The 124,706-nt window shown below is 40.4% G+C and overlaps 2 protein-coding genes across 3 annotated transcripts; one reads left to right on the top strand and one right to left on the bottom strand.

Moving 5' to 3' along the window:
* Positions 1 to 13,864: 13,864 nt before the first annotated feature.
* LRRC2 (leucine rich repeat containing 2) lies at positions 13,865 to 123,229 on the top strand. 2 transcript variants are annotated; one of them, XM_037901699.2, is made up of 9 exons: positions 13,865 to 14,837; positions 50,221 to 50,366; positions 64,130 to 64,340; positions 78,891 to 79,047; positions 89,821 to 89,957; positions 110,623 to 110,768; positions 118,414 to 118,569; positions 119,977 to 120,113; positions 121,974 to 123,229. In XM_037901699.2, the coding sequence occupies exons 2-9, from the start codon at positions 50,242 to 50,244 to the stop codon at positions 122,021 to 122,023; spliced, it is 1,119 nt and encodes a 372-aa protein (XP_037757627.1). In that variant the 5' UTR covers positions 13,865 to 14,837; positions 50,221 to 50,241; the 3' UTR covers positions 122,024 to 123,229. The 2 variants fall into 2 exon arrangements, with proteins under 2 accessions (XP_037757627.1, XP_037757626.1); XM_037901698.2 differs by lacking the exon at positions 13,865 to 14,837 and adding an exon at positions 43,114 to 43,265.
* Positions 21,557 to 44,351, bottom strand: LOC122465762 (cryptic protein-like). Its single transcript, XM_043546241.1, has 6 exons — positions 44,218 to 44,351; positions 26,871 to 26,926; positions 26,614 to 26,769; positions 25,303 to 25,417; positions 25,115 to 25,224; positions 21,557 to 24,314 (listed from the first exon to the last, which is right to left on the bottom strand). Exons 1-6 carry the CDS (start codon positions 44,349 to 44,351, stop codon positions 24,202 to 24,204), a joined length of 684 nt encoding a protein of 227 aa, XP_043402176.1. The 3' UTR covers positions 21,557 to 24,201.
* Positions 123,230 to 124,706: the final 1,477 nt, after the last annotated feature.

The raw sequence follows: 124,706 nt of genomic DNA, 5'->3' as shown, positions 1-124,706 counted from the left end.
CTGTTTCCTTGAAAAGTCAAATACAACTGTGCAAAGACAATGGAAGGTGGCTGTAAAACTACCACTTTAGAATTACTTATCATGGGTGCAAACGACTGCCCAAAGTGCAAGCAGGGGAGAATCGGGCTCCATACATTTTGCAGTGACCACCAGTCAGTTACGCAATTTATTCTCATTGTGTGCAGTGTGGATAAGGAAAGAAAATGTGTCCCTACTGTTCATTTAGCAAAACCTGAGGTTGACCTCAACCAGCAACACTGAAGTAAAAAAACTACCCATGTCTTTTCTTCACTAGAATTTACATTGAGATAGCTAACAATGTAAAAACACACCTTTTTTGTAGCAAAGCCTTAGGTACCACCTGCTGGCTAAACTGGACCAAAGTTCAACCTTTTCCTCAGTGCAGATGCAGGACTTTTAGCTCAGTTTTAGTTGCCTGTATTCTAATTTAGGTGTGTTACCACTTTTCGCTAAATCACTATTAACCACTTTCGTTCCAGAGCACAGACTTGCACCAAAATAACCCAGTCTGTTGTAATTAACTCTTCGTCATTTGGGTGCAAGTTTGTGTGTAGACCAGCACTGTAAATCCAGAGTAACTCAGAGCATAATTTGATCCAATTGTATGGTGTGGGTATACCAATGACATAGAATCTAGAATTGAGACTTTTATTTTTATCGTGACTGTGTCTATTTAAATAATGTCAGAAAAACAGAATCCTTACCTGAGTTAATAGTATCTTAGATTAAACTGGAATAATTTTTAAAATCTAGTTTACTCTTTCACGATTTTTGCTGTCTGCTCCTTTTGGATCCAGCTCGGAAAAGCACTTAAGCCTGGGCTCAAGTCCAACTCTTTTCAGGACAGCACTTAAGCACATACTTAGGTTTAGCCATTTGCTTAATCCTATTGACCTTAAATTAAGTACATGCTCAAGTACACGCTCAGGGATGCTTCCCTGAATCTGGGCCGTAATGTGTTTCAGGCAGCTTGGGCAATGTAATTAAACTAGGCAGTGTCAGGTTTGCATGTACTAACAGTGTTTGGTTTTTAACGCTGCTGGGGAATATTTCAATAAAATGTTTTCCCAATGTTTGTTTTTAAATCAAACTCATTAAATTCCTTTGATTCTAATTGAATCTCCAATTCCATGCCTTATTTTCCATAAGTGTAAAATGAGGATACTGTTTTGAGTTCAAGAAGTAAAGCACTAGATAAATGCTTTTAATAATTTATTATTATTATTATTAGATGAAACATTAATTAATTAATCTACATGCCAGTGTCCCTTTAGTTTGAAACCTTTAGAAAATAAAGCTAACTGCCACACTATCACTCAAGACCCAGTTTACTGCTTTTCTCCCTCACCACAGATGGAAGCCAGAAAATGTAAACATGGCAAAATAAACATGGAGACCGAATACTTACCGGTAATAGTTTTTTTAGTAAATGTAACCCCGATTCAAATGTCAGTGATGTCACACTACTTTTTTGGTATCAAGACCCCCGTTTTATATGAGAGGTAACTTTAAAAAGGGGATGCTTGTAAAGAAATATAGATGCATCTTCACACTGTGTGCCATTTGTTTAAGATCTGAAGTCAGCCCTAAGGAGTGAAAGATTTGATGGCCCAGAGAGCTGTAAATCAATTGATAAATGAGGACTTGTGGCACCTTAGAGACTAACAAATTTATTTGAGCATAAGCTTTCGTGACCTACAGTTCACTTCATCAGAAAGCTTATGCTCACGTCACAAAAGCTTATGCTCAAATAAATTTGTTAGTCTCTAAGGTGCCACGAGTCCTCCTTTTCTTTTTGTGGATACAGACTAACACGGCTGCTACTCTGAAACCAAGAATTGATAAATGTTTCTCACCATGTTACCTTATTCCTTTCTTCCTTCTCACTGCAGTCACACAGAAAGGGCACATGTATGGACTGAGGCCACAGACCTAGCTAGGATGCCACTTTTGCCTTATGGAGAGGAGTTTGGCATGAAACTGCCTCCAATGTTTGTTGTCAACAAAATCTACCAGAAAGCAATTGCTTATGCACAAGAATCTGAGAGAAACCCATCATGAGAGCAAGCCCACCACCTCCTATCAGCTGTAAACAAGATAAGAATGGAGACAGGAGGAACTGGTCCTAACAGTTTCAATCAAGCTCTATCTCTGCTAGAGAGTTTTTTGATGGTTAAACATTAGTTAGGTGTTTCTAGTACAGTTTGTTCTGGGAGGGGTTCAGTGAGCCTCCACTTACCTACCTGGTTTATGCAGATGAGTTCAGCAGCATGTCCACACAAAATTATTTTATCAGGGCACAGGACAAAGCCTTTCCTTTCAGAAATTAATATATCAGTGCATGTGGGTCTCCCAAGGTACCTATCTCACAATTCCCAGCACAGGTCCCTAATGTATGAGCAGCAGGTTATTCTGGAAGATTAAGGACCCTCCACTTTCTGCATTAACCTCTAGTATAGAGCACATCCCAAAGGAATTGAGGCATCTTGCATAGTTGTTCTGACAGCTGTCCTAGCTTCGACAAATCTATTGGTACCTGAGGAAGCCACTGTCAGGATATCAGCAGAGAATGAGGTGGGACAGAAGGCAGGAACCGGAGAATTCAGGTATCACTAACTGCCTGGACTCCATGCTGGGAATATTGACTCAGCTCAGGAGTAAGGAGATTTTAGACTAGGGATGTTGCCAATATAAGAACATAAGAATGGCCAGATTGGGTCAGACCAATGATCCATCTAGCCCGGTATCCTGTCTTCCGACAGTGGCCAGTGTCAGGTGCTTCAGAGGTTATGAACAGAACAGGCAATCATCGAGTGATCCCCTGTCGGCCACTCCCAGCTTCTGGCAAACAGAGGCTAAAGACACTCAGAGCATGGTATTCCTATCAGTTCCTGATTTAGGTCCAACTAAAGTGTCTGCTGGGTAGGGAGATTTACAGGCTTGAATTCCACTTTAGGGTTAGGACCAGATCTGCTGGTAGAACAGGGTCAAGTTGGCGAGCTAGGATAAGAAGTAATGGAAAACAATTACCTCTTGGGGGAATACTCATTTGGGATTGAGAAATCCACGATGCAACTTGCATGGCAATACATAGAGTCCTCTATGTGCATCTGATGAAAGTGCAAAATATCTAAGATCACTCTGAAACCCAGCTGGAGATGAATCAAACTGCACATGGGCTATTAATAGCATAGTTACCAAGGGTTGCATTGGAAAGGAAGACTAGTATTTTTCTAGCTAGAGGCTTTTTTAGCTACAGCTGCTTCTACAACTTCCAAGAGCAGCCCAGGGTCTAATAATTTCTATATTGTAGGAGGTGTCTGTTTGTTCACTTTACAGCTTACAAGTGTTCAATCAAATGTTCTAGTTACATCTATTCTCTGCTTCCCCAAACCAAAAGCTGGTCAAAATTGCTCTTCTGTCCCAAGGGATCTCTCATGTGGGGTACCATAGGGATCTGTCGTTTTTCACCCGTTCTGCTCAATATGAGGCAGTTAAGGAATTTAGGACTCTTCTACATACAAACTTGCAATGGTTAATTACAGTAGTTAAGTTAAACCAGTGAAACGCTTGTGTGGATGCTCTTACTTCAGTTTGAGTGGCATATTTTAGTTTAGCTTAACCCTATTTCAAACTGATTTAACCTAAACTGAACTAATCCAGTCTTAAAGCAAAATAAGAGCATCCAGGCAGGGGATTGCACCCATTTAACTAAATGTATTTAAATTCACACCATTAAGTAAACTGGTGCAATTCTCCTTACAGACAAGACCTTTTTTGGAATACATGGGTTGTGGTATATTCCCTATGCATGTGATAATCTACTCTATATTTTCATCCCATTGGACCTGACTGATGCAATGGAGTGAATAACCCAGTGTCTCTCTAGAGAGACAAGATGGGTGACATAATATCTTTTATTGGACCCACTTCTCTCTGTGTCTTTCTAAGATCAGGATATGGATGAAAGGCAGGCCAAGCTAGGCTGAGGTGATATTACTGTGCTGGGTAAACAACTATAACAACTAGTGAGGAAACCCCAGGGGGAATCCTTGCCATCCTTGGAAGTGGTGTGAGGAGAGGATGGGGAGTTCTGCTCTAAATGGTGGCTAGATCTGCCCTTGCAATGACTCTATTTCTTACTGCCTGCCTATGCACACATAGAGTGAAATCAGTTTAGTAACAAATATTCTACGTTATCTGGGGGGTCTTCTTTTATCTAAGTCTACTGTTTGGTCTCAAATTGAGCAGGCTGAAAAATGCTATATATTTTCCATGAAAAATTTTGAATGAAACAAAAGATGTCGATTTCTGTTTTAAAAAAATGTATGCTTTTTTTGAGTTTTTCCCCTTGCCTTTCCCCTGTTTTCTACTGGAAAAACTCTGTGTGTGTATGTGTGTGTGTGTGTGTGGTGGGGGAATGGTACAGAAAAAAGAAATGGGCAGGAGGAGGAACCAAAAAAAAAAAACCCTTAACAAAACCTGAAATGTTTGGTTTGTAAAAAACATGTTTTCATTTTTTTCTAGAAAAACAAGAAAATTTTGACCAAAATGAAAATATCCCATTAATTTTGTTTTGACTGAAAAACCATTTTCCATTACAAAAATGCTTTGATGAAAATCTTTTTGCGGCTCTAGTCTCAATCAGTAGGGAGCTGGGACAGCAACAGGCTATGGACTTTTGGTCACATTCCTGGTCCAACTCATTGCCACACCACTTATCTGTATCTTATCTTATCCTCCTCCATCACCATTCTACCAGGTGACTCTCTAATGTCCTGCATCATGGGAGGCTGAGTGGGTGCCTTAGGCTCAATAATGGCCTGAGAAGGGGTGGGAGTGTCATCCTGCCTTAGTGATCTGTTGTTGTCCTGTGCCTTATTGAACTCCCCTTTATGGTTTTTCATTTTATTCGGGCACTGCATTAATGCTAAATTCATTCTGACACTGTGGGTATCACAGTGGGTCTTCACTGCAGAGTTAAGTTGGGCTCTTAATTGGGAGTTTCCCGTAACTCTCCTCTGGTCCACACACACAAACCCTCTTACCCAAGATTGGTGGTGTTTTCAGTCTGAGCTAGCTAGCTTGTGTGGAGCTATTGGCTAAAACCGGAGTGACCTTTTCACTCTGACTGGGAAACAACCCACTTAGCAGTGAGGATGCAGGATAACCACTGCAGGTGTTGATAGTCTTCCAGTGCTTTCCCACAGCTCCTTCCCCTCCATATGCCCAGAAGGACAGACACATTCTCCCATAATTCACTTGGAAAGAATCATAAAGCAGCTTACCTTACTACAGCTCAAAAACATCTCGGATATGCTCCCAGAAGTCCTAGCAACACAAGAGGGTGAGTGTGGCACCAGTGAAGACACAGTAACTTGTGTATGGCTTTGTATTTGGCTGTTCACCCAAGTTAACTCTGCATGTAAGGCATACTCTGAAATATTTGGTGTACACTAAGTTGTTCTGAATGGCAAAGTTCAGTTCTGAACAGATCGTCTCATTAGCAGATCCTAGTGAGGACTGGGGGCTGGCATTCTTCTTAGGCCAGCTGTCAGCATGGTCCTAGAACATCTTTGTTAGGAAATGATGGTTTCAAATCCAAAAGCACTAGGTGGCCTGGTACAACAATGCAGCAATATCACAGAAGTGGATGTTGATGATGAGATAGGTACTAAGTAGTCGAAGTAAGTTCAAAGAACAGACAACAGAATTCTTGTAGGATCACCACATGGCACCCTGGGAAGATGCACAGATTGCTGAGGAACCCTTATCAGGAGTGGTCACTGAAGGGGTGAGCAAGAGAACAATGGGTTTGTGCTGGGAGGATCTGTTGAACTGGTGCAGTTGTAATGCATTTGGGTTCTGTTCCACATTAGTGCAGCAACTGTCTGAACTAAAGCTGTGAGGGCAGAGGTGCTTTCAAAACTTGTTCACATCATACCTGGTATACTTCTAGCAATAGCTGGAATGTCTGTGCAGTTCTTGGGAACACATTTATGTGTTGACCTGGAAGCCAAAATTTCAGAAGTTGCTCCTTTTAGCATCTGAATCTGAGCACTTAAAAATGGAGCACCCCATATCAAAAGCCAGTTTTGAAAGTTGGTGGCCTAAGTCCTTTACAGGCTGCCCAGGTGCATGAACTGGCAGTGACTATGCAAAAATCATCCAGTGCAGATGGAACTAAAAAAGCCAGAAGTAAAGCCAAAAGCATGATCTGGAAATAAAGCAGTTGTTTCAAGTAGTTAAAGCAGACCTAGGACTACAGAATGAATAGAATTGTCTCTCTGTCAGCAGTGGGTCACTTCAATGTGCTTGAATGTTGTAAATTGACAAGAAGATTAAAGGGGTGGAACAGAAAAGCAACAAAGATCTTTGGAAGAGCTATACAGATAGAATCAGGTTCTTAGGGAAAGCTGTTCAAACTCAGAATAACATGTTAAAGCTTAACTTGGGAATTATCCTTTTGAAATTACTTTTCCTTTTTTTGGCTAGAGGGGTTACAAATTTAAGTGATCAGTGTTGTTTTAATCATTTGTTTGTTGAGATTAGTGAGGAACAGCAAGCTTTTAATTGTGTTTGCGCTTAAATGGTTACATGGTATGCTTGAAACCTTCTGACATGACATCCCAACCAGCTTTGAGGAAATGTAGTCTGCTTATAGACTGAATAGACTCTAATTTCAAAAGACTATAGCAACCTCCATCTTCTTCAGGGAAAATGGAGGGGACGAGGGGGAGGGAAAAACCCTGAATCCTGGGGGGGAGTGAAATAAAAAAACTTATACTGGTACATAACTTTACTCACCTGAATAGACCCACTGAAGTCAATGCAACTGGATTCACTCAGGTAGACACCCATATACTTGACTTATGTGGGGCTCCATACAGGCCTACGGGTCTAGCCAGGCTGAGCCTTATGGTACAAAGGGCTTCATGCAGTTGCATAGGGGATCCCTCATGTGGATCAGTTTGCATTGCCTTCAGTGGGACTATTCATATGAATAAAGTTACTCACATGTTTAAGGCCCAGACCCTCAAAGGTATTTAGGTGCCTAACTCCCATTAAAATCAATAGGAGTTAGATGCCTTTTAGGATATGGGTGTAAATGATTAAAGGATCAGGCCCTTACCTTATATGCCTTCTTATGACAGTTAATTAAATAGCCTTCACCTACTGTTTGTTGAAATATGCCTGGTTAATTCCTTCTCTTACAGAATCCGAGTGGCTGTGAATTGTAAGACACTCCCTTCTTAAGTAAGGCTCTGTAATACGCTAAAGAAATATTGCATAGTGCTTGTAGGTATCAAAACAACCGCCAAGAAGGCAATTAATTTAAAACGCATGTTTAATGGTATTTGTTTTTGTGCTCTCTGCACAGATGCACTCTAAAATCCAAAACATCTACAGTAACCAGAAAAGGAAATGATTGAAATGGTGTACCTCTAGCCCTAAAAGGCACTTAATCACACTGATACAGGAACCAGCTGCCAGGGGATGAATTCCTTTAGGGAGTTAGGCTAAAGTCAAGGAGGTAAAAATACTTTGCATGGGAAAAATAGCTATGTTATGTATATTATATTCACAGAGAATTAAGCCAACATGTTCACCAATTCATACCATGTGATTTTGTGCCTCTGAACATTTCCGTATTTGACATATTGGGGCCCTGAATGAACCGTTTGATAAACTCTAAAATCTATTTTAAAATACACAAATTGTGCAGACCAGCTCCCAAAAGTCCCTCTGGTCAGTGTTTAACCACAAGATGGGAACTAGGAGGTCCTAAGTTCTACTGCCACCTGTGACACTGGCAGGACTTTATAATACTTAGTAATTATATGACATTTTACAAACATCGTTTATTAAGTTGCATTGCAATATCAAGACTGGTACATTTCTTACTCATGGGAAGAGCTTACAGAGAGGTTAAAGAAAATAGCATAAGAGAGAGAAAATAACCAAAGAGGAAACAGAGAAAAGGGGTGTGGGTGTGGGAGAAGAGATGAAAACAAGGCTAAATTCATCTGGTTAAAGAGTAGGCCAGACCTTCAGCTGCTGTAAACTGGCATGCCCCCATTGAAGTCAGTGATGCTAGCTGAAGATCTTGTACAAATCTCTGCCTTTTTAGGAAAATAATTCAGGCAAAAGTGTCAGGAAAGGCAAAATCATCTAATGGAAGGGAACAAAACTGAAAACAGGTATGACACTGAAAGACGAGGGGGAAGGAGAGAGGAGGAGAATAGAAGGCTGAGCTGCCAGTGGATAAGAGAGAGTGCTCTGGGTTCCCATGTAAGATATCCAAGTTTAATTATAGGACTCTCATTTTTTCTCTCCATGCTGGCACAAAACAAATTCCACCTGAGATGGGAGGGTGGGGACATGGACTTGTAGACTTCAAGGCCAGAAGGGATCATCATGATCATGTAGTCTGACCTCCTGCCCATTGCAGGCCACAGAACCTCCCACACCCATTCCTGTAATAGACCCATAACATACCTTGCATCACTCAGTTAATTCTCTTCTAGCTGATTAAGTATAAAATTGATAGGTATTTGAAAGAATCCCAATCCTTTTTCAGCTCTGGTGGCTCCAAGCAGAAAGATTAAAAGGGAAGAAATAGTGAGAGAGCCTCAATTTCAACATGGATGTGACAGTCTTAAAGTACCTGACAAAGTCAGAGAGATTAATGGAACTGGGTTCTTCAAGACGTTCAGTACGGCATTTAAAGATTTCTAGGTCACTTGATGTTTGAATCTGGGCTTAGTCCTTAGTGACCAAAGATCATTGTTATCCAGTTATCTCCAGCCTGTCTGAAATAAGTTGTTGGCCTCACTCCATAAAATCATTGACACCCCACCTGGCCCCTCTGTGCCCCACTGGCAGTTTCCACAAAGGGTATGTCATCACTGAAGACAGGGCAGTTACTCAGGTGTTGCTCCTAACCCCCTTTTCAACCACACACAATACCTCTCATCTGAATCAAGTGGTACTTCCAGCCTAGGCGAGGTGATATTGGTTAGTGTCTGGGACCCAGGCGCCAACTTTGGTGATGCTCGACCCTGGCCCTTCCGCAGGCCTCACCCCTGCCCCACCTCTTTCCGCCCAGTTTTGCCCCCTCCCCTGAGCATGCTGCGTCCTCACTTCTCCCTCTTCCTCACCCAGCCTCCTGCATGCTGTGAAACAGCTGATTGCGGCAGGTGGGAGGTGCAGGGAAGGAGTGGGAGTACTGATCCGCAGAGCCCATAGGTGGGCAGGAGGCACTGAGGGGAGGGGAGGTGCTGATGGGGGCCTGCCAGTGGGTGCTCAGCACTCACCAGTTTTTCCCTGTGAGTGCTCCAGACCCGGAGCAGGCCTGGAGTCGGTGCCTATGGTCTGGGCTCAGCTTTTTAACTCACCTACTTTGTAGTGAGGATGCAGGCTAAATCACTTGAGTGCTGATAGTCCTCCATTGCCTTCCCACAATTTCCCTAGGTGCCCAGAAGGACAGACAAGTTCTCCCACAATTCATAGTGGGTCAGCTTAGCCACACAAAGAGCCATGAGCTATGGCCCCAGAATTCCTATCAAGACAGAGAGACACACACACAAGGGAGTGCAGCACCACACTAACTCCACTATGGCTTTGCAGTGTAGCTGCTGATGCCTGGGATATGCTAACACTGGTGTCGATCAGAGAGGCTAATCTGCTGAGAAGACATAGCCAGAGAGGCCACAGAATGCAGGAACATGGAGACTGAACGAACTTGTCACTCCTTTAGGTGAGTTGCCTGGGCAGTCATGTACTTCATTCTCAGTACTATCTTTTCTGGGGATAAAGAGAGAGTATTAGTGTCCAGTGCTGTCAGGCTGATACCTTTCACAAGTACAGTAGCACATATTTTAAAAACAAATGTTTGACACAAACTATCAGAAACTTCAGCTCTTGGTTGGTAGACAGAAATGTTTCTTAAAGGCCTAATTTTGAAAAATTTATATCTCAAACTAAAGTTTAGTTCTCAGATTTTATCATAGGATGGGCCACATTTTAAAAGAGAGATTGTCTTGGGCTCCACCATATTTAACCAAATATTTCTGCCTGTATATACCATGGCCCCACATGTCTTGAAGCTGGGTTTACATTGATCGTAGTCAGCTGTTGCCTCCCTACTCCCAACCAGCAGCTCTACTTACCACCTGCGAGTCATGAGAGACCATGAAGATATATCTGGGAGGGCTTCCCTGGGCCTAACTGGAGGAACACTGGGAACACTGATTGGTCAGGGCTTCCTATTTAAACCCAAAGAGAGGCACAGGAAGTTGCCTGCACAATTGGGCTCTGTGTGGCTGCTACATTGGACCCAGTCTTCTTGCCTGACTCCTGGTTTATGATCCTTGCACCTGGTCTCTGAATCTGCCTTTGACCTGAGGCTCGACACCGACTCCTGCTCCAACCACTAGACCAGGCTACCTATCCTGGCCACAACAGTATGTTTATTCCAGGGAAGCTCCTCTGATTGTATCCCAGAATATCTTCCAATTAAGTGGCTGAAGCATAACAACTTGCTGCTGTAAATCTCATGATATTTCCGCAATGTCTGGTTAGCTACTTTATAAAGGTTAAAAAAAAAAGGGAGGTTTCACAGTGTAATCAAAGTTTTTTCAAAAAACAATTTAACAGAGATTTCCACAATAGCATGAGTCACGAAGGGAACTCAAAGCCATAAAGGATAACACAAATAGTGAATGTGTGTTTTGTTAACACAGTTTTGTTTGGATAAGGATTAAAGAGGGAAGGGTGTGAATTTCTAATTAGCAAAAATATTGATCTCAAGCAAATGCCAGCAGAGCAAATATCTATGCATTCAAGTCAAGTTTACAGCTTGACTTAAGTATATATTACCACATTCATGATGAGGCTTGGCTCATCTCAAACGGCTTAAAACTAGCAGTTAGAAGATACTTTGGGAGGGCTCATGAATTTCCTTCTTAAGTGAAAATCCACCATTTTCACAGCAAAATGTTCTTATTTTTTACAGAGGACACTGAATACAGGGGTACAGGACCACAGTGACCATTTCTCACCTGGAAGCCTGCCTTTGCTTTTCACGCACAAGTTAAAGAGGAAAAAAAAATCTATCCTTTTTTTCACCAAACTATAAATATTTGATCTTTCTCTTGGGACGAAATGTTCTTCCACAGTTCCACTTACAAACTCTGACCCTAGTCTTGCAGACACTTATACATGTGCATAAGTACTTCCCAGTGACTTAAATGGGACTGCTCATATAAATAAAATTATGCACATATATATGGGTTTGCAATACGTGAGTTTATAATAAGACTAACTGGCATTTATAAAGTGCCTCTGAGCACTTGACAAACTCATTTACATACTGGGAGCCAAATCTGTAGTTCCTTAATGAATCATTGCTTAGGCAAGACTGTGGCCATATCTTCACTGCCAAAAAATTGTGAAATTGTGTTTTCACATCAGCATAGTGCTCTCAAGGTAGAAACAGACCAGCTCAAATCATAGTGGAGTCAAGGCTTGGATAATTTTTACTTGGTGGTAGCTAGTCACGTTGAACCCCAGGAGGGGTAGATAGGGTTCACCCTGACTAACTACATCAAGATAAAAACTATCTGCTTTGTCTCTGCTAGGATCTTATACTGAAAGTGGTATCTCAAATTACCTATCTCAATGTAAAAACACACCTTGATTTGCAGTGCAGATATACCCATATTGACTGATTAACCCTATAAGTGGTGGTCAGAATTATTTTTATTTTTATTTTTTTGGGGGACAGTCAGTGCTGCTGGATGTAGTTGTGTCCATGCACAGGGGTCAGTCTCTCCTCGTCACAGACTATGTCACAAATGTCTTGCTTCTGTACCCATCACTATGGCTGGTGTTCACCACAGCTGCTGAAATTTCGCCCGATCTTATTCAGAGTGGGCTCAGTGATGCTGACACTTGTTCGCTCATCTGGAACGTATAGATAAAACTTTCTCTTTTGAGTGTCTCCCCTGGAGGGACGGCTTCATTACTTGCTTTCAGAGCTGCTGAGCAGGAAGGAGGTAGCATTGAACTCACGTTATTATTTATTTGTAGTGTAGTAGCAACTAGGGCCCCATTGTACTAGGCACTGAACAAACAGGGGGAGGGAGATAGCACCTGACCCAAAAAGTTTGTTACACTCCCCGACTAGGGATGGTTTTAGAGCTGGGGTTTTATTAAACTTAGCACTAAGAAAAACAAAAACAAAACTCAACCCCATATAAACACAGCTTGCACAGCCCCACTCCTGCTCTGTCACACTGGTGCACACCAAAACTTTGCTAGGACCACCTCATGCTCCCCAGCTGTGTCCCCTTTGACCTCATCAGCAGAACTCCTTAAAGGGCCAGAGCACAGATAAATATAATTTGGCATTCAATTATGAACGCTACACTTACAATCTAATATGCCTCCATTGCCAGCTGGGTCCAGCTAAGGGCTTCTACTGCTTCCACACCTGTGATCTTTTAAAAATGTAAATAAGGGTGATGTCAAATACAAGTGAAGCTGGGCCTGGGGAGGGATGTCAAACCTGCCCATCTAAATTTCAAGGCATTTTGTCCTTTAATACTGTCAGTTGCCTAATTTGGCCATTAACTCCTAGATTCAAAATGTTAAACTATCTATGCAGTAAAATAAATAACTTCTTTTTGGGTTGGTTTTCTTCTTTTTGTACCTTTTCTGTTCCTATCTTCCAAATCCTTCTATTATTCCATGTGCTTTCTCTTCAGCCTTGTATGTCTGTGTTTCCTCTCCTGCCACATGTCTGAATCTCCTAGGAGTGTTTCTTCGGCCATGTCTACATTACAAACCTTACAGCGGGACAGCTATACTGCTGCAGCTGCGCTGCTGTAAGATCTCCCATGAGGCTGCTCTATGCCAACACGAGAGAGCTCTCCTGTTGGCATAATTAAACCAATTCCAATGAGCGGCGGCAGCTATGTCAGCAGGAAAGCGTCTCCCACCATCATAGCGCTGTCCACACCGGCGCTTCTGTTGGTGAAACTTATGTTGGTTAGCGGTGTGTTTTTTACACCCCTGACCAACAAAAGTTTTACTGACAAAAGTGCTACTGTGGTCATAGCCTAATACTATTTTTCCGTCTCTAAGCCCTGACTAAAATTTGCATTGGTGTCATAAGTGTAGTGGGACAACCCCCTAATGTAGATTTATTCCTCCCGCTCCCTGCCCCTCTCCATCCCCTCTTTACCCATTGGCTTGCAGGAGGGGAGAGTAGTAGACTTCTGTGCCTGAGCTGGCAATCCGAATAGGCCATGGAGAGGTCCTGCATGACATGTAGGGACAAGTGACGGGTTTGCTTGTATTGTATTGTGATTGAGTTATTCAGTGATGTGTCAACATAGCTCTTCCTCGGTGGTTGACATCTTGCAGAATTAACAATTTTAGGGAATAATCCATAAACCCAGATCAAAGGGGCAAAACCATATCTCATTTTATCTGAGGCAAGCCTCTCAATAAGTCATTCATACTCACTTGTCACCTCTGTTCTTTTCCCTCCACTCTGTCACTTTGCCTGCTAATGGGAGAGTTTTATGTGTACATTAACATTACTGAGATATCAAACTGCTCTCTCAAAAAACATTGTATCATCAGCAATTGAGATTAGAGGGATTCCCCTAAAGATTTTTCACTGTTAGGCAGGGATAGAAATGCCTGATCCACACATTCTGCTCCATACTGCTCCATTTCCACAGTATGCATCCGATGAAGTGAGCTGTAGCTCACAAAAGCTCATGCTCAAATAAATTGGTTAGTCTCTAAGGTGCCACAAGTACTCCTTTTCTTTTTGCGAATACAGACTAACATGGCTGTTACTCTGAAACCCGCTCCATATATAGTACTTTGCTAACAGACTCAGTTGCAGGGATGCAAAAACCTGGATGGCAAGCTGCCATCCCAGAAATAGCACCTCTAATAACTTACAACAAAGCCCCTGCTGGATTGGTGTTGTGTAACAATGTGATATCACAGCTACTTTATAGGAGATACTTTTGGCAAGGAGTTATATAGTAAGCTTACAGGACCGTTGTCACTCTGTGACACTCTGAAGCCTAGAATGTCTGTTGAGTCAGTGTGAAGCAATGGAAACAGCTATAAGCATGGTTGAGAGCTCTTTTTGTTTAGCATATCACGAGGTTGAATCACCCCTGGGATTTGCGGTCTGTTGCCATCCAGTTTTTAAGTTCTTAGCTTTTTTTTTTTTTTTTGCCTTTTTACACTTTACAAATTACACCCATGCGGCATCATGGGCTTCATCGGTAATAGTTTTGCAATCTAGGTATATATAGATAATAGGAAATACAAAATACTCTTGCGGACATAGAAAATGAGATAAGTCAGGCCAACAAAAACATACAGACTACTGCACTCACATTACTCCAATTTTTGGAGACAGTTGTGCTGTATAGATCTGGCCATCTTTTAGTTGATCAATATGGTGAGTGTAAACCTGTGTGATCCTCAAACTGTGTATAGACCACCTCTATCAGACAGCTCGAAACTTGTCTTCACTACAGATTTATAGTGGTATAATTATGCCAGCAGTAACTTTCCTCATGTCGACAGGTCCCACACGTTCTTTTTTTTTTTTTTTAAAAGGGGAAGGCCCTATGGCTACAAAGAAAAACTGCTGAATCCTGACTGTGACCTGAGGCACTGCTGAATTCCTGAGATTGCAAAATGGCAGCCTGAAGCAATAGCTTTGAGAGAAGTGAGAACTACACCCATTCTTGTCACTGGGGTGTTTTGTCTGGAAGGTAATTATGACAATTTAAATATCAACAGTGTTAACTATTTCACTGTTAATCATTGTTTATCCATCACTGCTGGACTTTGCGGGCAGATGAGATTGGTGTGGAGGTTTGACTGCCATCAAACAGTCCTGAACCAAAGTTCTACCTTCCAGATTTCAAGTCCTCATCTCCCCTCCCCACAATGCAAAAAGAAAGAGGAGATAAAAAGCCTCTTCCGAATGCCAACCCCCCAGACCAGGGGTCGGCAACCTGCGGCACGCGTGCCAATTTTTACTGGCACGCTGCTGCCAGCCGGGGTCCCGGCCACCAACCCCGCTCAGCCTGCTGCCTGCCTGGGTGAACGGAACCCCAGACTGGCAGCGGGCTGAGCGGGGCTGGTGGCCAGGATCCCAGCTGGCAGAATCCAGTGGATGGAACCCCAGATCGGCAGCAGGCTGAGCGCCCGCCGCTGATCTGGGGTTCTGTCCACTGGCCCCTCTCAGCCCGCTGACAGTCTGGAGTTCCGGCCACTGGCCTCTTGCCAGCTGGGATCTCGGCCGCCAGCCCTGCTCACCCTGCTGCCGGCCTGAGTGAACGGAACCCTAGGCCGGCAGCGGCTGAGCGGGGCCACCGGCCAGGACCCCGGCTGGCAGGAGCTGGCGGACGGAACCCCAGACTGGCGCTCAATCTGCTGCCGCCCTGGGATACCAGCCACCAGCCCCGCTCACCTTGTTGCTGGTCTGGCGTTCCAGCTGCCCAGCCCCCCGCCAGCTGGGGTCCAGGCCTCCGGCCCCTTGCTGACGGTCTGGAGTTCCAGCCGCCGGCCTCTTGCCAGTTGGGATCTCGGTTGCTGGGCCCGCTCAGCCCGCTGCCGGCCTGAGTGAACAGAACCCCAGGCCGGCAGCGGCTGAGCGGGGCCAGTTGCCAGGACCCTGGCTGACAGGAGCCGGCGGACAGAACCCCAGACTGGCCCCGCTCAGCCTGCTGCCGGCCTGGGATACCAGCCGCCGGACCCGCTCATCTCGTTGCTGGTCTGGGGTTCCAGCCACCTGGCCCTGCTCAGCCCTCCTGCCGGCTTGGGATACTGGCAGCCAGCCCAGGGCTCTGCTCCTGGCCTGGGCCCAGCGCTCTGCAGCCCTTATCAAAAATTACACTACAATTAGCTTAAAAACTTGAAAACTTAAAAACTTTGTATATTACAGTAATCGTTAAAAATGTATAATGTTAATAAATACATAGGTTTGATGAAACAAAGTAGTTGTACTTATGTGCCTGTGCTTAATTTGTGTTTTCGATGATGTACCTTCTAAAAAAATCTCGCATATCTTGCACCCCCAGAAAGGGCATCTCACACCCCCAGGGGGTGCGTGCACCCCAGGTTAAGAACCACTGCACTAAACTGATAAGATCTGCATTTTAATTTAATTTTAAATGAAGCTACTTAAACATTTTTAAAAAGTTGTTTACTTTACATACAACAATAGTTTAGTTATATAATATAGACTTATAGTGAGAGACCTTCTAAAAACGTTAAAATGTATTACCAGCATGCGAAACATTAAATTAGAGTGAATAAATGAAGACTCGGCACACCGCTTCTGAAAGGCTGCTGACCCTTGCCCCAGACCACCCTCCTGCTCATTTCAGGGCACTAGAAAGCCCTGACTACTCTTTACCCAGCTGTGAAAATTGTGTGGCTTTCCTCTTGAGCTTCTACACTGAAGTTTTGCATTATCTTTGCTGCACACTGAAAAGTGAAAATTAGGGGGCAGCATAAAAGTTCAGTACAGGTTTTAAATTTAAAACATATCAAACAGCCGACAGCAGACGCTGCACTGATAGTATTATTTGGTTTCATGTTTAAGTCAAAAAAATGCTGCATTTGAATTTTATTTGCAGCTGCCTCAGAACACTGAGTTCAGGGCAAAATTCAGCATGCACTGCAGTATCTTCACAAATCAGGAGGCAGACCTATCGACTTTAGGTCCAGTGTGTTACATTACATGGGGCCCTGCACATGCCGAGTCCACTCCTGGGCTCTCCCATTGAGTCAGAGCATGCATGGCAATGATTAGTTATTCACTTGGGATCAGACAGTTATATCAGGCCTTGTCTATACTGAAAAAGGTTTGCTGGTATAGCTATATGGGTAGAGCTAGGCTTTGTCTACACTAAAAAGAGTCTGCAATTATAGCGACACTGGCAACCCCTCTAGTGGAGTGCTTTTGCGGGATAGCTTATACCAATTCCCTGAATGGAATACCGGCAAAAGGACTTTTTTGCTGGTGTAACTGTGTCTACATAGCATAACTGTGTCAAGTTGGGATGTGATTTTTTCACACTCCTAATGAACGATATATGCTGGTAAAACTTTCTAGTGTAACCAGGCCTCTGTCATTAATAGGTAACAATGTCCTATTGCTGCATACGGAGAGCTCTTAACTTGTCACAGCTGTGCAAGCCAATTACTCACATGGCTATGTTGCAAGCAGTGCTTTACAATGACAAAGAACCTTACGGAATGAGGCCACATTGCACTTATTTACCAGCGGAGCACAGTGAAAAATTATGTTTATGTTGTGAATACAGGGACAGAGAAGTTGCCTGAGTGTGTGACTCAGACTGTGCTGCTAGTTGTTACTCATTGTATAACAAAGGTAACTTTGTAACGTCTTCCCAAACCACAAGTTAGAATACAGGATTAAATAATAATGACAAACAACAGAAGCTATCTGGGGAAAGGAAAGATGATGTTTTGGTTGGAGGGGAAAAAAAAAAAGTCCACAAACTATTAAATGAAAGCTAATCTGTTTTCCTCTCTCCATAGGAGTGTAGGACTGAAGTGTAATTGCTATGGCTGTAATATGTCTTTCTTAGCATGGAGTTCTAGAACTAACCTTTGCTATTAAGTAATTTGTGTTTATATTGTGGCCAACAACCTTCTTTGCTTCTGTGGCAAAGTATGTCAGAGATTCCATTCTAGAGCTCTCTTTTTTTTATCCCCATTAAGGCTTTATCCCTATTAATTGCTCAGAGTTCGAGTAACAAGGTTCAGTTTGGGCCGCCCTCCCTTGGCCAGGGCAGGTCTGGCTGGGGCTGTGTTCGGGCTGCCCCTCCCCTGGCCACGGCACGTCCCGGCCCAGCGGGTTCCGTGAGCACCTGCGCGGGACTAGCTTACAGGGAACTTAGTTGCCAACCCCATCAACTTCCCCCACCCACTGAGAAAAGTTGGTGGCATTTTTTAGTACTCGAGGCCTAGTCTAAACTACAAATGTTTACCGGCAAAACTTGTTTCTGTGGGCACAGCCTTTTATGTGTCCATACTCTGTTTTGAATCCTGCTGATAAAACCCTGAACTTTTGCTGGTGAAGTTAAACCAGGTCCCCAAGCAACCTAAGCTTTCCACTAGTACCATCCTACGGGCACAATGCCTGTGTGGACAGAGAAGTATGTGTACTGGTACAAGCAGTCCTTCAGTAACAAGCCTACAATGCATCTGTATCCATAGCAGTGACCACTCCGGTGAAAGGTAAAATATTTGTTCAAACAAAAGGTAAGCAGTAAAAATGAGATTTCAGGGCTGATGTATCATTATTTTGAACATTAATTTTGTCACTTGGGCTTCTCCCCAAGCAAACTTGTCACCCCTTCTATGACAAGAATGAAATAAAACAGGTGATGGAGCAGAAAGGCTGCTGATATGATGTCACTCACAAGACATTGCCAAGCCTAAGAAGAACTTCTATTCTCCTGAGGAGTCCCCCCATAGCACTAAACTCTGACAGCTAGCTCTGGGCTAAGAGCTAAACAAGAGGATAAAGCTCTTTTAAAACATCTCACACTTTAATTCTTCTTAAATTCTGCAGTGCTCAGTAAATCCACACAGCCACAGGTGGATACATCTGCTTTCCCACCATCAATCTTATAATACAGGAGATCTCATGGACAAGAATGAGCCTTCTAATCTCAATCCAAGTGAGACAACTGTCTGCACTAAAGAGCAGTGGTACGCAAACCCAGTGCTGGTACGTTACAACTTGGATGACACTACTCGTTCCTAATGCCATTATCAATTCCTTCCCAAGCTTGATATGATAAACAAAGCCCTCAATTCCTCAGAAGATTCTGGTAGAGAGAGGAGCTATGTTAAGAATCTCCACAAGAAACCCAAGGCTGGTCTACACATAAGTTTTATGGGTGCAACTATTTCAGTTAGGGGTGTGATTTTTTTTTTTAAACAAAAATGATTCTATGAATAAAAGCTCCAGTGTGGATGCAGTTAAATTGGTATAAAGCTCCCTATACCAGCATAGTTTATTCCTTTTCCTATTTGGGAATAGCTATACAAGTGTAAAGCACCTTTACACTGATATAACTGTACCCACACTACGGGGTTGTACCACTTTAACTATACTGGTATAGTTACAATGGTACATCTTTCCAGTGTTGACAGAGCTTTAACATGTATTTCCTACCCATCACAGCACAGCGTAGATCAAGGTTTTATCTCCAGTTACCAAAGAACAAAACAAAAAGTACTGTGAATTGAGAAATTACAAAAACTTCGATATGTCACAAAAGGTCAAAAAAAAGCATTTCTGTGAAGACTTCTTATAGCAGCAGTTGTAGTTGGAGCTGATTGTTTAAACTTTTCAAAGCAGCAGCCACCTAATAAGTCAGATGGCATTGGCTGTGCTATGGTATTTTAAATGTGCTGTGATCCAAATGAATAACAATGTAATTGCGCATCAAAGCCCTGCACCCAACAAATGGTCACATCAGGTTGCTGTTCAGTTACAGTGAAAAACTGAAATGACAAAGCCAACTACATATATTTTTTTAAATTTAAACATATGGGAGGAGAACAGGTCTTGTCAACACAAACTGTCCTGCAAGGCTGCAGCTTGGCACCAGCTCCAGCTGTGCACAACAGGCATTTCCCCTCAAGCCGACAGCACTATGCACAAGACACTGAAGAGGATCAGCATCTTTCCTGATCCACTCCTTAAAGAGCACTTAGTGCTGCGAGAGCTTTGTCAAGGAAATATAGTCTGATCCTTAAGTCACATTGTGAGATTAAAACAGTTAAAAAAAAAAGCAGCAGGCATTTTATTCAGAGTGAAAGATAAATTACTATCTCTCACTTTTGCTAGCAAAAAGGAACAAAGGTAAGTATACAGACCAATCAACCAAAGCCCTGTGAAGTTGTATCATCTCTCTCTCTCTCTGGGTTTGTATGCTCGCAAAAGTTATACCACTTTAACTATATCAGGAGAGTTAAAGCAATTAAACCTCCCTACCATGGATGCAGTGATATAGGTAAAATGGTGCTTTATACTAGTAGAGCTATTCCCATATAGGGGAGGAAATAATTATACCACTGTAAGGCATCTTTATATTGGTATAACTATTAGTTGCTAGGAGTGTGGGTTCTCTCTACTATTCTCCTTCCGGGAAAGATTTAAGTCTGTCTTTAATTAATTAGCAGTTAAACAGCTACACTTGTTCTGAATCATCCTATACAGGTTTTGAAGCCACATTCTATCAGATGCTTTAACTAGTGAGTGAACATTCCCTACTGTTTACCATGCAAAAGGTAAGAAAGCTGAAGCATTCAGAGCATGACCATGCATCCAGACTGTCCCAGTGTGCAGAGGTGTTTCAGACCAACATTTGGCTTCATGCCCCATCTTTAAGCTTTTCTTGACTGCTGTAAGATCTGGACTGATTGCCCCAGCAGCACTTCATTAACCTATTGAGATAATATCTATATTAGTAATGATATTAACCTATTTATTAACCTACTGAGATAATATCTATATTGGTAATGATATTAGAAAAGAAACTACAGTAGAGTGGGAAGAAATTCAGACCCAATTTAAGATTTCTGTACTATATTTGATGAAATATTGCCAATGATGGCTATACTGTACTGCAGCTGGTAACCAAATGAAGTCTGGCTACTGCTTGGGAGGTAATTCTAAGAGGATATAGAGAGGCAACTGACCATTGACCAGACATAAAATATTTATAGAAAATGAAGTATTTCCTACTCCAAAAGTAAGAGCAGTTTGTGGAAGAGTAGTCCCAAGACTTTGTGGGTCTTCAAAGACTAGAAGAAGAATGGTCTTGTGATTTAGACTCAGCAAATCTAGGATCAATTCCTACATCAGCAATAGACATCCTGACCTTGGACAGGTCACTTCAACTCTGTACCTCACTTTCCTATATGTAAAATGGAGATAATAGAGCTTACTTTCTCTCCACCTTTGTCTTGTCTATTTTAGATTGTAATCCTTTCACACCTGGGACTGTCTCTTCCTATGTCTGTCCAGTGCCTCGCTCAGTGGTACTGTATTATTAATAATAATGTGATGCGCCTAGCCACAGGGCCTCCCCGTTTGATGTTTGTTCAGTCAATGGATCAGGAAAATTTAGAAGGAAGACAGCAGCTATAGTAAGCTTCCACTTTGTATTTTTGTGATTAAAGTGAATGTTGCTAGCCATGCTTCCTAGAAATAAAGACAAACCATGCTCTTAGAGGTATGTATTGCATAGCAGCAGAGAACTTGTTTAATAATTATTAATTTAAAGTGCAACCTACTGAAACGCTGACTTGTCAGGCCTAAATTCTTGGCACATGAAAGCTATTCTTCGAACAGATTTCGGTTACTGAAAAGTTTGCTAATGTACATACGTGAGGGAATCAAATAGCCACATTAAGATATATTAAGTACTTTTTCCCTTGGAAGGAAGGGGAAGGTGTTCAGAGATTAAAAGAGCACTGAAGTTTATAAGAACAAGACAATAGCTTACAATTTACAAAGTTAGTACATTTTCACAGTAAAAGATAGTAAGCATAACAGTGTAGAAGTCTGCAGGTTGGTTCAGATCATTGGTTCACTATAAAATTCTATAGCTTGCTCCAATGTTCAGGAGCCCTAAATTTTGTTCAAGTAGCAGTAATGATAAAATAGGATAAGCAATTATGCATTCAAGTTGACTGATGTTTGTTGGTGTTTTGTTTTTTTTTGAGGTCTAGGCGGATCAGTAAATTTGACTTGATGTACTGTGGTTGGCCAATATTTATTAGCCAGACAAGGCGGACCCAGTTTGCAGATATCATGGGTGAAATTCTGGCTGAATTGAAGTCAATGGCAAAACTCCCATTGAACTCAATGAAGCCAGAATTTCCCTACACTATTTAGTTTTTTTTTTTCCAAAGCAAACACATCACAACACCTTCCTCTCAAACAAACATGAAAACTGAAAGTTTTCAGTTATTTGAAATTTTAGGCCCTTAACTGCCCTTTTACATGCTAATTAAGTATACTGGGTTCCATTTCTGCTATATTTCTTTCTAGCTACCCAAGCCAGTGTTGTATTACCACACTACGGTGATATGGGAGGTTTATTGTCATTAAACACAACCTGCATTAAGCCCTGCTTTCCTCCCTCCCATGCCTTTACATTTTAATAAAGCAGCACAGAATAGCAGTACTGCACAAGTGCCACGACCCTAGACCTGAACACTTGTCTTCACTACTGCTGCCACGGGTATTGGGGTGGGTCCTTTCGATTAGCAGTTTGGTAATGGTAGTTAAGGGGACTAAGAAGAAAATCAGTATTTAGAACTGGGCTGCTTTGCTCTAGATAGCTCTTTATTTAAAAGAAGGGAAAAAAATTATCCTAGTCACCACTACAGAGCCTACCCACGGGGGAAGTAAAGATTTTAGCACTGAAGACTCAGAGTGTGGTGCAGGAATTGGGGTAAATGCCCAAAGAGCAAAGAGAGGTAGTGGTGAGAAATTATCATGAACAGAAGTCAGCTCTAACTTTGAGGACTGCTCTACATCTAAAACTTGGGTCCAACTAGCTTCATGATCAGGATTGTGAAAAATTTCATACCCTGCACAACAGAGTTAAGTTAACCTAATCTCCACTGGAGATACAGGGCCTGTCTTCATGACAGGGGTAAATCGACCTGAGTTATGCTACTCCAGCTACGTGAATAATGACGTAGCTTAGGTTGACTTACCCCGGTGTCTTTACTGCATTGCGTCAATGAGAGACTCTCTCCAGTCAACTTCCCTTACTCTTCTCAGAGAGCTGGAATACCGGGGTTGACCGGAGAGTTCTCTGCCATTGATTTAGGAGGTCATAACTAGACCCGCAAAATCGATCCCTGCTTCACTAGATCAGCAAAATCGATCTCCCTGTAGTGAAGATCCCACAGTTAAGTCGATGGAAGAATTATTCCATTGACCTAACTACATCGAGTCTCAAGTGGAGGTAGCAAGTGTCTACACTATAGCAGAGTAGCTGTGGCACTGCCACTATATAGTGTAGTGTAGGGTCTGCCAGAGGTGTACACATTCAGCAGTTTTATAAAGTGGCTCTTAAACAATTAAGTAATCACTCCACAAATGTATTTTAAAGTTAGCTAACTTGGGGTAGAATCATACTGCAGACAAGGCAGCTTGTAATTTCATGCAACTTGGCATGTCAAATTAAAGACTATGGGGCAACTTGGAGTTAATGTGATCTACTACCTAGTATGAAGGCTACATGCTGGCTTTTCTGCACTAGGATTTTACCTCAATTAGCTAACTCATCACTACAAAAAAGTGTGTTCTGAAGTCATGTGGTTGTGTTGTCTTAAGAGGGGTGGGGGGGAATTACATAGGCTCAGATCAGCCAGTCATATGACACGTTTTGGATCATGATTTGTGTTTTCTATTAAGCAATCTCTAGAGGGTTTTTTTGGTGCCAACAATTAGAATTGTTATATGGAACTATAATTTATTGTTCTTCCCAAGTTCACTTCATTGTAAAACATGGAATCCAAGGATAAGGAATATATCATGTACATTGGGTAGGAATTTACTATATTCCACTTCAGATTCAATAAAGAGAACCCACTTGCACAGTTTAAGTGGTTGTCCTACCTTTCATATTTGCAGCTAAAACTGAAATATTACATCTTTTGTACATTAGTCTTCGCACTAAACTATTTCTTTAGTATTATCTTACAATGTTTTTGAGTGAGAGCTATTTAAAAAAACCTCACTCCACTTCTGGGAAAGCCTTATGAAATCAAAGAGATGAAATCAGGAGAGTTATATAGCAGTTACTCTAAAAAACCTACATAAAATTGAGAGAACAATACATCTTTGCTATACATTTTAAAAACCAAACATCCTGTAGATCCCTACAGCGGAAGTCTCCCTTGAGTTCTATGGGACTGTTAAAAGAGCAGATAAAAACTAAACAGCACTATTAAAATTCGACTGGACTTTTCCCATGGGAAAAAAAAGACTAAAGATAAATTAAAAATAAAATCTTGATTACAAGCACAGAGACAAAAAAGAACTTTTCTATTCCACTTTCATACCATAAAATAGAATATAAACAGTGTAAAAAAACAGATATGTTCTGTTGGCTGCAGCTTAGAACTCATGGAAAGTATTCGGAGAATCTCCTCTTCATATTTGTCTTCATCTGAAAGGAAGAATGAAACAAGTAGGTCTTTCAATGGTGAACTTGCACATCTTCTGGTTTTATTAAAAAAACTTGAGTCCTTGGAATGCATTTCTGCTGGCAGTCAGTAGCACAGGGTGTTTAAAGGAGCTGTTTATGAATAGCTGCTAATACTGAACATTCACAAGATAAAAGAGTCTGAGCTTTTCCAGTCCTCACTATCATTCAGTCTGTAAACTCTAAATAGCTGGCAGAAGTCAAATTCTTTAACTGCAGGTCATCCAATTTACTAGCTTTGGCAACACAGAAATTTTGGATAAGAAGCTAACTCCTGTTTTATTTTGCAAGTCACATAATATTTGGTGTTTTTCTTAAGGCCTTAGCTGCTGGAATCAAACAATTGCATGAGAATCTCAGCTTTCATTAAAAAGAAAATAAAAATAAGCTTCTAACCCTCAGTTACAGAGGGAAAAAAATCTTAAAAACATTGAGCGTATGCTTTAAAGGCACAGAAACTAAAACCCAAATTTTGGCTTAAAAAAAACACCTCTCATGATATTTTGTGACCTGACTCATGATTTTTGAATGTCTGGAACTGGCACTAGTGCACACTATTGAAATTACAGTGATGGTGATAGTGCCTCTTTTGAGAATAGTTACTAAACAGTTTCATCTTCCAAGACTTAAGACATTAAGTGTCCTGTTTCTAATGCTTATATTAAGCTTGTTTGCAACCTAGAGCTTTAGAGCCTGTTTATGTTAAGGAGGAGGATGGAAGATTATGCATCTACTCCCCCATTCTCTTAAGCAAATGTACTTACCACAACCATCTTGAAACATTTGTGGGATACAATGCAAAGTCCCATAAACACATTTGCATAGGGAACAATCTTTCTGTAGCCAGTTTCCATGGAGAACAGCACCACAGTCTCTGTTAAGAACAACAGATTTCAGATTTTAAAGGCGATCCCATTGGAACAAAATACACCATTTTCATCAGTTCCTTTACCTTTTCCGTTCATCAAAGTCACAGTATCGCCCAGTGAAATGTTTTGGACATGCGCAAAAACTGCCTAGGATACAGGTTCCTCCATTTTTGCAGCAGTGTCTATTTAACTTCTTGCCTGGGGTTTTGAAAAAATAAATTGTTACACTTATTTGCATGCCTATCAGCATTTGACAGCTAAATGGGGATCCCTTTCACCTGCACTAAAATACATGGAACTAGACAGACAGTGAGAAATAGGTATTTTGTAAAGAATTAGAAGAAATGTCCCTTCAACAAGAGGTTACTTGAGTTTTGGACACCTATATCTTAGTACCAACACAGACTAGGAACCAAGGCAGCCCTTCAGTCCCATAATTTTCTCATGTTATTGTCTACCACACACTGAAATCAAAGAGGGGGAAAAAAACCTAGGTCAACAAAGTTGTTTTTAGTAAAATGATCCCAATCCACAGTGACCAGGAAAACTTTACTAGCATGTGACTAGTATAATTTGGCAATGATATGGGGAAGGCCTTTTAGTATCTTTTCAGGTAAAGCTACAGCTAAAGGAAGAAGTGTCAAGAGATTTATTAAATAAGAAATTAGTGCCTTGCAGAAATTTTAAAGACTACTATGGAAAAACTATATTGGACTCATTTATTTATGCTTTTTCATCATCAAGAACAATTCTATGGCCTAATGCAGAGCAAAATATTTTCAAGATGCAGCAAGTAAATTTAATTTCCCACCCTACGCCCACTATTTAAAATGTATTTGATTTAACTTAAGCCAACAGAGGATGCATTCATAGCAATCACAATAGTTGGGGTCTGAACAAAAGATTTTTAAAAAGCCTCAATTAGCCCTGGGCAAATACTGTCAAGTGGTTACGCACTGGAATTGCATTGGCCAGTGATCATGCCTTTGTTGTAGGCTTTCCAAGGGCATCCTAGTAAATGAGTTTATAGGCAGAAAGGTTTGCAGAAATATTGGATTTTACTTGGCTATTGGAGAACAATCAAAGAAAGTTCACCTTCCATGAGCATTCACATCAGAAATGTGACTTTAAAGAATAGAAACACAGGGAATAGAAACATATAGAGTGACTTAGGTGGCCCATGCCCAGATATGGGCTACAGACCAAGATTTATTTGTTTAATGTCTTTAATAAGTACTTGAGTGCACATAGACAGTTAGCAAAACAGAGCAGAGGTAATTTTCAAGTTAGTTATTCATTATGAATTATTCACCCAGCACTCTTCTCACTATTCATATGGTAGAAAGACTGGTGCAGGTGCAGTTTTCCTAATTATACATAATGCATTAACTTACTGTCTGTGAGGCCAATAAAAGGTACACGAGATTGCAGCTCTGAAAAGCCGTTTGTTTCATTAATGGTCTTCGGGGAAAAATCAAAATATCTCAGAGGTAGTTGTGTTCCAAGAACAGCCAGATTTGTCCTGTGCTTTGGGTTCCTTTCTTCATGCTCTTAATTTGCATATAGAGAAATACATTTATATAGTATAAGAATCAAAGGTAATATTTTAAAGACCCCTTTTGCCATTCAACCAATAAGATAAATCTCTTACCAGTTCCCAGTTCCAGCTTAACGGTGTCAGAGAACAGAGCCAAAATGAAAACCAATCTAAAGCAGATAGATAACTCAGCTTAGTTGTAAAGAAGAAACAAAACTACAGTTTGAGAGAAGGGGGGGAGGGGAAAAACACATAATGCAGGTAAATATTCAGTTATTAAAATTTCAGCTCTCAAGTAAGTCTTAAGTAATTACTGCCAAGTGGAAAAAAAAATAAAGAAAACCTTTTTTTCTTTAAGATAAGAAAAAGTCAGTCAAAAAGTAGACTGTTGCAAAGATGACGTTCTCAATGTTTCTGACCTAGTGGGGACCCTCTTGCTCATTATCCTTCTGCCTCAGGAGACAAATGCTGTAAAAATAACTTCAGTATTCCACCAACAACTTAACGGGCACCTTCATTTACTGGCTGGGACCATCATCCACAGAGAAACCTTGGAAGCAACTTTCTTTGTTTTGTCTGGTCGAAACAAGCAGAGAACTGTTGGTGTTACTTCAGCTTTTCCTTGTAACAGCTCAATCAATAAACAATTGAAAGTCAATTATCACCTGTCTACCTCTCCTCCACACACTGATATCCCCACTAGAGCTCACCTAAACAGACAACAGAACTGAGCTTGTTGCTATCAATGAATACTGCCCCAGTTCTCCAGGCTCCACTGGTTCTGCAATGATTCCTATAGACTGATGTAACTCCATTGGCTTGAGTGGAGTTAGTTGTTATTTACCCCTGTGTAAGCAGAGCTGGGCCCAATATGTTTTAGAAGGGCCAGCAGACAGACCCCTCAGGTGAATGCATATGACTTGTCTACTATTGTATGCAGCGTTGTAGCTGTGATGGGTTCAGGATATTAGAGAGACAAGGCGGGTGAGGTAATATCTTTTGTTAGACCAACTTCTGTTGGTGAGAGACAAGCACTGAGCTTACATACAGCTCTTCTTCAGGTCACAGAGCTCCGTGTAAGCTCAAAAGCTTGTCTCACTCACCAACAGAAGTAAGTCCAATAAAATATATTATCTCACCCAACTAGTTTCACTTGCTGTTAAGTTACATGCTCACTGTGCACTGGTAAATGACTACACAGGGGCAAGGCAATGGAGAATCAAGGCTGGAAGTCTTGCTTCCACTAGGGAAATTTTTGCAAAGTTTCATACTGTTACTAATGATGGCCCAGGTCCACCAATGTTAGCAATGGTGGGAGCGCTCACGTTGATGGAGCATAACTGGTGTTAGTACTTTAAGTATTGCGTTATCTAACCTTGTTCGGAACAAATCTACTTGAATGTTTGCAAAATTTCCCTAGTGTAGTGTGGTCTTTGAAAAAAAATCAAGCAACTCTTTTCTCATGTGCAAAATTTTGTGAGCATTTTGTAAAATAACTTTCAAGTTAACTTTTGAAAATGTAGCCCTGCATATTTAGATATAAATTGTTGTTTACTAAAATTTAGCTTCAGGCATTAACATGTATCCTGGAATGTCTCTTTGTTCCCCTGTCTTGATATGAAACAAAAAGAAATATGCAGAGTACAAACCTTGTTTCTTCTAGAACATAGTAGAGGAAACATTTTCAAGTTGTAGGGTGCTGTGTAGCACTTCTTTGCATAGTTCCTCCCCGCCTTTCTTCTTTTAGTTTCTTGGTGTTAAATTGAACTGGCAGCATTACAGGCCATTTTAAATCAATGCTCTCAGAACTGCAAGAAGTGTGAAGCTGCTAGTGAAGAGTCAATGAGGAAGCAGTGATAGTAGTTATCAGCTCCTCCACATTAATATCCTGAGCATTAGAGCTGGGTGAACCTTCCAAGTTTGATTAAAAAGGGATTAATGAATTTTTTTGTAAGAGAACCAATTTGTGTGGGTTTATAAACCATAAAGTTTGAAGAGGTTTGTATTTAAATGAACCCAGTTTTCCACTGGGCAAATATTATTGCAAACCTTTAGGCAAGACCTGGGTTTGACAAATTCATAGTTTTTCATGGGTTTGCTCCATTTAATTGGTTTGCAAGCACTAGAAGGGGCTTAAGCTCAAATGCTACACCCAAAATCTGATCAAAGGGAAACAGATGTATTATTATTTGTACAGTGCTGAAAGCATGGTAGGGACTTTACATGCAGTTATGAAGACAAGGGCGTTGATTCTCATTTCATTGATGTTAGCGTGATGGAGTTTCTACTGAGAGGAGAATGAGGCCCCTTGGGTTGGATCCTTGGCTGGTGTAAATTGGTGTGGTTCCAGTGACTTCAATGGCACTATTCTGATTTACACCAGTTGAGAATCTGATTCATAGTCTTTAATTACATATGTAGAAATTAAACCAGGTCTTCAGACAGTATAAATTGGCACTATTCTGCTGAGGTCAATGGAGCAATGCAAGTTTACACTGCATGAGGATCTAACCCAATATTTTTCTGTAGGATCCCTGCCTCATCAAGTGTGCAGGTTAGACAGAGTGCAGTGAATGAGTCAGGGACATGGGAACTACACAGCCATTCTGCAAATCTATGTCTTATTTTGGCCAGATTCTTTTTGCAATTGCCAGGGTGTAAATCTGGACATAACTCTAATGGGCCTCAGAATGCAGAGACCTCAGAAACATCTGAACTCCTGGGAAGTGGAAAGGCCTAACTGGTGGAAACGTAAGATGGGAGTGAAAAAAATCTTGAAGCAAGAAGTAGTTTGCATAGACTTCCTGACTACACACAGGGATGTGTAGAGGAAAACTGGTACAAATTAAAGTTACCTATATTGGAAATAGCACAGGAAGTCCTAGAAGTGAGGAAATCAGTGCTAAAAAGGGTAAGAAGAGAGCATTGGTGGTAGACTCCTCAAGTTAAATAATTTGTTGAGAAGAACAAGGTAACTTTTAATAAGTGGCAGGCCAGTGGCTTGAGCAGTGATAAAATGGTGAATATGGAGTGAAAAAATGAGGCCAAAAGAAGAGTTGCAACAGCTAAAAATGTGACCCGTGACAAGCTATATAACTGACTAGAACATGAGGGAGGGAAGCTATCTACAAGCTAGGTAAGGAAACAGAGAAGACAAGGGATGTGAATGAGTTTGCTCATATTAGAAATGAACATGGGATATTGCAAATGGATGGTCAATCAATCACTAAAATCTGGAGTAATTATTTTGAAAGAGTGATGACTGAAGTGAACCCCAGGGAGGAACTAAGGGCTAGTCGACACTAGAACCGCTACTGCAGGCAGCTGTAGCCATCTAGCTGCACTGCTGTAACGCTGCTAGTGCAGATGGTCTATGCTGACAGGAGAGAGGTCTCCCGTTGGCATAATTACTCCACCTCCCTGAGCGGTGGCAGCTATGTCAGCAGAATTTAAATCGCTCGGGGTGGGAGGGTGATTTTTCCACACTCCTGAGTGACTTAAGTTAGACTGAAGTAAATGCTAGTGTGTACAAGCCCTAAAACCATGTAAACGGAACTGGGGAGTGATAGACTGAATACAGGAGGAAGAGGTTCTAGAATAGGCGCACTTAAGAAAATGAAAAAGGAGAAAGCACCTGGGCTAGATAAAGTACCAGTCGATGTACTGAGGTCATTGAAAAGGGATGTCTGGGAGCTTAAATTAACAACTCTGCTAGACGCTAAAAAACATGGACTAAACAGAAACACTGGATTTATGGCTTATTACAACAATCTGTAACCCACTAACCCCCCTTTTTGTCCTATGACTGCAGAGGTGTTAATGGGCCACTTCACCTTAATGGTCCCATAGAATATGTGCTAACTACTAACGCTAAACAATCTGTTCCATCTTGCCTTTAGCTGTGATGCTCCAGTACCTTTCCCAGATCTGAAGAAGAGCTCTGTGTGGCTCAAAAGCTTGTCTCTCTCACTAGCTGATATTACTTCATCCAGTTTGTCTCTCTTGTATTTTACAAGACTGTTCAATGATATTCTTAAGAAAGAGAAAATGCCAGATGAATGGCATAAAAGCTTTGAAAAAACAACGAGGAGTTCGGTGGCACCTTAAAGCCTAACACATTTATTTGGTCATAAGCTTTCATGGGTAAAAAACCCACTTCTTCAGACGCATGAAAGCTTATGCCCAAATAAATGTGTTAGGCTTTAAGGTGCCACCGAACTCCTCGTTGTTTTTGTGGATACAAACTAACATGGCTACCCCTCTGATACATAAAAGCTTTGTGCTCATTTTTAAACATAAAGGGGATATTACACTGTGTGTGTGCTAGTTATTGCCCAATTCAGCTGATGTCACATGCTCTAAAAGTATGGGAGGACATTATTGAAATACATCTGCTTAAAACAATTGAAATTCAGAAGGGTCAGTGTAGATTTATGCTGGGATGAAGTACAACTGATGCCATATTTGTCCAACAAATCCTCATGGAGAAGTTTAGAGAAAAGGGCATGGTCTTTGTCACAGAGTGCTCCCTCAGCAGTGCATCACCTCACAGCCATAAACTTGCCCAGACTGTTTTCCTTTCACCACACGTACCTTTTATGCCTTTGCTCTTTTTCACACAGAACATAATGCGCACAGCTTGTAGCAAGAGGTTTCCACACAGTCTCTCTCCTCACCACAGTTCACCTTCTGAACTCCCCCTTGCTCCCTGTTCCTTCTACTTATATCCTTCCAAATACAGCATTAGGCCAGTAATTACCACCCATATGCCCATAATCCCTCAACAGAAAGTGCTTAATTGCTCACACCTGCGTCTGGAGTCTTTTCATGCTGCAGCATGTCAGTGATCAGGGTGCTGCTGCGGCTAGCACTCTGTCACAGCGGGCTTGGAGAAGATGTATGATTTTATACCAAGGGAATTGGTTTGGTGGAGTCTGTGATGGAGGAGTATGCTGGAAGGATATGTCCATCTTGTCCAGTTTATTTATGGTGGAGTGACTGCCATAGTCAAAACCAAATGGGGCTACAGGAGAGAATTTCCAGATAATGTAGACCTGCAGCAGGGGCCAGTGTTGAGCCTCTTCTTTGTTTGCAATTATCTTAGATGTGATAAGTGAGAATATATGAAGGTGGCTGCCTTACAATATGCTGTTTTCTGATGACTTAGTGATATGTGCAGAAGATTGTGAGACCCTGGAATCCAGCTTTGAACAGTAGCAGCACAGTTTGGAGCAGGCGGGACTTAACGTTGATGTTGGTAAGACTGAGGCTATGATAACTGTGAGAGGCGGACCAATCACAAAAGATATTACGGGCAGAAAGCTTAAAAGAGAGAAGGAATTTAAATACCTAGGATGAATGGTTGCTGACAATGGTGGTCTCCAAAGTGATGGCAATGTACCAAAGCTGCTTGGTGGGAGTTGACCCCAGTTCTCTGTGATAAAAAGATGACAATAAAGTTAAAAGGTAGAGTGTATACAACTGTAATTTGACCCATCCTAGTGCATAGAACAGAGACTTGGCCAGCCACAAGAAAATAAATCAGTATGCTTTCCACCAGGGAAATGAAGATATTGAGATGATGAAATGGTTGGAAGCTTTGTGATAGGAAATGAAGTGAGGTTGTGAGAGGCTTAATGTGGGTTGCCCCAGTTGAAGACAGGGAAGTTGAGGGAAGCTAGGCTACATTGCTATAGACATGTCCAACAGACATCTGCGAGTTATATTGGTAACATCGCCCCTGAAATGATTGTGGGTGGAAGATGACCAACGGGGAGGTCAGCGACTTGATACGTGAACTGGATATAAGTGGACCTTAGAGAGAACAATTTGCATGACAGCCACATGTACAATCATGAGTTTTTTGGAAGAAAGCTATAAAAGTCACTGATCCTGATTAGGGAAGTAGAAAGAAAGGAGAGGAGTAAATCTGGAGTAGATTTACATTGAATTTGCTCTAATGTAACTGAAAGTACATATGAACCCTCAGGGGACAGGCTGGAAAATGTGTAGTAAATGATGCTGGGTTGCATAGTGAAAAAGGCAGAATTCCAGAGGACGGCGAATATGATAGCTGCAGAGGATGTGTGTGGTAGCAATCAGGAAATGCTAGGAATGTAGGCACAACAAATGATGCTTATTGTGACAGTTTTTACAACTTTTTTCCTCTTGTGATTTTTTTTGTCGTGAATATTCTTAAAAGGAAATTAAAATTAAGCAAACAGCCAACTGTGTTTACAAAGGACTAGATTTTGGCTTGGACTACACACCCATATAGGGGAGTAAGAACCCAGACCTTTGGTCACAGTACACAGGTGTAAGTTGGCACTGTGCAGACACCAGTCCCCCCCAGAGCAGCTGGGTGAGAAACAGGAGGGAATGGGAGAACCTTGGTTGTGGCCTTCCATCCCATGCACTAGCCAATGCAAATTACTATCCACCTGAAGCAATGGATAAGCAGGGAAGGAATTGTTCCTCAGACAGATGGTATGACTACTGGCAGCTTAGACACTATCTCTTATTGTTGGTGGTATTTTTATGATCCTCATTACTGTAATATCTGAGCATTTCACAATCTTTAATTAATGTATCCTCATAATAACCCTATGAGGTAGGAAAGTGCTACTATCCCCATTTTACAGATGAGGAACTTAGGCATAGCGACATTGAGTGACCTTGGGCAAGGTCACTCAGGGCTTGTCTACACTTACCGGTGGATCAGTGAGTGGCAATCGATTCATCGGTAGTCAATTTAGCAGGTCTAGTGAAGATCCACTAAATTGATCGCAGATTGCTCTCCCGTCGACTCCTGTACTGCACCAGATCGACAAGAGTAAGGGGAGTTGACAGGAGAGTGTCTCCCATCAACATTGCGTAGTGTGGACTCTGCAGTAAGTAGATCTAAACTACGTCGATTTGAGTTACGCTATTCATGTAACTCAAATTGTGTAGCTTAGATTGAATTTCCCCTTTAGTGTAGAGAAGGCCTCAGGAAGTCTGTAGTAGAAGAGGGAACTGAATCCATGTCTCCTAAGTCCCAGATTAGTGCCCTAGCCACTGGACCATTCTTCCTTACTCAGAGCTGCACCTAAAGGCTCAATATAGCTCTTAGCTATGAAAAAATACACCTCCCCATAAGTTTTTGAATCTGCTAGTGCCTGGCCCACAAAGATATAAACCTTCTTTAATGCTGCAAATATTCTTTCTTCAGTTTACATGCTACAAGCCTGTGATTTTTTGGAGCTAAATGTCTTTAGTTCTGATTCCCCTGCTGCCTGTTTGCAGGTTAGCAGTAATTATCAGTAGAGCTAGTTTAAAAAATGGAAATATTTTCCATTGAAAATTATTTTCATTCTTTGTTCATTTTTAACTTCTTGAAATTTTCTGACTAGCTCTAACCATGAGGCCATTCTGCCATCATAAAAACTCTCAACTTTAGACATTTACCAGGATACAGTTATTTAGAAATCTGTAACAATGTCATTAAAATTGCACTGATGGTTTGACTTATTAAAACTTCCTTTCCAAATCTAAACAATGAATGCTGGTTCTAATGGGACAACTCATTTCAACAAATTATATACTTAGTAACTGGTATTTTTTTTTAAACATTACATTCCTCCACGTTAATTATTTTAAAGTTTTGTTTAATCTGTGCGTATTGGAAGCCAGAAATCATTAGTTCTTTGCACATGGCTTCTTCATTCTTCCATGTAATTCATCATCTTGTGTGATGAGCTGCATTGTCTCCACTTGTAATTACCTTTTGTAATTACCACGGCCCCACTTGTCATGTTTGCTCGACAGAGCAAAAGATAATATATGTAATGGTTAGAGCACCTTTTGTATTTACTGTTGACACTGATACAAAGCCCAGCTGCTTAAATCTGTACTTATAATGAGAAATTTTCTCTTTGGTGAGCCACTAGGAGAATGGGGAATGCGGTAGGCTTATGCCAGGGATGATACTCTGTTTGCTGCTCTATATTTGTTTTCATGGTGTCCAACGCTTGTTAATTGGCTCCATGAATCATGTACAGAAGAAAACATTGACCATTTCAGAGTGAATTACCCTCTCAACCCTAATGTCAATACATTGCATGTTATGAATGGTCATAACATTAAAATTCAATTTTAACCACCTCCACCCCTCCTTTCTCATTCTTGGTCCTACTCTCTTTTTGTCCTCCTCCTCCCACAAATTACAAACTATCACAAAACATTAAAAAAGCCCCAAAACAACAAACCCAACCCTGCAGCCTCACATGAGTACATTGGTTTTCCTTCCTTTAAATGTCCTTTGCTGTTGTGATTTGATGTTAATAGTGGTGTGGAGACCTCAGGTACTGCCTCTTGGACGTTGATGCTGCCATTTCCCATGCTGCTTTGTTGTACATTTCTTTCTTCTCTCTGCCTGTAGAATGGGACAATATGTACGGCAGAGAAAGAAGGACTACATCACTAACTGGGCTCTGGTAGCACTGGAACTATGGTGAATCTTTTCCGATGAAACCTGAACCCAAGCAAAATTCACTAATCTTTTTTTCTTTACAACTCCAAATCCAGTTTTATTACCTTGTTCATTTGGGCAAACTTCTTCCTTTTCACATGGACACTTTGTCTGCCAATCCTTTTATCTGCACACAGAGTCACCATATTTACCTGAGCACTTGCTGACACATTTATTAGGTCATGGAAGTGTCAACTAAATTTAAATCTAATAAACAAGATGACACTGAGAGGAGAACTTACACACTAAGCTTTTTTGCTGTTTTTATTTGGATATACTGTACTCCCAATGGGAGAGGATCAGGTTCATTCCCAAGAAATAGACACTGCTTGTTCTTCTGTTCACAGTTTTTATAGGTCTGGATTAAAACTTTTCTTTTCCCTTGTTGCTCTCTACTTTATAAAGTTATGATCAACAATTTGGCCAAAGTACAAATACTGCCCTGAGGGAGCTTGCTGCCCTATGGTGAGACTTACAGGCAACAATACACAGCAAAGCAAATCACAACCTAGTTTTTAAAAACTGTTGGGCCAGATTTATCACTGAGACCAATAAAGTTATGCCAGAGATAAATTTGTTTTAGTGTGTTCAGTGAATTTAACTACGTTGTGCCTTATTCTTCACATGGTTTTAAATGGAGCTGTGGGTGCATATTCACGAGGAAAAGAAGCTTGGGTGTATTCTTACTGCATGGTAGCGGCCACACTGGAAAATTCTAGGGAAGACCAGGCAGTTTGCAGCTTTCACGTGTGGGCAGACTGAGGTAAAGACTATGGGGCGCTTATGATTTACCCCAGTGACTCTCAACCTTTCCAGACTCCTGTACCCCTTTCAGGAGTCTGATTTGTCTTGTGTACCCCCTAAGTTTCACCTGCTTAAAATCTACATGCTTACAAAATCAAACATAAAAACACAAAAGTGTCACAGCACACTGTTACTGAAAAATTGGTGACTTTTTCATTTTTACCATATAATTATAAAATCAATCAAATGGAATATAAATATTGCACTTACATTTCAGTGTATAGTATATAGAGCAGTATAAAAAAGTTATTGTATGAACTTTCAGTTTGTACTGACTTTGCTCATGCTTTTTATGTAGCCTGTTGTAAAACTAGGCAAATATCTGGAAGTTGATGTACCCCCCGGAAGACCTCTGTGCACCTCCATGGGTACGTGTACCCCTAGTTGAGAACCACTGATTTACCTCAATTTGCTAATCTATCTTAAAACCACAAATGCCTTGCTTTGCTAGGATTTTATCTCATGTTAGTTATCATTAGTTCCTAGTGGAGACAAGATTTGTGAGGTATCTGGCACTAATAGGAGGTGTTTGTTTCCTGATATCAGTGTAAGCCCTTCCTCTCTGGCTTCTTGGCACCTATGATCACTTCAGTCCTTACAAAAAGCTAACATCATTTTCCTTGTCTATCTTTTTGAATTCCTCAGTGACCCAATTTCTCCATTGCATGAAGTTCACACTTATTGTCCTTGCCTTTTAGACCCCACAACACCTGACCCGTCTTTTCTTATCTTTCCTTGTCTCTTGTGTAAAATAATGCATGGCATGTCTACATATACTTACTGAAAGGTATGTTGGACTTATCAAAAGACAATGGATAGACCTGACTGGATATCAAGGATTGAATAATGGAGAGTTCTTTAGCTCAGTAGTACCCCAGCACTTTAAAGCAAAAATAGTATTGCTCATGAATTAGCAGACATAGAGAACTCCTCTTTCATTCTGGGAGTGTTCCTTCTCCACTTTAGTCCCACCCAGAATGCTGCTGACTAAGGCCTGGTCTACATCTAAAATAGGTTACCCTAGCTATGTTGCACAGGGTTGTAGAAAAATTCACACCCCTGAGTGATGTAGGTAAGCTGACCTAAACTCTGATGTAGGCAGTTGCTAATTTGACAGAAGAATTCTTCTGTCAATCTAGCTACTGCCTCTTGAGGGGGTGCATTTACTACAGTGATGGAAAAACACCTTCAGTCACTGTAGCAAGTGTCTACACTACAGAGCTAGAGTGGCGTAGCTCAGCTCTACAGCTGTAGTGCTTGTAGTGTAAATATGCCCTAAGTGGAATGCTAATACAAACACCTGTGTACCAGATATGTGCAACTACGGCATAGAAGCCATCATCCATCCATACGACATTTCCACATTCCAGTTGCACAACTCAGCGTGTACTGGAAAAGGGATCCTTTGCTGTATGTGTGTTTGTGTGTGTGTGTGTGTGTGTGTGTGTGTGTGTGTGAGAGAGAGAGAGAAATTGGATGTTTGTTTTCTTCATAGCATGGCAATATTGTTGAAGGTAGAAAGGATCATATTTGGTGCTTGTTGTTATGTATGTGAATTAAGTAGGTATTAATATAGTTTAGTCAGTAGATGGTGCTGTTTGTTCCATTGTTACTACACCCACTCCTGTTACAGCAGTCTGTCCTTGTCTGTGTGCTGCCTCTGAGCAGGTTCGGAATCATTCCTCTGAATTGCTGTTGTTTGTTAAAATGCAATGCTCCAGGGCATAAGCCGATCACTTTTGGGGATGTATGGTAGGATGTACTCTTCAGCGAGTCATTTCTCCCCATCAAACCTAATCTCTGAACAGGCTGCCAATGGTAGGATGTTGGTGTAGAGTAGATAGGCCAATGGTCTGTTTCCTCTTCATAGCACTCCTGTTCTCTTGACAGAAAATTAGTGAGAAGGATAACTGCGCTACTTCTATTTTTAGCCTTACTTGGAAAACAACACGTTCCCATCTATTGATCTCATTGCATTAGGCCTTGATGATGATGTGAACTCCTGGAAGAAGGTTCTGCTTCTTCACTGTTTTGATATGGACAGAAGGCAAGCTGCATTTCACTCACTGTATTGCTGCCTCTGTTGAGGATATCGGTTGATTTTGGCTTCTACCAAAATGCCCTCCTATTTCAAGCACCACCAGAGTTCTGTGCAGTGATTGGTGAACAAATAAGACATAACCAATCAGTATTACACCGGGGCCTGCTGCATGTTTGGTTTGTTCCGTAATGAAATCAAATAAGAGTTCAATTGACTGATAACATTCCCATTACTCAGCTCAGAGAACACCTCTTAAGTGAGGTTAGTCAGTTACCATCAAGAGAATTGCCAGTGGGAGCAGTTCTAAGAAAGGGGCCTTGAGATTGAGCGTGGGGCTTTGCTCTGGATTTACGTCTGCACACATCCGCAATCATCAGGCATTAACAATATTATTATTATTATTATTTCTATAGTGCTTTGTGTTCTTTATAGCTTTGTTAGCTACCTCCCGTACAAGACTTGTGCAGTCATAGCATTGTTCTTCCTTCAAAAAGATTTGGAAAATGTTCAAGTATCTTGCAGAAATCTCCATTAAAATGCTGTGAGTCTCCCTTTTAAACATTAGCAAAATCCTGCAGGACCTCTTAGCAGGTTTTTGGCTGGTAATTTGCAGGTTATTGCAAATTTATCTATGGACATGTCACCTCCAAAAGAATAGCCTCCACAAGCCAAAATGACTTCTGATACTCTTTAATAGTATTGGGGATCAACTTTTTCTCTCATTCTTTTGTGGGCTTCTGAGAATTGCTTACTCTAAGAACCCTTGGGAACTGGGAATACTAATCGTGTCTTAGCATGGATGCTCCAGACACATTTTAGAGCATCCGTCTCATAGCTGCAGCTAAGCCAGGAATTAAAAGTTGGCCCCGTTCCTCAGTACCCTTTCAGACTATATCAGGAAGGGCCAATTTCACAAGGTCAAAAGGGCATTGATACCTTTCTTTCAAATAGGTAATGAGCTGTCCTATTGGAATGATTTGAAGTGGGACTTGTGGATACTGTAGTGTCACTCTGCAGCTCTGTCAAGTACAGATGGCTCTTGAAGACCATATGAATGCTGTGAAAATAAAGCAACAAGCAGAAATAATTTTGATGGCCAAGTATTCTTGTCAACACTGAGTCTTGGTTAAGCACTGCACAGCTTCTTTAGTGATTGGAAAATCTACACAGCTAATTCCATCTTGTCTTCAGCCTGACACTGGGCCATTCTCATGGGGAATAGCTTCTGCTAGACATCTGTGGGAAGTGTATCTCCAAGGAGCTGTTGTTTGCTACACTGTTGCACTAAAGCATTGCCTATACTAAGAGTTTTGAGAAAGTCTTTTACTGATGCATCTTTACTGGAGGTGGCAACAATGGCAAGCTCTGGTATAGAAGAGCACTGAAATTCTCTGGTGTTTTAACTATTGTGCTGTTTAGAATAGATCTGTTCTGAGCAGGATTCAATGACACGGTGGTAAAAACACCAGTGCATTGTCTACCCTAATGTTCTCTCTATTTCTACCAATGGTAGAACTGCACTGGGAGAATCTGGATCCCATAACATTCAGGGGTTGACCCTTCATCTCAGAGGTCTTCTAGAGATTGTTAGCAAATTGAATATTTGCAGAACTTTATTACTTCATATCTGAACAAGTGAGGGAGAGAGAGCAGGAGAACTGTTATGTCTATGCAGCTAATGTTTAATATTGTTTACTCAGTAGATTGGGTTATTTGTTCCTGAGTTAATTGTAGACACTCATGCTGTTTTATACAAAATAATAGGCTAGCAGGTAGTGTTCAGATATAGTAATTGGAAGTTGTGCATGTGTTCTAAGCAGAATGAAAGTAAAAAGATGGGTTCTTTGAACCCCCTTGATCTGTGTCTTAATTCTTAATGGTTTAACTGGCTCTGTGAAACCAAAGAAGCAACTGGACACGGCTGAACAAGCTATTTTTGGAAACAGCTTTGGGAACTGAATACTCAGTACAGACTTTTTAGATATGATGTGGATCAGGTTGTATTGTTAGTTGCCAAACTTTCTGGCATTCAATCATACAGCTAGTCTGAAGATTTAAATACCCATTATACAGATGGGAAGCTGGTTATAATGACACTGACCTCCTTTGTAAAGTGCTTTGAGATGTACTCCGGAAAATTGCTGTGTAAGAGCTAGGTAATATTATTATTTATTTATCTCTACAGACATTTTCTACAACTCCCTGAACTGGTCCAAATCCTTCCTCGAACTGAACCCAGTGAATTGTAGTGGGCTACAGTCTCTCACTTACACCTTCTTCTTTGGAGGCACAATCCTCTTTCTCAATTTATTCAACATCTATATGAATCAATTGTTGCAGCTGGGGAGGCAACATAACTTGAAGTGTCAGCTGTCTATTTCTGAGTCCCAGCTCTACATCTCATTATAGCAAACATAAACAATGCCTTTCCCAATGCCTAGGCAACATTAACAGCTGAATGAATAGCAGTTGGACCTGAAACAAGTCAAGAATCAGGCGATTTATTATTATTAATTAATAATACTGTACAAACACATAATTACACTGTAATTACAATCAGATCTTCACTTTTTCAGGACTAAAGGCAAAACTCCATTTTTAGTCCTGCAGTTCATGGACTTGATTCTCCTCTCTCACTGGTATAAATTAGGAGTGGTTTCACTGAAGTCAGTGAAATTATAGTGAATTAAAACTAATAAATGAAATAAGAATCAGGTCCAGCTGCTGTAATTAATACTTACAATTGCTGAGGCTGAAGAATAATGCATATAGCTGGTCGAAAAATGTCAATTCGTTTTCATTTTTTTCATTTTTTTTTTAATTCCTCATGAAATTCTTTTGGTTTCTTTTAAATGAAAAACTGAAATCAAACCCCCAAAGAGTTTGGTTTTCAAAAACTGTAATCAATCTTTTAGGTTTCAAAAACCAAATCAAGAATTTTTTTTTTACCAAAAACTAAACATTTTTTTCAGAATAGTTTTTTTGATTTCCCATATTTTGATGTTAAATCATTAAAAATCCTACCAAATTCTGCAACATTTTCCTTTTAGTTGAAAAACCATTTTTGATTAAAAACGTATTTCCTCCTCCTGACAATTTCAGCCAAAATATATTTTTTTTAAACAGAAAAATAAATGGGGCACCAGCACAAAGATATAAAAATGTGGATAGAGAAAAGGCTGGCATCATCAAACATAGAAAGTCCCATAGCAGAATTCCCTATAAATGAAATAGACCAGTGCACTCACAGAGTGAAAATGTGTGTGTGTGTGTGCGAGAGAGAGAGAGACACACACACACACACTTTCAAAGGAGAAGAAGAAAAAAAAGGTATTTTTCTAGGAATTTTCCCCCAAATTGGACAGAAGTCACCATAGTTATTGTACAGATGTAAGTAAGAAAAAATCATCAGTGTAGACGAACAGAAATAGAAATGCTTCTGGTTACATTTCTACTGGCAAACATACAGCACTAGATTCTCAGATATGTCTTGGCACATCCAAGCTTGAGGGGGAATAGGAGGTTTCCTCCAGACTGCTGTGACTTGTGACAGCTAGAACACTGGAGTCCACTGTGACAGGTTCTCTCCGGGGTGCCACCTGGAACTGGGGTACTACTGAGTTCCTTGACCCACCAGCCCAGGCTCCCTCTCACACTGTACTGCTGTGACAAGCTGCACAGCCATCCAGCCTGCACTTTCACCAGCATACATACAGGTAGGGACACACCCAGCTGCAGTTACTTGTATGCTCTCTGACCAGCCCCTGCATAGGAAGGCTACAGCTAAGGCAACTCCCAGCTCCTCAGGCATGCACCTCCTCTGGAGTATAAACCCAAAATTATACCGTCTTGCTCTGCGGAAGGAACTCTATAGCGTACGCTCATAAAATTCACCCTCTCCATCAATGTGGAGAGGAATATGCAACAGCATTTGCCCATGAATTATGATTCCCACACACTTCACTCCAACTCACTGCTTTAAATAAAGCAAAAACAAGTTTATTAACTACAAAAGACCGATTTTAAGTGATTATAAGGGATAGCAAACAGATCAAAGCAGATTACCTAGCAAATAAACTGGGATTCAGGTTTAGTTTCAAGGCCTAATCAGGGCTAGGATTTGAGTTTGGGTTATGAACTCCCTCAATGTTTGTTCTCGTGAGACTTTGTCCCTAAATAGTGGAGCTTACAAGAGATTAATTACTCACAGAATCAGATGGTCACCATCTGGGGATAAAATCTCACAAGAACAGTTCTCAAGAGATATTGGTCATGTCAGAACACAAAGTGTTAAAACTTTTTTTCTGGTTCTGGATCCAGCTCAGAACTAAAACAACTGGGTGGGGTGGGTTTGAACCTAAGAATTTCAATCTGAAAACAGCCACCCTGAAATTTATGGTGGTTCAGATTAGGAATTGATGTTTGCTCTTCCACCCATTGTAACCCAGCATCTGATCTCTTTAGATTTGAACTCGAGAGAATATAATCAAAACAGAAGCATTTTTAGATGGGTCATTCTAAAATTAACCTTATAACCAGAGTTACAGCAAACAGCTTTTACCTACAGTTTAATAAAACTTCTAAAGGGACCTGAAATAGAGGGGGTAGGGGTAGTGTTGATTGTCTTCACCTTTGAGGAGGATTTCCAGATCCCTTTCTCTTTTTATTTCCTTGTATTAACAGGTTTCTAGTCTATAAAAATTATGTTAATTGCAAGGATTTTACAATAACAATAGAAAACTGTTTAACTAATTTCAAGTATGGATTACCCATGCCATTTTCAAGTGGAAAAGTACACAGGCACCTGTGTGTGGCTTAAATAACTGTAGGTTACAGTTCCAGTAATGTTAGCTTTCTCACTTTTCCATAGTTCAAGTAAGATGCTATTCTATTAACACTGCTGTTTCTCATACTGTTGAGTCATGCAGTATAGATATTTTATCTTGCACATGTCTCTGTTCTCAGACCACAGATCATGTTATCACTGTACAAATATAGCATATTAGTGCATGTGGAAGGCTAGTCAGCTGTGGGGTTCAAACAGATCTGTCTCACCATGAGCTATGTTGCTGCTGTAAACAACCTCAGAGTCCCCAATTAACTAACCACAGTGCATACCCAGGAGCTCTGGACACTTGCGTTCTTTTACTTGTAGGTAAGTGGCAATTTTGCTGATTACAATTTACAGTTTCTTTGGATTCCTGGGGTCAGGGTGGGAAGCAGGAAGGAGAAATTGTCATCAGGTCTTTGTTGCTTCTAATGAACTGCAAATGAGAAAGATATTTATATATATATATGAGAAAGATAATGGAGATGCAGCGTATTACACCCTAAGCAATGTATATGTTTCATACTTTAAAGATAGCTGGCCAAATTCACCCCTGTGTAAGTCCACTGATTTCAACAGATTTACACATGAGACAAATTCAACCCAATGTGTTGTATTATACACACACAATGCTTATGACTCCAGATATTTTCTCTCTCCATGTCTGCACTGTAATAAACCTTTGCTATTACATCTCAAGGACATATGTTGGTGTGAAAATGATTTTCAATAAAATAAATGGTTGGAGAGATTGGTCATTTATTTCACTGGCTGTCAAAATTTACAGTAGAAAAAAAAAAGTTAAAGAACTTCAGCCTCTGAAGGCCAGTTACACCTAATCTAGCACTGGTAGACAAAATCTAACAGCTAATAGATCATTGTGAACAAAACATACCATTTTAAGTTAAACATAGTTGTTGTCTTTAGTAAAAGTATTTGTGTGGTGTCCATCGCTGTGATATGAGGGCATATGTTCCTTATTGTAGGCTAAAATGGTACTGAACATCCCCACACCCCAAAAACTGTGAGCATGCACTGTGTGAACCTCTGGAGCAACTAACACAGCATCTTTGAGAAGATCAGTTATGTGTGATAGCACCCAGTGCACAAAGGGTCACATCCTGGGTGTTGGCTCCATCCCCTATGCACCTCTCTGACAGCACAAAGGAGATAGAGAACTGCTTTAATGGGGAAGCTGAGGACTGCCTTGCTGGAAAATGAATCCCTTGGGGATGTAAACCTGGTGTCACCAGCTCTGTGCCACCTGGTCCCTACATACCCAGGCATGTAGAGGGCATTCTTGGGAAGGCTGAGAACATGTCCGTGATCAGGAGGAGGCAGAGCTGGAGTGTACTGTCCTCCAGAGCTCGTCAGCCAGTAGAGTGGTCCTGAGGTGACAACTCCTGATGGCATAATTTAGTCACTGGAGCAGGAGTAATTTAGAGCAGCCCTCCTTCTAACCTATCTAATTGGCGTGTCCTAAATTATTATACTGCACTCATCAACATGGCATCAGAGTATGAAGGAACTGAGCTGGCAAGAGCACATTGCCCCTGGCTCCCATGATTTTGAGACCAACAGCTGAAGTGTTCCTTCCAAGTGCAGTACCTGGGGCAGACGTGGGACCTGATTCTCTGTTTGGACATAGGCATTTTACTATGTTTCTGCAACATAAAAGGGTCTTAAACTGGCTGGGGAATACCTCTCACGTAAGGGAATGGTGCAGAACACTAGCAGAATGGCTTGCTGACATCCCCTTTCATAGATCCCTATGAAAATTAGTCAGCTTCTCAGTGAAGTCCAGTAAATAAAAGGAAGAAAATATACCACAAACATCAGCAAAATGTTTTTTTGCCTCCACTGTAGGAGAAAGAATCACTTCGCTGAATAGATAGTCTGTCTGTTCACTGAGGTGCTGGGGAAATACATCTGTAATAAATCCCCTTGCAAATGTAACATCTATCATACTTGATGACAAACACATTAGTGCTACAAGATTTGACACGTATAAGGAATACTGTAATTCAACTGCTAATTAATCCATGATTAAAAGACCTAATTAATGAATAACCCAGTGAGGAACTGTCTCAGAATCAAGGTGCGAAGAGATAAATGATAACGGGGAATCTCATTTATGAGATCAGTTTATTTAACTAAGAGTAGAATTTGAACTGATTAAGTAATTGTGCTACAGTGATAGGCAATCTAGAAATATGTACATAGAAAATAATACAGGAGTCAAGCTCAGTTTTTGCATACCTGTTATCTGCACGTTTTTGTTATTGTTGGTGCTTAAAATAGCATTAACTTGATCTTTAATGGAAAAGTTAAAGGAAGAAATATCTAAGTGACTTATATCAACTTTATTATTAAATGGCCACTTTTATAATATGGCTTTTATTACTGTCTTTTCTTTTTTTAATGTATTGTTACTACAGTATAGCCACATGACATCCATCAGTAAGAACTGTGGTCAGAAAAAAGTAAATTGTAAGTGCCACACACAGCTAGGCCACTATATATATAGGTGCTTAAATGAACTGGGGGCTTGGATGAGAGCTTGCTGGCTGCAGTTCACTCCCAACAAGACAGAAGTAATGATGGTGGAGTTGGTAGACCTTTTTACTCCTGGAGTCCTAAGTAATGGCTGCCCAAGAATTCTTTCTTCCATATCCACCAGGCAAGATGAGTGTGATTTATCTCTACAGTGTAGCTCTTGCCACAATTACCCATGCTTTCATTGCTTCAAAATTAGATAAATGGGTTGTGCTCAACACAGGGCTATGATTTGGTACCATTCAGAAGCTAAAGCAGGATGCTGCAGCCTGTTTGTTAAGAGAAACTGCACATTTGGAGCACGTGCTCTGTGATCTGCACTGGTTTCCATGGAGCTTCTGAGTGGAATTCACAGTGTTAGTTTTAACTTATAAAGTCTTAAGTTGTTTGGGTCATGGTTACCTCAGATATCGCCACTCTTCCCATGATGTACTTCCACAGGTGAGTTTAACCAAAGTGCTTTAGCTGGAGCTCCCTCAGTATAAATGAGAGGGAGCTGCTGGCAGGGCATTCTCAGGGTATGTTTAAACTGAAAATGCTACAGTGGCGCACTGATGGGACGGCTTCTCCTGTCAGCAAAGGTAATCCACCTCCCAAGGAGGCAATAACTAGGTTGATGGAAGCGCTGTCTACACCAGGATTTTTTATGGCCCTGAGAGACGTAAATTCCTAGTGAAGACCAGGCCTCGGCGAGGAGTCCTCAGTTCTGGCCCTTGCCTCTTCACTTGGTCTGTCAGGCCTAGATTTATTAATCTTCTGAACACATGGCAATGGCCATCTTTTTTCTCTCTTGGTTAAAGCTGGTGAGGATCGTGTGGGCTGAGGTAGATATCTTTATGTGTAGTCCTTGTTTATGGAGGAAATTGTGAAATTGTAAACTTCTTGGGGCAGGGACTGTCCTTTGGTTCTGTATTTGTACAGTACCTAACACAGTGGGATCCTAGTTCTCAAGTAGGGTTTCTAGGTGTTACCTTAATACTAATTTTTTATTTATGGGATAAGCACCTAGAACATTGGACAGGCAATTATAGATTTTTTTAAAAAATCTGTACGAGTCACAGCCTGTGGTGCCTGCTGTCATGCATGTCGGATACTTAGCGGATACTCATCCTGATGGTGGAGTTCTGCATAAATGCTACACTTATTTCAGTAAAACGAATGATAAATACCATCTCTTTATCCTTGGCCTTTTGGGCCCTGATTCTGCCAGTGCTTATATACACAAATAGATTTATCCAAATGAGTACTCTCATTGACTTCAATGGGCCTACTTGTTTGTAAAAGTACTCACATGAGTACAAGTTTGCAGGACTGGGCCCTAAGTTGTATTTCTGAAGAATAAGTAAAACAGAAAATTGATTTGCAATCCCTTTATGTCTGGAAAACAAATGTGAAAATAACAAAAGCAGAAAGAATGAGATATGAGAACAACAACATTCAACTTCTATAGCCTGCAGCTATGAGATAATGTTGGAACTACGCATTTATAATGGTACTTTAAAATAATTCAGCAGCTGATACCAGAAGAGGACATTTCACCCCCAATTTAATTATTTAAAAATAATATACACTACTTTGAAAAATAGTTGGTATGCAATGTATCATATTCCCTTAAACAGCAGGCAAAGATTTTACAATATTCTTTACAATAGCCATGAATTATAGTTAATGGATGAGCTTAGTTCCTAATCGAACTCTACTGAAATCAATAGATACACACCAGGGATGAATCTGGCCCCATGTGTTACATTTGAGGATATTGATTAAGGCCCACTAAATTGCCCATATGTGAGTGTGAATTACTAGTGGTAAGATTATCTGCTACCATCGACTCCCATATGCAGAACTCCTTTTTCCAGAGGTGATGCTATTGTAAATCATACCCTTGCTTTCTTTTTATGGTCCTGGAGCCTTTCTTCCCTGGAAGGCACTGTGCTTTCATTATACAGTAGTATATTACCAAAGAGCCTTTCTTTCATGATCTGTCTCACTAACACTTCATAAGACTGAGTGAACATTATAACAATGCATCATCCGAGAAAGGGGCTTTGATGATCTGTAATATAATTCAGAAGCAGACCTCATCCACGGAAGAAGGTATTCAGCTGCAAACTCAATACAGTTCAAGAGTAAACTTTGCAGACATTAGAGCAAATGCTCCTCTGGCCTGGATGGCGAAAGCCCACACAAGATAGGAAATATGCTGGTTTCGGTGTATTCTCCTCTCTCACCCACTGCTTCCTTCTAGTTAGAGGCAGAAACTGTGTGCAGAGCTTGACAGCCCTCTCACTCATGGCAGAGACTACTCCCACATCTGCTGGTGCAAGGATGGGGAGGAAAGGGAACTGAGTTTTGTTCAGGATGACTGGGCACATGGGGGAGCATGATGAATCTGGGATGCGGAAAGGATTCCTGCCACCTTCCTCAAGTGAAAGTCTCTAGCAGCTAACCCAGCTACCTGTGAAGTAGAGAAGAGTATTTTCTCCTAAGTGGCAAACTGTAAATTGATAGTGAAGTTAGGTTATGTCTACACTAGCACTTATGTCAATATAACTCATGTCATTTGGGGTGTGAAAAAAATACCCCTCTGAGTGACATAAGTTACTCCAACAGAAGGGCTGGTGTAGCCAGCACTAAGTTGGCAGGAGATGCTCTCCTGCTGACATAGCTACTGCCATTCATTGGAGGTGGTTTAATTATGTCAATGGGAGAGCAACATGAGCAATCTGACAGCGGCACAGCTGCATCGGTACAGCTGTGCCACTGTCAGCTCGCTAGTGTAGACATGGCCTTAGTGTTTGTACAACGCATCTGATTATAGACAAAGCTTTCCATAGAGGAGTAAAGTCAGTGTTCTTATGACATTGCTATTAATGGGGTTTTGACAGCTGTTGTCAGCAGTAGGTTAAAGAGACACTGGGAGCTATTTATGGCTTCATTGTTAACACTCAGATATAAGCAAACAACAGAAGCTTCTTTACCGAAGCAGGAAAGGTAAAGTTCATACAGTCATTCAAAGATACAAAAGACACTGGCATAGCAAAATACCTGACCTATCCCTATGCCTGAGTTCAGAGGCACTGTATCTTCATGATAGTACTTAGGATAGCTCTTACAGATATAACAAATAGGATATAACCCTACTTGTTGTTCTTATCAGTCTGCATATGCCTAACTCACTGGTTAGGGGAGACTGGAGTGCTTTGTTGATAAACAATTTATTTTTGTCTTTCTTAATATGCCCTCTAGTATGGAGATATTTTGTAGGTTAAGAGAAAAAGAACATTAAGAAAAGGTAGAATAAAAGAAAAAAAAATAGGGATTTGGTGACCATTTCCCCCCCACCCCTCCCCAAGTGTTTTGACTCAAGGCCAGACTGTAAGTGACCCCAGTGGAAGGATAGGAGGCCTGGAAACAGTGATTAGAGTAAGAACTTGGAAAAATTAATAGCTGAAAGTTTGAAAAGACACACTAAGGCAAGGGACAGGCTATTTGTTCAACACTAGCTTGACAGCTCAGGGCCTTTGTGTCTTTTACTAACGAACAATGTAATAAAAGTGGCATCTAATGAAATCTCAAGTGAAGTTAAAAAAAGAGAAGAAACAATAGTTTTTATCTTGGTGGAAGCAATTATTTTTAAAAGGCTTTCAGAGTTCTTTTTTATAAGATTTCCTCATGTTGGCTCAGTGAACCATTTTATGAACATGTAGGCATAACAAAAGCCCTCTATAGATAGATTAGCTACATCTCATGATAAAAAAATCGAGTTGAGATGATTACATCTTCAGCAATGACTCTGAGCAAGAGAGAACAGTTCCAACACTGGGAATTTAGCCATTGACTTCACTAAGGACTTGTCTACACTGCGATGTTGTCGACAAAACTTGTCTTTCACAGGTACTTAACCCCCTCCCCCTTAACCCACGAAAGACAAAAGTTTTGCTGGTGCAAATGGCAGTGTGAATGTGGCTTTGTCGGCAGGAGTGTTCTCCTCCTACAAAGCCAACGCTGCTTGCGGGGCTGGAAGTATTTTGTTGGCAAAAATGCCGACAAAATACCAACAGAGAGTGTTCACACACGCTGACTTTTAGCAATAAAGTGTAGACAAGCCCTAAGAGCAGGAGCAGTCTGCAGGTAATAGCCCTGTGTCTAATTTGTCTCTGCAGTTTCGGCTGGACACAGCATACTTTACTTCCTGGCTTAGGCTCCAATTCAAAACTGTACTCAATTGCTTGCTTAAAAGTAGGCATGTGAAGTACCTGGCTGAACTGAGGTCTTATTGCTATGTTCTGCTAAACAACTGCCACATTTCACAAATTGGTGATTGCATTTCAGTAGTAGACAAAGTGATTTCTGTATCTGATAGGACTGATCCTGCAGCCCTTAATCACATGATGAACACTTACTTGTGCAAGTAGTCCCATTGATTGGAATAAGGATTAGTAGCATGAAAAAGGCTCAGTAGGATGACGACCTAAATTTGGTAAACACTTTAGGATCATTTGAGATTGACAGGAACTTTATAAACTGTTATTATTACTATTAATTGTTAATGGAATCATTAACAAAAAAATCTTTTTCTTGGATGATACTTAATCAAGTTAATATTTCTTTGTCCATTTTTTCTCAAGCAAGCTGTAAGGAACTGGACCAGAACATTAATTTGTATTAATTGTTTTCTTCCCTTCTTATGATGACATCTTAATGATACACTTGTTTTTTACAGGAAAAGCTTAATGTCGGTAACATGGGACATCAGGTGATAATATTTGACATTTCTGTCGTAAGAGGCTTCTGGGAAACTCAAGTCAAGAAGTATAAAGAAACTCGAAAGAAGGAGAAGGAAAGATTAGCACAAAGCTCATTAGAGAAGTAAGCCAACCTACTACTCTTCTGTTTAACTGAATTCATTGACATATCTCAGAGTAGCAGCCGTGTTAGTCTGTATCTGCAAAAAGAAAAGGAGTACTTGTGGCACCTTAGAGACTAACAAATTTATTTGAGCATAGGCTTTCATGAGCTACAGCTCACTTCATCGGATGCATGCAGTGGAAGATACAGTGGGGAGATTTTATATACACAGAGAACATGAAACAATGGGTGTTACCATACACATTGTAACGAGAGTGATCAGGTAAGGTGAGCTATTACCAGCAGGAGAGGAAAAAAACTTTGTGTAGTGATAATCAAGGTGGGCCATTTCCAGCAGTTGACAAGAACATCTGAGGAACAGTGGGGGTGGGAGAATAAACATGGGGAAATAATTTTACTTTGTGTAATGACCCATCCACTCCCAGTCTTTATTCAAGCCTAAGTTAATTGTATCCAGTCTGCAAATTAATTGCAATTCAGCAGTCTCTCATTGGAGTCTGTTTTTGAAGTTTTTTTGTTGAAGAATTGCCACTTTTAGGTCTGTAATCGAGTGACCAGAGAGATTGAAGTGTTCTCTGACTGGTTTTTGAATGTAATAATTCTTGACATCTGATTTGTGTCCATTTATTCTTTTACATAGAGACTGTCCAGTTTGGTCAATGTACATGGCAGAGGGGCATTGCTGGCACATGATGTAAATTGGTAGATGTACAGGTGAACTATCAGTGATAGTGTGGCTGATGTTATTAGGCCCTGTGATGGCGTCCCCTGAATAGCTATGTGGACACAGTTAGCACCGGGCTTTGTTGCAAGGATAGGTTCCTGGGTTAGTGTTTTAGTCAAAGCAGAAAGTCGGCACTTATGCAGGAGTCATAGGACTTGACTGATACCATGTTTATTGCTCAGGGAAGAGAAAAAAAGAGAAAAGAATCTCTTTGCTGAAAAGTGCCTAGGGCTGAGTGGTGCCTTTGGTGGAGGGACAGCATGAATCCCTAGAATGAAATCTGGCTGACCCAGCAGGAGTCACTCCTGAGTTCTCCGGTGCATCTCATCCTGATATAGTAGCTACGTCACTGTTTAAAAGCCCAGGACAAGGCACATGACCGAAAGCACTCTTGGTCGAGGGGATCTGGCTATGGAGCAAACTTCCAGAGGAGATCAGGCGAACCCAGAATCTTTTGGAAATGCTGTAAAATCATCTCCTTTGAAAAAAGTTTTTCCAACATAAGAATGACACAACACTGACACTCCCTGCTGTCCCTAAATCACTACCAAACAAAGACAAAACTAATAAACAACATACCCTAAGCAGAGCTTTTGCCCCCAAAAGGAGACTGCGCCAGAGAGTCCATGAAGTGCCACAGGAATCTATTGCTATTGATTTTATGTAGGAGGGACTCTCATGATGGGTGGCAGTATAAAATCCTAAGACAGTTAAGCTACTTGAAGAGGGTGCAAAGTGCTTCTTTTTCTGTGCCAGCCAGCTTCTCTGATTGCTCTGGGGATGAGAGACAGGCCAGTGGTCTCACCTTCACTTTTCACCTTCTTGCCCCCTTTCAGGCAACTAGTGCCCAGAGTTGTTAGGAGGGACCAGGGCCTGTACTTTCCAGCCAGACTATTGCTGGCCCCTGCAAAGGTGTGCAAAAGGCAGGAAACGTCCATGCACCCTTTCGGCACCGATGTAGTGGCTGGCCACAATCTGGCCTCTAATTTGTGCTGGCCACAATCTGGCTGCTCCATCTCTCTGTTTTTCTCTCTCTGACTCATTTGTACAGAGTGTCGGTTTTCTAAACGTTCAGAACCAGAGACCATTTTGTTTCCTATTTGTGTTGGCTAGTAAAAAAGCAAATCACAACAGGCATACATCAGGGAAATTCAACAGAGATTAAAAAAAGAGGGCACCTTAATATGGTAAGGAGTAGTGTACTATTATGCAGCTAATTTTAGCTACCTCACTTTTTGCCAGTGGACTAGGGCAAGACCCAGAGTTCTCCTGTGAGTCATGTTTTCCATGAAGACAACAATCTCTCTGCAGTTGACATCTGTGCTTATCATTACCCATCTCTTCTACTGAAGTAATAGTGTTTGGTGATCTGTTCTGCCTTCATTCATTAACGAGATTCCAAATTCCTTCATTATCTTTTCTGTACCAATGAGGGTAGGCCCAGGATTTGGTATAGAATACAGCAATATATAGCATATGAACTTTCTATATCCACAAGGGAAATTTTTTTAAGCCTGAAATTTATACAATACTTTGTCCCACAACACTAGGCCAGATTCTGATGCTCTTAATTTATGTTGAGAAGCATCACACTCTCCAAATAATCCCATTGATTTCAATGGGAGTACTCCAGGAATAAGGTATTACTCAGTGTAAGTATATTAGAACCTATACCTGTGTTATTATGGATTGATACTGCAACTATTGAAATTAATTTCAAAACTCCCATTAATTCCAGTGGTGCAGGATCAAGCAGTTAAAACAATGTGGCCAAAGTCACAAAGAAAATGGCAATTAATGCAAAACTCACAATTAGAGGAAAAACCCTCTTGTCACATGACAGAATTTCCAGGAGACTTATGTGCTTAAAAACACATATATCAGCTACTGTTGCCTATTGTGTCTCCTGGGCCAGATTGTCAAAATTGCATTCAGCCCAGTTTTCAAATTCTCAGTAGCAACAACAGTTGATGGAGCCCTTTCAAAAATTCTAACCTTAATGCACCATCTTGCATTAGAGGATACTGCAAAGTCTCATTATCCCAGCATAATGACAGGTTTCAGAGTAACAGCCGTGTTAGTCTGTATTCGCAAAAAGAAAAGGAGTACTTGTGGCACCTTAGAGACTAAGCAATTTATTTGAGCATAAGCTTTCGTGATCTACAGCTCACTTCATCGGATGCATACTGTGGAAAGTACACATTATCCCAGCAGGAGCTCCTCAAAGCTTAATGGCTTTTAAAGCAGGAGCAGGTGAGGTTGAAAGAAACCCCACTCTACAATTGGTAGGGAGTTACCTTCTGAGGGCTATTAATCCCAAAGCTTTGTTCTCTGCTTTTAGTTTGTTTTAATACATGGCACTTACACAGTGTGTTATGCTTTCCACCAAAGTAACAGTTTTGCCTGTAAAGAAAAGAGCACTGACTGAATTCAGACAGTAAATCGATCTGCCGAGTACGAATTCAGACAGTAAGTCGATCTGCCGAGTAAATCGATCTTGCCATTTTTACAATCTCTCCCTGAGTAGAAGTTCAAGATAAATCTTCCTGTTTATATTTACAAGGTTATCCAGATCAGATTAAGAATCCCTGTTTTCAAGTTTATATAACAATCATTAACATGTGCAATAGTCACACAGTATTATGCCTGAAGTAGTCTCCTACTATACTGGGAGTAGGATTTGGCACCTATAAATATTCGTGTACTGTAAAGTCTAATTTGTGACATGTAGCCACAATCCTTGAGGAGGGTGCACCATCCCAGAGAAGTGTTAGTGAGATTTTGCCTTAGACAGACACTATTTCTCCAGTACTGCTCCCTGCATGTGTTGTGTGTGTGTAAGGATTTGGAATCAGTGATTAGGCTGGTATAGAATTCCCCCCCCACTCCATGGGCCAGTGGTGTGTGTGTATGGGAGCAAGCATTATTTATACATGACCCCGCCTCCTTCCTCCTCACCATCTTTTGGTCACCTACCTCCATGCAGATATCAAGAGCAAGCATTCCTTGCTATCTACAGAGCACAGGGAGTGGACTTGACTTTGGTCAGGTTTCTTGTGTGTTAACAATGGTCTGGTTTCTTGCATGCTCCTTCACCCCTGTGCAGGTGAGCAAGGGTAGCACACAATCTGTCCTTACTTATGTTGTATATATGTTCACATAATGTCTCTTTTTTATTCATCATTGTCAAGGTTCCTTCCCCACTCTGAACTCTAGGGTACAGATGTGTGGACCTGCATGAAAGACCCCCTAAGCTTATTCTTACCAGCTTAGGTTAAAAACTTCCCCAAGGTACAAACTTTGCCTTGTCCTTGAACCCTATGCTGCAACCACCAAGCGTGTTAAACAGAGAATAGGGAAAGAGCCCACTTGGAGACATCTTCCCCCAAAATATCCCCCTAAGCCCTACACCCCCTTTACTGGGGAAGGCTTGATAAAAATCCTCACCGATTTGTACAGGTGAATACAGACCCAAACCCTTGGATCTTAAGAACAATGAAAAAGCAATCAGGTTCTTAAAAGAAGAATTTTAATTAAAGAAAAGGTAAAAGAATCACCTCTGTAAAATCAGGATGGTAAATACCTTACAGGGTAATCAGATTCAAAACATAGAGAATCCCTCTAGGCAAAACCTTAAGTTACAAAAAGACACAAAAACAGGAATATACATTTCATCCAGCACAACTTATTTTACCAGCCATTAAACAAAAGGAAATCTAATGCATTTCTATCTAGATTACTTACTAACTTAAGGAGTTATGAAGCTGCATTCCTGATCTGTTCCGGGCAAAAGCATCACCCAGACAGACAGACCCTTTGTTTCCCCCCCCTCCAAATTTTGAAAGTATTTTGTCTCCTCATTGATCATTTTGGTCAGGTGCCAGCAAGGTTATCTTAGCTTCTTAACCCTTTACAGGTGAAAGGGTTTTGCCTCTGGCCAGGAGGGATTTTATAGCACTGTATACAGAAATGTGGTTACCCTTCCCTTTATTTTTATGACAATCATACATACGCATGTCTGAGAAACCATCCATAAAAGCTGCCCACTAGAGAGACTATGATTGCTAACCACTTAAAAAAAAAAGAGAGAGACAGAAATTCAGCTTTAGATTTTGCTGCTTATTGTTATCAATCAGAACATACATATGACTTTCCCAAAGGCCACTTCCAATGTGGAAAGAGCAGGTGCCCATGCACCTAGTTTGTACTGATCGCTGGGGCTCTAGATTATAAAGATCAGATTGGAAGTGAGTCCTTTGATTTGTTTTGATGCTTTGAAAGGCAAGAAAATATTTTGTGCATTTCCAAGTAACCCTCAACTACAAAGAATGTACCTGGGATTAAATTCCTAACAGGAGCTACTGTCTCCTTGTAAGGAGGAAAAAAAACCTCACTGTTTTAGGCAGTCATATATAGGGCCAAATTCTGATACCCTTACCCACATTGAGTAGTTCCTTACTTCTCAAGTATTTCTACTGAAATCAATAGAAATACTCAATGCATACTCAGTGTGAGTAAGGGTATCAGAATATGGCCCACAGTGGTCATTTAGAAGTAGGGATTCAAAGAGAAGGCTGTTTCAAAGAGCAGTAGGTCAAAAGGGACCTTTTAGTGCACAGTAGCTGGGTCCACATGGTAATTTGGTGTGCGACAAACTAGCGCGCTATCGATTTACACCCCAGTTTGCCACAAACTAAACCTCCATATGGGCAAGCTCTGAGTTTAAAGGAACTTGCTATTATTTAGTCAAATTCTGTAAGCCTTAGTTGAAAGAAACTCCCAGTGAGTTTTGCTGGAGTAGAGAAAGCAGAATTTAGCTCTTAAAGGTTCTATAACAGTCTCACTGTGAAAAATGTAAGATTTTCCTCCATTTGTAATCCTCTGAGACACAAGATTTTACAAAGAGGAAACCTTACCTATGCAAACATGGATTTTGATAAAGGAATTCCATACATTTTTGAACTGTGTTTATGTTAAAAGTGGCAAAGATTATAAATCTTTTACTGAGAGTTCTACTCTAAAGTGTTAACAGCTTGTCAGCAAAACCTAATTCTGAAGTATGATGTTGTGAGAAATTGTGACTGGGTGTGTTGCCTCCCTGGATCCTATGATGAGGCCTTGGATAGCTGGGCCTTGGTTGACTTGACTTTGCCCAAGTGGATCCATCTGTTTCCCTGTTGGCTCTCCAGAGTTGTGAAATTAGAAAGAAAAGGATTAAGGAGTGGAGCCAATGGAGCTGGGCTACATAAACAATCAGGACCAAGCGTAGGGTATGGAAGGGAAAAGAAAACAAGCAGGGGTGGGTTGTGGAATGAACCCAGTTCTAGAAGGAAGTAGAGTATGTTGAATAAGTGCTATAGAGAGAATTATATTTATTATGCCCCTAGTGAAAGGAAAGATTTGCTGCTGTTGCTCTTCTATTTTTTATGTCTCACACCAGGAAAGGCTTTGTTTGTTTGGGTATAGGTTGATTGAACCCCTGGTGGGGGATAGCTTTTGCTAGGACAAAGCTTTTTCTGCAAACTTGTTTCTGTTTTGGAGAGGAACTTAATGGATTGAAAAGAAACGGACTTTCTACATAAGCAATAAGGTTCTGTATGCTTCCCAAAACACCTGAAAGTTGTGTGTTGGTATTTCAATGCACTTGGGGAGACAGATGTATGTGAGGTGGCTTTCGGAAATGGAGATGGGTTAGATAAACTCAGAAAGCTGCGTGTATTGCTGAATAGTAGGGCACTTTTACAGGCCAGTGGGTAGCTTAGAGTTTTGCTTTTCTGTATCTTAAAACACTGGCCACAGTATTCTCCTCAGGAGTAAATGATTGTTTTATTCAAGATCCCAAAACCCATCAGAAAATCTCATCCTAAATTTTCTTGACCATGGCTTAAATTATAAGCCACAATATGTTAGAGATGTACAGTATTGTATGTTCACTACATCTGTATGGCAATCAATACAAATGCTAGAGAATAGAGCCAGCAGCTAATGCATGGGAATGGATTTGGTTTAATGCAATGTCAGTATCTAAATAAAGATTATCATTTTGAAATGTAAGTAATGTTGCTTACAATACAGCTTCTAACTGGTTCTTCTACATTCTGATGATACTCAGTGATTTTTTGTTGCATCCTGTAATACTGAAGTGTAAATAGAAATCTGGCATGCTGTCAGAGAAGCTTCATGTAGTATGTTAAGTGCACTCATCATGTGGAAGTCTATCTCCACCTTCTGACTTCTTAAAAAAATAAAAATAAAAAGTAAGTACCATATAACTTACGCCATAAAGTGCAATTAAAACACAAACACACTGTTAATACAAAGCTAAGACTGCACCATTAAGCTCTGAAAAGTGTGGAAATGTCCAGTCTAGCCACCTAAGTTTCTCCCCTTGAAGTGGCTCAGTAAATGCCCTTGGTTCATTCCCAGCCCACCAACAAAACATGAAGTCAATAAGGCAGAGCTTGCAGGAGCTGTCTCACTCATTTCTTATCTTCATTTACCTTTTCAGTGTGTAACTAAGTTAACTATGAATTGGACTCTTTCTGAATGTATGAAAAAAGCCTGGACAATATTCAGTCCATGTACAGTGTGTAACTTTTTTTCAAAGGCTTATTACTTTATTGATCAATAATTACTCTCCCTAGAACACTCAAAGCATCTTCTCTATTTCTTTCCTGGACTTGATTGTTCTAGTTCCAGTTGTTTTACTGCTAGTGGCTATTATTTTTTAACCTGTAAGAATTTTTATAATAGTTAAAGTATTTTATTTTTGGTCCTTCATTGAGCAAAAAATGGTTCAGCTATTTTTGAGACACTTTCTGAACAAACTTAGGTCAAATCAAGTGTTTAGGAAAATTATGAATACTTAGAAAATTGGAGGTTAGGACAGAAGTAATTATGCAAGGTTAACTACCATTTTAGCAATATAATTTTTTTTTGTTCATGTGCATTTGCTCATACAGATCTTTATACATAATATAATGGAATACAGTTATAAATGCAGTTTTCTGGCTGTTACATTCCAGCCCATATTCTTCAGCTGCAATCCTGTACAACAGGGCAGCAGGTTAGGTTGGGAAGAAAACAATAATTGGAATTCTGGGGGGAAATTTCACGAAACAGAATTACTTAAACTGAAATTTGGCCCAGACTAACGATCCTAAACTTGCAAAAGATCCCATGGGATCATTTAATAAACCCAAGTGTCTAGGTCTCCAGATGAGTCTCACACAAGAAATGACATGTCAATTAATACAGTATCCTCAAGTAGTTTGCTAGGCTATTTTTTCAGCCTGATTTTTTTTCAGTGATTCTGAGGAAAAACTGTCATGTCATGAAACATCACACCGCTTCCTAAAGCACTTGTCTCTTCCTTTGAGACCTCCCATCCAGCCACTGAGCAGGTCTTAAATTATGCTTGGAAAAGGATTTTAGCCACTCACCCTTAAAAATGAATGGTGTCCTCTCATTTAATGACTCTGAAATCCTTTTGGATGCTAAGTCCAGTCACCCTACTCATTTTCCAAACAGGTTACTCCTTCAAAGAATAACATTATATATACTCAGCAATTATTTGTATTACTTCCAAAGTGAAATCTCTGGAGAATCTAAAATGGCAGCAGCACAGAACTTTCCCATCCTCATTATGAGGAGAAATGTAGTTTATTTAATCTTTACACATCAATATAACAAAGGGATTTTGGATGGCGGGGGGGAAGGCTAGGTCTTACTGAAGACAAGATCAGCAATAACCAAAACAATAACACTTAAACAGATATTCACAGTCTCTGCTGATCCTCCTCCATACCTCAAAAATACTATCTTGAGGGCTTACTGAAAACTGATACTCGATTGGCTTATAGTGATGTTATCACAATGTTGACATATTTCTAGGGCAAGAGTGACTTCTGTTTCAGCAAGGTGTACTTATTCCTATACCTAGCTATCACCACATAAACATCCTCATTGAAGCCAGTGTAACTACTTCCGTGCTTAACGTTAGGCATATGCTTAAGTATTTTTCTGAACTGGGGCCTCAGCTCTCACTTGAACGATCTCCATGCCCCAAAAGGAACACTCCCCTTTTTATGCTGTACTCATGCCACATGCCCAATTGCACTGGGCCCAATTGTGGCCAAATGATCTCTCAAACACCATGAGAATGATAGCCATCTCTTTAAAACAAATGAAACATTCACTAAAGGTTAGGATGAGGATCAAGCTATTTCACAGCTTACTAACAGTAACACTATTACTAATAATTAATAAAAAGAGCACAAAAAATAAACTTTAGGGATTATGGGGTTTGTATCTCTGTAACTATCTTACATGTTTCCATACTGGTCCCAGAATTACCCAGCGTTTTCAGAACCCAAAGGAGTGATAACTTAACTGTTTCTCTCAATAGCCAACAACAATTCATTATTCTCCTTATTAGCAAAGCAGCTTCAGCAAAAAAATTTCAAGGTCCGTTCTCTATATTTCTTCCCCCTTTTCATGAATCTGTCCTTTCACTTTATCTATCCCACTCCGTCAAACTGCAATGTGCAGCTGGTTTTGTTCTGTCTGCCTTAGCAAGGACAAATTATTCCTATGTGGTGTCCTCGCTTCCATTTGGGGGTGGGGGTGGGGGGCGCTAAGTACGCAAGATGGCTGCAAGTTACATCAAATCCAGTTTTCTCACAACACCAGGATATTAGAAAGACAAGGTGGATGAGTTAAGAAGTTGGTCCAATAAAATATTTCCTCACCGTCTTATGTATTTGTTGTAGGGGAAAATGTGTTCCTGGGATTTCCAGGGCCTTTAAAAGAAAGCCAGTCTTCAAAACAAAGCATTTAGACTGGAAACCTACTTACTTACCTCAGAGAAATGTTAACAGAAATTAAAAGTGCCAAATAGTTGCTGGTGGAGTGTTTTCTTAAAACAACCCTCTCCCAGCCGCTGCCCCTGCCAACCACCCAAGAATTTGTTGCACTGTTTTATAGAATTTTCTCACTCACAACAGAGGCATTTTTTTTGTTTTTCAAAGGCATGCATGATAGCATTTGATAGCAGAAGTGTGATAATACATAATTTCCCCTACATGAGATTGTCAATCAGAGATAAAACAGTTTATTTTGATAAGGGTTCCATAAGAAATAATGGCAATCACATACTTTAACAGTGACTAGCTAAAACAGAGTGATGAACCCCTAGTTGTGTTATACCAATAAAATAAAAACCAGCAGGATCTTATTAAAGGGGAAAAGGCAAAATGCCACATTTATTGTGAATACAGAAAGAATAATAGTAAGGAGTTAGTTATAGCTATAACATTCCATTCAATCTCATATTTATTCACACATTCATTCATACACACACACACACAGGTTCTGCAAGGTTGTTACCAGCCTTAGAGTTGCTCATGCCAAGCCACTGGCCAGGTGGCCTGGACATGAGGAGGGAGCAGGGCCTTGTCAGATGCTCATCTGATACTCCTGGAAGTTGGTTTGCAGAATCAGACCCCAAAGTTCTCACTTTCTAGAGTCTATTTTTATAGGAATTTCTTCCGATGCCAGTCTATGGGAATTGCTTCATCATGCTGTTGCTGAATCAATCAGCAGATGGCACATTCCTGATGGCTCTGTGCTGCCAGATGTTATCTTGTTCTTTGGTTCTCCCATTCTTGAGACTGTTGGGTGGATTCCAGTCTGCCCTCTGGGGGCCCTCTGGTTATTTCCACTTGATGCCTTCTTCAGCCGATGTACACTGGATTCGTAGGCTGGCACCTCCCTGATCATTCAGTTATTATCCACACCAACCATCCATCCACATACTTCTTCTATCTCTATTTTAATCACAATTTTTAACAAAGTGAGATGAATACAACAAAAGGGCGGGGAGTCTCTGGGTGCTGTTTCTGTTGTTACAGAGTATTGCTTTGAATCTCTCTCTGTGTGAGTAGTTGTTGTTACAAAGAATTGCTTTGAGAACAGACTCTGACTTAGAATGTACTAACACAATTAGCAGCTTGCAAGTTTCACACAGAGAGGGAGAGAAACAGTACCAAAAACCAAGAGACCTCTTAATTAGTAATACCCTGGAATTTAAACTATGGGGAATCAAACTCATTTGTGATTTTAATACAGAACTTCTTTAATATGATCCAACAGTTGTCCCTGTCACCTTGGTCTGATATTACCTGTAGCATACAAATGACAGATGTATCATTAAATTTAAAGATGTTTATCAATTTGTCTGTGAAAATTCTTTGACTTGTTTACGGGGGATCAGATTAGACTTGGAGATTGAATAAAGAGCCAACCATTGATTTATAAGTAGGCTTGGCAGAATTTAAGTTTTATTTTTTCTAATTTTGATGGATAATATTAACATTAACTTTAAAGCAGGTTTTTTAGGTTTTCACCTATTTAAATTTTCACAGTTGTGAGTAATTAATGACAATAGAGATGGAGTTTCAAAAAGTTAAAGCTTTATAACTACTAAAACACAAAATGTCAACATCACATCAAAATATACACAGTAAATATACTTAAATCAATCTCTAAGAAGTTGTCAAGAAGTACTTTTTTTACTTTGCCTATCTGTAAATTTAGATTATAGATGAATTTTTTTGTCTGATGTGAGTGTATGGTGAAAATCTATGTTTACTGATAAAAATCAAATTCCTCCAAGCCTATATAGAAGTCTTTTTCTGTGCAAGGAAAGCTATATTGATTCATATTTGGTTGTTGATGCAGTCCCAGTGGTACAAGCAATGATTGCAAGTGATTAGAACATCTGCCCTTGGAATTGACTATTTGTCTGTATTCTGACACATACTGGATAAAATCAGACATGTTTCTTGCCCCATTGGTATATAATTCACTCTCCATCCGCATGCAATATTTCTCTATGATGCTTAACCTTATGACCACGCGAGATCGTTCTTTAAAAGCTCTGAAGAGCATATTGCATTAAGCTGACATTAAAAGGCAATGTAAAATTTCTTCTTCGCTCTTACATCACTGTGTGATTATATTCATGCTGAATTTGTCGCCAAGTTTGTAGTTGCAATCAGTCCCTCTTTTGCTGAATTGATCAATGATTAAATTATCAGAGGTTTGGGTTTTGTTTAACTGCATTTTACTCAACTAACAATGTATTGTTGCCTCTAGATGTTTTTATTTTCTACATTTTATCTGTAAAATATCAGAGGAAAATACATTCTCTTGTCATTAATGCTTCCCTGGTTGTTACCACAGTTAAAGGATTTAGAGCTAAATCTTCCCCTTTGTGGGTTTTATTGTGTTGTCTCAAGTCCCCCTGGGTTGGGCATAACGGTCAGCATGGAGGTGGCCTGCTTCTGGGCTGGGGGAAGATTTTTTATGCTCCCTCCTCTTCTACTTACTTCAGGTTTCCTGAATTCAACCAGCTAGAAATGAAACAACCATTTATGGGACTGGCTGAGTAAAGGGCAAGCAAGGCACAAAAAAGCCAATTTTCAGTTCATTGAATTATCACAGTGAAATTTTTAATTCTTTGGTGGACGATCAAGGAATTCCACAGATGTGTGAGGATTGTGCCACAGAATCAAAATTCAACAATTATAGAATGCATATACCAGGAGGACAAGTGGAGGAGGAGAGTACGAAGAAGGAGCAGCACAACAGTGGTATCTAAGTTAGGATTATTTCTAAGATATCAGAGAAGAAAACTCTAGGGGTTTGGGTACTTTTTAGTTTTCCCCTTTCTAATGGTTCAAATTCTGTTGTTTTTCTTTTTCCTCTTCCCTCTTTTTCCTTCTGGGGTTTATTTTAATTTTTCTCTGTACACTTCTGTCTTGCCCACCTTTTTGCTCACAACAACAAAAAGCTTTTATAGTTAATTAGATGCACTCACTGGTAGAATAATTTTAGAAAACAGTATGTAGGTGTCTTGGACCTATTTTCCCCAATGTATATTATAACAGTATTTTTTAGATTTTTCCTAGTTGTTCCTGTGTGAACTCTCTATTAACTCTTGCCTTTCCACTGTCTTTTCCCTGTTTTGCCAGTGATCTGTGGGTTCATAGAAGGGCTTGTCTCCATGACCAAGTTGCATCAGTATAATTTAAATTGGCTTTTAAACCAATATGGTTAAACTGGGGCAAAAGGCTCTGTGGAGACTCTTCTTTTGGTATAAGAATGACTTATTTTGGTTTAGGTACACCTGTTCCTTAATTGTCTTGAGCCAAACCAAAATAAGCTACCCTTAAACCAAAATATGTGTCTCTAAAATTAAATGGCACCCTCATTTATACTACTGCAAGTTTTTCACATAGTCAAGCCGTAAGTAACATTCATGTTGAAATTAGCAGGGGTAAAATATATTACCTGACCTTTAACTTCACCTCTTCTATGATGTACACACCATAGTTTTTTCTTTTCTAGGTAAAAATTCTTTACTTGAATCTAAAAAGTCAGGGGAAAAAATATTTCCAGTGGCTGCAAGGAAAACTATATTGATTCATATTTTGGTTTAGCAAAAGGTTTGGAAAATATTTTTCCAATTGCTAAATTATGGGCATAAACCCAGGACCAATTTAAGGTCTTCATTGTATTCATATATATTTGTAACTTGTTTAGTGTGAGCCTACTCCTATTGAAATCAATGGCAAAATTCGTATAGGATAGGCCCTATATATGTGCATAATTTTCTGGAGCTGATCCTGTTCTCATATGCATTAAAGAAGGTCCTACTCATCTGAATTCTACTATTCATTCTTACAAACCCAAGCATTACTCTTGGGCTAGGAGGTCTAAAAATGGCATCTAAATTTACATGCACAATTTGCATCTTTAGTCATGCATTTGCAAGTGCAAGCAGGACTTTTTTAGTGCAAAAATCAAATGGGTTGCCATCTGATTTGCGTGCATTCAAATGTTATTATTTACATGTGTGAAATGTCTGCACTAATTTGGAGGTTAGGAGACTAAGTCTCCTTTTAAAATATAAGACTTTAAGTATTTGAGTTCTGTTACTTGGATTCATAGAGACTCTTTATTTGCACTGTTTCAGGATAAAGCAGGAATGGGACTTTGCACTAGAGTGCAGAAAGAAAGGCATTCCACAATCTGCATACCTAAAGAATGGTTTCGTAGATACCACTGAGAAGCTCTTGGATAAAATTGCAAAGAACTCTCAGCTCTGTAAGAAGAGTACTTTGTCAGATGAAACAAAGAAAGAAAGAAGCAAGTTTATTTTTCAACTTTCTGGAGAGCAATGGACGGTAAACTTAATCTGAGCCTTTTTCTGTAGTATTTGGCTGATTAGGATGACACATTTATTTATTTATTTATTTATTTTACTAACAAAACATTTTATGCCAAAGCCTGACATTCTAGTCCATTCTGAGTAGTTTTTTACTGCATTAGAAGTCACAATAATATTACCTTCCTTTCTTGCTATAAGTTAATAACATTTTTAGTTTTAAAATATGTTGATCATTAGTTCTGCACTGATGTGTGTAGTGTAGTCCTCTGGAAAGCTTGGTAGTAAACCATCATAATACAATGGGATTGTTCCCTAGTTCCACCTATTCAGAAAAGAAGATGGCAGTAACAGTATCCGCTTACGTTGGCTTGTCAATTACTTTTAAAATACCCAAAAGTTTGCTTGCATTCCTTGATGGTTCAGAGACAAATTTTGTTCTGCATTTGTTTAAAACAAAATCATAAGTAGAACTTACCAGTCATGGAGTGGTAGAAATAACACTTGGCATTGCTCTTCATGATACTTCAGTTTAGAAGTGAGATCAGGAGTCCACTTCCTCAACTGATGCCAGTCAGTTAGTAGTGGAGTTGGTTTCTAGAGAGATAAAAGTGTACTAAAGCATGTCCTATTTTCACAATCATAGATATTTCTTTAGGTGTGTATTATGAGAAAAAGGGGGAAATCATAAAGCTTCCCAGAGAGTAGCTTTTGTCTGCCTAGCTATTTAACTAGGGGCATGTCTATACTACTGCAGCAAGAGCTGCACAGCTACAGTGTAGATTGAGCTTGAAACTGTGGAATTCCTACAGAAATGAAGGACCATCACCTTCAGCTATAAGAGCAAGGCCATGCTTCTTTGACCTTGCCTTCTGTGATATAAACATATAGTAGCATCTACAGTTAAAAAGCCTCAAACAAACCCTAATAAAACAAAGCACTTCACTGCACCCACTATTCTCTCCCTGGGGAGAGCATGAAAGAAAGAGTTAACCATAATTGGCAGATGTTAGTCATAATGTAATGCACTACTGGAAGGTGCTCAACTATTAAGTTGATGAGGGTGTTAGAAGAATATGTATCGATTAGTTTCTGGAACCACAGTTTGGGGTGAAGTGTAGATTTCCGGTTCTCAGCTAGAGCTAACCCAGCAGCAAACAGTAAGTAATGAGTAGTGCTGGGACAGTGGATCTAGTGGATCTAGTGGATTGGTCTACAAAACCTTTTCCAAGTAGTGTCATTTGAATCTTCCAGGTTAGTGAGGTGTCCATTTATATGGAAATATGTCCATCCAGGAATTAGCTATTATAGGGTGTACTCACCATATAGGAAGGAAAACTTCTATGCCACTATAACATCAGAATTTATGCAGCCGATACATAACAGTCGTCCCAGATAAAATATTTTATATTGGGTTTCCACACGAGCTGTGGAAACTGAAAGAACTTTATTGGATTTAAAAATAGATTTCCAAGCAGTATTAGTGATACCGAAATCAAAATGGTTACTCCAACCTCGGAGTATTGATGAGGAACTTATTCTGTACTCTCATCCGTTATATGATTCAGTATGTGAGTCCCTTAATATTAAATAATATTAAATAATTTAGAAATGAAATAATATTTTCAGCATTTTACAGCTCTTTATATATGTCTCCACAGTGAGTTATGTGTTTGCCATAATAAGTCAAGTTTTGTTATGTGAAATAACCACACCAGAGGGGACAAATTCTGTCTCATCATTATATCATTATTATACACCCACAGATGTTTTCTGAGATCATGAAGAACCTGCCCTGGTTAGGTAGTAGAGATGGGTCTGAGTCTTTAAAGTTTGGAACCAGCTCCAAACTTTCTCAAAACTAAGGGAGGTATTTGGATCCAGGCTGTCGGTTTGGTAGGTAGATTCTGTTCTCACTGGTGATACTTAAATAAGTGGTGGGTACCTTGGGGTATTGCCTTTAAATAGTTTTTCAAAATCGAGGCGTTTTTTGATAACATTTGTGAAAAAAAATTAATCGCAATTAATCACAGTTTTAATTGCACTGTTAAACAATAGAATACTAATTGAAATGTATTACATATTTTGGATGTTTTTCTACATTTTCATGTATATTGTATTCTGTGTTGTAATTGAAATCAAAGTGTATATTATTTTTGAGTATAAATATTTGCATTGTAAAAATGATAAACAAAAGAAATAGTATTTTTCAATTCACCTCATACAAGTACCTTAGTGAAATCTCTTTGTCATGAAAGTGCAACTTACAAACGTTGATTTTTTTTTGTTATATAACTGCACTCCAAACAAAACAATGTAAAACTTTGGAGCCTACAAGTCCATTCAGTCCTACTTCTTGTTCAGCCAATCGCTCAGACAAACAAGTTTGTTTACATTTCAGGAGATAATTCTGCCCTCTTCTTATTTACAATATCACCAGAAAGTAAGAACAGGCATTTTCATGGCACTTTTGTAGTGGGCATTGCAAGGTATTTATGTGCCAGATATGCTAAATATTCATATGCCCCTTCATGCTTCGGCCACCATTCCAGAGGGCATGCTTCCATGCTGATGATGCTCTTAAACAAAATAATGCATTAATTAAATTTGTGACTGAACTCCTTGGGGGAGAATTGTATGTCCCTTCTCTGTTTTACCCGCATTCTGCCATCTATTTCATGTTATAGCAGTCTCGGATGATGACCCAGCACACGTTCATTTTAAGAACACTTTCATTGCAGATTTGACAAAACGCAAAGAAGGTATTAATGTGAGATTTCTAAAGATAGCTACAGCACTTGACCCAAGGTTTAAGAATCTGAAGTGCCTTCCAAAATCTGAGGCCTGGTCTACACTATGAGTTTATGTTGGATTTAGCAGCATTAAATTGAATTAACCCTGCACCCATCCACACAATGAAGCCATTTTTTCGACATAAAGGGCTCTTAAAACTGATTTCTGTACTCCTCCCCAACGAGGGGATTAGCGCTGAAATCGACATCGCCGTTTCAAATTAAGGTTAGTGAGGACGCAATTTGAAGGTATTGGCCCCTGGGAGCTATCCTATAGTGCACCATTGTGACCGCTCTGGACAGCACTCTGAACTCAGATGCGCTGGCCAAGTGTACAGGAAAAGCCCCAGGAACTTTTGAATCACATTTCCTGTTTGGCCAGGCGAGCTCATCAGCACAGGTGATCATGCAGAGCTCATCAGCACAGGTAACCATGCAGTTCCAGAATCGAAAAAGAGCTCCAGCATGGACCCAACGGGAGGTAGTGGGTCTGATCGCTGTATAGGGAGAGGAATCCATGCTATCAGAACTACGTTCCAAAAGACGAAATGCCAAAACATTTCCAAAAATCTCCAAGGCCATGACAGACAGAGGCTACAGCAGGGATGCAACACAGTGCCGCGTGAAATTTAAGGAGCTCAGACAATGTACCAGAAAACCAAAGAATCAAACCAGACTCTCCAGGACAGAGCCCCAGACATGCCGCTTCCACGCTGAGCTGCATGCAATTCTAGGGGGGGGCCACCACCACTACCCCACCCTGTCCGTGGACTCCGATGATGGGGTACTCTCCGTCATGCCTGAGGATTTTGTGGACGGGGAAGATGAGGAGGAGGAGGAGGAACTTGAGGAGAGCACACAGCACACCGTTGTCCCCGACAGATGGGATCTTTTTACCACCCTGACTGAAATACCCTCCCAACCCAAGCAAGCCAGAGAAGGGACCTCTGATGAGTGTACTTTTTAAAATATAATACATGTTATAAAAGCAAGCGTTTTTTAATGATTAAGTAGCCCTGAGGACTTGGGATTCATTCGTGGCCAGTACAGCAACTGGAAAAGTCTGTTAACATGTCTGGGGATGGAGCGGAAATTCTCCAGGGACATCTCCATGAAGCTCTCCTGGAGGTACTCTAAAAGCCTTTGCAGAAGGTTTCTGGGGAGAGCCGCCTTATTCCGTCCTCCATGGTAGGACACTTTACCACTCCATGCTGATAGCAAGTAATCTGGTATCATTGCATGACAAAGCCTGGCAGTGTATGGTCCCGGTGTTTGCTGGCATTCAAGCAACATCCGTTCTTTATCTCTCTGTGTTATCCTCAGGAGAGTGATGTCGTTCATGGTAACCTGGTTGAAATCGGGGAATTTAATTAAGGGGACATTCAGAGGTGGCCGTTCCTAGTGGGCTGTTTGCCTGTGGCTGAAAAGAAATCCTCCCCACAGTTAGCCATGCGGTGGGAGTGGGAGGGCATTGGTGCTGAGCTGTTCGCGTTTGGCTAGCAGCAATCTTCCCTGATACCAGCCACGCGGTGGGGTAAGGGGTAAAGCGACCATCCCAGAGAATTGGATGTTGGGGGGAGGTTAGTTTGGTTTCTGCTGCTGCACGTTAACAGGAAAACCATAGCACTAAATGGCCAACTCAACGTGCTTTGCTTGGTATGGGAGAAGAGGGCGCTGCTGTTATGAAGGTTGCAGAAGCCAAAAGACTATGGCTTACCATGGCTGCCTGCAAGCCGAATTCTGTTGCTCGGCACTGCGTATGTGATCTCTAACACCAAAGCCGCAGGGACTCAATATAAGATACAAAATGCGACCTTGTACCAAAATCACATGTGCTATGTAATGTGAATAGTGTTGTTCACCGTGAAAGAGTATAGCCATTGTTCTGTAAAATGTATCTTTTTAAATACTTCACTCCCTTTTTTCCTCCAGCAGCTGCAAATGTTTCAAGCCTCCCTCCTCCATCCCAAAGGCTATCTCAGATAAGGTGGTGAAAAAACCGCACACACGATCAAATGTTCTCTGAGCTCATGCAGTCATCCGGCACTGACAGAGCTCAGCAGAATGTGTGGAGGGACACAATAGCAGAGTACAGGAAAGCGGCCGATGAACATGAGGAGAGGTGGCGGCAGGAAGATCAGAGGAGGCATGATGCAATGCTGGGGCTACTGCGGGATCAAATGGACATGCTCCGGTGTCTGGTGGAGGTTCATGAACGGCAGCAGGATCACAGACTGCCGCTGCAGCCCCTGCTTAACTGCCCTCCCTCCTCCCCAAGTTCCATAGCCTCCTCACCCAGACGCCCAAGAATGCAGGGAGGGCTTGGCTCCGGGCACTCAACCACTCCATCTCAGTGGACAGCCCAAGCAACAGAAGGCTGTCATTCGACAAGTTTTGAAGTGGCCTTTTTCTTCCCTCCTTCCCCCGCACCTGGGCTACCTTGTGAGTTATCTCTCTATTTTTATAATCAATTAATAAAGAATACATGTTTTTTAAATGATAGTGACTTTATTTCCTTTGCAAGCAAGCTGTGATAGAAGGGGAGAGGGCGGGTGGCTTACAGGGAATTTAGAGGCAACCAAGGGGGTGGGTTTTCATCAAGGAGAAACAAACAGAAGTGTCACACAGTACCCTGGCCAGTCATGAAACTGGTTTTCAAAGCTTCTCTGATGTGCAGTGCTTTCTGCTGTGCTCTTCTAACCACCCTGGTGTCTGGCTGTGCGTATTCAGCAGCCAGACGATTTGCCTCAACCTCCCACCCTGCCATAAACGTCTCCCCCTTACTCTCACAGAGATTGTGGAGCACACAGCAAACAGCAATAACAATGGGAATATTGGTTTCGCTGAGGTCTGAGCGAGTCAGTAAACTGCACCAGCGACCTTTAAACGTCCAAATGCACACTCTACCACCATTCTGCACTTGCCCAGCCTATAGTTGAACAGCTCCTTACTACTGTCCAGGGTGCCTGTGTACGGCTTCATGAGTGAGGCTGGGTCCCCAAGGAGACCTACAGGCATTTCAACATCCCCAACAGTTATTTTCTGGTCTGGGAAGTAAATTCCTTCCTGCAGCCATTTAAACAGACCAGAATTCCTGAAGACGCAAGCGTCATGAACCTTTCCCGGCCATCCCACGTTGACGTTGGTGAAACGTCCCTTGATTACCTACTGACTGGTAGCTGTCTGGCATTGCAAGTTTCCACAGGGCTATTGCCACTCACTTGTGAACTGTGAGGGCTGCTCTCATCTTGGTATTCTTGCGCTTCAGGGCAGGGGAAAGCAACAAAGTTCCATGAAAGTACCCTTACGCATGCGAAAGTTTCAGAGCCACTGGGAATCATCCCAAACCTGCAACACTATGCGGTCCCACCACTCTGTGCTTTTTTCCCGGGCCCAGAATCGGCATTCTATGGCATGAGACTGCCCCATTAACACCAGGATCTCCAAATTGCCAAGGACTGCGGTTTAGGGAAATCTGTGTTCATGTCCTCATCAGCGCACTACCATCGCCTCCTCTCCTGGATTTTCAGGTGCTGGTTCTGCATAAACTACACATTAATGCGCGAGGTGTTTACAATGGTCATAACTGCTGCAGGCATGAGCATGAGCTGAATGGGCTCCATGCTTGCCATGCTATGGCGTCTGCTCAGGCAATTCAGGGAAAAGGGCACAAAATGACTGTCTGCTGTTGCTTTCATGGAGGGAGGGAGGGTTGACTGACTACATTTACCCATAATCACCCGTGACAAATTTTTGGCCCCATCAGGCATTGGGAGCTCAGCCCAGATTTCCAGTGAGCAGTGGGGACTGTGGGAACTGTGGGATAGCTACCCACAGTGCACTGCTCGGAATGTCGACACTTGCCACGGTACTGTGGACGCACACCGCCGAATTAATGTGCTTAGTGTGGACGCATGCACTCGACTTTAAACAATCTGTTCCCAAAAATCGACTTCTGTAAAATTGGAATACTTTTGTAGTGTAGACATGGCCTGAGAGGGATGAGGTGTGGAGCATGCTTTCAGAAATCTTAAAAGAACAACACTCCAATGCGGAAACTACAGAACCCGAACCACCAAAAAAGAAAATAAACCTTCTGCTGGTGGCATCTGACTCAGATAATGAAAATGAACATGTGTCAGTCTGCACTGCTTTGGATTGTTATCGAGCAGAACCCGTCATCAGCATGGATGCATGTCCCCTGGAATGGTGGTTGAAGCATGAAGGGACATATGAATCTTTAGCACCTCTGGCACGTAAATATCTTGCGATGCTGGCTACAACAGTGCTATGAGAACGCCTGTTCTCACTTTCAGGTGACACTGTAAACAAGAAGTGGGCAGCATTATCTCCTGCAAATGTAAACAAACTTGTTTGTCTGAGCAATTGGCTGAACAAGAAGTAGGACTGAGTGGACTTGCAGGCTCTAAAATTTTACATTGTTTTATTTTTAAATGCAGGGTTTTTTGTACATAATTCTACATTTGTAAGTTCAGCTTTCACGGTAAAGAGATTGCACTACAGTACTTGTATTAGGTGAACTGAAAAATACTATTTATTTAGTTTTTTTACAGTGAAAATACTTGTAATCAAAAATAAATATAAAGTGAGCACTGAACACTTTGTATCCTGTGTTGTAATTGAAATCAATATATTTGAAAACATCAAAAAATACTTAAATAAATGGTATTCTATTATTGTTTAACAGTTGTGATTAATCGTGATTAATTTTTTTAATCGCTTGAGAGCCCTACTTGACACTAATATAGCAATCATTAGTTCTTAATGAAAGATAAGTAAAATTTTCTAAGCCTTTCAGATTGATTCTGGACAATGGAATAAATCACTAAATTTTATTTATTCATTCACAAAGTTATGAAGGAGTCAGATGGCTGGGATCTGTGTCTGAGATAGCAGAGTAAAGCCCAGCATATTGGATCAGTCTATCTCTAACAAAGAAAAAGGTTTTGCATGATTATCTTTTTACTTACGGAGAATATTCAGGATGAAATCCTGGCCTCAGTAAAGCTGATGGGAATTTTGCCATGTGACTCCAGTAGGACCAGGATTTCACCCTCAGAGCTCACTTTGGTGAATTAGGAATAACAGATGTTAGGAGAATTTGTACAAGATGGAAAGAAATGGCAGACCAGTGAAGGACAGCAATAGAGCTAGATCACAGCAGAGCCAGGGAACAAAGAAGTGTAATGTACTTTCTCTCTGCCACCACTCTTCCCAACTTCCATGCAGCAGCTACCTGAACCTTACCTCTGGGGTGGGAGGAGAGCATGCCAAAGACTGTCCCTCACAAGCAAGTGGGAATGATGTGGATGAGGAGAGGAGTATGCACCAGCCAGTGGGGGAAGAGAAGTACTTTGGCTTTGGTAAAGGGATAATGCAACGTCCGTCTAACCCTCAGGCCAAAGAGGAGCTCTGGAGGAACTGTGACTAAATGGAGTGTCTCAAATCTTTCTAGCTACTTATATGGCCCTCATTACCATCCTATCTGAGCACCTCACAGTCTTTATCTTCACAACACCCCAGTGAGGTAAGGAAGTGCTGTTATCTCCATTTTACAGATGGGAAACTGAGACACAGAAAGGCTAAGTGACTTGCCCAACGTCACACAAGTCATATGTTGTAGAGAAGGCCTTTAAACCTGCATCTTGTAAATCCTAGGTTAGCCCCTTACCTTCTGTGCCACCCAGCCACTTCCTTCTGAGAGCTCCTCCTTGGCTGGTACAAGTATGTGTTACCCCATAAGTTGAAGCTTCAAGTTAAATCTCAGTTTAGCTCGTAATGGTGGGGAAAATCAAGAATGAGATGAAAGAAGAGCAGTAATGGTTTGAACCTTTATAATTTATTTATTTATAATAGATGTAAAAATAAGTACTGCACATTTGGAGGGGTTGGGGGGAAGGAAGGGGGGTTAATCTTCCACAAGACTTTAGAAAGATTTCTCATTACCAGCCTTGAGGCAATTCAGGCACTTTATTTTTTAACTGCCATAAACTGACAAATATAGAAGATGGATCAAAATATGGTATATACCTCATGGGCAAATGAAGCAAAAAATGAAACAATCCATATCAAAAAGAGAAGAGGAAAAAGAATTACATATAGACTCAATGTCTGCAGATTTACATATATATATATATGAAGTAATGGAATTAGAACTAGCATTAAATTATTCTTTAAAAAAAAATCCCAATGGTCAACATTTGAATGTCTGTTTCAATGTACTGCTAATCAAGTTAAGATGAATGATTTAGCTGTACATAAGTAGCACTATTACTGGGGCTTAATTAAGAGGAACCTATTAAAATATATCACCTTATTAATATTTTTGGGGAAACTAACAAATTTAAAGAAACACTGAGGTTTCTGATCTTAAAAACAAGTTAAAATTGTGGCCTTCGCAGTTAAAGTTGCCTTTGTAATGTAAAATTCTAAAAGAACAAAACCAAACCCAGACACAAAGATTTAAAGGGAGTAAAGGTGGAAACTATGAAAACTCATTTTATGAGGCAGAATTACTGCTGCAGAGCTGGTAATGGCGCCTCAGCTAGATTATTTATTTCAGATGTTACCACTGCAGAATGATATAAAACCTAGCAGTAAGACTGCTAGATGATATGCTACTTTACAAAAATAGGGTCTAAAATTACCTAGTTTTCATCTTTATCAGCTGATTTCTATCTGACCCAAGTTTAGGGCATTTGTTGCATAATTCAAACCATGAAAAGTTGGTCAGAATTGAAAACCAATTAACTAAAACAATTTAGTATGAATTCAAAGGCTTAAAAAACCTGCACTCCTCATCATTCAAAATGCCTGAAACACATCGGTTAAACTGAATGGAGTTTTGAAAATGACCCCAGTAGCAAATTCTTTGCCAAGTATTTGAAATAATTCTAGAAATTGGCAAGGCAAAAATTGCTTCTAATTTATGAGCTGTTTAAAGACACTATTTCCATGCTTCCTGGAGCCAAAAGAAAGATTTGGGGGTGACATTTTCAAAAGCGCTTAGGAATCCTATTTCAGAAAGTGAAAATCAATGGGATTTGGGCTCCTAAGTGCCCAGGTCACTTTACGAAAATGGGATTTAGACTTCCCAGTCACTTAGACACGTCTGAAAATTTTACCCATGATTTTGACCCAGGGTTGCTATGTTGCTGTATGACCAAGTTAAAAAGAGTTTGCACTCTTCGGTCCCAGTGGGTATGTCTACATAGCAATTAGAGACCCACAGCTGGCCTGTGCCAGCTGACTCTGGCTGCGGGGCTCTTTATTGTGGTGTAGATGTTGGGGCTCGGGCTAGTGCCCGAATTCTCACTCTTCCCCTCGCAGGGTCCTAGAGCCCAAGCTTCAGCCTGAGCCCAAAAGTCTACACTGCAATTACACAGCCCCTTAGCCTGATACCTGCAAGCCCGAGTCAGCTGCCATGGTCCAGCCACAGGGTTTTAATTGCAGTGTAGACATACCCTATATTCCTTCTCAGCAGGAGACAAATTTGGAAACATTGATAAATGCTAAAAGGCAGATCTGAAAGGACCAGACTATTCTGGACCTGATTCAACAAAATACTTAAGTCAATAAGACTTAAGCATATGTTTTATTAAAGAAGCACGAGGTTACTCATGTTCTGATAGATAAGCATGTGCTTATGGCATTTGCTGAATTTGTGGCCTCTATGACTAAACTTATTTGAGTTCAAGACTGAAGAAACCCAACATTCAAACTAGCATGAGAACATTAAATATTTTTATAGTGAAAAGTAAGGGAGAGACTTGCTATGCTTAAATTCTGAGGCATATAGGAATGCAAACTTTTGCACAGAAGTGAATGTTTAATTCTACAGTTTAGTGAGACCAAAGTTGTCAAATCATGGTGCCTAACGTTAGATGCCTCATTGTGTAAATAACGGCTTGTCAATATAACGGTGATGTAATGCACTCTATGGAGGTGTGATTACTAAAGCAAACTAATGTGTTGTACATTAATTGATCCATGCAGACTCAGCTGAAACACATCCATTCTTTTTCCGTTGTTCGTGAATAAAGTCTTAGGGAGTTGCTTTGTGAATAAGTCCACTGCTTTTGCCCTTTCTCCAAGACAAATTGAATATTCATACAGTGGGTTTGTTGAGAATACCCACATTCTTATTTAGGCAACACTCACAGTCAACAACCATCAACATATGCAGAAATAAATATTCCCTCCCTCTCCTTCCCCAGTCTAAGGTCATCACCTTCACTGACTTCTCATCTCAGGCATTGGCACCCTGACAGCAGGATTGTCTGGCTATGTAGGCTCCCTCCTCAGGTCCTACGCTACTAGCACTCCCAGCTATCTTCGAGACACCACTGACTTCCTGAGGAAACTACAATCCATCGGTGATCTTCCTGAAAACACCATCCTAGCCACTATGGATGTAGGAGCCCTCTACACTAACATTCCACACAAAGATGGACTACAAGCCATCAGGAACTGTATCCCCGATAATGTCACGGCAAACCTGGTGGCTGAACTTTGTGACTTTGTCCTCACCCATAACTATTTCACATTTGGGGACAATGTATACCTTCAAATCAGCGGCACTGCTATGGGTACCCGCATGGCCACACCGTATGCCAATATTTTTATGGCTGACTTAGAACAAACTTCCTCAGCTCTCGTCCCCTAATGCCCCTACTCTACTTGCGCTACATTGATGACATCTTCAACATCTGGACTTATGGAAAAGAAGCCCTTGAGGAATTCCACCATGATTTCAACAATTTCCATCCCACCGTCAACCTCAGCCTGGACCAGTCCACACAGGAGATCCACTTCCTGGACACTATGGTGCTAATAAGCGATGGTCACATAAACACCACCCTATACCAGAAACCTACTGACTGCTATGCCTACCTACATGCCTCCAGCTTTCATCTGGACCACACCACACGATCCATTGTCTACAGCCAAGCTCTACAATACAACCGCATTTGCTCCAACCCCTCAGACAGAGACAAACACCTACAAGATCTCTATCAAGCATTCTTACAACTACAATACCCACCTGCTGAAGTGAAGAAACAGATTGACAGAGCCAGAAGAGTACCCAGAAGTTACCTACTTCAGGACCCAACAAAGAAAATAACAGAACACCACTAGCCATCACCTTCAGCCCCCAGCTAAACCTCTCCAATGCATCTTCAAGAATCTACAACCTATCCTGAGCTGTAGCTCACGAAAGCTTATGCTCAAATAAATTTGTTAGTCTCTAAGGTGCCACAAGTCCTCCTTTTCTTTTTGTGGATACAGACTAACACGGCTGCTACTCTGAAACCTATCCTGAAGGACGACCCATCACTCTCACAGATCTTGGGAGACAGGCCCGTCCTTGCTTACAGAAAGCCCCCCAACCTGAAGGAAATATTCACCAGCAACTGCACACCACACAACAGAACTACTAACCCGGGAACCTATCCTTGCAACAAAGCCCATTGCCAACTGTGTCCACATATCTATTCAGGGAACACCATCATAGGGCCTAATCACATCAGCCACACTATCAGAGGCTCGTTCTCCTGCACATCTACCAATGTGATATATGCTGTCATGTGCCAGCAATGCCTCTCTGCCATGTACATTGGACAAACTGGACAGTCTCTACGTAAAAGAATAAATGGACACAAATCAGACGTCAAGAATTATAACATTCAAAAACCAGTCGGAGAACGCTTCAATCTCTTTGGTCATTCGATTACAGACCTAAAAGTGGCAATTCTTCAACAAAAAACCTTCAAAAACAGACTCCAGTGAGAGAATGCTGAATTGGTAATAGCTCACCTTACCTGATCACTCTAGTTACAGTGTGTATGGTAACACCCATTGTTTCGTGTATTCTGTGTATATGAATCTGCCCACTGTATTTTCCACTGAATGCATCCGATGAAGTGAGCTGTAGCTCATGAAAGCTTACGATCAAATAAATTGCTTAGTCTCTAAGGTGCCACAAGTACTCCTTTTCTTTTTGCGGATACAGACTCACACGGCTGCTACTCTGAAACCTGACTTCTCATAGTGACTTTGGTCACTCCTGTATCCTGGGTTGTTGGATCATATTAAAGAAGTTCTGTATTAGAATCACAAATGAGTTTGATTCCCCATAGTTTAAATTCCAGGGTATTACTAATTAAGAGGTCTCTTGGTTTTTGGTACTGTTTCTCTCCCTCTATGTGTGAAACTTGCAAGCTGCTAATTGTGTTAGTACATTCTAAGACAGAGTCTGTTCTCAAAACAATTCACAGAGAGAGAGAGACTCAAAGCAATACTCTAACAACAGAAACAGCACCCAGAAACTCCCCGCCCTTTTGTTGTATTAACAATTGTATTAAAATAGAGATAGAGGATGTATGTGGATGGATGCTTGGTGTGGATAATAACTAAATGATCAGGGAGGTGCCAGCCTAAGAATCCAGTGTCCATCGGCTGAAGAAGGCGTCAAGTGGAAATAACCAGAGGACCCCCGGAGGGCAGACTGGAATCCACCCAACAGCCTCAAGAATGGGAGAACCAAAGAACAAGATAACATCTTGGAGCCGTCAGGAATGTGCTATCTGCTGATTGATTCAGCAACAGCATGATGCAGCAATTCCCATAGACTGGCACAGGAAGAAATTCCTATAAAAATAGACTCTAAAAAGTCAGAACTTTGGGGTCTGATTCTGCAAACCAACTTCCAGGAGCATCAGATGAGCATCTGACAAGGCCCTGCTCCCTCCTCATGTCCAGGCCACCTGGCCAGTGGCTTGGCATGAGCAACTCTAAGGCTGGTAACTATGATAACAACTTTGCAGAACCTGTGTGTGTGTGTGTATGAGTGAATGTGTGAATAAATATGAGATTGAATGGAATGTTATAGCTATAACTAACTGCTTACTATGATAACAACCTTGCAGAACCTGTGTGTGTGTGTGTGTGTATGAATGAATGTGTGAATAAAGATGAGATTGAATGGAATGTTACAGCTGTAACTAACTGCTTACTATGATTCTTTCTGTATTCACAATAAATGTGGTATTTTGCCTTTTTCCCTTTAATAAGATCCTGCTGGTTTTTATTTTATTGGTACAACAGGGTGAGTCCTGGCCTTCTCTACTTGTGGGGAAGTCCTTGGTTTGTCAAGTCACACTCCCTGCCTTGCTGGTTATGGTAGCACTTAAGCCTTCCAGAAGAAGGTTCTGTTGAATTCCAACAAGTGAGCCTAATTTTGCCATCAGTTTTCTACATAGAGAAGTCTAATTGAAGTCACTGGGAGTTGTGTGTGTATACTAAAAGGCAAAAATCTGACCTAGTGGCTTTGGATGGTGATCTGTCTGCACTCCTTTGAAGTCCGTTCAACACCTTTGTTTTTAACTTCTTTGCAAAGACAATATCTATTATCCTGTTGCAATAAATTGGAAATGATGTGCACTATGCACTGTAGCCCTATTGACCAAATACACTTTAAAAAAGTACCTGGATAGGATGGTTGAAAATGATCACTGGGAGGACAGGACCCACAGTTCAGACTGTCTGTTGTATACCAATTTAGGTAGCAATGAGCAGTGGCAATGCTCCTCCTAGAAGGCAAACTCCTGGAAGGGATGTTAACAAAGTACCATCCTACCCCAAGAGAACCAAGGGAAATTAAGAGGATAGATGTTAGCCTGGCTTTAATTCAGAAATATGGAAAAATAAAACACTAGCCAAATGCTTTTGATCTATGTAATCTCATTTAATTACAGGAATTTCCAGATTCATTGGAAGAACAGACACATCTGAAAGAATGGCATATCTACAAAACACAGATACAAACCATTCCAGCCTACATTGCCTTGTTTCAAGAGCTGAAAGTATTGGAGTTATCAAATAACCAGATCACACATCTTCCAGTTGAAATTGGTATGTAGATTTGGATTTTGGTATTTAATTTTGTGGTTAAATGTGCAAATGCATGGTGGTCAATTGGCATGAAGCTCCTTCTTATAAATATAGACCGACCCAGTCCCAAAATCTGTTCTCTCTACTGTTTTCAGCAAATAGTTATGTCTGGATGTTTACTGTTTTTCTGATACTTTATATGTACTGAATCATGTATGATATTTTGCAGTCAAACCTGGCCAAAATATAAGAGAGAATGACACTCACCCATTGTTAAGTTGTTAGGCAGTGACTTTGGTTTCTATGGTGCATTGTTTGTTTTTAAGTTCTACTTAAGAATGGACAGCATTTTATGGCCCATTGTTAGGTTATCAACAATGAGAGCAACATCACAGAACACCAGCCTGAAACACACAAGTTAAAGTGCACGCGCGCACACACACACAAAATAAATAAAATAAAAATTCAGATACTGGCAATGGGGAAACCCACAACATATAATTTTGGATAAAACGCCTTTTTTTAATCCATCCATTTCACCTCAATAGTGAAGGGGTCTTAAAAAAAAGGGCTATTTCCAATCCAGGCAACCAGGGGTTTTGCTCAAGACAGAATTTAATTCTTAACTCATATAGTCTGGCTTTTATTACTTTTAAGTTTAAACAAATGCTCATACTATTTGGCCTTTTAGTGGTTTACAGTGGTCTCTCAAAATTGTATTTTGTTTTTGAAAGATTCTACCAGTGTGAGAGAGCTTTGTTATACTTAAAATGAGGAACATTGCTGGAACTGGTACTATCAAAGCAGAAGAAACCCTCTGTGCAGTTACAAACCACACTAACACAGTAAGGCTGTAGCCCTACTCTAGGGCTTAGGCCAGGCAGAGAGATTTGAGTCTGCTATTGCTACCTACTCTTCTGGCCATAGAGACTCATGCTTTGAGATCGAGAGGTCCCCGGTCCATGCCCTGCAGATGATCCAACTGGGGTGTCAGTATATATATAGCTATATACAATGCCAGTATATTCATTCAAGTAAAGGAGAAACAAGATTTAAAAAATGAAACCTCCCTCTTTTCAATTATCTGTCCCAGAATCTTATGCAATCTTTGCTGGAAACACTGCAGCAGAGCTGTAGCGCCGTCACGGCAGTTACTCTGTCTCCCAAGAATTCTTCTATTGACCTAGCGCTGACTACGCCGGGAGTTAGGTCGGCTTAGCCATTTTGCTCAGGGGTGTGGATTTTTCACCCCTCTGAGCAATGAAGCTTGTCAACATAACTTTTTAGTGGAGACCTGGCCTTAGCTTTTATTTCTATTTCTTTTAGTTAGAGACTTGGTACTTGGAGTTCACTGCCAAATTTGGCTTCCCCAGCTGGTAGATTAACACTGATACTTTTGATTTATTTATTTATTTACATTGTATTTTATATAGATAATTGCCCACTGACATAAAAAAATATTTTATAGGGGCATTCCGGTGGCTAAATAGTATAACAAATCATAAACAAGACATAAGGAGGAGATTACTAACATAAAATAAAAACTCACAGTCTGGCTGTTTTATCTGTACTTTAACCTTAAAACTGACATAGGCCAGTGGGCTTAATTGGCGGAAATATTCCACAAGCGGCAGTAGGAAATAGGGGGAAAAATGATTCCAAAATTAGATTCTATGTGAGGTACCATGAAAAAAATGGTGAACCATAGTTGTCTTAAATTAACTAAAGACAGGACTGCCTAGACTATTGTATGCCATATTAAAAAATTACCACTGCTTAACCATTTGAAGCAGGTAAAGGCCATTAGAGTTTCTTCAGTCTGTGGTGATACTGGATATTAACAAAGAAGTCAGTCCTGCACATCAAAGCTGATTAAGAAAAGTAATAATATTTGTTTCAAGGAATAAAGACATAAAAGCAGGTATTACTGGCATGACCTGTTCTCTACAGAAGGATGATTTTGAAGCCATTCAAGACCTACTTTGGTAAATGAGGATTAAAAGTTTCAGATTTGTTTGCTACCAACCAATTATCTTTTTTTAAAAAATCCATTCATTGGACTAAATTTTGCCTTCAATGATTTTCATGCAATTCCCACTGAAAGAATTATTTTGGAGAAGTTCTATGACGTGTGTTACACAGGAAGTCAGACTAGATGATCACAATGATTCCTTCTGGCCTTGAAATCTATGAATAGCAGCTGCAGTTTCTCTGCTCTATGCGTGAAATTCAGCCCTGTGTGTAGGGACTGTGTGGGGTGTATAATTACCAATTAAGTTCTGTTTTGTGTTTTTTCAGCGGTGCTTAGCTTTGTGTGGTCTCACTGCATAATGTTGAATTTTGAAGGTTTGGGGCCCTACTATGCCAGTGTGAGGTCCTCCACACCACATAAGCCCTGTGCTGAGGGGGACTGTCTGCACAGCACACAAGAGGGGTGTCTGCACAACCCTTACCTGCAGTGGAAAAGTCTACAGGTCAACTGTGCATAGGTTGGTCTTGAAGGCCGTGATAATGGATGGGCTGTGGGTCCCAGCAATCCAGATCTTGTGGTGTAATTGTCTGTGACATAAGGGCCTGATCTAAAGCCCATTAAAGTAAATGGGAGTATCTGGATCCCTTTGTATCAGGTGCCTCATGAGAAGAGGCTGCTGCTGCTATTTCAAGATATAAACTAGAATACCAGCTAAGGGGGAGGATTTCATCTCCCTAATAACTTTGCAATCTACCTGTTAGAACCTGATTACTCAGGTTTTATGCAAGTGGAAAACTTTAAGCACAAGTCTTTCCATGCAAACCTCTGTGCATGTTGGCAGGTATAAACAGAAAAATGCCCTTGACAGCTGACTTCCTAAGGTGAGCCAGGCTGGCAGAGGGTCACTCCTGCAGACCTTGTAAACTAGATGGGATGGAGATTTGGGGGGATATCTAGCCAAATTTTCACATTACAGATTTTTTTGTTTCAAGAAAATGCCCAAGAAATTCTATACACAAAGCTGTATTTTGCTTTTTAAATAAAACAATTGTAGGATATTGTGTTGCATTATTTTAAAAGTACTATGTGGTCATATAATTAGAGTGTCTTTATCGGAACGGAGTTAAGATTGTGTGTTCAACCTTAACTTTGGCATTGCCTGATTTTAACTGTGAAATCTTGATATTCTCTCTAATATAGACTTTTTTTGTTTGTTTGTTTTTTTGGGGAGGGGGCGGGATGGAACATGTAATCAATTAGTTCAAGTCTAATCTAGAAAATGTACTTTAGTCTAAAAAGGCAGCTTGGCTTTTAAAATTTCTTTGACTATATAACATGCTGGCTGAGACATCAGTTTTGAAACCACATAAGCGTGATCTTAATACCCATTGACTTAATGGGATGTACGTACACTCTTAATCTCTTTGCTGAAGCAGGGCCTGAATGTGTTTACCCCGCTCTAATGGCTAGTTTGCTACCACCTAGCAGAGCTGTTCCTTCAGCTCAAGTGGTGGAGAGTTGTGTTTGAATTGAGCTTTGGTATTGAAAGTCCTGGCTTCAATCCCTGCTGATGGATAACCCCTGGTAGGAGTTGTTCTTAGGGAAACAACTACTTCTTGCACCATTGAGCTGTTAAAAATAGCTCTCAGTGACATTATTCCCTGTTGTTTATTCTGTTCCTTTGACAAACATTCCATCACTTGGTAGTAAGTTTAAAAAGGAAGAGAAAACTTCCATTAAAGTGGCAGTTAAATTGATCATGCTGTTGATGATATGTGAATTATAGACTTGTAATTCACAAATTATCATCTCCCTTAAACATACCCAATCTTGTAGAAATCAGGGTGGTTTTTTTTTCCATTTCAGGTTGAGTAATCATGGGTACTGTATTTGCATAGATAATACCCAGTTTGGCAATATTAACTCTAGCATTATAAGAACATAAAAACTTGTTAAATCAGGGGTATTTTTAGAATTAAATTAAATGGTAGCAAAATAACTGCTAGCAAGTATCAAGGTATCTTCATTAGGTTGGACTTAAGCCTCCTTGATGCTGCAACTTCAAGTTTGCTGTTTTATGCTCCTGTTGCAACCCTGGGAAACTTATGAACCATGGTGAATACTCTATACTCTGTTCGTAGCTTCATGATAATTCACAGTACAGAATGAAACATGCTGCTACAGGGATGGCTTTAGAGAATTGTTTACAATGTTCCCTTTTGATTGTAAATGCTTTGGCTTTTAAGTAAACTTTGCATATGGAACTCCACATTGGAATTCACTATGAACGTGATCCAAAGTCCACTGAAGCCAATGGAAAGACATCTGTTAGCTTCAATGATGAGACCACGTGACTCTGTCTAAACTAGACTTTTATAGACATGTACCATGAATCCAGTTGCACAAAACTCTGAGTGGGAAAAAAATAACAAATTACATTTTAAAATTGATTTTGAAATACCTAAAATTCTCAGTGTGCTATCTCAGTGAGCTTCCAGAATTAAGCTGGGAACTCAACCCCCCCTTTCCAATGTTATATAGTCCAGAGGAGGTACAGGATAGCAGATCTTAACTTTTTCACATGTTCAGTACTGAATATTGTCCAGAGGAGGGTAACATTTGAAGAAAAACTCCATTTGGGGGAAGGTGGAAACATTTCTCTGGCAGGTTGACTTTTTAAAAAGTGGCAGTTGTTTGCAGCTGCTCACAGGTTTGGAATATTATAATAAATACTGGGAGACACGGATTTATGGACAGAGGGGAAGTGAGGTTATCATAAGATGATTTTTCCCATGGCTGTCTTCTCCACACATGTGTTATATTCTATCTTATCTGTCTGTCTAATCTATCTTTTAATTTGCTTAAGATATCAAGAAGGTGAATAATACACTAAAATGTAAAAAACCAAACAAATAAACCCCCTCTGCTTTCTGGACAACAAGGGACTTTGCCAAGGTCAATTAAAATAAATAAATAAAAATGTGCTTAATTACTTCCAAGGGCTTCAGATAGTGGCACTGTATAAATCAGAGCTCCCACTGTGAATTCTGACATGCACACTCCTCTTTATATAAACTCTCTTTGCTAAAAAAATTGTATCTATTGATTTATCTTTTGGTTTTATGCTACCTCCTATCACTGTAGTATCTCAGAACCACAGATAAAATAAACTGGCAAAAGAAATATCCCCTGGTGGACGTACCTGGCTCTACTCTCCTTTTAAATAATAGGAAGATCTGGGTGGGGTGAGTGTAGAAAAGCTTTATCAAATAGAAAGAACTTGCTGCATTTCTTAAAGGTGATTAGGCTCCGGATTCCTCTGACCTTCTCCAGATGTTAATCTGACAGCTAGATCCCTTCCACTAAGAATGCTTTCTCCCTGGTTTCCACACACTTTGTATTGGACTTTGTGATCTCCATTATCCCAGAAGAATACAACTGTTTTGGTGATCCACAGAGAGATTAGAATTGGTATTCCATTTTATCTGTTCAGAAAAAAAAAATCATAGTCAGATAAAGTTTATATGGAGCCTTGATCCATCAAATTCCCTCCTCCCAAAACAAATAAAATCAAACCCCCACATTTGCCCTGTCCTCACCCCAAAGATTTCTTCCCACCACTCCTTGCACCGCTCTGATTCCTTGAACTTCCTCCTCAGTCCTCACAAATGGTTTCTTACTCTTAGTTCTTTTTTTCCAGGTGGAGTCTGTCTCCATCCTCCCAACCCAAATGGACTTCCTTATCTTCCCCTTCCACACATTCTGCTAGAGAGGGACTTCTAGGTTCTCTTTGACTCACTACCATATCAGGAACCCTCTGACCCTAGACCCCCTCCCGCATCCCAAAGATAATATCTCAATATGTCCATGAAAATTAGCACAATTGCAAATGGGATTGATACTGGCCTTCTGATTTTTTAAATCCAAAATTTTACATGTGGATACATAGAAACTGGACAAAGAGCAAAATTTCACTAACAAAGGTCACTTTGTTAAATAATAATGATAATTTTAAAAAACGATAGTACTTTCTGAAGCACCACCCACAACCCCAAGCATTGCCTATTTGTTATGCCACAGTCTGATGCCAAAGTAGATTATTCAAGAAATCATAATCCCTCTCTTTTTCTGGGATACTTTGATTAGCAGTGAAATAATGAACAATGTTGACATTTAAATTGTCATCAGTAAGCTATAGAGTTTATACCCCTTGAAATGAAACAAGGCTGGAATCACTGGTGTACCAGAGAGGATGAGGAAAAGAGACAATTTATCATTTAATGGACCAAAAGAAGCTCTTGTGTCCAGCTAATTTGGCTTGACTATTTCTGACCAATGCAGACACCTGCTTTGCAATTTTCTGTCGGCTTATACGGGTGGAAGAACATTGGTGAAGAATAATGTCCTTAGGTGATAAAAACTACTTTATAATTTTGTCTACTTTTACTCTCTTAGCCACCCCCTTAGAAGCTCTAATGCAGGCTTGTCTACATCTTCAAGTGGCATGGCAATCACTATTGTGCTGCTTTGCATATTAAAAATTAAAAGTTATAGGGTTTAATTACTGGGTTTAAGTTTTTAAATAATGAATTTAAAAAATCGCAATGAGAATATATGGTATCTTATGCAACAGCTGTGATGGCATAGCAGGTTCTAATTAAAAATAAAATATTCTTAGACATGAAATTGCCAGGGAAACTATGGGTTTCATTACTGCTTTAACTGCCTCTGCTTGGAAAATACAAGAAGATGTTAGCTGTTTAATGCTCTAATTTATATTTTTTATGGAATGGAAAACTCAGTGCACTAGCCTCATAAAGAGAAGTCAACCAAAAAGCTGTACCAGCCGCAAGTTTATTATTGTGGTTTTTTTTAAATTGTGAATTTATGCTTGAACACCATCTGAATGTGGTATTGACACATGTGGGGCCAAATCCTGATCAGTTCCATGCAGCCAAAAAGGGGGAGTATCCCTATAGGACTACATAAAGGGGCTGCATTTCTGGCTGATCAGTCTCACGGGTGGCTGGGTCTGGTACATAAGGTCTGGTTTTAGAGGGAAGGAGACACAAATACAGCAGGTTTCAGAGTAGCAGTCGTGTTAGTCTGTATTCGCAAAAAGAAAAGGAGTACTTGTGGCACCTTAGAGACTAACCAATTTATTTGAGCATAAGCTTTCGTATGCATCCGATGAAGTGAGCTGTAGCTCACAAAAGCTCATGCTCAAATAAACTGGTTAGTCTCTAAGGTGCCACAAGTACTCCTTTTCTTTTTACAAATACAGCAGTGCTTGTCCCCCTCATCCCGCTCAATCAGGCTGTTCCAGCAGGACAATTTTGTTAAGATTTCTCACTGTTGCTATCACCAGTTCAGCTTCACCAGTGGTAATGCTGCATCCTGCGGATCTACCCGGAGCAGGGTTAGACAACAAAGGGCTTAAAACACCAATGGTCCTCAGAAGCCTGGTGTACATTAACACTCCATCCGCCAGTGGAGCAGAAATGGTAGTAGGGATGGCGAGAAATTTTTGCAAAAATTTCCTGTCAGGGACCAAATTCTCCTCTGGTCTAAATGATTCCAACTCCTATTCACTTCAATGGGAGTTACTCCTGTTTTAAAGCCAGGAAGTAATTGGATCCATGCTGAAAGAAATCTTTCCCATCAGACTCGATGTGTTCTTCCTCCACACATCTACAGCTCAATGATTTATTTTTTTATAATGAGGTGATAAATTGATGCAAGATAGGCTAAATAGTACAAATAATACCTTCATTTCTCTAAATCATGTTACACTGGATAGGCTAACATTATATTTTGATGCACTTCTAAATAGAATAAGCGGTTCACACATTAACAATTTAACACCCTAACTACTGCTATTATCCTCTTGCACCAGCCAAATGAATCTTGTGTGATAATACTACACTGCCAAATCTATGTCTATTGTAGTCTAAAGGCTAATTCTTCTCTTGCCAGTTTAACTGAAACACTTAAGAGGAAAAAAGGAAAACAATAATTTCTTATGTGCATAGAGCTTAAATACTTACTCAGTTCTTCGTGAGGCAAAGCTTCACCGAGGCAATGGGAGTTTTGCCTGAGTAAAAGAACATAAATAAAAACTAAAGTCCAGGCCATGCCTCTTAGCTCAGTGAATCTGCCTCAGATGCCACAGAATAACGGTGGGGGCTTCTACTTCCATAGAACGATCCTAGGCCCTGTCCCGTGGAGGGTTCACTGTGGATATGGGGCTCAGTAGCTGGGGAGAATGTAGGCCAGGGCAGGCTGACATGGAGGCAGGCATATTATCTTCCCCTGCAATCTGTAGAGGCTCCCCTTGCAGAGGTTCCCCCATATAAGGACCCTCCACCTTCACCCTCACTGCTCCTTAGCACCAGGGCCGGATTAACTCTCCTGTGGCCTGGGGCTATTAGATTTTGTGGGGCCCCTGTATACAAGTCTTTTTCCTAATTTAAAACAAAATGATCACAATTGTGGCATCGAGGCTACTAATGCTATACTAAACTTGTCTTTTAATTAACTTAAAGTCGTTCTGTGGTTACATTCAGCCTTAAAACATGTAGAATGTAGTTAAGTTAATTCAAAATAGCCTACTTCTTACCTTAGAACAGCTGTTATATTAGTTTATTTCTGGGAGGGAGTTTGGGTACAGGACGGGGCTCCAGGCTGGGGTAGAGTGTTGGGGTGCAGGAGAGGGTGAGGGGTACAGGCTCTGGGAGGGAGTTTGGTGCAGGAGGGGATTCTGACCTGGGGCAGGGGGTTGGGGTGCAGGAGGGGGTATGAGGTGCAGGATCTGGCTGGGAAGCGCTTACCGCAGGCGGCTCCCAGCTGGCGGTGCAGCAGGGCTCAGGCAGGCTGCCTGCATGCTGTGGCCCCACGCCACTCTCTGAAGCAGCCACCCTGTGGCACATCTCTGTGGCCCCTGGTGGGGGGGGGATGGGGGGAAGAGGCTCCACGTGCTGCCCCCACCCCCAGCACCGTCCCCGCAGCTCCCATTGGCCAGGAACCCCCTGGCCCCACTGTCTAGGAGCCGCTGCCAGAGGGATGTTCCAGTCACTTTTGGGAGCCACCCAAGGTAAGCGCCACCCAACCAGAGCCTGCACCCCTCACCCCCTCCTGCACCAAGCCCCCTGCCCCAGCCCAGAGCCCATACCCCGCAACCCCCACCCCACGCACCCAAACTCCCTCCCGGAGCCTGCATCCTGCACTGCCTTCCCGCACCCAAACTCCCTCCCAGAGCCTGCACCCAGCAGTGCGTGGAGACTCATTGCCCCCTCCCCCAAGGGCTGCAGGGATGTACTGTCTGCTTCCGGGAGTGGCGCAGAACCAGGGCAGGTAGGTAGCCTGTTTCCTGGTGTGCTAGGAGGGAAAGGAGTTGAGGGAGGGAGGGGGACGAGTTTCTCACTGGGGCCCGTGGACCCTCTGGAGTACCCTCGGGGACCCCAGTTTGACCCCACTTTGAGAAACGCTGCCCTAAGATATCATCAGTGCCTAAGATCCAGCTGACAAGGACCATAGCTTTCAATAAAGCAAATAATGTAATAACTGTACATTCTCCTTGTCTTTCATATCAGATATGAGCATCAAAGTCATCGAGACTACACAAAAGAGTGTATAATGCTTGATATTTGCCAGATGCAATTCTTGATGTCCTCCAGTAAGTTTGGTGGCAGGAGAAATCAATGATGATAAAGGCCATGCCAATTGTCACAGCACTCTCCAGCCAAAAGGCAAATTCTTTATTCCTTTTTAGCAGTAACCAGGGGAGAAAGTAAGTCGAGTGACTTACCGGTACGCTGGGGCCCCCGGAAGGAGCGGGGCCTAGGGTGGAAGGGGCGGGGCTGAGGGAGTCAGAGCCAGCCCCAGCCCACCCCCGTCCTTCTCCTTTTTGTCCTCCCCCCTGTCCCCTACCGGGGTAGCAGCAGCAGCCCAGGGCTCTGGGGGCTATTTAAAGGACCCGGGGCTCCCCTGCTTCTACTGCCCTGGTCCTTTAATTAGCCGCCAGAGCCCTGGGGAAGTGGCGGGACTCCAGCAGCTATTTAAAGGACCAGGGTGACAGAGGCAGCTGGAGCCCCAGCCCTTTAAATAGCCCCTGTAGCCCCCGCTACCCCAGGGCTCCGGGGGACTATTTAAAGGGCCTGCGGCTCCTCTTCTTCTACCACCCCGGTCCTTTAAATAGCCCCTGGAGCCCTGGGGTAGTGGCAGTGGGGCTCCGGCGGCTATTTAAAGGTCCAGGGCGGTAGAAGCAGGGAAGCCCTGGGCCCTTTAAATAGCTGCTGGAGCCCTGCAGCTGCTACCCCAGGGCTCCAGCAGCGGGGCTCTGGAGGCAATTTAAAGGACCTGGGGCTCCAGCCACTGCTGGGAGCCCCAGGCCCTTTAAATTGCCCCCTGGGGAAGCCCAGCTGCCCCAGTACAGTGCACTAGCTCTAGCCAGTATGCCGTACCAGGGCGTACCAGCTTACTTTCACCTCCGGCAGTAACGGAAGGCCTAATTCTGCACATGATCCAGTTCCTATTGAAGTCAATGAGAGTTTTGCCATTAATGCCACTAGAAACATGATTAGACCTTTTGTGAGATGCTGGGTCCTTTCAACTCCCATGGAACTCATTTGGAGTTGAGGGCATTCCACACCTTGACGGTCTGGCCCATAGTGACTTCAGTGATGTTTTGAAAAATATTTATGTCTGAATACTTTTTTTTGTAACTAACTGGCACATAGGATGGCTGTTCCTTTGCTAACCTGAATAGACCTTTGATTCTTTTGTGCTTCTATCCTACTGATTTTAGCTCTTTATTTTAACAGGTTGTTTAAAACAACTGAAAGAACTCAATGTGAGTTTTAATAATTTGAAGAGCATCCCTCCAGAATTGGGAAACTGTGAGAATCTGGAAAAACTGGATTTGGCTGGAAATCTAGAACTTACAGAGCTCCCATTTGAAGTAAGATCTCCAACTGCATTTCTTGTATCTGATTTATTTGGGCTGTAAGGTATTTCATCACATGCAGCATAAACAGCGATTCTTACAAACTGATTTCACACACCATCACATACTTCAACAATACAGTTTTACTAGCAATGTCATTGAAAATATCTTAGAACAGACAGAACAGAGCAGGGCCAAGCGTCTGAGTGTCACTTGACAAATGACTAAATCCTGCTCACATTTGCTCTAACGCATAAGGGAGGGAAAGGGGCCAAAAGGGGCCAAAAGGGATTTTGCATATTGTTGGTGGCTAAGGGAAGGTGACAGAAGGCTTCCTGCCATGAAACACAAGTGTGTGTTGACAGCTTTATCCATGTAATGTCCCAAGTTGCAACCCCATGTCTATGGGGTGATGGTTTGTTAAAGGAACATGGTGCTGTCCCAAGCCAATAATGCTGTATGCTGCCATGAGCAGCAAAAACTGGTTGACAGAAATGTAGGTACTTACATTACTCCTGAGGATCAGTATGCTCTACTTACTGCATTGTGATAGTCCATGGAGAGACACCCAGCTCTGCAACAGCATTACATCCCTTATGTTGGATGCCTGGTTGTCAACCACTGCTATACACACTCGACAGGTGTTTGCTATTTAAGGCAGCAATTTGGTCCAAAATATCTATGGTGAAATTAAACAAAGTTGCTAATTTCATTTTTAATCTAGAAATTTCCTGCATTTTGCCAATGTCACCATCACTTCTCTAACCCTGGAATTTTTAAAAACTTCTTGGTTCTGTTGTAGGTCAGATGTTTCGGTGGAAAGTAGGTGTTCAGTAGTGTAGTGTGGAGAAACTGAAGCAAATCACAAGCCTGTTTTCCACAACCTCATGTCACAAGCAAACATTGCGTATGGACATAAGTTATAGTATCAGGCCAGCCAGCAATTCCCATGTGTGCCTGTCTCTATAATCTTTATCCTAGTGGTTAGGGTACCTGCCTGGGATATAGGGGATCTCAATTTGAATCCCCATTCTAGAGCTCACACTTGAACTCAGATCTTCCCCGCAACCCAGCTGAGTGCTCTAACCACCAGGCTGTAGACTATTTTGAGGTGGTTGCTTTCAGTGTCTCCTACTGAAACTGTTCCACTTTATGTAAATATATAAATTTTCATTGGACCAGAGAGAGTGGTTAATGCATTTACTTGGGGATAGGATACGTGGATTTAAATGTTCTCTCTGTCTGATTCAGATAGACAGATAAATAGGCTATTTGCCTGGAAAATTTTAAATTTTAAATCACAGTTTTTTAAAGTAGTAACATTATCTTTGATAATGTAATGTGTGTCCGACATCTGACTGTTAGATGGGCAAGAGATGGTAACTAGGGTGACCAGATGCCCCAATTTTTATAGGGACAGCCCCGATATCTGGGGCTTTGTCTTATATAGGTGCCTATTACCATCCACTGCTGTCTCAGTTTTTCACACATGCTGTCTGGTCACAATAATGATAACTGGCAATAATTGCTTCTTCATGAATTAAAACTATTGAAATAACTTGAATTGTGTTTGGAACCTGAGAAAGAGAAAGAGATATTTTGAAATGCTTATAATACCTGAAAGAAATTAACATATTTACTTCTGAAAATTACCAATCAGATGAAATGAATGATTCACAAGAGAAACATCACAACCTCCAGTAAGGCTATAGGGTACTGTGTATGGTGTGTGTGTATGTGTGTGTACAGAAAAATTACCCCCAAAGATATTTTTTATTAATAGATTGTCATTTGGAAAGTTTAACTTTTATTTAACTTTCAAAATCCTTAAAAAATCTTCCTTGGAAGGTTACAGAAATGTGCAACTTGAAGAAAGCAGGTAACATTCTCCTCCGTAAAACTTGCTTGAGAGAAATAATGGCAAACTTCAACGCATCAGAAATGATCAAAGTCTAATTTTACCTTGGTATTGTACATAGAATAATGGCCAGGGAGAAGCAGATAATATATATGATGATGGATTCAGGGAGATTGATAACATGCCTGTAATTCAGTCAAGAGTTTCTGACGGTACCATAAAAAGTTTATGAGATCATCAGAACTCTGAGACTGAATTACATCTTCAGTAATCAGTCTCCCTACTCTCTTTCTATCCATTTTTTTATGACAGCTGTAGAATATATAGAAGTTTTTGAGATTTTAAAGCAATTTATTGAGGAATTTTATAAGGAGAGAATTCTGGATTTTTAAACAGACACAGAAAGAAAATATTACAAACTAACTGAATTAGAGGGGAAAAATTCAGTTGTGTGTGTCACATAATACCTGCTACCACTTTCTGCATAAAGGTGGCAGAAGCATTGTGCACATTCAGTCTGATATACCTGCGAATTCCATGTACAAATCATGCACTTGCACCACCAAATATCCATTTGACAACCAGCTGTCCAATCTGTGGGCACACCCGCTGTGTTCTGGGACTGCAATATGTGTTCATGCATTTTTGCAGGTGCACCAGTTGCTCCTGTTTTTAACATTTCATCCACAATGACAAAGGATGTGAATAGGCCCCAGAATTTGCAAGTCAGCTATATATGAAGTCAACACATAACTGCTATATGTCAGGAATTTTTTGTAGTTTTTATGGTGTCAAATACTGAGAGGTTCTGAGCACCTGCAACTCACATTATTTCAGTGTAAGATCCAGCTGCTAACAGATGTACAGCACCTTTAAAGATAAGGACCATTAACAATACAGTACATGATGACTTAGGTCTTTTACATTACATTTAGTTCGGTGTATGGGATAGTATACCATAGAAACCATATATAGTTAAGTCTTTTTTTCACAGAACAGCTCTGCTTGAAGCTGAGGTTCACTGTAGTCAATTAAACTGCAGTGTGAATATTGATATCATTCTGGACTTCTATATCATTATTCCATACCAAAAAAATCCCCCCAAAAGTCTATGTTAAAAGAGCATTATGGTTGCAAACTCAAGAACTCAAAAGTTAGGAAATACCAGAATTAACTCACACTTAATTCTGCCCCCTTTTCCAGATGCATTAGGATATAGACCTTAATGACATGAGCTTATACTTTTTTTCCCACAGGTAACTTGTGCTTGTAGCGCTTTACTAGTAAAGGAATACCAGCATACTATCCTGGCCAATCGCTTTTAGTGTGCGTGCTGATGCCACTATGAATGAAACTAGCTAGCTTGGTACTGGACAGTTTTCCTGCTATAGCTGTATCTACATTAGGGGCTTCTGTAACTTGGCACCCTGTGTCAGTCAGGGATTACACCTCTTCACACCCCTGACTGACGTAGCTCTGCTGACAGAAGTTTGTAGCATAGACCTGGCACCAGCGTCAATAAGGACTGCTTTGTGTGAGTTACAGTTGGTAGGATCGTGGCCTTTGTCTCTGTTGTCTGTGTGTCTCTCCTTCTCTATCCTCCATAATGGGCACAAAGTCCTCACAAAGTATCATAGATTCATTGTCTTCTATGGAGCTGTGACAATTGCTTCTTTCCCCTAAAATCATGCTTTCTTCACATTTGGATATATCTGGACTAGAAAGATAGATTTATTTATTTACTTTATAAACACCGCCCCCCCCAACATTTTGCTAACACATTTGAATGAACATATTTTAAAGGTCTCATGCAGACAGCACAAGTTATATTTTAATATGTCTTGTCTGGTTCAGGTGAAACCAAGCTAACACTACAATGCTAATTTTTTAAAAATGTTTTTATTCTAGTCTAGACATACTTTTTGTGTGCATATACACCTGAGTGGAAACAGCTTGAATCCTAATGTCCCAAGCTCTGGGATTGAAGCGACAATGACTTGGAATCCCAGCACTTCAGACCCTATATTTCAAGTCATTTTAACTCAGTGCTATACACACACACAGTTGGGCAGAAAACAATGCAGGGTGGAGGGATAATTTATCCCATGTGCCTTTAAAACAAGCAAAGAAAATCTTCTTCCAAAAGCTATGGCATGTTTGATTGCATGTCACAGGCACTCCCTACGTAGCTGGCTATCTGCATTATTTCATGATAGTGTTCTTTACTGGGATAACAATGATACATTGTGGTTAAGACACAGAACCAAAAGTCTGGAGATTGAGATTCCATCACAGATTCCTTGTATTACCTTGAACAAGTCACTAAAGTTGTTTGTGCCTCAGTTTCCTCATATGTGAAATGGGAATTATAATATTCACCTACATAGTAGGGGGATTATAAAGATAAATTAATTAATGATCACAATGTACTCTGACACTCTAAGAAGGAATGCATTATATAGACATAATTCTTCTCTCACTGACACCACTGTCAATCAGGAGTAACTCTACTGAAGACTATGGAGTAAAATGTGTGAGAGAGAAGAATTAAGACCAAGAAATGTGAAGTATTAGTCTAACTAACTATTGAGTCTAGATGCTGTTGATATGTTGTTACACATTGTGCAATTAATTTGTTTTCCTAAGAATTATAGATAAGTGTAAATTAAATACATGCCATAGTGTGCATTCATATATTTGTGTATGTAGAAAAACTGATCTGACTTCAGTCCTAAGCATACTGCTTTCAGAAGGCAATGCTTTCAACTAGTATGTTACTGCATCACACAGTCACCATTTCCAATGCTGGAATAGCTCTTCCTAAGTACTCTTTTTGTGCTGGTATTTCATAGTGATACCTGCACTATGTGGAAGGGCCCGATCTCTAGTCAGTTCAAACTCCCTTGCCTTTAGAGGCATTCCTATTACTTATTTTATTGATTTTAATTCACTCAGTCCATCTCTGATAGGAAATATTTAAGCAGAGTTTTAAGCAGCTACTTTGGATTTTCGGTTCAAGAAAATCAAATTTAAAAATGGTAACCGAGGGTGCAGCATGGTTTTCTGAACTTCTTATGCAGTGAATAATGTATGCTGCTGTTATGGGGGATCCCAGCAGTCACTTAGATGTCCCTTTATGCAGTCTGAACAATGCAGAGAGAGTGAAATGGGGTAGAGAATCTGCTCCTGCTCCAGCATATGAATATTTTGTCAGAGAAGAGCATCCTAAAATATCTTGAGAGGGAGTGAAAAGTATGTGTGTGTATATATAATATCTTGAGCACCTAGAATAAATTAATCAAAATTAGTAAATTTAGCTCTAAGCAGCATAAGGAATCATAGTGTGGTTTGTTTATTTTTAACATAAGGTGTAACACTTCTGCAGAGTGAGCGTGTGTGTGCGCATCTGTGTTTTCATGTGCATGCATATGTATTTTAATTTTATTACTTAATATCCGGCCTTCAAAGTTCAGAGGGCTGGGAGATCATGTTTTCTTTTTGACATGCCATAATCTCAGTGTAACAGGTGGTAATCTTGTTTTGCATTATTGCTGCACAGATGGGTTCAAATAAACTGGAAACACTGGTCAATAGTTCCCAGAAGCCTCCTTACTTTAATCAGTCAGAAAGGAAAAAGGCTCACCTTTCCTCTGAACTTCACCTTCCTGTTATATTTCTCCTTGAGCAGCCATGTTACTAGCCTGTTCACCGTTTACAGGATGCAAGACCTTTAGCTTATTACAGGAGTTTTGCCTGAGTAAGGAGTGAAGTATTGGATCATAAGTAAAAAATGAACTTTATTAGTGCCCAAATCATTTGAGTTTGGTTTGTCCATGTACAGGTTCAGAACCACAAAACTGTGTGCATTGGCTATTCCTTCAGTGAGGAGGTAGCAAGTCAGTGGCAAAAGGCTTACTGCGGGTGAAATCCAGCTTCTACTGAAATCTGTTGCAATGGGACAAGCATTTCACTGTGTATGTTTTGCAGTTTAAGAAAGGTACAGTTGCTTAGCCTTGCTGACTTTCTGTTCGAGAGAATTTTATTTTGACTTTGGTTGTTCAATCAATGCACATGCTCGCCTGCGAAGATTAAAAGCTTTTTTTGTATGGCAAATCCACCTAACGTTCACGCCAAGTTTCACACTATCATAGCATTTGCCAAAATGCTGTCAATCCAAGGCAAAGAACAGCTGCTTTGTGAAAGTGGCATAAGTTATAATACCAGACATTAGCAGGAGTGTGTGAAAATTGAAAGGGGATGGGTGCAAAAGTGTTAGGTATAGGAGGAGATACACAAAGGCATTAGCACTGCATGAGTTCTTATAAATGTTTTTAAAAGACAAGAGACTAAAGAAGGACATGAAAATGTGTTAGGAAACAGGATTATGTAGTTAGACAAAGGAATGTCTGTGTCAATTGATGTAGTTCTTGACCATGTGATTCAAAAATCTTATAATTAATATAACATCACTTCAAAGACATGGCATTCTCTACCAGAGCAAATCGTTTGCCAATAATAGCTCTGCCTTGTTAGAGAACTGATCCCTGTATACCTTTGTATTGTGATACCAGTGACCTTTACCTTTCACTTGAATTTTAAATAAAAGTAGCATCTGCTTCTACAAGCAGAGTTTAAATGGCACCAAAAAACTTTGTATAAACAAAGAATTACTAGTGGTGACCAAATGCTACCAAAAACTGAGCAAAAGAGAATTATGTGAACATTAGAATGTCACTAATTCATTAGAAAAATTTGGATTTAATTTTAAAAAGGTTTTGTTTCTCTGTAAATGAGGGGCAGGGTTTTCAAAAGTGTTCTGCATTGGCCCAACCTTGCTGTCTTTTAAAGTAAAAAATTAAACCTTGTTACAGGAGTTTTGCCTGAGTAAGGAGTGAAGTATTGGATCATAAGTAAAAAATGAACAATTCAGCAGGAGGAAAAGTTAGACCAGCTCTGAGTGTTTGTGAAAATCCTACCCTCAAATGTTACCTATTCACGCAAGCTAGAAAATCAGAGCCAGATTCTGCCGGATCCATAAATAGGTGTACAGTGGTGGGAGAGGGAATGCAGAACTTTCCCTCGTTTGCATGGCCTGCATAAAGAGAACACAGGGACTGCTTTCTCTGTCTCTTTCTTTCCCTGGGGATGTACAGCACCTCAAGGGGGTGAAGAGGGTCCGGGAAAAAGCAAGTCACTTCTCCACAATGGCCCATAGAGTGAAAGTGGGAAGGATAGCATAACTGGTTCCTGATCATGACTGGAGTCTCTGGGCATAACCAAATATGATATAGGAATGTATTAAATTAATTACTGAGAACATTCATCTCAGTTATCAGCTAATCACAGGCTAGTTACATGATTGCAAGTTACATTTTTATAGCTGTGAGCAACATTTAATACCGTTAACCATGAATTTTTGTATATCCTCAACAGTCTCTTGTGAGGGTGGACAGGAAGATGGGATGCAGTGCTATCAGTCAGGTGCAAAGTGTTAGTGGCTGCAGATGGTGCACTGTGGGCTTAAATTCTGTCACCTGAGCCTGGGGCTTGTTGGGTATGCCCAGTTAATGAGGCTAGTTTGGCTGTGGCAGAATTGCCTGATTTGCTGGCCTGCCCTGTTGGCTGGAAGGAGCCATCAGGTGTGCATTTAAGCTTAGCAGTAGTGGTGGCAGGCTGCTGGAAACGTAATGCTTACGCCTGCAGCTATAATCGCTTCTGTGCCTGCCTTGTTCCCGGTCCCGCTCCTGCCTTATTTTTGACCAGCTCCAGCCCTGCTGCCTTGCTCCAGCTCTGACTCCTTATCGCTGGCAGTGGCTTTGAACTTTGGCTCTGTTTGTGGCCTCTGTGAAGCTTTGGGGTTTCACCTAGACCATTAAGGTGTTCTGTCATTGCCTGCCCTGGAACCCTAGGTGCTTCTGTGCTGTGTGGCTTTGGCTCTGAGCACTGACACTAGCAGCCTGCTTACAATACAATGTTTTCACCCTGGCTTCCATCAGCCTCATTACTCCTTGCAGAGTGACAGCAACAGCCTTTCCAGTCCCAAGTGTGTCCAAAACCATCTCCCTTGCAGTGTCCAGTCCCTCTCACTGGATACTCAGAAATTATTACATTCGCTGCCTCCAAAGAGACAGAGCTGACACCAGCCTGTTAGTTTAGCTGAGGATTTCATCCTTCAGTTTAATACACAGCACTGAGATGGTTTTGTAATAAAACAAGAATGTTTATTAACAAAGAACCGAAATTTGAATGACAATAACCAGATATGCCTACAGTGAAACAAAACAAAACACACTTTTTAGTGACTAAAACAACTTCAGCAAGTTACAATCTTTGTCTAAGCGGGTTTCTCACCTATAGTGAGTTCCAGCTACTCTTGGTTTTCAGGCCAAGAAGATCTACTTTTCATGAGCTTAAGGGGCGCTGCTTCCCCTTTGTCACCCAGGTGATGGATGATAAAAAGGCTTTTTTTTTTTGGACTTTGCTTATAATTCCCAAAGTCTATTGTCTCTGTTTCAAGAGCCAGAAAGCTTCCTGGGAGTGCAGGCTCCATCCGCTGTCATGATCATTAAGCGGTCTTCCCCCTCTTAAGCTTGATGGCTTAGTTTAACTTACACGTATATGTACTTTTCATTGCCCTCCTGAGATATTACCTGTCTGTTTACATTGGAGACACTGGAAAACAGAGGAAACAATGATCTTTGTCTTGGATTGGTTGGTCTTATACACTGCTTGCTAAACACCTTTTAAGAACGTATTTTCAACACAGATCTAAAGTTCTTTATACACCGCCAGTACCTACATCACACAATAATATTCATGACCAATGTGTTATCAGTTTGCATATCATAGAATCATAGAAGATGAGGGTTGGAAGAGGCCTCAGGAGGTCATCCAGTCTAACCCCCTGTTCAAGCAGGACCAACCCCAACTAAATCATATGACACCTCACTAAATATAACATCTTACATGACACCTTTTAGATACAGATTATTTCAACAGTGTGTTAAGGCAATAAGTATGTCAAGCTTGATGTGAGTTATGGTTTGATGTGCCCTCTGCCAATGAAAGGTAATGGTAATGAAAGGCTCCCAGCCTCTGACTGCCACTGATCTGACCTCCAGGCCTGACTGCCCATGCCCCAGTTCGTGACGCACAGCTCCATATTATTTTTCCATTTTACCTGGATGATGTTGTATCTGTACTTTTTCAGTGTCAGGCAAAGATTGGGACTTAAAGGTGAACAGGTTGGCTGACGCAGAGCCTACATATAATAGAAGTGATGCTAGCAGCTTGGCGGAAGTAGACTGAAGACACAGGGTGGTTACTGTTCCTGTTGTTGAAGAGTTTCATCATAAGAACATAAGAATGTTCATACTGGGTCAGACCAATGGTCCATCTAGCCCAGTAATGCCAGATGTGTCAAAGGGAATGAACAGAACAGGACAATTATCAAGTGTCCACACACTATGCAAGAGTTTTACAACTGTGGGTGATTCTGGACCCCCAAATGAATCCAAGGAGGCATTGTTTGCTAAAAGTGAAGGCTTCTATGTCTGATTAGGTGCATGTTGTGAACTTTTCTTTTCCATCTATGTATTGGTTGTTTGCTCCAACCTCCTTCTGCCTCACTCCCTCATTGTCTCTCTGTGGCCAGCTTCATTCTCCCTGTCCCTCTTTATGTTCCCCTCAATCATTATATCTTTTCCTTTCCTCTCAGAACCTAGCAGAAGACACCCAGTACCTCACAGAGCTGGGCCCTGTAATATATCAGAAGTGACATGGAAAGGACAATGAATCTTATATTATGAAACTGATGGCTGGTAAATTTAGAACAAATGTAAAGAAATGCTTCTTCATACAGCTGATAGGCAACCTATGAAATTCATTGCTGCAGCATGCCATTGAGCCAGTTATTGTGGCTGAATACTAGAAAGCCCTGGAAAATTTTATGAACAATATCATTTATAGTTATGCAGGCTATGATAAGGTTAATTAAATCTCATTCTTCAGGGTATAAGCAGATAACTTCAGGGATAAAGAAAGATTTTTGTCACCATGTAAAGTTTTGCAAAATTGATGTTGGATATTTTTGTTTTATTGTTTTTTTTTCCCTTTCTCTGACATATCGGATATTGGCCACTGCTAGAGATAGTCTGTTGGACTGATCTGATATTGCTAATCCTATGTTGCAATGCTTTTACTAGAATGAATTAGTAGTTAGATATTTGGAGGGTCAGGTGTGTGTCTTAGCCCCTGTTCCACCAGTTGTGCTTTTGTTGCAGTTGTTGTTTATTTCTGGAGGTCTCTCTTGGGGGCAGGAAAAGGGTTAAAGAAAGTCTTACTCCCTGAAATTACTTTTAATATAGTTGAAAGATTTTCATCCTCAGAAGCTGGCACCAAGACCTCAGAATATTACATAATACAAAATGGTCTCTGAAGAGATGGCTAGAGGCAATGAAAAAATTTACAGGCACTTGATTGAAGGACCTACTGTTGCAGTTAAGAACAGATGGAGTCCAGGAGCTACAGTACAATTTAAAAAAATGAGGTTTTTAGAAAACAAATAATCTTAATGTTTCCCAATGATCATACTACATTACCAGAACAAATCTTGAAAGTTGAACAGGACTGTTAAAAATAAATTGGGAAGCAGAGTGGTCTGAACAGATGTGTCATAGGATTGAGAATCAGGAAACCTGGGTTTTATGAAGAGACTCTTACTCTATTTGTATAGCACCTAGCACAATGGGACCTGGATCTCAGCTGGGGGCCTTTATGTGCTACTGTAATAGAAAAAAATATATATTTTATTAAGGATCAGATTTTCAAAAGAGCTCAGCATCCAGTGGCTCCTAGTCAGACACCTAAATTAAGTGAAAAGATTTTCAAAAGTATTGCAATGCCATTGAGATGCCAACTTCTGAGGATGAAAACAATGGGAACTACTGGGTACGGCAGACTCTTCTGAAAATCTGGCTATTTCTTTTAGGTTCCCAAATGACAGTTGCGTGTTTTGAAAATTTGATCTTGATTGTAGAAGCTGAACACTTTTGAAAATCTGGCTCTACATTTAAGAGTAGAGGGCGTCAACATTAATTTGGATGCTGTTGACTGTAAGAAGCATGGGGGATCTGTAAGTTGTCTAGAACTACTGCTTTAATGCAGTGATGTTATCTTATAAGAAGATAAATAGCAATCAATTATGTACATTTTTAATTTCCTGAGTTTCCATTGGCTGTGGCACAGCATTTTAAAATTGCATAAAGGAGCTTGTGCATCTTCTGTGAAGGAAGCCATGATCTGGTCTCTCCTGACTGCTCTCCAGCTTTGCCGCAGAAAGGAATGTATTCATGGGAAGTCAGAGAGGAGTCAGTGCTTTGAAATGTGATTTTTGTTTTCTTAGACCTTAGTCCAATACATCACTTAAGCACATGCTTAATTTTAATGGGAGCAGTCCTATTGCAGTTAAGCAAATGCTTAAAGGCTTTGCTGGTTCAAGGTCTTATTTCTTGGCAGATTCTACACCGAATGCTAATCATATCTATATCTTCACCCCAGAAGAGCCTTCAAACATTTTAGTCCAAATGAATTGCTGAATTAGTAAAACATTCAGAATTTATATATATAGGATTATTATCAAGAGCAGATCAGTCGTCCATCTAGTTCAATATCCTATCTGACTGTGGCTTCTAACAGATTCCTCAAAAGGTTGTGTCCCTATCATGGATCATAATGGAATAACCAGCCCCTTGGAGAAATTTTTTCCTAGCCCCAGGCAGGTAGTAGTTGACACGTCCTGAAGCATGAAGGTTTATATCCCTTATTTTTCTATCCTATCTAATGTACCTGTGGATGTTTTCATTATCTGTATAAATGTCAAATCCTCTTCAGAACCCTGCTAATCTCTTCGACTCAGTAATACACTTATAAAGTTTGCGGACGATACCAAGCTGGGAGGGGTTGCAAGTGCTTTGGAGGATAGGATTATAATTCAAAATGATCTGAACAGACTGAAGAAATGTTCTGACATAAATAGGATGAAATTCAATAAGGACAAATACAAAGTACTCCACTTAGCAAGGAACACTCAGTTCCACACATACAAAATGGGAAATGACTGCCTAGGAAGGAGTACTGCGGATCTGGGGTCATAGTGGACCACAAACTAAATATGAGTCAACCATGTAATACTGTTGCAAAAAAACGGAACATCAATCTGGGATGTATTAGCAAGAGTGTTGTAAGCAAGACACGAGAAGTTATTCTTCCGCTCTACTCCATGCTGATTAGGCCTCAATTGGAGTATTGTGTCCAGTTCTGGGCACCACATTTCAGGAAAGATGTGGACAAATTGGATAAAGTCCAGAGAAGAGCAACAAAAATGATTTAAAGGTCTAGAAAACATGCCGTGTGAGGGAAGATTGAAAAAATTGGGTTTGTTTAATCTGGAAAAGAGAAGACTGAGAGGGGACATGATAATAGTTTTCAAGTACATAAAAGGTTGTTACAAGAAGGAGGGAGAAAAATTATTCTTCTTAACCGCTGATGATAGGACAAGAAGCCATGGACTTAAATTGCAGCAAGGGAGGTTTAGCTTGGACATCAGGAAAAACTTCCTAACTGTCAGGGTGGTTAAGCACTGGAATAAATTGCCTAGGGAGGTTGTGGAATCTCCATTATTGGAGATTTTTAAGAGCAGGTTAGGCAAACAGCTGTCAGGGATGGTCTAGATAATACTTAGTCTTGCCATGAGTGCAGGGGACTGGACTAGATGACCTCTCGAGGTCCCTTCCAGTCCTGTGATTCTATAGCAGCAAGTTCCATAGGTTAATTATGTAAAGAAAACTATTTCCTTTTTGGATTCATCCTTCTTGTTCTTGTGTTTATAAGGGAATATATATAGGAGCAGCTGATTTACCATTTCTCTATTGTTCATTGTTCTGAAAATTTATTTTTCTTCATCAGCTCTTTAAACTAAAGTGTTATCGTCTGTTCAATTTTTCTTCAGCTTGATTGAGATCTTTGGGTATTACTGCAAATATTCAGTAAAGATGATAGAGAAAATTTCTTTCCATTCCTCTGATAGTTTTTGTTGTTCATCCCTGGACCCCTTCTATTTTTACTGTATCTTTCTTGAAGACAGAGTGACCGGACGGGAACATAGTATTGCAGGTCAAGATGTACTATTGATATATATAGTGGCACTATAATAATTTCACTGTTCTAATATATCCCACTCCTTATGTATTAAAGTAGTATTTTCTTTGACCACCAGTGTACATTGAACAGAAGTTTTCATTCACCAAAATAATTATCTTTCCATCCCCCCTGGGTTCCAGTTAATTTAGTAATCAGCAATGTGCATGTTAGTAATTGACATTATTTCTTCCAGTGTATATTTGTCAGCACTGAATTTCATATACCATCATGTAAACTCAAATATTTCAGATATGTACCATTAATCATAATGAATTTTGTTCACTTAAATATTTGTTCATTATCCACAGTTTCCTTACCCCAACCCCATGTTCTGATATATCCATGTTACGCTGTAGGTATTACTGAAATGCTATCTGCACAGAAAATATTCTGTGACAGTATACAAATTATACACAACTATGCAGAACTATTCAATTGGCTAATACAGATTAACGCTTCTGGGAATACACATCATCAGCAATTGCACAGAGCTAAGCAAAGAAAAGTTTAGGCAACACATTAGGAAAAGGTTCCCAGAGGACATGGGTTGTGAAATAGACTTTTTTGGAAGGTGCGTATGGACAGCACAAAACTGGCAGCCTGGGGGAGGAGTGGCTAAGGTAGCTTTGAGCCTTGGCTCATCTGGGGGTTCGAGAAGCTCCTGACATTACTTAGACTGCACTCGGAGCATATCCAAGTTATAGCTGCTTCTCTGGACTGCCCGATGGGTGGCAGCACTGCTTGGAATTTCTGAAGCACTGTGTGCTGTGACTCCACCTCAAGGTGCCTCTCCCACCCTTGGCATGCCCCCTACACCAGGGCTTGTGAGGGGGTCCTTGGAAGGCAGCCTTCTGGTTGTCTCTGCAGTGTCTGTGCTGGAGGAAACCACCCTCAGCTGGAACTTGGGTTTTTTTAGGACCCCTTTATCCTGCTCCAGACCTTTAACTGGGGTAAAAGAGCCAGCGCAGGGGTGAGGACCTCACTCTTTGATTTTACATAGGAATATTTATTCAACTGTATTGTTTCAGAGTAGCAGCAGTGGTAGTCTGTATTCGCAAAAAGAAAAGGAGCACATAATTCTGTTTGATTCACTGCTTCTCCATATAGAGATTGCTTGTTCAGGGCTGAACCAGCTGGCTAAATATTGAGCAGGATAATTTATTATTATTTTATTTTATTTTATTTATTACTAATCTAAAGAAGTAAATGTTCTAGCATCTAAGTCAATTGTATTTCCATCAGCAGACATTTGTAACAAATGAATACATTTGTGAATTCTGTTAACACAATGTATTCTGTGGGCTGTTTGTGTCTTTGGGATACAGCCCTGAGTTAGGGTGGTGCAGAGTGGCAGTGACCCAGTGGGAACTGCTGGAGGCTTTGTGCTGAGGGCTGACTCCTTGGTGTACAAGAAGGTCCTTGTAAGGTAGTCTTATGGGTGTGTCCTCATGAGCACTGTGCCACTTGTCGAGAGGGGGCAGTGTGCACACTCTTCTTCAGCCAGCCAGTTCTCCCAGCTAGGGAAGAGAGGAGTGGAGCCATAGTTCCATCTCCTCTTTCTGAATCCCCTAGTGGTACATGCCTTATAGAGTTTTTGTGCATGCATACAGGGGCAGAACATAAAGAAACCTGTTACGTTACAAATATTGAGAATTGTGTGGCTAGAAAAAGAATAATGCAGGATAATAAACAGGGTAGATGAGATGAAAACATTCCATGCTAGCCTGGTGGTGGTAATTAATTGAAGCACAGTAAAAGCAGTTACTCCACTCAAGGCCATTCTAGCTATAATTGGATCTGTGCATAAAAAGTTTAAAAAGAAAACCTCTGGAATGGAAGTGCAAATCTGAGAGTACTCTGCGTGGGTGAAGGAGGGAGACTGCTGAAATCCTGGCAGGGGACAAGACTATGAATTGCCAGGTTAATTGTTGAAATTTTGCCCAATTTCAGGCTCATGAAATGTGGCGGTCACACCCAAAGGCAGATTCTGTGGATCTACCTACATTAAGAAAATGAGCCATATTTGACGATAGACAACAGGCAGCACTGAAAAGGTCGTCCACTGTTGTGGACTGGGTCAGCTGAGTTTTACACCTGATCTCTTAAAGAGTGGGACAGGTTTATCCCTCTTGTGACAACCCTAATTGTGGAGCCTTTTCCACCAAAGACTGAGCAGGATAGGGTGACCAGATGTCCCGATTTTATAGGGACAGTCCTGATTTTTGGTTCTTTTTCTTATATGGGCTCCTATTACCCCCCACCCCCATCCCGATTTTTAACATTTGCTGTCTGGTCACCCTAGAGCGGGAGTACTTTTGCCTGCTCTCATTATTATTTATCGACATGTCTGTGGTGCTCATCAACATAATAGATAAGGACCTCTCAAAGGCTAGTGAACTAAGGTTGACAAAGCCATTGTGAGGTATAGAGAAAGTATTATCACTCCCATTTCTACAGATAAGGATACTGAAGCAGAGAGTGATTGATTCCCAGTATGATACAGGAAGTCTGACACTTAGGAATGGAACCCAAAGATTTTAACGTCTAGTCCTGTTCCATAACTACAAGACCATTTTTATTCCTCTGTTCTCAGCTCCTAAAAACAGGGAGACTGTTCCTGAATTTTACCTCTAAAAGTTTTGTTTTAAACTATGATTCATTAATAAAAACAATTTATTCTTTAAAACAAAGACGTTTACTTTTATAGAACAGCTGGTCTCTGATTGGCTGAAGCACCCCAAAAGCCTGGTTTCTTAGTTAATCAGAATCAACAATTCCACAGTGGTACAGTAAGCTATTGTCACTGCACCACACCAATATCCATCAGAAAAAATATATCTCCTGTATATCAGCCAGCAACTGTAACAGTACTGAGGCACAGGATCAGTGCCTTTCAGCTTTGCCTTAACATTTCTCATCTTTTTTTGATTTTTTTTTAGCATCCGCCAATATTATCCTTTGACAACATTCTATTGTACTGTACTGTCTCTTTAAATGTCCTCTGTATATCTTCTAAAGTGAGTCGTTACTAGTTTACCAACCTAAAAGAAAACTGTCAACCAGTGCTTTACAGTTCTTAGTGCATTTGTCATCTTCTTGGTTTATAATATTCTTTCTGGCTGCTTGAAAATAAAATTTACTTCCTTCTGATTTTTTTTTCATTCTCCCTGTGGCAAATATTGATTGATTTACTGTGTGTTTCTGTAAGATCTAAAATGAATATGACCATTTTTAACAAACAAAATGACAACTTTAGTGGATATAGTGCCTGGTTGTGCCAAAATGTTTTTGTTTGTGTGTTTATATCATTACGTCTGTGTCACTCTAATCGTATTTCTCCATTAATTGCTGCTGCAGTGTGCAGAGGGAGCATAACAAAATGGTGCATTTGTACCTGTTCTGTTATAAAAGTGGACATACATTTTTTTTCATTTATTGGTGATGGAGCAGAATATATTTTAAAAGAGATCTGTGAAAATCAAAAGATATTTACCACCAGAACATTACTTAGAGGTCAAATAATATGCAATACTATTAACAAGGCTCTTCTAACTAGTGTTTTTAATTAAAGAATATGAAAAATAAGCCCTTGGTGCGAATTTCAAGGTCCAGGTAAGTAAGTGGGAGTTTTGTTGTTGACTTCAGTGGCGCTAGATTTTCACCCCCTCATGTTCCTACACTACATGATTTGGAGATCTAGAAAACAGAGCTGTTTTGCGTTGGCAAATTGCATCAATATGTGTAGATTACATGTGGTTGGAGTACTAGCAGTATGAAGATTTATAATTTATAACTCTAATCACCAGGAAGTAACCTTTTGGGATATTGGCCCTTGATATGGCCCAAATCCAGCAAAGCACTTAGGCACATGCTTAATTTTAAGCACCTTTGTAGTCTCATTGACTGAAATGGATTTACATACTTAAATGTAAGTGTGTGCTTAAATTTCTTGCTGGATCAGGTCTTCATGCAGAATAGTGCTTTTGTTATTACCACACAGTTCTTCAATCATGTATGTATGATCAAGGGATGAAACAAAAGTACAGGAATCAATGGAACAAAGGAAAAATGTAAAACCAATTAAAACACTTCCACACATCATGGCTTTTTATGGCTGTTTGCATAGTCTAGTAATCCTGCTGCTTTCAGTGTCAGTGGTAGTTTTGCTATTGACTTTGTCTACATTGTGATCAGATGTATGACTGCCTCTAGACATCCCTGTTCTAGCTCTGATCTAGCTAGCTTGTGTAGCAATAGCAATGCAAGCGTGCTTGGGACCGTGGGTACTTGTGGGCTAATCTCTGCTGCCACCTATGCTGCTGCAACTTCACTGCTATTGTTGTTCAAGCTAGTTAGATCAAAGCTAGCTCGGATATGTCTATACATGCTGTTGTCACACCACTGATTGCACTGCAGACATACTCAACGGGAGAAGGATTGGTCCTGCCAGAGCTACAGAACTAACACTGGAGCAGAGACCATCATTTTATTATACAGTGTGCGCACAGTACCTAGCACAGTGTGGCTGGGTTCTCCAGGTGCTACTGCAATATAAATAAATAATAAAAACAATGAGTACATGGTTGTTTTTCTTCTCACCCCCAGCGTAGTCCTGATGGCATTTTTACATTCTACTGTAGGTCAAGTACCAATGTTACAGTAATAATTAGTATTTTATATGCAGCCGGTTTACTCATTCTTTGAAATATTTGGCATTTTTGTTTGTTTTTCAAATCACACATGAGACATTTTACTTCATCACTGTTTTCTTTAAGTGATATGTAATTTTTTAAAGATAAAAGGGTGAAAGGAAATAGGGCCAACATTTTAAAACTTGGGTGCCTAAAGTTAAACTCCTAAATTCACAATTAGGCATCAAAATAAATGTGGCCTGATTTTCAGATGTGCTGCTCTGATTGACTCCAGTGGTACAAGATAAGGGTGTCCAATGCCTCTGAAAATCTTTTGGGACCAATTTAACATGCTTTAATTACCAGAATTCTGTCATCTAGTTAGGAACCTGCCCCTATGTTAAGACTTTGGGGTGAGTTTCTTTATGTTACTGTCAAGATCCTGAGTTGATGAAATCACAAACTCTAACCCTAGGAATGGTTTTGCCGCAGTCTCATCTAGCATCCTGTCTCTGGTGGAGAATAGGGTATGCTTCTTGTTACCAACTCCCTGCTAACTGCTGTACTCTTTTGCAAAAAACCTTGGTGGTAATAATAATAATAATCATTAATAATTAATTTTTAAAAATACATACAAAAGAAATGTTAAGGGTGTGGTTTAAACTGACAAGAGCCAGTTAGCTAAGAGTTAAAGAATTGACCTGAGTTGTTCTCTTGTCATCGGTATTGTAGCACAGATGTGTCCCAATCCTGCAAATTACTGAGTGCCTCCTGCAAGGTGTTGAGTGCCATCCAAACCTGGCAGGAGAGGTTGGGTGACATCCTGGCCTCATTAAAATCAATGATGCCAAACTCATGTTGACTTCAATGGAGCCAGGATTTTCTTGCAAAATTGGGCTCCTCATGTGTTAGGTCACCAATTGTTTGGAGAGAACTGAAAGCAGTTGAGCATAGCTGGGTTAATTCTCTGTATTTCCTGGCTTATGTTGGTTTTAGTCAGATTGTTTCTGCCATAGAATATTTGTATTTAATTTAATGTTGGGTTTTTTTGGCTAGGTATTGATATAATTTCAGATTTTTGCATTTGCTTATGCCGTGAAATGGGCAGCTCATACTAAAACCACAAGCAACAGACCTTATCAGTAAATCCCTTTCAATGACAAAAATAAAGCAGAAATAAAAACACACCCATTAATCAAACAACTCATTCAACTCAGGGACACGGTGTCCTTTTCTCTCAACTGAAACTTTAACTGTCAGAGAAAAGAAAAGCAGTGGAGCTCTGGAATGCTGCAAAGACTATTTTCTTTAAAGGCAAAATTATTAAGATAAGAAGCAATATGGGTAGTTTGTCAAATAAAGATGACAATTATGATTAACAGTAAGGACCGCAATAACTGTGGCCAGGTAGTTTGACTGTCAAATGCAGCTAGTGTTTAAAATGGAGCTTGCATAAAGCCTATATTCTGACTGATTCAAAGTCAGATAACAAAGTTAAATAGCAAAAATAAACAGCTTAAATAAAAACGATAAGGTTGGCAGGCTTGTTTATAAATGAAATGTTGTAGGAGGTGCAAAAATCCATTAGTCTTTCAAAAGGAAATAAATATATATAGCGTTTTCTTTAGTAAATATAAAACGTAGCTGCCATAATTTCCAGTGTGTCATATTCCCCAGAGGTTTGTTGGTAGCATTCTAGTGACAGATTAAATCAAAACTCCATTTTGCTGGAACACTGTGTAGAAACCATATAGATTTAGTTTCATATTGCCCTAAAAGAAAGCGCAATGAGGGCTTGTAGCCTAGACAATATAATTAGAGCCCCATATATTGTGTCGCATGCCCAGCCAAAGTTTTGTATCAAGACAATCATATTTCTGTGCCAAATTCATTTTTGTGGGATTATAAACTCTGAAGAAAAACAAAATTAAATATTAAAATGATCTTTTGGCAATAGCATATAATAAATGGAAAAATAGCTATTCTCATAACACGCAGTCATGCAGCATCAATATATTTGAAAATGTAGAAAAACATCCAAAAATATTTAATAAATTTCAATTGGTATTCTATTGTTTAACAGTGTGATTAAAACTGTGAATAATCACGATTAATTTTTTTAATCACAATTAATTTTTTTGAGTTAATCGTGTGAGTTAACTGCGATTAATCGACGGCCCTACTGTAAATAATGGATTTAGTACACAGAGCCCTTCATTTAACACATTTAATTCTTAAACTGGTCTACTTTACATTTGTAGTTAACCTTGGAAACATTAGCAGTTTATTATTTAAAAATGTTATTCCTTTGACAGGTCTTCTAATAAAAGGATTTAATGCATTTATATATATATATTTAGTTTGGGACTCAGAAAATGTATTTTTAAACAGCTTTACTTAAAAAAAATATTGGATTATATTCTAGGCTGATGTGAACTGGTAAAGTTGCAGTTCTCAAGTTGTCTTTTGGCTAAACATTTTCAATGCATTACATGGGTTTATAGTCAAAGAAGTCTATTTAAAGTAAATAGAAGATATATTGATAAAACCTCCATGGTGTTTTTAAAAATGACTGTTTAGTATCTATATAGTGTGTAATAACGAAGTCTATTAGTTATCAAAACAGTTTTATCTACTGGTTGTTAGTTTTCTGTACTATTTGGGGGAAAGGCCAGGGTCAATACCTTGTCCCAGTTGCTGTTTTCCCAGACTCCAGGCTTTTTACAAGGGGAAATAACATTTCATTTTAGAGGTCTGGTGGATTTAGAGGTGTTGAAAAGTTTTGGAGGGAATTATGTCTGGTATCCCTCTACCTGAACAATGATGGGTGTGATGTGTGTGGCATAAAGCTGAGTACAAATCAGAAACATTATACAATCCTGAATGCTCCAAGTGATCTGGAGAAGCAATAATATTTATTTGAAGAGTTTAATGATTTGCTCATAAGATATTCTGTAGAATGTACCTAAAATGCTGCATTGTTTCTTTCCAGTTAAGTAACTTGAAACAAGTCACATTTGTGGATGTGTCAGCAAACAAGTTCCCCACTATTCCAATTTGTATACTCCGGATGTCAAGTTTGCACTGGCTGGATATTAGCAACAACAAACTGAAAGATCTCCCACAAGATATAGACAGGTAGTTCCTTACATTTCATAAATAGGCTCATGAACTAGAAAATTTGTCTAGAAAGTAACATGGCAGTAACCAGCAAATTTGAATTTACCAATTATTGTTTGAAAGGGACATCATCACTGGAAAACTCCATTTCGATCTGCAAATGTATCTAGTATTTTACAAGTAAAGCCTATCATTTCCATTACTGAAAGATATTGGAGAACAAAATATATTTTCCTCAGTTTTCCAGTTTGTTGACCACATGGTGTGTAGTCAATGTCCCTGTTTTGTGGTTAGCTAGTTGCTCTTCCTGTCTTATTCCTGAGCAACATAATGTTCTGGGTAGAGATAGAAGCGGCAAACTTGCAACTGACGGGGCAGCAGCTGTGCAGCTACACAGAAAGGAATACGAGGTGGGGAGAAAGGTCAAGCCAAAGCATGCTTAATGTGGCTCATAGAGCCTGATAAATATCAGAAGGGAAGCAAACTTATCTGTATGAATTTTAAATTTCCACCCTCCTCCCAACAAAATCATTACAAATCCTTGCTATTGGGCTTGTAATTTCACTTCCCAGCTCCTGTAATATTCTTGGATGGAGATTATTTGGCTCCCCCAATTTGGCCAGTGAGCTGTTTGAGTTTGACTTCCACCTCAGATGTGGTATTTTCTACTTCCATGTCCTCGTTTTCATTAGCCACCCTAGCAGTACCCCAAGGCTCCTCATTACCCTTATTAAAAGCTGAGGCAAAATATTCATTTAGGTGTTGGGCCTTGCCTATATTATCTTTGATCTCCACCCCATCCTCAGAGCTTAGCAGTCCCACTTCTTTTCTTGTTTTCTTTTTATTTATATGGCTAAAGAACCTTGGGTTTAATTGTTTTTAATTTCCTTTGCAAGGTGCAACTCTGCTTGGCTTTTGGCAGTTCTCACTTTTTTCCCCTACACCTGCTGACCTCCAAGAGGTAGCATTCCTTGCTGATCCATACCATCTTCCATTCCTTTTAGGATTTCTGCTTTCTCTTAATAACCTGTTTGAGATGCTTGTTCATCTAGTTTGGTCTGCAACCCTTCCCCACAATTTCCCCCCATCTTTGCTTGGGATGCTGGCACCAGATAGCTTATGCAACTTTGACTTAAAGGAATTGCAAGCCTTTTCCACATTCAGATCCTTTTGTTCTTCAGTCCAGTCCACTTCCCTAAATACCTCCCATAAGTTTTTTAAGATTGCCATTTTGAAATCAAGGATCCCAGTTACATACCTATTTTTATCCTTCCATTTAGTTTAAACTGAATTAGCTCATGATCACTTGAATCAAGAACGACAACCAATTCATCTGTGAGGTCCTTGGTACTTACTAATACTAAATCTAAAATGGCATCACCTGTTGTTGGTTCAGTGACTTTGATGCAAGAAATCTGTCAGCTATCACATCCAGGAATATCTGGGCTCTAACATTATTAGTAGCACTTGTCCTCCAATGGATATCCAAGAAATTAAAGGTTTCACAGTAGCAGCTGTGTTAGTCTGTATTCGCAAAAAGAAAAGGAGTACTTGTGGCACCATAGAGACTAACCAATTTATTTGAACATAAGCTTTCATGAGCTACAGCTCACTTCATCGGATGCATTCAGTGAATGCATCCGATGAAGTGAGCTGTAAAATGCATCCGATGAAGTGAGCTGTAGCTCACGAAAGCTTATGCTCAAATAAATCTGTTATTCTCTAAGGTGCCACAAGTACTCCTTTGCTTTTTAAGAAATTAAAGTTTCCTATAATCACACAATTCCAAGTAGTATTTATTTCATTACAAATATTAAAGAGGTCTCCATCCATATCCATATCAGATCCTGGGGGGCTGTAGCATACCCCAAGATCTATCCCAGTGGAGCATTAGTTAGATTTCTTCCCCAAAGTGATTTTGAACCAAATAGATTCCATTTTATCCATTCCATCACTTCTAATTTCTTTACAGTGTACCTCATCATTAATATACAATGCTACTTCACTATTTTTTTTCTTTCTTTCCTGAACAGGAAATACCCTTCAATAGCTATAATCTAGCCACGACTACTATTCTACCATTTTTCTGTTATCCCTATAATATCTGGTTTCACTCTCTCTCTTGCTTTTTCCAGGGTCACACTGTGCTCACGGGCTACTACTTGGCTTTCTTGCTTCATTTCCTTTGCTTCTTTCTCTCTGTTCTTGCCTGTGACCTCAGTATTTGTTTGTCACACACCCCTCCTGACCCAAGCAATACTCAACCCATAAGCTCCTGAGTGAGTTCATACACACCTTTGATCTCAGATGGGACATATGTTTACAGTTGTGATAACTAAAGCGTGAGTTCACGCCTATCAACATCAATGGGGTTTTAACCCAACCCATTACAAAGTTTCTTCCAACTGGTAACCTAGCATTGCTAACTCCAAATATTAAAACTCTCAGCTAGGCCCCTCTAAATCAAGAGATTGGATTAAAAATAATGAATTTTAATATTTATACATTTTGGGTTTTTTTTATTAACCTTCTGGTTTTTGAGATTTCAGAGTGCTCTTGCTTCAATCTTTTCTCTGCAAGGATGAGGATTAGAAACTTTTACTCTTTCTCTCTCTCTATATAATGTTGAGATTATTCTGCAATCTGCTGATTCCAGCCACTGGAGCTTTAAGAAAAACACCAAATATCATGAGGTTCCCAATAAAAATCATGAGAGTTAGAAACACTGTCTAATGTACTGAAGCATCACCTGCCATACCTTCTGGAACTCAAAGGAAATGTGTGAGTCTCTCATGCAATACAGCTGCATCACTATTCTCGCAGTAGAACCAGCACCTATACGGGGTGAATGAGAAAAACAATGGTTCCTCGGGTTTTATAGTTCTGGCCCCCACATTCACTCTCAAGAGCAAATGTTCAGCCGCAAATTACTATTGTGTGAAGAAAGGACAAGGGGCACAACACAAGTGAACGGTTTCAGAGTAGCAGCCGTGTTAGTCTGTATCTGCAAAAAGAAAAGGAGGACTTGTGGCATCTTAGAGACTAACAAATTTATTTGAGCATAAGCTTTCGTGAGCTATAGCTCACTTCATCGGATGCATTCAGTGGAAAATACAGTGGGGAGATTTATATACCTAGAGAACATGAAACAATGGGTGTTACCATATACACTGTAACCAGAGTGATCACTTAAGGTGAGCTATTACCAGCAGGAGAGCGGGGGCGGGATCTTTTGTAGTGATAATCAAGGTGGGCCATTTCCAGCAGTTGACAAGAACGTCTGAGGAATGGGGTGTGTGTGTGGGGGGGAATAAACATGGACTGAAGGTAAAAAATCCATTACATAATCTACATGCCACACAGACTATGCTGACAGCTTGTGCCACACGCTCTCAAAAAAACTGCAGAACCACCTTATCAACAATCCTCCACAGCAAATAGGGAAAGATTAAGAATGAGCTCTCAAAACTGGATACTCATAAAAAAACAACCTTCCACACAAACTTCCTCGTGGCTGGTCTTTACAAAAACTAGACAAGCCATTTACAGCACACACTTTGCTTCTCTACAAAAGAAAAAGGACACTAAACTATTTAAACTACTACGTGCCACAAGGGGCCACAACAGTCGTTCCCTTAACCCACCCAGCAATATTGTTAATCTATCCAACTATACTCTTAGCCCAGCAGAAGAATCTGTCCTGTCTCGGGGCCTCTCCTTCTGCCCCTCCATCCCCACGAACATGATACAGTTCTGTGATGACCTAGAATCCTATTTTCGACGACTCTGACTCAAGGAATATTTCCAACACACCTCTGAACAACATACTAACCCACAGAGAGCTTCCTACCAAGACTACAAAAAGAAGGATTCTGGGAGGAAGCCTCCTGAAGGTCGAAACAACAGACTGGACTTCTACAAAGAGTGCTTCTGCCGACGTGCACGGGCTGAAATTGTGGAAAAGCAGCATCACTTGCCCCATAACCTCAGCCGTGCAGAACAAAAATAGGTATGTAATGCCATTCACAGCCTCAGAAACAACTCTGACATCATAATCAAAAAGGCTGACAAAGGAGGTGCTCTCGTCATCATGAATAGGTCGGAATATGAACAAGAGGCTGCTAGCCTGCTCTCCAACACCACTTTCTACAATCCATTACCCTCTGATCCCTCTGAGGGTTACCAAAAGAAACTACACCATTTGCTCAAGAAACTCCCTGAAAAAGCACAAGAACAAATCCGCACAGACACACCCCTGGAACCCCGACCTGGGATATTCTATCTGCTACCCAAGATCCATAAACCTGGAAATCCTGGAAGCCCCATCATCTCAGGCACTGGCACCCTGACAGCGGGATTGTCTGGCTCCCTCCTCAGGCCCTACGCTACCAGCATTCCCAGCTATCTTCGAGACACCACTGACTTCCTGAGGAAACTACAATCCATCAGTGATCTTCCTGAAAACATCATCCTAGCCACTATGGATGTAGAAGCCCTCTTCACTAACATTCCACACAAAGATGGACTACAAACCATCAGGAACAGTATCCCCGATAATGTCACGGCAAACCTGGTGGCTGAACTTTGTGACTTTGTCCTCACCCATAACTATTTCACATTTGGGGACAATGTATACCTTCAAATCAGCGGCACTGCTATGGGTACCCGCATGTGTTATACCAATAAAATAAAAACCAGCAGGATCTTATTAAAGGGGAAAAGGCAAAATGCCACATTTATTGTGAATACAGAAAGAATCATAGTAAGCAGTTAGTTATAGCTATAACATTCCATTCAATTTCATATTTATTAACACATTCGTTCTGCAAGGTTATTATCATAGTTACCAGCCTTAGAGTTGCTCATGCCAAGCCACTGGCGAGGTGTCCTGGACATGAGGGGGGAGCAGGGCCTTGTCAGATGCTCATCTGATGCTCCTGGAAGTTGGTTTGCAGAATCAGACCCCAAAGTTCTCACTTTCTAGAGTCCATTTTTATAGGAATTTCTTCCTATGCCAGTCTATGGGAATTGCTTCATCATGCTGTTGCTGAATCAATCAGCAGATGACACATTCCTGATGGCTCTGTGCTGCCAGATGTTATCTTGTTCTTTGGTTCTCCTATTCTTGAGGCTGTTGGGTGGATTCCAGTCTGTCCTCTGGGGGTCCTCTGGTTATTTCCACTTGACGCCTTCTTCAGCCGATGGACACTGGATTCTTAGGCTGACACCTCCCTGATCATTCAGTTATTATGCACACCAAGCATCCATCCACATACATCCTCTATCTCTATTTTAATCACAATTGTTAACAAAGCGAGATGAATACAACAAAAGGGTGGGGAGTCTCTGGGTGATGTTTCTGTTGTTACAGAGTATTGCTTTGAGTCTCTCTCTGTGTGAGTAGTTGTTGTTACAAAGAATTGCTTTGAGAACAGACTCTGACTTAGAATGTACTAACACAATTAGCAGCTTGCAAGTTTCACACAGAGAGGGAGAGAAACAGTACCAAAAACCAAGAGACCTCTTAATTAGTAATACCCTGGAATTTAAACTATGGGGAATCAAACTCATTTGTGATTTTAATACAGAACTTTTTTATTATTACCCAACACATGGCCCCACAGTATGCCAACATTTTTATACCTGAGTTAGAACAACGTTTCCTCAGCTCTCGTCCCCTAATGCCCCTACTGTATTTGTACTACATTGATGACATCTTCATCATTTGGACCCATGGAAAAGAAGCTTTTGAGGAATTTCACCATGATTTCAACAATTTCCATCCCACCATCAACCTCAGCCTGGACCAGTCCACACAAGAGATTCACTTCCTGGACACTACGGTGCTAATAAGCGATGGTCACATAAACACCACCCTATACCAGAAACCTACTGACTGCTATTCCTACCTACATGCCTCCAGCTTTCATCCGGACCACACCACACGATCCATTGTCTATAGCCAAGCTCTACGATACAACCGCATTTGCTCCAACCCCTCAGACAGGGACAAACACCTACAAGATCTCTATCAAGCATTCTTACAACTACAATACCCACCTGCTGAAGTGAAGAAACAGATTGATAGAGCCAGAAGAGTACCCAGAAGTCACCTACTACAGGACAGGCCCAACAAAGAAAATAACAGAACGCCACTAGCCATCACCTTCAGCCCCCAACTAAAACCTCTCCTACGCATCATCAAGGATCTACAACCTATCCTGAAGGATGACCCATCACTCTCACAGATCTCGGGAGACAGGCCAGTCCTTGCTTACAGACAGCCCCCCACCCTGAAGCAAATATTCACCAGCAACCACACACCACACAACAGAACCACTAACCCAGGAACCTATCCTTGCAACAAAGCCCGCTGCCAACTGTGTCCACATATCTATTCAGGGGGCACCATCATAGGGCCTAATCACAACAGCCACACTATCAGAGGCTCGTTCACCTGCACATCTACCAATGTGATATATGCCATCATGTGCCAGCAATACCCCTCTGCCGTGTACATTGGCCAAAATGGACAGTCTCTACATAAAAGAATAAATGGACACAAATCAGACGTCAAGAATTATTACATTCAAAAACCAGTCGGAGAGTACTTCAATCTGTTTGGTCATTCGATTACACACCTAAAAGTGGCAATTCTTCAACAAAAAAACCTTCAAAAACAGACTCCAACGAGAGACTGTTGAATTGGAATTAATTTGCAAACTGGATACAATTAACTTAGGCTTGAATAAAGACTGGGAGTGGATGGGTCATTACACAAAGTAAAACTATTTCCCCATGTTTATTCCCCCCACCCCTCACTGTTCCCCAGACGTTCTTGTCAACTGCTGGAAATGGCCCACCTTGATTATCACTACAAAAGGTCCCCCCCCACCCCTCCGGCTCTCCTGCTGGTAATAGCTCTCCTTAAGTGATCACTCTCGTTACAGTGTGTATGGTAACACCCATTGTTTCATGGTCTCTGTGTATATAAATCTCCCCACTGTATTTTCCACTGAATGCATCCGATGAAGTGAGCTGTAGCTCACGAAAGCTTATGCTCAAATAAATTGGTTAGTCTCTAAGGTGCCACAAGTACTCCTTTTCTTTTAACACAAATGAAAGGAGCCTACTCCCTAAACCACAACATTAGGTCCTTTACATTGATTTCAGTCGTACTTGTATATTTGGGGAAACTAAATAAAGGCCAAATCCTGGTCACATGACTCTTATAAGTAGTTTCCATATATATTTTTGTTCCCACCTATATTTTGATGACTTTCTGACAGAATGAGATACATGAGAACTTTGCATCACATTGTGTGGCATGGCATCGTGTGCACACACCTTCACTGCACCACGAAAGTGCACACTGCTACTCTAGCTTCTGATTTGGGCACAACTTTTAGTTCTTCTCACAGGTGTATTATTAGCATCTATCTTGTCAAACCATGCATGAAACTTCCCATTGAAGTCAATGGAATGTTCTGTGAAAAATACAAAACAGCATAAGGAAAAGCATATGGTTCACGTGAATATTTGCATACTTCTTTCCCAGAGGAAGCAATTAACAGTTGGTGTTTGAATAGATACACATATATAATAAAAGATCTTTAAAATATATTGTATTTTTAAGACATGTTTCTCTGTTATGCTTCCTTAGGCTTGATGAACTTCAGACATTTCTCCTGCAGAAAAACAAGTTGACTTATCTTCCACGAGCTTTGCTCAATATGCCAAAGCTCAGTTTGCTGGTGGTTAGTGGGGATGATCTGGTCGAGATACCCACAGATGTCTGTGAATCACCCACAGGTTTAAAGTAAGTAATAGTTAGGGAGAAATGAATATACTCAAAAGTAGAAAGGTACGTGACCCAGTGCAGTAATGGTCCTCAAAACAGTTTTACAATTCTCTTTTCCTTTCCTTTTATTGGATTCTGCGTTCATGCTTGCTGGGCTGGGTATGTTGTTACCTGTGCAACTTTCACCAAACCTGGGGCAAAATTCTGACCTCATTTATATGAGAACCACTCTTTAAGGGCAAGGAAATCACCGAAGTCCAGTGAGGAATTGTACAAGTTTACCTCAGGGTTCCTGATATTTCACCTACTACCAAGGTGTGCTTTTGTACTTGTACTGAGACTTTATTGCCTCATCAACATTCAGTGCTTGTGTCGGTTTAATAATGTGTATATTCTTGGTTGAGAGACTGTATCCTATAGTTGCAGATCGATGGATTCGTAAGTCCTTCCCATTTGTAACTATGATAATCCTATGTCTTGATTTGACACTCAGGATTTAGGACCTGAAGTCATTTGAATATGAAAGAGCAGTTCCTGGTAGTGTTACTATGCCATATGATTAATTGGAATGATATTTTTTCTTTTGAGGACAGTGGAAATTTCACTGATTAATCAATTTTTGTTGCTTTAAAGAGATGGCCCAGATTTTCAGAATTATGTACACATACTTTGTGCATGGAATTACTGAGCAGTTTGTGCAACCATGTGATTTTCATTTTCAAAGTATTGGTTTAGTATATTTACAAACATGACAAAAAAGCATGCAGACTGAACTTCTCTGTTGTAATGGATGTTGGGAAGTAACTCTAACTCCCAAGGGTGTGCATCATCAGCTAAGGAATTCTGACTAAATCCTGGAATGCTGTGAAACATGGATAGGATGGGATCTATGTTGAAGTTTCTTATTCTGATCAGGAGTTGCTGTACAATTATGGGACAGCTGGTCAGATGTTGTGAAGTGTGATATGTACAGACGCCCCAAAATGCTAAAACTCTATTCCGACAGAAAAAAATATTGCAGTATGGATGTACTGAATTGTACTAGGGAGAACAGAGTGTAAAGACAGTGCTACCTAAAATGTTTACTCGCTCCATAATAGAAAGACTATAAAACACTTTTGTTCAATTACTTAAGCATAGGTTCTTCACAACTCCCCCTCTGCCTGCAAGCTGCTACTTTTAAGTATGGTTAACTGGCTAATAAAACTGACTAGCCTGTTGTCACATGCATGGACTGTATGTGAGATCCACCCAAACAAGACAAGTTAGTAAATATAATTTCTGGAGCTAATCAATTCAAACTGTTTGTAATTTCAGAAGGGGGGAAAAATGTGTAACATAATCAATAGCTGACATATAGCAAACTACATTCGGCTGCTCATGTTAAGAAGTTATCCTTTCATGTTAATATTTCTTTTTCTACAGATTTATAAGCCTTAAGGATAATCCTCTTGAAACAATCTTGTATCACAATACCGAAGACATCATAGAAAGTGAACGTGATCGGGAGCAATTTGAGAAAGAATTTATGAAAGCTTACATTGCAGATATAAAAGAAAGAGGTATATGCACTAAATTTTTAGTAAATCTCCCATTATTTCTGATATAAATGTAGATTTCATAAAGATTTCCTAGCCACATCAAAATAATATGCTTGGATTTATACAGAGATCAACAATATCCTGAATCTTTATAAAAAGTGAAGACAAGCGTAAGAGCACAATTGTATGTAAGAGCACATGAAATATGCAATTTTAAAAGCTGTAGAAGTTCTATATGCTATTGGACAAGGGTGAAAATTCTTTTGTGTCTTTTTTTCAAAAGAAGATGAGCTTTCAGATCTGTTTTGATGAGAGATGCCGGAATCAGAGCCCTAGATCTGAACAAACATATACAAACTCTGTGGAGGGGTCAAAATTCGTTATGGTTAGGGCCCTACCAAAGTCATGGTACATTTTGGTGATAGGAGTTTAAAAGTCGTAAATTTCATGATTTCAGCTATTTAAATTTGAAATTTCAGTGTTGTAATTTTAGGGGTCTTGACTCATAAAGGAGTTGTGTGGGGGTTGCAAGGTTATTTTTAGGGTGGTACTGCTAGACTTACTTCTGTGCTGCTGCCGGCGGTGGCGCTGCCTTCAGAGCTGGGCATCTGGAGAGGGGTGGCTGCTGGCTGGGAGCCCAGCTCTGAAGGCAGAGCCACCGCCGGCAGCAGCACAGAAGTAGGGATGGCCTGGTATGGTATTGCTACCCTTCCTTCTGCGCTGCTGCCTGTAGAGATGGGCCCTCAATCAGCGGCCGCCACTCTCTGGCTGCCCAGCTCTGAAGATAGCAGTGCAGAAGTAAGAGTGGCATGGTATGGTATTGCACTGCCTTCAGAGCTGGTGCCCACCTAACAGCTGCTGTTCTCCAGCCACCCTGATCTGAAAGCAGAGAGAAGTAAGGGTGGCAATACCATAACCCCCCTAAAATAACCTTGTGATCTCCCCTGCAACTCTCTTTTGGGTCAGGACCCCCAGTTAGAGAAATGCTGGTTTCCCCTGTGAAATCTGTGTAGTATAGGGTAAAAGCACACAAAAGACCAGATTTCATGGGGAAAGATCAGATTTCACAGCCCATGATGCATTTTTCATGGCCATGAATTTGGTAGGGCCCTAATTTTGGTGGTTATTATGCCAAGATGCCCTGAGTAGAGAACAGGCCCACACTGAACTTGGAATTATACTCTAGAGCTGGGTCACCCCCTCCGCTCCCTTAGCAGCAGCACTACTGAGGGGGAAAAAAACAGAAAATATCAGATCAGAATTTGGCCTTAAAGGCCTGGGAGATGTGTACAAAACAAGGGTGTAGTGCATGAGTAATGGGGATGTCCTATGTGAGGAAGTCCATTCATTTGTGGTGTTCCTGGGTTATTTGGTTTGATCTGGGATAATTGACAGATTTTTTTTAAAATGAATATATCTTTAAAAATTGTCCTGGGAGCCCAGGGCATTGGATATATACTCATTTATTTTGGTGCAAATGTAAATTTATTATTATTATTAATAATAAAAACACTATGGTGTTTTGTTGGGTTTTTTTTGTAAAAGTGAACTGCAAATCAATAAATATATATTTTAAAATTGTTTCTACAAGTGCTAATCCTGTGAAGTCAGACAGGCACAAAATACATTCACCTTTGTAGATGGAGTTTCAATTTTAAGGCAAGAACTTTAAGGCCAGTTATGATCATTTAGGTTGACATTCTGCATAACACAGACCAATAGAATCTATGAAAACTAGTACACAAATCATTTGCTGTTATAGTTCACCTTTGAAATAAAATGAAGACATCGAGCTATTTCTGGGCAAGGTTTAAATATAACTGTTTACTTGATGAACATACAGCTGAAATTTTAAATAGTATACTTTTTCTCCTTTTACAGAATCTATGCCTTGCTATACTACAAAGGTATCCTTTACTCTCCAGCTCTGAAGATCAGAAATCTCTAAGACACTGAAGGATACTAGAAAAACTCTATTTTTGTCTATGTGAATGGAAAATATTGATATCATGGAGAGTCATAAGCAGCTCTTAAATAATGATCACAGAATTTCTTATTTGTTACCATACTTGTTTTCAACAGCTACAGACAAAATTTCAAGGACTAAATAGTTTTCATCAGATGGAATTTCACTTTTTAAATTAACATTTATTTTCAAGTCAACAGCAACAAGCACTAAATTATACACCGCTAAGGCCCTCATCATGCAAACACTTATACATGTGCTGTACTTCACAACTGTGAATAGTACTATTGAAATCAATGGGGTTACAGTAGTAAAGTTAAGCAGGTATATGTTTGCAGGATAGGGGCCTTAAACAATATCTGGTTTACATTCTGTTGCGGTTCAACTGAAAAAAGATTTGTTCCTGTGCAAACAGTGGAAGTGTTAATGCTTTAGAAAATGCATGTGATCTATTATATTTTAAAGACCAAATGATTAATTCAATTGTTTGCAATAGTTCTTAATGATAGGTTTAAATACGTTGTTTACGGGTGATGTGTTTACTTTCTGCTGTTCAGAAAGGTCCTTCTCCGGTTTTTCAGTTTAAATAAATTCCAGCAAGTAGACACTCAGTATGGAGTCTGTGAAAATAATGTTGCTTTTTTCAATTATATTACAAGCATTTAAATGATCACAAATATTAGTACACAGGTGACTGGAATTTTTGCGGTAAGCAATTTTTAAATAATAGTTTGGCAATGGCTTAATAGGACTTTAAAAGAAAAATAATCTCTGGGAAGAAGTTTGAATGAATAAAACATCATGAAAATATTTAAAAACCAAGCACTTTGACTAATATTGATAGTTCTGAATTACACTATTTTTGTTGGTATAACAATGACTTTCTTTTTAGTAATGCTAATGCCATAGTTCTATAAGTAGGATGATTTTGCTGGTTATGATATTGTTTTGCTTGTTTTGTAATCTGTTATACATAATTCTGTAAGTGTATATACTATAGAATGATTTAGTTTTGCATATGAATATTTTTCATGTATTAAATCAACTTTTAATCTAAAAATACTAATTGAAACTTGAAGCCATTTAATTAAAATCATCCTAAACTGTGTAACTCTGAATGGGGGAGAAACACGTAATAAAGAGTAGTAACATCACGAGGATGACATATTACAGAAGAGTGATAGCTCTGCTATAGCCAGAGAGGTAAAGATCAGTTTCTGGTTAAAGTTCACCAACACTTCATGGTGAGCAAACAAGAGTATCAGAAATATTACTTAAAGAGGTAATTAAAATATTTTTATTGCATGTATAAGAACAATTTTGAAAATATGATTTTACAATATTAAATTATTTTTCTACATTTGTTACACTGGTATAGATAAGGTAAGATTCATTGGCCCCCAAATATTATGTAAAATACCTCAGATCAATCATATGGTGTGAAAATAATACAACTTATTAAACTCTAAGGCCCTGATCCTGTAAACACTTACCAACATGCTCAACATTAACTATATAGCCGTATGACTACTCATTTGCATCACACATGGGTACATAGATCATATCATTAAAATGATATAAGGAATACGGAAGTTACTGCATGACATTAGAAAGGAAGAAAAGGCAGATTGTATTTAATTAATACTTTATGGCATGGAAAGTCATAGAATACATCAATATTATTTTAGTTTCTCTCCTTTATTTACTGATTTTGTGTAAACAGCAATTGTGGAATGCCAGTTTTCAGCAAATACATATTTTTGTTGCTAGTACCCTTATTATGGCTTTTGCTAAACAGAGTATTTTAACTCAAGGTCCTCAAGGAATCAATCCTGAAGCACTTACACGAGAGGAAAGTGATCAGGAACAGTCAGCATGGATTCACCAAGGGTAGGTCATGCCTGACTAATCTAATAGCCTTCTATGATGAGATTACTGATTCTGTGGATGAAGGGAAAGCAGTGGATGTATTGTTTCTTGACTTTACCAAAGCTTTTGACACGGTCTCCCACAGTATTCTTGTCAGCAAGTTAAAGAAGTATGGGCTGGATGAATGCACTATAAGGTGGGTAGAAAGTTGGCTAGATTGTCGGGCTCAACGGGTAGTGATCAATGGCTCCATGTCTAGTTGGCAGCCGGTGTCAAGTGGAGTGCCCCAGGGGTCGGTCCTGGGGCCGGTTTTGTTCAATATCTTCATAAATGATCTGGAGGATGGTGTGGATTGCACTCTCAGCAAATTTGCAGATGATACTAAACTGGGAGGAGTGGTAGATACGCTGGAGGGCAGGGATAGGATACAGAGGGACCTAGACAAATTGGAGGATTGGGCCAAAAGAAACCTGATGCGGTTCAACAAGGATAAGTGCAGGGTCCTGCACTTAGGACGGAAGAACCCAATGCACAGCTACAGACTAGGGACCGAATGGCTAGGCAGCAGTTCTGCGGAAAAGGACCTAGGGGTTACAGTGGATGAGAAGCTGGATATGAGTCAGCAGTGTGCCCTTGTTGCCAAGAAGGCCAATGGCATTTTGGGATGTATAAGTAGGGGCATAGCGAGCAGATCGAGGGACGTGATCGTTCCCCTCTATTCGACATTGGTGAGGCCTCATCTGGAGTACTGTGTCCAGTTTTGGGCCCCACACTACAAG

This window comes from Chelonia mydas, chromosome 5, assembly GCF_015237465.2.
Source record: "Chelonia mydas isolate rCheMyd1 chromosome 5, rCheMyd1.pri.v2, whole genome shotgun sequence".
In the NCBI taxonomy this organism is placed as follows: domain Eukaryota; kingdom Metazoa; phylum Chordata; order Testudines; family Cheloniidae; genus Chelonia; species Chelonia mydas.
Note: the sequence above shows the minus strand (reverse complement) of the source record. Positions and strands in the feature narration are given on the sequence as shown.

What these genes read in the sequence shown, in the direction of transcription:
- LOC122465762 (XM_043546241.1), bottom strand. Translation starts at nt 44,351, where the DNA reads ATGCCATCAGGAGTTGTCACCTCAGGACCACTCTACTGGCTGACGAGC. An exon ending in AATGCCCTCTACATGCCTGG is followed by an intron (nt 26,927 to 44,217) that starts GTATGTAGGGAC and finishes TATCTGCTTTAG; the next exon opens with ATTGGTTTTCATTTTGGCTC. An exon ending in AATGTTTCAAGATGGTTGTG is followed by an intron (nt 24,315 to 25,114) that starts GTAAGTACATTT and finishes TCTTCCTTTCAG; the next exon opens with ATGAAGACAAATATGAAGAG.
- LRRC2 (XM_037901699.2), top strand. Translation starts at nt 50,242, where the DNA reads ATGGGACATCAGGTGATAATATTTGACATTTCTGTCGTAAGAGGCTTC. An exon ending in GAATCACCCACAGGTTTAAA is followed by an intron (nt 118,570 to 119,976) that starts GTAAGTAATAGT and finishes CTTTTTCTACAG; the next exon opens with ATTTATAAGCCTTAAGGATA. An exon ending in TGCAGATATAAAAGAAAGAG is followed by an intron (nt 120,114 to 121,973) that starts GTATATGCACTA and finishes CTCCTTTTACAG; the next exon opens with AATCTATGCCTTGCTATACT.